General features: G+C 51.3%; 4 protein-coding genes and 2 long non-coding RNA genes across 24 annotated transcripts; 4 read left to right on the forward strand and 2 right to left on the reverse strand.

Moving 5' to 3' along the window:
• Positions 1–10780: 10780 nt before the first annotated feature.
• LOC131767197 (uncharacterized) lies at positions 10781–35005 on the forward strand. 2 transcript variants are annotated; one of them, XR_010835999.1, is made up of 4 exons: positions 10781–10973; positions 11945–12003; positions 21873–22004; positions 34029–35005. It is a non-coding gene; the product is annotated as an uncharacterized lncRNA (long non-coding RNA). The 2 variants fall into 2 exon arrangements; XR_010835998.1 differs by lacking the exon at positions 34029–35005 and adding an exon at positions 28404–29109.
• A 1264-nt stretch (positions 35006–36269) lies between these two features.
• On the forward strand, positions 36270–52810 carry PLEKHG6 (pleckstrin homology and RhoGEF domain containing G6). Of its 5 annotated transcripts, none has more exons than XM_059082370.2 (17): positions 36270–36392; positions 36656–36843; positions 37559–37764; positions 38986–39141; positions 39724–39888; positions 40256–40351; positions 40646–40696; positions 40924–41073; positions 41978–42088; positions 42212–42361; positions 42542–42679; positions 42907–43026; positions 44120–44252; positions 44370–44485; positions 50910–51052; positions 51727–52431; positions 52632–52803. In XM_059082370.2, exons 3-17 carry the CDS (start codon positions 37627–37629, stop codon positions 52639–52641), a joined length of 2382 nt encoding a protein of 793 aa, XP_058938353.1. In that variant the 5' UTR covers positions 36270–36392; positions 36656–36843; positions 37559–37626; the 3' UTR covers positions 52642–52803. The 5 variants fall into 5 exon arrangements, with proteins under 5 accessions (XP_058938353.1, XP_066864693.1, XP_066864695.1 ...); XM_067008592.1 differs by having other exon boundaries at positions 51736–52431; positions 52632–52722; XM_067008594.1 differs by lacking the exons at positions 51727–52431; positions 52632–52803 and adding an exon at positions 48213–48421 and having other exon boundaries at positions 50910–51011.
• A 177-nt stretch (positions 52811–52987) lies between these two features.
• On the reverse strand, positions 52988–65624 carry TNFRSF1A (TNF receptor superfamily member 1A). Its single transcript, XM_059082384.2, has 10 exons — positions 65017–65624; positions 57954–58107; positions 57606–57734; positions 57231–57380; positions 57005–57083; positions 55055–55125; positions 54818–54931; positions 54484–54512; positions 54021–54276; positions 52988–53891 (listed from the first exon to the last, which is right to left on the reverse strand). Exons 1-10 carry the CDS (start codon positions 65053–65055, stop codon positions 53584–53586), a joined length of 1329 nt encoding a protein of 442 aa, XP_058938367.1. The 5' UTR covers positions 65056–65624; the 3' UTR covers positions 52988–53583.
• Positions 65542–67355, forward strand: LOC136792241 (uncharacterized). Its single transcript, XR_010835741.1, has 2 exons — positions 65542–65853; positions 66840–67355. It is a non-coding gene; the product is annotated as an uncharacterized lncRNA (long non-coding RNA).
• Positions 67313–91576, reverse strand: SCNN1A (sodium channel epithelial 1 subunit alpha). Of its 11 annotated transcripts, none has more exons than XM_067008598.1 (14): positions 90782–90846; positions 90300–90422; positions 89795–90155; positions 82218–82485; positions 81237–81427; positions 76240–76343; positions 75696–75859; positions 75154–75252; positions 74815–74932; positions 71997–72075; positions 71806–71863; positions 71606–71661; positions 71367–71442; positions 67313–68737 (listed from the first exon to the last, which is right to left on the reverse strand). In XM_067008598.1, the coding sequence occupies exons 3-14, from the start codon at positions 90148–90150 to the stop codon at positions 68342–68344; spliced, it is 1965 nt and encodes a 654-aa protein (XP_066864699.1). In that variant the 5' UTR covers positions 90151–90155; positions 90300–90422; positions 90782–90846; the 3' UTR covers positions 67313–68341. The 11 variants fall into 11 exon arrangements, with proteins under 11 accessions (XP_066864699.1, XP_066864700.1, XP_066864701.1 ...); XM_067008600.1 differs by having other exon boundaries at positions 67319–68737; positions 90273–90422; XM_067008604.1 differs by lacking the exons at positions 67313–68737; positions 90782–90846 and adding exons at positions 69588–71011; positions 91533–91576.
• On the forward strand, positions 90315–104495 carry LTBR (lymphotoxin beta receptor). Of its 4 annotated transcripts, none has more exons than XM_059082386.2 (11): positions 90315–90865; positions 97495–98212; positions 98351–98447; positions 98700–98825; positions 98911–99063; positions 99410–99506; positions 99641–99732; positions 101994–102101; positions 102420–102445; positions 103032–103260; positions 103587–104495. In XM_059082386.2, the coding sequence occupies exons 2-11, from the start codon at positions 98117–98119 to the stop codon at positions 103826–103828; spliced, it is 1266 nt and encodes a 421-aa protein (XP_058938369.1). In that variant the 5' UTR covers positions 90315–90865; positions 97495–98116; the 3' UTR covers positions 103829–104495. The 4 variants fall into 4 exon arrangements, with proteins under 4 accessions (XP_058938369.1, XP_058938370.1, XP_066864711.1 ...); XM_067008610.1 differs by lacking the exon at positions 90315–90865 and adding an exon at positions 97239–97331 and having other exon boundaries at positions 98351–98574; XM_059082387.2 differs by lacking the exons at positions 90315–90865; positions 101994–102101 and adding an exon at positions 96766–97331.
• The last annotated feature ends 35152 nt before the right edge of the window (positions 104496–139647 follow it).

Consider the following 139647-nt stretch of genomic DNA (forward strand, 5'->3'; position numbering starts at 1 on the left):
TGTGCTTTGCATCTCCGTGCATGAAGCATTTCTGGAAGGAGGCCGGCAACTCTCCAATGGTTGCCTGGGGGAGGGGAGCTGGGGGACGGGGAGGAGGGAGACTTTCAGCAGATTCCCTTCTGTGCCTTCTGAATTTTGAACTGGTTAACTGAGTACATATCCGCTTTAAAATGCAAACTAGTGCTTTGACACTGGCGATGACACTCTACCGAAAACACCCCCCACGGCCGGGCCCCGCGGTGAAGCGATGGCTGGAAGCCCACCGTTCCACCCCTGGTCCCTCTGGCCCTTCCTTTCCCTCTCCCTGGGCTTCTAGTCCACATCCTACCCTTCTTCGGGCCCTGGCTCCGAGGCGCCCCTGTGAATCTGCACCGCAGGAGCCAGGGACCCACGTGTGGGCAGCCACAGCCCCCCAGCTGCGGCCCGCAAGGATGTGGCGGGCAGACCACATTAGGGTCTGTGACCTGGGACTGTCCTCGTTCACCTCGTCTGGTCACCACAGTCACTCACTCAATTCGGGCTAAAAATGTACTTGGAAGGAGTTCACAGTAAGGAGGCTCTGAAGGACTCCAGGGACCCCCAGGAGCAGCCATACTGGGGGCCCCGTTACTCAGCAAGGGGACCCTGCCCAGGACCCAGGGCACTCCAGAGCCCGACCGCCTCTCGGGTGGGCTGCTTCTTTTTCTGCTCTTTCTGGGCAGCTTCCTGCTTCTCCCTCCTCTACCACAAGGCCCAGCCCATTCCCAGCACGCCGATGTGGGCACGGCCCTGACACCAACGCCCCGTCAAGGACCCCTGGCCAGCCCGTGGTGGGGCTGCCCTCAGGTGGGTGCTGATGCTGGACCAGCCGTCCATGGCCACAGGAGACAGGGCCACGTGATCCGGGACAGTATCTCTCAGAAGGGGCTGTGGGCCGGGGGTCCTATGGCATATCCCAAATTCCTAGGATACCTGCAGTCCAGGAGCCTTAGTTCACCCCCAAGGCTGACCTGGCCTCACCTGACCCCCGGGGAACTGCCTCTCCTGGAAGTATTCCTATGAACAGAGGGGAAGGTACCCTTCCCGAGTCTGAGAGCCAGAAGAAATACCTCTGATACTTGTTCCAAGGGAGAAGGTCCAGGTTTATAAATACCTGACTACAAAGGGCCCACACAGGCACAACCCAGCTTCCTGCCGCCTCTGCGGTCACAGCCCCTGGCAGCCACCCCACTTGCTGATGTTGCCAGGACTCCAGCAGTGGTGAAAGTATTTGGAGATTTTGGGCAATCCACGCACACAAAAGCAGAGAAAAGTAAACCCCAGAAACAGAGTGGGATTTTAAATCAGAAAGTTCTAGATTTTATCTCTACATCTGCTACTTACTAGCTATACGATCTTAGGCAAGTCACTTAACCTCACTGAGCCTCAGTTTCTTCATCTGTGAAGTGGGAGTGACCATACCTAATTCACAAGGTTGGTGTGAGAATTAAAAGAAAGAATGCAGATGACAGAGCACATGGCAGATACTCCTCAAAAGACTGCCCCCCTTTCCAGTTCCCTCTCCCCGCACTTTCCTCCTGTCTTTCCTGCAATAAATTCCCTCCATTTAAGTTAACCAGAGTCAGTTTCTGTTGGCTAAACCCAAGCACACAGACTGACAGAGCCTGGTAGAAGCCAGAAAACTTGCTTTCCCAGCCTCCTTTGTGACCAGGTAGCAGGCATGTGACCTAAGCTCCACCCACCAGAGGAAACCACCTGAGGTTTAAAATTGGGGAAGTGAAGAAAGAGTGTGAGGAAGCAGGTACCCGGGGGGCTGCATCTCCTGGTGATGAAGGAGATAGAGGCGTGGGGGTCTGGGACTTGCTGAAGAGGAGGTTCCAGTGTCTGGGGGACCAGTGTTGGCCATACGAGATGCACTGCCCATGACCAGAGATGGACACAAGCTTTTGCTGATCTAGTTAGAGATAGGGTCTGTGTAGCCTGCAAGCTGGGTTCTCTGGTCCTCCTGGAAGTTCCCTGGGAATCAAATATCCTAAAATAAATTCCTCTTCTTACCAAAACATGAATGAATTTTATATTTTGCAACTAAGAACACTCACACACACACACACACACACACACACAAACTACCTGATTTATTTTATTTCAGTCTTGTGTGTGTGTGTGTATGTGTGTGTGCTAGGCGGGCCTCTCACTGTTGTGGCCTCTCCCGTTGCGGAGCACAGACTCCGGACGCGCAGGCTCAGCGGCCACGGCTCACAGGCCCAGCCGCTCCACGGCATGTGGGATCTTCCCGGACTGGGGCAGGAACCCGCGTCCCCTGCATCGGCAGGCGGACTCTCAACCACTGCGCCACCAGGGAAGCCCTTTATTTCAGTCTTAATGAGGTATAATCGACATATTAAATTGCAAGATATTTAAGGAGTACATCGTGGTTATTTGATATACATATATACTATGAAAAGTTTCCCCCTATCTAGTTAATTAACACTTCCATCACCTCACATATTTATCTTTCGTTGTTTTTGGTTTTTCGGTAAGAACACTTAAGTTCTACTGTCTTAACAATTTCAATTATACAATACATTGTTATCACCTAAAGTCACCTTGTTTTACATTAGATCCTCAGACCCTATTCATCTTATAGCTGAAAGTTTGTACCCTTTTACCAACCTCTCCCTATTTCCCCACCCCCCACCCAGGTCCTGGCAAACAATTTTCTACATTCTGTTTCTATGAGTTTGACTTTTTCTTTTTAAAATTCCACCTATAAGTAATAACATAGAGTATTTGTCTCTCTCTGTCTGGCTTACTTCACTTAGAATAAAGCCCTCAAGTTCCATCCATGTTTTCACAAACAGTAGGATTTCCATCTTTCTCGTGGCTGAATAATATTCCATTGTATAGACATCTTCTTTATCCATTCATCCATCAGTGGACACTTAGGTTGTTTCCATATCTTGGCTACTGTGAATAATGCTGCAATGAACATGGGAGTGCAGATATCTCTTTGATATCCTGTTTTCCTTTCCTTTGGATAGATACCTAGAAATGGGATTACTGGATTATATGGTAGTTCTATTTTTAATTTTTTGAAGAACCTTCATACCATTTTCCATAGTGGCATAGTGGTTTTAATATCAGCATAATGCTGGCCTTATAAAATGAGTTTGGAAGTGTTTCTCCTCTTCTATTTTGTAGAAGAATTTGAGAAGTATTTTTATTAATGCTTCTTTAAGTGTTTTGTAGAATTCACCAGTGAAGCCACTTGGTCCTGGACTTTTCCATCTTGGGAGGATTTGATTACTGATTTAATCTCTTTACTAGTACTAATTGGTCTGTTCAGATTGTCTCTTTCTTCGTCATTCAGTCTTGATAGGTTGTATGTTTTTAGGAATTTATCCATTTTTTTTAGGTTGTCTGATTTGTTGGCATATAATTGTTCATAGCAGTCTCTTATGATCCTTTGTATTTGTGTGGTCATTTGTATCAGTTGTAATGTCTCCTCTTTCGTTTGTAATTTGGAGTCCTCTCTCTTTTTTTCTTGATGAGTCTAACTAAAGTTTTGTCTATTTTGTTTATCTTTCCCCCAAAACAGCTCTTAGTTTCATTGCTCTTTTTAATTGTCTATTTAGTCTTTATTTCATTTATGTCTGCTCTGATCATTGTAATTTCCTTTCTTCTACTAACTTTGGGCTTAGCTTGTTCTTAGTTCCTTGGGGTATAAAGTTAGGTTGTTTATAGGAGATCTTTCTTTTTTCTTAATGTAGCCATTTATCACTATAAACTTCCCACTTAGAACTGCTTTTGCTGCATCCCATGAGATTTGGTATGTTGTATTTCCATTTTCATTTTTCTCAAGATTTTTTTTCTCTTTCAATTTCTTCTTCAACCCATTGGTTGTTCTGCAGCATGTTTGATATCTACATATTTGTGAATTTTCCAGTTTTCTTCTTATAATTGATTTCTAGTTTCATACCGTTGTGGTTGGAAAAAATGCCTGATATGATATCAATCTTCTTAAATTTATTGACTTGTTTTGTGGCCTAACATATGATCTATCCTGGAGACTCTTCCATGTGCATTTGAGAAGAATGTGCATTCTGATACTGTTAAATGGAATGTTTTGTAAATGTCTGTTAAGTCCATCTGGTCTAATGTGTAGCTCAAGTATAATGTTTCCTTATGGATTTTCCTTCTAGATGATTTGTCCACTCACTGTTGAAAGTGAGGTAGTGAAGTCCCCTACTATAATTATATTGCTGCTTATTTCTCCCTTCAGGTCTGTTGATATTTGCTTTATTTATTTAGGTGCTCCCATGTTGGGTACATAAATAGTTACAAATGTTATATCTTCTTGTTGGATTGTTGGATTGACCCCTTGTATGTAGCAAGTATTTTTTTTTTCCTCTTGCTGATTTTACGCTTGATCTTAGCCAAAAGGATGAGAAGAGATCCTTTTGCTGATTTAAAAATTCTTTCCTTGTCTTTAATTTTGACAATTTAATTATACTCTGTCTCAGTGTGGGTCTCTTTGAATTCATCTTGTTTGGAACTTTCTAGGCTCACTAGATCTGAATATGTGTTTCTTTCCCCAGGTGAGGGAAGTTTTCAGCCATTATTTCTTTGAATAAACTTTCTGCCCCTCCCTCTCTCTCTTCTCCTCATGGAACTCCTATAATGTGAATATTAGTCCACTTGATGATGTCCCATAAGTCCCTTAAGCTATCTTTACTCTTTTTTATCCCCCCCCCTTTTTTTTTCTCCTCTAATTGGATGGAATCCACTGTCATGTCTTCAAGTTCTCTGATCCTTTCTTCCACTTGATCTAGTCTGCTGTTGATCCTTTCTATTGAATTTCTCAGTTCAATAACTGAATTCTTCAGCTCTGTGATTTCTGCTTGGTACTTCCTTATATTTTCCTGTCTCTTTGTTGAAATTCTCACTTTGGCCATGCATTGTTCTCCTGACTTCAGTGAGCATCTTTATGACCATTATTTTGAACAATTTATCAAGTAAATTGCTTATGTCCACTTCTTTATCTTGTTCTCTTGCTTGAAACATATTCTTCTGTTTCTTCATTTTCCTTGACTTTCCATGTTGTTTTCTGTGCAACAGACAGAACAGCCATCTCTCCCAATCTTGACAGGCTGGTCTCAAGTAGCAGATGAACTTTATCATTCAGCTCAGCCTGAGTTCTTGGTTATCTTCCAAGACTCTGTGATTGTCCAAGTTGATTTCTTTGTTCTCCATGGCTCCCAGTAGTTGAGGGTGTGCTAAGAACTGTCAGTGTCCCAAAGTGAGATTTCAGTCTGCAGATCTAGATGCAGACTGATTGGAAGCCAGATGCCGGGACAACAGTTTTTAAGATATGCAAATAGGAGTCTTGAGGGAAAGACTGGGAGATGGGCATTTCTGTCTGCTCCCTCTGCACTAAGCCTTGGGAGTGGGGGGGTGTAGCTCATTAAGAACTATTGCTTTGTTTGCTATAGCCTTGTGGGCCCCATGGATGCAAGTCCCGTTGACTTTCAGAGCTAGGTGTTTTGGGGGTCCATCCCCCAAAGGTGGAAGTCTTAAAAGTTGGGGTGCAAGATATTACATCCAAAGCCTTGGCTCCTCAGGGAGACACTGGGAGTTGAGTTCCCTCCTGACGGCATGGCATTGTGTAGGTTGGGGTTTATGGCCAGTGTGCCTCAGCCCTTCCTACCCATTTTGATTTGAATATTTTCTCATTCATCCAATGTGTAGAAGTCACTCAGCTGATTTCTGGATTTTTTGGTGGAATTTCTCCACATGTCACTATAGAGTTGCTGTATTTGTGGGACAAGGTGAGTTCAGGAGTCTCCTGTATCTCCATCTTGGATTGGTTTTTTGGGTTTTGTTTTGGTTTGGTTTTTTGTTTGTTTGGCCACTTGGCATGCAGGATCTTAATTCCCCGACCAGGGGTCGAACCTGCGCCCGCTGCAGTGGAAGTGCAAAGTCTTAACCACTGGACCACCAGGGAAGTCCCAGTATCTGAGTGTTTTAAATACAGTCAGTTACACTGCATTAAATTTCACCAATGTGGGGTTTATTATAAAATATCCACTTTAAAAACTCCTAGGATCCCAAATTGTCTCATTTGTTAGGAGCCTCTGTTTTCCTTGTCAACTGTCTCTGAGATCAGATATACCAAGGAAACACAAAGAGATTGGTCTGCTTAGTTAGAGCAGTGGGGACAGAGGAAGTCTGGGTGGGGTTGTGGGGTTCAGTGGGGTTCTTCAGAGAGGGTGGCAGGCATTGGACACATGCACACATACATATATGTATATGTAGGTATATAAAATGGACTGTCTGTCTCTCTGTTTGAGGGGGGTCTTTACTGGTTTTGTTCATTAATGTATCCCAAGAACCTAGAACACCTGGAACACAGTAGGTGCTCAAGAAACGTGAATTGAATGGGGAATGAATTTGTTCAGCAGATATTATTTTAAGCCTACTCTTCACCAGGCCCCATGCCACCCATGTCTACACAAGGAAGACAGCCACAGTCCTTGCATTTTGAAGCTTACGGTCAAGCTTCTTACCTGCTAAAACTAAGACATGTTGAGAAATGAATGCAGGTAATGTGCTCACCTTCCCAGGGAATGTGGGATCTTTACAGAGAAACTTTTTAACCCAGAGAGTGACCCTTGAACTTCAGGATTTCAGCCTGGCTATTTCTGGGCAGGGCAGCCTTCTGGGTACATCTCAGATTACACCACCAAGGCTACACCCCACCCACATAGCCACACTGCTAGAGCTTGATGGCAGAGAAAGGAGTCCTTAAGCAACTGCCCTCCTTCCTTCCTCCTTGTTAAGATGACTTCTCCAGTAGTCAGGCCCCCAGGAGCAAACAGAGAGAAAGGGGTGATCAGGGAGAGTCTGGTGGAGGGGCTAATCACAGAGGAGCAGGTGGGGCTGAGAGAAACCAGCCAGGATGGTGAAGCCCCCTAGGGCGCTGACCCAAAGCCAGAAGACAAAGGACCCCAGGAGAAGGGGTCCACAAAGGTCAGCCTGCTAAGGTGCAGAGCAGGTGGGGAAGTTGGAAGGTCTGCAGGGGCAAACGGAATACCCAGCACATTCTCTTTGTCTTCCTTTGGTCAGTCTGGGAAACTGAGGCACGGGAGTTAAACCTGGGGGTCTGTACCCCATCCCAGATGTGGGTCTGAGGGTATCAGATCAGGCAGGAAAAGGCACAACAAGTACTCTTCAGTTCGGAGGACAGGAAAACAGCAGTGTGCTTGTCTGACTGTCACCACGGCAACCACACTGAGCTGCCTTCCAGGCCCAAGTCCAGGGAATGGCTGGCAGTCACATTTTCCATCACCCGCCCATTCCATTCCCATCCCTCTTTCCTTCCTCCTTGGCCCCAGACAGAGTGATTTCCCATCATGCATCCATTCTCAAGGAGAACAATGGATGGCAGCTCTGGGTGGAGGGTGGAGCACTTGGGCAGGGACAGAGATTGGGGTGGGAGGAGCAGAGAGATGCCAGAAAACAGAGTGAAGGGGAGAGGATTGGGGGGCCTGTGATATGACCTGGGGCACACGGTCCAGAACTCAGGTTCCCAGTCTCCAAGCCTATCACCCAACATGTGCACCAAGTATCCAGAAGAACACATAGAAGCCAGAGACACAGAAAAGGCTATCAGGCTGGGAGATGACAGACGCAACTACTTCAGGGCAGAAGGCAACACTGAGAAAGAGGTTTAACAACATGTCCCAGAGGAGAGGGGGGAAGCAGTCACTCCCCCCAGCTCACTTGTCATGATAAGAGTCTACTAACACCTGGGGAAAGAGGATGGAAGTGAGGGTTCCCTAAGGTCCTTGGGCTGCCGACACGGCTGGTTGGTGTTCAAGGGTTCAAGGGTCCCAAGCTCCAGGTCACCACCAGCTCAGAGGAGCTGACCACCCTGCCCAGAACCTTTGAGAAATGAACATGACTGGGTAGGCAAGATCGCTGGTGCCTGGTAAGGAGAGAAATCCTGTAAACTGAGGCAGGGGCCAGGAGAGGCTGAGCAGGGACCCTGCTCCCTTTCTTGTATGGGGGAATTGATGCAAAGTTTCTGAGACAAGCTGAGAAGCAGCTCCCACACGTGACACAGGGGGTCTCATTAGAAGAATCTGGGACACTCTTCAAAGCCAATTAGAAGAAAGTGAGCTCCACATCAGAGGTTTGCAAACACGGCAGCACCCGAAAATCACACAAGCAGGTTCTTAAAAACAGAGATTCCTAGGGCCACCTCAACCTTACGGACTCGACCATCGGAGCAGCGGTGCTCAATCTCAGCTGCACACGAGGCTCATCCTGACACCCAGGGGGACCCCCGATCGACTCAGTCAGAATCTCCGGCGGGGGAAGACCTAGGCATCAAGTCCACTGAGTATCAATGTATGATCAAGGCTGAGAATCACAGCTCTGCCACGGGCTGGGATCTGTGTGTTTAACATATGCTCCCCGGCTTGGGATTCTAAAGGACCCCAAGTAGGCCTCACTCCGTTGGCAGGCATTTGGGAAGCTCTGCTAAAGGCAACGTTGCCCAAAGCAGTGAGTGTGGTTCACCAAACTGAGCAGGGGGAATGGTGGGGGCTGGAGACCAGGTCCTGGGGCCATAGTGAAATGGAGCAGGACCCAATGTTCCCTGCCCGCCATGTCCTCAGCCTGCCTTTCGTCTGCGGAAAAACTTTAGGCAAAGAATAAATTTAATCAGAGAAATGAGAAAATGCAGAAACAAAGGTAAACAGTCAAAGGAGACCAAATAATAATGATTTAGTCATTAAGCATAGTCAAGGACCTTTAGTTCCTCCTCAAGGGCTATAGATAATATTCTGAGCCATATCCTGTGAGCTGCCTTATAGACCCTGAAACCTCCACCCGGCGGAAGAAATGAACTACGTGATGACCAGGCCGTAGCCATGACATGAGCTGCCACAATTCTGAGAACTGGCCTCAAGGAAATGGGAACAAACCAGCCCTGGAACTGAAGACTAACTGTACCTAAAACAATCGAGAGGACGCTGATCAGACCCACCTCATGATTAATTTCAAGGGGAGAGTCCGAGCTGACTGGGCTGTTTCTGCAGGCAGCCCCCTCCCTCTGTCTACAAAAGCTCTTGCCCCCTGATTGATGGGGCGGGGCGGGGGGGAATTCGGTCTTTGGACAGGTGTCCACCCTCCCCCCCACCTCCCGGGGTTGCCAGCAGCCAAAATAAAGCAAACTCTCCTTTCCACCAGCCTGGCCTCTTTATTGGCTTTTGAGTGGTGAGCAGCCAGACCCCAATTTCGGTTACAATAGGGATAGCCAATGACTGGGCAAGAGCGATGCCCATTGCTTCTCTTCTGCACTGTGGCACATGGGAAGCTGCAGAACTGGGGCCCCAGCAGGAGGGGCAGGGCTCACCGGACCCCCTCCCCCAGCACGGAGCTAGCTCTCGGTTTAACACTATGCTCTTCAGACACCCTGAGAAGCAAACCATCTGCAGCATACTCCTGTGATGAAATAAAATTCAAATTTTATGGTAAGACAAGAAAAATTTAAACATAAAAATTTTCTTTGCCCATCTGGGCTTCCTCCCTCCTCGTGTGTGTGTGTGTGTGTGTGTGTGTGTGTGTGTGTGTGTGTGTGTGTGTTGCATCTGCATTAACCCGATCTCCTTTGGAGATCACATTCTTTCTTAATCTCATAAAGGGTCACAACTCCTTATGAGATAAACTTCCTTCTTAATCTTGTAAGAGGCCACGATGACCCAGGACCATGCTTTGTACTAGCGGATCTGGATTGTGTAAACTGTCAATAATACGTTATTTAATATACAGCCCTCTCTCAAAAGTTACGTAACTGTGCTTTGACCTCTAACAGGACAAACAGCTCTCAGAGCTTTCTGAGAGGCTGTTCCTAGGTTATAACCCTCAGTTTGGCATGAATAAAATTCCCCATTTCTTTCTTAGATCGACTGGTTAATTTCTGTGTCAACACCTGGACCTCAACAATATTTGAAGTCAGCCTCATGCATACGGCCTCTGAGGCCAGGGGGTCTGGGTTTAACTCCCACACTATACTTCCTAGCTGTGTGATGTTGGGCAGGTTACCTAACTTCTTTGAACATGTTTCCTCAGCTGCCATATGGTGATAAGAAGAGTATCTATGTCCTAGTGCAGTGGTGAGAATCAATTAATCCATGAAGAGCACTTGCAACAATACCGGGCATGCAGTAAGCGCCCCATAAAGATGAGCTATGAGACACATATATATACATATATTATTTATTACACATTACGTCTGACTATGCGCCAGGAACTATTTTAAGCACTTTCCATGACCTGGTGAGCAGGAGGTCCAGACCCAGGAGCTCGGCCTCCTCTCTGAGGCCTTTGGACAAATCACCTCCCTGCCTGGGCCGGATCTCCCACGCGAAGCCAGGGCCCAGGCTCCGCAAGGCCTCGGGCATCTTTGACCCCGGAGGTTCCTCTTCCTTCTGACTTAGTCTGGGAAGAGGTGAAAACAGACGGCACGCCAAGGTCCAAAGCCGGCCTTCTGCGTGTGGCTTTGGCGTGAGGGAGAGTTTCTCCGCGCCGCCCGCAGCCCACCCGGCACCTGGAGCATTCCAGAGGGCCCGGCCGCCTTGCTGGGAGCGGTTCTCCAGGGAACCACGCCCCTCCCCGCCCCCCGCCCGCAGGAAGTGCCACCGCCCAGCCCGAGCCCCCGGGCAGCGCCTCCGCCGGCTCCCGAGCTGGCACCCGCCGCCCTTGGATCAGCCTGGGCGCGCACGAAGTCTCCTTCCGAAGCCCCGGCCCCGAAGGAGAAAATGCCGAGCGCTGGGCCCTGCGCGCCCCCGCTTTGGGGAAGCCCGGGCCCGGCCGGCGGCAGGGTGGCGCCCTCGGGGGCCCTCCCGAGGGTCAGCTGCGGACGGCGGCCGGGGCGCGGCGGGCGCGGGAAGCCAGAGGACGGCTGACTCATCTTCCTTCCCGCCGCCGTGAGTCACCCGCCTCCCCCCGGGATCCGCTCCCTCTACCCCCGCCGCCCCCGCCGCCCCCGCCGCCCCCGCCGCCCCCGCCGCCCCCGCCGCCCCCGCCGCCCCTTGGCGGCCTCCCGGACTCCCCGCTGCCCCGCCCCGCCCCGCCCGCCCCGTGGCCCCGCCCCCGCCCACCCCGTGGCCCCGCCACCCCCGTGGCCCCGCCCTCTTCACCCCTACGCGTCTCCACCTTCTGAGCTGAGGTGATCCGGAGGCCTTTTATACTTAGTTTATGTGTTTAATTCATCCTCATAGCCACCCTGGGGGAGGCAGTTGCCATTATGCACCCATACTCAGATAAGGAAATGAAGGCTTAAGTCATGGTGTAGTGACAATTTTTTTAAAAATATTTATTTATTTATTTTTGGCTGCGTTGGGTCTTTGTTACTGTGCGCCGGCTTTCTCTAGTTGCTGAGGGCGGGGGCCACTCTTCGTTGTGGTGCGCAGGCTTCTCTCTTGTTGCGGAGCACGGGCTCTAGGTGCGCGGGCTTCAGTAGTTGTGGCTCGCGGGCTCAGTAGTTGTGGCTCACGGGCTCTAGAGCGCAGGCTCAGTAGTTGTGGCTCGTGGGCTCTAGAGTACAGGCCCAGTAGTTGTGACGTACAGACTTAGTTACTCCGTGGCATGTGGGATCTTCCCGGACCAGGGCTCGAACCCGTGTGCCCTGCATTGGCAGGGGGATTCTTAACCACTTCGCCACCAGGGAAGTCCCTGTAGTGACAATTTGTAGACCACTTAATTGTTTAGGCAACACTTTAACTCCACAACAGTTGGGGAATGAGAGATTATCCTGCCCCTTGACAGATCAGCTAACAGGTAAAGTCCCAGGAGAAGTAAATGACTCGTTCAAGGTTGCTGGGACCCAGGCCTCAACCCCCAAGCCCTGGGGCTCTTTCCATTTTCTCAATGTCATCCCCCCTCTCCCTTCCTCCAGGCAACCCATGTGACTCACATCGAACTCAGCCCACATCCAGATTCCAGCACCGGGAGTGAGTAAGTTACCCTGCTGGATGCTTTTGCATGAGAACCCACCTAAAGAAATCCCCCTGCCGGGAAGCCAGCTATGTGGGGCCGCAATTTCTTTTCCTCTGTTGTATTCACCGCTGTCTCTCCAGGGCCTAGAAGAGTAAGTGTCTACGTTTCATGGAGCTCCATAGATAAATGAAACCTCTCGGCCAAAGAGGCCAGGCAGCCCCAACAGGCCTCAAGGAGATGGAGAGAGGGACTTCCCTGGCTGTCCAGTGATTAAGACTCCGCCCCCCCCAAAAATGGGGAGACAGGAAATGAAGGGTGGTGGAGGGGTCAGTTCTGCTCCCAAACGTCTCCCAGAAGAAAAGATGCCTCCTAGGGCTCCTTTTGCTGCAGGTCTTCATGCTTCATACCCTGTCCAGGTCAGAAAATTCTTCCCCAAACCTAGCCTTGATCTTATCCTCACATTCCCTACATACCTGAGGGGCAGTAAGTGAGGTTTGCATCCTCCTGGCTCCTCATGGCTGCTTCTAGAAGTGTCATCCCACCACCACCCCTGCCACCCCTATATAAACATCCTTGAAGAAGCTGGGCGATCAGCTTTAGCTCCCGTTCCCCTTCTTCCTGGTGCTCCTTCTTGCTGTGGTCCTCTGGCCTCTTGGCCACTTCCCCTCCTTCCCTGAAAACTCGGCTCCTGGCTCGACGCTTGCTCTCCCCGTGACTCTGCTCTCACTCTGCCAGGCAGCATCCACATGCGAGAGCCATCCATCACCGTGGCCTCTGATCTTGGTCCTCTTCCTCCCCGATGAAGGAAATTCTGACTCCTGCTACAGCATAGATGAACCTGGAGGACATTATGTTAAGTGAAATAAGTCAGTCACACACATATAGTGTATGATTCCACTTACATGAGGTCCCTACTGTGGTCAAATCCACAGAGACAGAAAGAAGTGGAATGGTGTTGCCCGGGAATGCAGGGCCGGGGGGATGGACGTGGGAAGTTGTTGTTTGATGGGTACAGAATTTTAGTTTTTCAAAATGAAAAGAGTACTGGAAGTTGCACAACAATGTGAATGTACTTAACACTACTGAACTGTAAACCTGAAAAAATGGTTAAGGGCTTCCCTGGTGGCGCAGTGGTTGAGAGTCCGCCTGGCAATGCAGGGGACACGGGTTCGTGCCCCGGTCCGGGAGGATCCCACGTGCCGCGGAGCGTCTGGGCCCGTGAGCCACGGCCACTGACCTGCGCGTCCAGAGCCTGTGCTCCGCAACGGGAGAGGCCACAACGGTGAGAGGCCCGCGTATCGCAAAAAAAAAAAAAAAAAGAAAAAAAGGTTAAGATGGTAAATTTGGCATTGTGTTGGGGTTCTTTTACAATTAAAAATAAGAAAAACATAAATTAGCTGGCATTTCTCTCCTGCTTTAAACCCTAGAATGGCTTCCTATTATGAGAATAGGATCTGAATTCCTTACTTGGTCTAGAAAGCCCCGATGTCTTCTACTCCTCTGTCACCCTCACCTCTGCTCTGGGTCCCCTGTTCAGCCGCGCCAGCTGCCTCTGCGTACCCAGACCAGGCTCGTCCCCCCGGAAGGCTCTGTCTCCACCTTTTCCCATGGCACTCCCCACCCTTTACTCTGAGCTAACATGCTCAGGTTTTCCCTGGCCAAACTATCTGTAAATTTCCCCATTTTTCTATGTTGCTGTCCCCTTTATTTCCTTCAGAGCACTTTTCTCAGTTTGCAATTACAGGCTTATTTGTTTACTGCCTGTTTCCTGCTGACATGACCACCATCGCTGCCATCACCTCCAGGCACTAAAGCCCCAAGAAGGCAGGAGGCAGAGGTGTCCGGATCCCCCTCTACCCCAGCACCCAGTACAGGATGCTGGACACACAGTCAGTCCCTCCTACATCTTTGCTGATGAATGAGTGAGTCTCTAGCTTTTTTTCTCAGTGTAGCAACAGCACAGTGAGAAGCAGGCATTCCTGGAGTTAAATCCCAGCCTCACCACTTATTAGCTGTGTGTCATGGGGCAAAGTACTTTCATCTCTCTGAACTTCAGGGGTTTGGGAGTTCTGTTTTCTGTAAAATGAGGATATCTTGCAAGGTAATTTTGAGGATTATTGTGTTAAGTTATATATAACAAGTGCTCGCCACCGATAGATGTCAGCATATTAGTACCTCACATCATTGCATTCTACTCTCTCAAGGGGATACTATTACTCTGAGTCTGATCAAAACTATAAAACCTCCCTCTAGATAGAAAAATGAAGCTAAACACATATTTTACACATAAATTCTAGGTGTTCACTGACCATCAGAAGCCTGACCAGAGTCACCAGGTTAAGAACCGGAATATAAGGGAGAAAAAACAAAGCGAAGTGTTAGTGGTCAAGAATGCCTGGGGAATAACTAAAGCAGCCCCGCAGGTCCAGGGCTGCCATCCCTAGTTCTACACCGCCCCCTGGCGGTGGGATAGAATTGTTGCCTAGGATTCCCAAGCCGGGGGAGAAATGCAGGATTCCGAGTCCCTGCTCCGAGCCTACCCTCAGCATCTCAGATGGCCTCTGTCCACACTTCTTCTGTCCTCCCCCGCAGCCCACCTCTTAGGAAATTAAAGTCTCTTGGAGCACTGAGGACCTTCCCTGGCAGTCCAGTGGTTAAGACTGCGTGCTTCCACTGCAGGGAGCGCGTGCTCGATCTCTGGGCCAGGAACCAAGATCCCGCATGTGGTGTGGCGCAGCCAAAAAAAAAAAAAACAGACAAAAACAAACAAACAAAAAACTCTTGGAGGACTTCCCTGGTGGCGCAGTGGTTAAGAAACGCCTACCAGTGCAGGAGACACGGGTTCGAGACCTGGGCCGGGAAGATCCCACGTGCCTCAGAGCAACTAAGCCCGTGCGCCACAACTACTGAGCCTGCGCTCTAGAGCCCGCGAGGCACAACTACTGAGCCTGCGCGCCACAACTACTGAAGCCCACGTGCCTAGAGCCCGTGCTCTGCAACAAGAGAAACTACCTCAATAAGCCTGCACACCACGAAGAGTAGCCCCCGCTCGCTGCAACTAGAGAAAGCCCACGCGCAGCAACGAAGACCCAACACAGCCAAAAATAAATAAATTTATTTTTTAAAAGAAACAACAACTCTTGGAGGCTTGAAATGTTTCCAAGGAAAGTTGTATCACTGGGCCCTCAGGTAGACTGGTAGTTTCAGGGAAAAAAGTAATAAGCACCTTAGTTCCCCACTTTTCACAAATTCGAAATGTGGCATTGATTACAGCTGTCACAGCGTCTCATTATATTAATAATTATTACAATCCTAAAGATTTCAGATTCTTAAAGATTTAATTAATGGGGACAGGAGACTCTGGTGAATCATTTTCCTGTCGTATGCATGTTTTTGTTTACCTTTTAAAATGTGCTTTATATGTTCATACTCTTGTGCTATGTTATACCCCCAAATTAGAAAAACTCATGAATGGCTTGAAAGTGCTTCCTTGACTCGTAAATATAGCAATTAAGATAGCAATCGGGATCTGACAGCTCCGAACAATGCCATTCATAAACTGTGACCTGGGTTTCAGTGGGGATATAATATGTCTAAAGGTGCTGGGATGAAGGAAAGTGTGAGTGATTATTTTGCACAGTAAGAGAAAAGAAACTGCAAATAGGAACTACCACAAACATTATCTGGAAACTGGGTTTTATGGACTATTCACCCCTGTCCCCAGTGCATTGTCAGCTCTAAAATGTCAAATCGAGGTTCAAAGTCATTAAAGCTTGTGTATCGGTCATAGTTAGAGCCTACTGATTTTTTCCAGAATAACTGCAATATAGCATTTCCCAGAATAAAAATTTAAGTTTGTGATAGAGAGAAAGGCCCCAGGAATACAGCACATCACTCCAAGTTGCCATCACTCTTCAGAGCAAACACAAGTACAAGAAAAAAACAGAGAAGACAGACAAACCAGTTGTGAAGTTAGTGACATAGATACTTAGAAAGCAGTTTTATCGCCACTGTTGGATGTCAGAGAACAATGGCAAAGTAGGTTCAGGATCAATCCCCATCAGGTACAGATGCCAGCATTCGGTTCTTTGTGGCTGGTGAAAATCCTCATATCCAGACGGTGCAATAGCTTTCAGAAGGGGGAAAACATACATGATGGCAAAGTAGTCAATGAGTTTCTGTTCCGCTTATCTCTAAAATTCTCTACTGCAAGAGAAAAATACTTTTGTCTTATTAGAGATTGTTTGGTAAATGAAAAGGACACACTGGAATCAGGACAGATGAAGCACTGGCTTTGGGAGCAAGAAGGTGGGAGGTCTAAATTCTAATAAAGGAGGTTGTCTAACTCTGAGCTTCAGTTTTCCCTCTGAAAATTGGGGATGATGTTGATAACAGTAATAACAGTGCCTGTTTCATACAGTTGTGGTAAAGATTAGTGAAGAACTACATATAGAGCATTTAGGGCAATGTCTGGCATATATTGAATAGAAAGCACTCAGTGAAGGTGAGTTACTATTATTATCATCATATGAATTCCAGTTCCAACACTGTTTAGTTCACGGAGAACCACTGACAGCCCTCAATACGTGTCCTGAACCCAATTCAGTGTTGAAGGAAATAGAAAACATTTTCACCATGAGTCAAACAGCAGTCACTAAGGACACATTCTTTTCAACGTGGTCACAGAAATAGGCAGCAAGTACAAGAACCTGCTTCCTACCCGCAACCCCTAGGAAGTACACGGATGCTGGAGGGCAAAGGAGTTCACATGAGTCTTGTTCTGTTTTTGTATTTTATTGAGATATAATTCACATAACATAAAATTCACCATTTTAAGGCTTCCCTGGTGGCCCAGTGGTTAAGAATCCACCTGCCAATGCATGGGACATGTGGGAAGATCCCACATGCCGCGGAGCAACTAAGCCCGTGCGCCACAACTACTGAGCCTGCACTCTAGAGCCCGCGAGGCACAACTACTGAGCCCACGTGCCGCAACTACTGAAGCCCGCAAGACTAGAACCCGTGCTCCACAACAAGAAAAGCCACTGCAACGAGAAGGCTGTGCACCTCAACGAAGAGTAGCCCCTGCTCGCCGCAACTACAGAAAGCCCACGTGCAGCATCGATGACCCGATGCAGCCCAAAATAAATAAATAAATTTATTTAAAAAATAATTCACCATTTTAAAGTGTACACTTCAGTGATTTTTAGTATATTCACTATGTCGTGCAACCAGCACCACTATCTACTTCCAGAACATTCTATCACCCCAGAAAGAAACCCCATACCTATTAGCCGTTAATCCAGATTCCCATCCTCCCCCAACCACTGGCAACTGCTAATCTACTTTCTGTCTCTATGGCTTTACCTGTTCTAGACATTTCATATAAATGGCATCATACACTGCATGGCCTTTTGTGACTCTCTGGTTTCACTTAGCACCATGCTTTTGAGGTTCATCCGTGTCATAGCACGTAATAGTACTTCACTCCTCTTCACGGCTGAGTAATATTCCACTGTGTGGACAGACCCCACTTTGTTTACCTATTCATCAGTTGATGGACATTGGGTTGTTTCTGTTTTTTGGCTATTTTGAATAATGCTCCTATGAACATTCATGTACGAGCTTGCGTGTGAACATATGTTTTCAGTTCTCCCAGGAATGAAATAGCTGAATCCTATGGTAATTTTATGTTTTACCTTTTGCGAAACTGCCAAACTGCTTTCCGCAGCAGCCGAAACGTTTTACATTCCCAGCAGCAATGTATGAGGATTCCACTTTTTCTACCTGCCTGCCCACACTTGGCCGTTGTTGTTGTTATAACTGCCCCAGGGGATGTGAAGTAGCATCTCATTGTGGTTCTGATTTACATTCCCCTAGTAACTAAAGATGTTAAAAACATCTTTTCATGTGATTTTTGGCCATCTGTGTATCTTCTTTGGAGAAATATCTATTCAAACCATTTGCCCATTTTTTACCTGGGTTGTCTTTTTCTTGTTGAGTTGTAAGAATTCTTTATATACTCTGGACACTAGCCCCCTTATCAGATATATGATTTGCAAATATTTTCTCCCATTCTGTGGGTTGTATTTTCACTTTCTTGTTAGTGTTCTTTGACCCACAGAAGTTTTATTTTATTTTATTTTTTTATTCTTTGCTTAGTTTTATTTATTTATTTATTGGCTGTATCACATGGCTTGCAGTTCCCTGACCAGGGATTGAACATGCACCCTCAACAGTGAAAGTGTAGAGTCCTAACCACTGGGCCACCAGGGAATTCTCTGATTCACAAAAGTTTTATTTATTTATTTATTTATTTATTTATTTTGTGGTATGCGGGCCTCTCACTGCTGTGGCCTCTCCCGTTGCGGAGCACAGGCTCCAGACGTGCAGGCCCAGCGGCCATAGCTCACGGGCCCAGTCGCTCTGCGGCATGTGGGATCCTCCCGGACCAGGGCACGAACCCGCGTCCCCTGCATCGGCATGCGGACTCTCAACCACTGCGCCACCAGGGAAGCCCCAAAAGTTTTATTTTTGATGAAGTCCATTTTATCTGGTTTCTTCTCCTTGATTGCTTGTGCTTTTGTTATCATTTCTAAAACTCCACTGCCTAATCCAAGGTCACACAGACTTTCACATATGTTTACTTCTAAAATTCTATAGTTTTAGCTCTTACATTTAGGTCTTTGATCTATTTTGAATTAAATTTTGTATATGGTATGAAGTAAGCGTTCAAATTCATTCTTTTGCATGTGGATATTGAGTTGTCCCAGCATCCTTTGTTGAAAAAGCTATTCTTTCCCCATTTAATGGTCTTGGCACCCTTCTCAAAAATTGATTGACCATAAACGTATGGGTTTATTTCTGGACTCTCAATTCTATCCCATTGATCTATGGCTATCCTTATACTAATACCACACTGTCTTGATTACTGTAGCTTTGTAGTAAGTTTTGAAATTGGTAAATGAGTCCTTCAACTTTACTCTTGTCTTTTCAAGATTGTACTGGTTATTCTTGGTCCCTTGCAATTCTGTATGAAATTTAGGATTAGCTTGTCCATTTCTGGAAAAAAAAATAGCAGTATTAATAGAGATTTCAGTGAATCTGTAGGTCAATTCAGCAAATATTGCCATCTTAACAGTATTAAATTTTCCAGACAGTGAACACGGATGTCTTTAGATTTATTTAAACCTTCTTTAATTTCTTTCAAAAGTTTTTCATAGTATACAAGTCTTGCACTTCTTTGGTTCAATTTATTCCTAAGTATTTTATTCTTTTTGATGCTATTATAAATGGAATTGTTTTCTTAATTTCACTTTCAGATTGTTCACTGCTAGTACATAGAAATGAAGCTGATTTTTTATGTTGATCTTATATCCTTCAACTTTACTGACCTCATTTATTAGCTCTAATCAGGGTTGGGTTTTTTTGTTTGTTTGTTTGTTGTTATCGTGGTGGGGTTTTTTGTTTGTTTTTAGTTTTTGTAAATTCGTTAGGATTTCTTTTAATATATAAGACCATGTCATCTGGAAATAAAGATAGTTTTACTTTTTCCTTTTCATTACATGAGATTTTGAAACGTGGGATGACATTTCGTGACTGATAATGCCGATAAAGAGCATTTTTCCAAACGCACGTGGTTTGCTCAAGTAGTATATCTTAGCGATATATCAGAATCTATCACCCAGGACCAAAATTTCACAGTTGTAACATTGGTCATAAAATATCAGGATTTCTTAAAGCTAGAACTCTGGCACAGATGCATCATCAAAGTTTTACTATGTCCCAACATTTGATTTCTTTGAAAAATAAATAAAAAACATACAATTGGGCATATTTTAAAACAACTTTGATAAAAAAACTTTGTGTTGTGGATATTTTAACACACACACACACACACACTCACGCACAAAGCTTGTGATTCTACATCAGAACAAGAAGTACTTTCTAAAGCTGAACCAAGCCAAAGACTGGATAAGGAATCCAGTTGACCGACCTCCCAGGTGAAAATGGTCAGTCTCCCAAATTGCACATTTGGATTCTGATCATTCAGCAGACCACCTTCCCTGAGAATGCTCTGCACAGTTGAGTATAAGTTTCATCTGTTATCCAGGACTGCCTCATGAAGCACTCAGTGACGTTCCTTAACTTGTCCTCATTTAGTGGAAACAGGAAAAAAAAGAGAAAAACTGTCTGGCTGTGACTCAAGCCTGAGCCATGACTCAAACTATCTGATATCAAGCTCAATATAAATACCCTAGTGAAGGTTACACGTATATCTTTCTCGTTGATTTATTACTTTGTTTTTTAAAATAAGTTTATTGATTGATTTTTGGCTGCGTTGGGTCTTCGTTGCTGCGTGCGGGCTTTTCTCTAGTTGTGGTGAGCGGGGACTGCTTTTTGTTGCGGTGCGCAGGCTTCTCATTGCGGTGGCTTCTCTTGTTGCGGAGCACGGGCTCTAGGCACACGGGCTCAGTAGTTGTGGCTCAAGGGCTCTAGAGCACAGTCTCAGTAGTTGTGGCACACGGGCTTAGTTGCTCTGCAGCGTGTGGGATCTTCCCAGACCAAGGCTCGAACCCGTGTCCCCTGCATTGGCAGGGGGATTCTTAACCACTTCGCCACCAGGGAAGTCCCTGATTTATTCCTTTTTAAAATAAATGTTTCGTTATGCTATTTTAAAATTTGTGATAATTTTTTTAATGTATCAAAAATTTTAGTACTTTGTGTGTAACAGACACCCACTAAAAGAGTCTGTAGATGCCAAAGTTTGAAAAACATTGGTTTAGTGGAAAGGGCACTGGACTATGAGCCAGGAGGTCTAGATTCTCGTCCTGGTTTTGACCTTGACTGTATTAGTCAACTTCAATAAGCCTTAGGCTCCCCGTTCTAGGATAGATTGTATTCCCTGCTCTGGCTTTTCCTCACATGGCTTCTGTAAAAAGCAAATGAGAAAGTGGACGCACAGGTGCTTTGTAACCTGTAAGGCTTTGTGCAAACGTATGGGATGAGATGGTGTTGGTTTTTTTTTTTAATTGGAGTCTAGTTGATTTACAATGTTGTGTTAGTTTCAGGTGTACAGCAAAGTGATTCAGTTATCTATATGAGATAGTCTTTTATTTGTTATTTTTTTTAACATCTTTATTGGAGTATAAATGCTTTACAATGGTGTGTTAGTTTCTGCTTTATAACAAAGTGAATCAGCTATATATACATATACACATATACCCAAGTCTCCTCCGTCTTGCCTCTCCCTGAGATGGTCTTTTAAAAAGACTATCTGGGGCTTCCCTGGTGGCGCAGTGGTTGAGAGTCCGCCTGCCATTGTAGGGGACAAGGGTTCGTGCCCTGGTCCGGGAGGATCCCACATGCCGCGGAGCGGCTGGGCCTGTGAGCCATGGCCGCTGAGCCTGCGCGTCCGGAGCCTGTGCTCCACAACGGGAGAGGCCACGGCGGTGAGAGGTCCGCGTACTGCAAAAAAAAAAAAAAAAAAAAAAAAAAAAGACTGTCTGTCCCTTTGGCTTCCTTTCTTCTGGTTCCTTTGTGTACATCCCCATGGCCCACCCACCAACCCCAGCTTTGCATTTCTGAATCTGGCCTATCATCCCGCCAGCCTGGGGACCAAACCCAATTTGTCTCTGGGGAAGGAAGTGCCTGGGTCCCCTGAATCTTGCTGTAACTTTTCTGTACCCGAAGGCTCTCTCTCTCTCCATCTCTTGGGCTCTCCCCATAATTATCTAGAGAGAGGGAGCTTCTGATCAGCTTGGGGGCTGCACTGTGTGTACCTCCAGGCCCGACTGCAGAGATCTGTCCCTCTACCCCACTCAGCTCCTTCCCCTCCCAAGGAAACCCACGCCTGAGATTCAGTAGACAAACTCTCTCTCCCCCAGTCCCCTCTGCTATAGTCTGGGAAACTGCCAGGTTCTGAGCCAGAGAAGGAAGAGGATGGCCTCACCCTGTGGACCCCACCCTCCAGGAATGGATTTATGCTTCACTGTTGGTGGCAACTATAGAAACCACAGGTGAGTATGAGTCACAAGGTAGTAAACAGGATTCTTTACTAACAGAGGTTGCCCAGGGCAACCCTGGGAGGGCAGGGCCCTGGATTTCTGGATTGGCTTCTGAGAACCTCCTAGAACACAGAGTTCCCAGACCATGGCACTGGGCCAGGCCAACAAACCCAGATGAATCATTAGCCATTCTTCTGGAATTCCTGCTCACAGCCCCCAAGGTCCTCTCAAACCTGAGCTTATTTCCATTCCTCAAACTCACCACGCCCACGCTGGCTCTTGGCTCTTTTTTTTTTGGCTGCATTGTGTCTTCGTTGCTGTGCACGGGCTTTCTCTAGTTGCGAGTGGGGGCTACTCTTCGTCGTTGCAGTGCGCGGGCTTCTCATTGCAGTGGCTTCTCTCATTGCGGAGCACAGGCTCTAAGGCACATGGGCTTCAGTAGTTGTGGCGTGTGGGCGTCAGTAGTTGTGGCACACGGGCTTAGTTGCTCCGCGGCATGTGGGATCTTCCCGGACCAGGGCTCGAACCCGTCTCCCCTGCATCGGCAGGCGGATTCCTAACCACTGCACCACCAGGGAAGCCCTGGCTCTTGGCTCTTGACTTTCCTATCTGAGCTTCCAGCTCCATGAAATTTTCTTCCCTCTTCTTTTTACTCAGAAAACACCTATACATCCTTTAGATCTCAGGCCCCTGAAATCTTGGGAGCTTCCCTGACCCCTGGAAGTGTCAGAAACCCCATGAAAAGTCGAATCTTATTTCTCACACTAGTGAAATCAGGGTGCTCTCCATGGGGTCCTCCGGAGCCCAGGCTTCTGCCCCCCTCTGCCAGCCTGAGGGCAAGTCCCTCTACCTTGGTCCAAGGAGTACTCAACACACCATTGGAAGAGAATCGATTGCCACCAACTCAAATTCTCTATCACCTTCGTCCTGCCTGCACTCAAGGTATCCGCTGGTTTTCTGTCCCACCTGCCTGTTGACTGTTCTGCCACCTTATAAAGGAAAGGTGGGCCTCTTATCAACCGCGTGCAAGAGGAGGGTAGTGGGACTCCCCCCGACCCTGCAGCCACCACCGTGGGCGGGCAATAGGCTGCATCGTCCATAGAGAATTTAAAAACGTTAACCACCGGGCTTCCCTGGTGGCGCAGTGGTTGAGAGTCTGCCTGCCGATGCAGGGGACACGGGTTTGTGCCCTGGTCCGGGAGGATCCCACATGCCGCGGAGCATCTGGGCCCGTGCGCCATGGCCGCTGAGCCTGCGCGTCCGGAGCCTGCGCTCCGCAATGGGAGGGGCCACAACAGTGAGAGGCCCGCGTACCACCAAAAAAAACCAAAAAACCAAAAAACAAAAAACACGTTAACCACCTCCCAAATGGGCTGCTCTATATTATCACCTCGGGGCGATTCTAAACAACCTCAGTAGGGGCTTCCCTGGTGCCTCAGTGTTTAAGGCTCCGTGCTCTCAGTGCAGGGGGGGCCCGGGTTCAATCCCTGGTCAGGGGACTACATCCCACATGCATGCCGCAACTAAGAGTTCGCATGCCACAACTAAGGAGCCTGCGAGCCACAACTAAGGAGCCTGCCTGCCACAACTAAGACCAGCGCAACCAAATAAAAATAAATAAATAAATAAATATTGGGGGGAAATGTTTAAAAAAAATAAAATAAACAGCCTCACTGATAACATATTCCTCCCCCCAAAATATTTTGTGGGTCTAAGTTCTGAATCTACACAAATGTTGTGGTTACCACTGGCTTTCAATAATAGGTCTGTAAACTTCAAATTGGCGTATTTGTGTGATTTAACCTTTAAAAAACATTATATTCAACATAGAATTTAATCCTGGAAACTCCAGTTATACAGTGGGCCCCTGACACCCACCAACTCAGCCCCATGTACCCCTTTCCAGAGTGAGTTTATGAGGATTCCCTCCTTCGGAATCATCTGAGCTCCCTTCACACTAGGTCAGCACCTCCATCTCTGCAACATGTATCTGTGTTCAAACAGCAGATTCAAAGGAAACCAGGATGGCACCTTGACTATAAAGACAAAAGCAATGAATTGAGTTATTTACTTCTGTCTACTTGGACTTTTTATGTGCATTTAAAAATTTTAAACAGTGAAAAGGGGACTTCCCTGGTGGCACAGTGGTTAAGAATCTGCCTGCCAATGCAGGGGACACGGGTTCGAGCCCTGGTCCAGGAAGATCCCACATGCCGGGGAGCAACTAAGCCCATGTGCTGCAAATACTGAGCCTGTGCTCTAGAACCTGTGAGCCACGACTACTGAGCCCACGTGCCACAACTACTGAAGCTCGCATGCCTAGAGCCTGTGCTCTGAAACAAAGAGAAGCCACTGCAATGACAAGCTGGTGCACTGCAGTGAAGACCCAACACAGCCAAAAAAATAAATAGATAAATAAATAAACAGTGGAAAGGAGGGCAAATTACAGGTTACACTTTTTTTTGTTGGGTCAGGACAAACATGAAATGTCACCATTTATTTTTATGATTATTGCTGAAAATAATTTTGTCTAATGGAGATGGAGGGTGTTTAATCCATGCCATGTGAGACACTTCAGGGGTGCCTCAGCCTCTCACCCCTCCTGGATTTTGTTATGAATTATAGTTAATTATTATCAATGCTTGCAATGCAAAAGCTTTGTGGCCCCAAACAAAAGGACACCAAAATATCAGTTTCGATGAATCCTCTTTTAATCGAATCACCACAAGCCTATGACACATCTTCATGTCTTCTCTGTCATGTATGTATTTTTGTTATGGGCACAATGTGAAATTAATAAAAAGAAGATATTTTGTGGATGGACCTAGAGATTGTCATACTGAGTGAAACAAGTCAGACAGAGAAAGACCACTATCATAGGATATCTCTTATATGAGGAATCTAAAAAAAGGGTAAAGGTGAACTTATTTACAAAACAGAAATAGAGTCACAGAGGTAGAAAACAAACTTACGGTTACCAGGGGGAAGGCAGGGGAGGGATAAATTGGGAGATTGGGACTGACATATGCACACGACTATATATAACATAGAAAACTAATAAGGACCTACTGTATAGCACAGAGAACTCAATACTCTGTAATGGTCTATCTGGGAAAATAATCTATAAAAGAGTGGATATATGTATATGTATGTGTATATGTATAGGTATAACTGAATTACTTTGCTGTACACCTGAAACTAACACAACACTGTAAATCAGCTAGACTCCAATAAAAAAAACTTTTTTTAAGGATTTAATAGAAAATGAGTACATAAAGCAGTGCTAAAAAATAAAAATAAAAAGATGCTTTGGCCCATGTTGGGGTGTTCTGGATTCAGATATGTCACAGAGGGGCTGCACCTCAAGGCATGCAGAACTTCCTCGACCAGGGATGGAACCTGCGCCCCCTGGAGCAGAAGCGTGGAGTCTTAACCACTGGACCGCCAGGGAAGCCCAATGATGATACTCGTTTCCATACACCCGCAATTGTCTAAGGATGCCTGATTCCTGAGGGCGAATCCCTTGAGCACAAAGCAGGTGAAGTTCTAAAGGTGATCATACTTTATATCACACTGGTGATAAACACATGGCCAAGCGCCATGCCTTATCTGTCTGCCTTAAAAATATTCATGATTCTTGGGCTTCCCTGGTGGCGCAGTGGTTGAGAGTCCGCCTGCCGATGCAGGGGACACGGGTTCGTGCCCCGGTCCGGGAGGATCCCACATGCCGCGGAGCAGCTGGGCCCGTGAGCCGCGGCCGCTGAGCCTGCGCCCCGCAACGGGAGAGGCCACAACAGTGAGAGGCCCGCGAACCACAAAAAAAAAAAAAAAATATTCATGATTCTTAAAGAGCGTCTGGACATTCGATGCGGATCCGCTGTGAGGCGCACCCGTGCCCTGGCTATTCTCAGCCGTCCTGTCTGGGTCTGTTCTCCTTTGCATATTTGCATGACTTCCAGGAGGAGGAAGTGAAAAGTTTCACATTTACTTTCAACAGCTGAACACGACGTCTTTAAATAAAAGGAACATATATCAGAGGCGCTTTAGTGTTTTATATTTTTGCAAACATTTAATGACTTGTAGAAAAAATGTTTCATTAACTTTTGCCCCCAAATTATTGGATAATGGAAAATCATTCTTTTTTTTTTAAAATTTGGATACGTCTCCTGCCTGCTGTCAATCATCAATCATTTCTCTGCTCATTTGTTTATTCCTACCATGTTCTTATTAGGTTAACTTTAACAACAATGTTATGTGATTCTCCTGTAAATAATGCATTTGACAACAATCATTAAGTACATCTTTTGTAAGCCTGCAACTTACTAGTATTATAGTGTCTTCCCTTCTTGTTAATATGCTCTGAAGCCTAACTATTCTAACAATAAATAATTATTTGTTTATTGGTGCATATTATTTGTATCATAAACATAAATTGAACATACAATATGTCAGGTAACATTGTAAGCGCTTTATAATATTAACTCACTGGGTCCTCATACAACCATATGAGATAGATTTTGGGATACAGAGAGATTAAATAACTTACCCAGGCCACAGAGCTAATTAAGTGTCAGAACTAGGATTCAAATCAAGGCTGCCTGACTCCACACTTGAGCTAAACAACTGTACAATTGCTGCCTCTCTGAAAATATTTAGGGAAGTCAAGAACAGCTCTGGCCACCTCCCTGGGGAAGTACAATCCCCCCCAAATATTTCTTTTTAAGTTTAATACATTAATAATTAATGAATCTAGAAAAGGCATACAAGAAGTCATTATATTATTTTGCAAGTTTTTTACAAACTTTACTTTTTATATAAAATTTAAAATAAAAGTGAATAGTTTTACTTTTAAATGTTAATATTGATTAAAATTTTAAAAATTACATTTAAAAGTCTAAAGAGAAATTTTAGGTCTAAAACATAGGCATGGATGTATACAGTTTTCCAAAATTCTTTTGGTAGTGGTAACAAGCACAGAGTTTGAAGACAGCGGTATTTTCAAAAATTTATTTTATTGAAGTAGAGTTGGTTTACAATGTTGTGTTATTTTCTACTGCACAGCAAAGTGATTCAGTTATACATATATATACATTCTTGTTCATACTCTTTTCCATTATGGTTTATCTCAGGCTATTGAATATAGTTCCCTGTGCTCTACAGCAGGACATTGTTGTTTAGCCATCCTATGTACAATCGTTTGCATCTGCTAACCCCTAACTCCCACTCCATCTCCTTCCCCCACCTCCCTGGGCAGCCACCAGTTGGTTCTCGAGAAGGCAACAGTCTCAAGGAACATTTCAGGAAACTGTCATGTGACTCTTTTGCTTTCACCTCATCGGCCAGAACTTGGCATGTGGTCCCTTGCTCTCACACGTGAGTTCCAGGAAATCAGACTCTTAAGATGGAGATGTGAAGGGAAGAGGTTTATTGGAAGCACTCTTGGGTTCAACCCCTGTGGAGGAGAAACAGAGCTGGACTGCGCAGCGAGAGGAGTAGGAAGACGATACAGTCACCACAGAGGCTTGGCCGGTCCCACAGGCAGCTCCGGAGTCAGGATGGCCTTGCAGACTCACCCCAAACAAGGGGACCAGGCCTTTATACACACACCAGCTGGCCACCAGATGCAGGCTGCCCTGGGGAAGGTGGCAGAACCTTGGGTGAGGCAGCTCTTCGGCTGAAGTAATCGCCAGGCAAGAGACTCAATTGCAAGCTATCAAAAATGGCCTCTGGGGCTTCCCTGGTGGCGCAGTGGTTGAGAGTCCGCCTGCCGATGCAGGGGACGCGGGTTCGTGCCCCGGTCCGGGAGGATCCCACGTGCCGCGGAGCGGCTGGGCCCGTGAGCCGTGGCCGCTGAGCCTGCGCGTCCGGAGCCCGTGCTCCGCAACGGGAGAGGCCACAACAGTGAGAGGCCCGCGTACCGCAAGAGAAAAAAAAAAAAAAAAAAAAAAAAAAAGAAGCAAAAAAATGGCCTCTGCATCCCCACTCTACAGACAAGGCAGTTGAGGTACATTGAGATTAAACAGCTTGAACAGCTTGCCCAAGGTCCACCGAGCTGGTAAATGGCTGTATCAGTTATCCATTGCTACGTTAATACTGCCTGTTCCCAGAAAAATCATCCACCAAAAGTCCAATGACAGGCTAATAATAAGGATTGGGTGAGTCTGTATGTCAGCTTGGTGGTTCTCGGGCTTGGGCCAGGCTAGGCTGATTTCCGCCGGGCTTCCTCATGCCTTTGTGTCCATGGGGCGGCTTTACCCGGCCTGGCCTAGGATGGCTCCCCTGCACACGGTCCTCCCCAGCTAACCTCAGGAGGGTGGGAAGGTTCCAGGAGAGAAGAAAAGTGCACAAAGCCTTCTGAGGGCCAAGACCGGAACCGATCCGTCACTTCTTCCACTCTTTTGGCCAAAGCAGATCACCAGGCCACGCCCAGAGTCAGCTGGGGGGGTGCTCCACGGACGCCAGGGACCCGGGGATGACCTACCACCGTGACGGAGTCAGGATGCCAACTCCAGAGACCTCACTCTTAACCCTCATCCCACAGCCCCGACCCCGTCCAATCTTTAGTTAGTATCTATTTCAAGTCCCGTCGGCTGGTGCAGCCAGCGCCTTCGTGGGCTCCGTGGAAGGGACAAGGTCCTACCTTCAAGGAGCACACAGCCTAGTTAAGGAGACGTGACACCCACCACGAAAGTTTGGTGACAGCAAAGGCAGGGCGAGCGGCAGGGGTGATGAAAGCAACAGGAGTCAAAGGTAGGAAAGGGCGTGGAGTCTGGAGAGGCCCGAGGGTCGGACGGGCATTGATCTGGGTGGTGCAGAACATGCAGAAATGGGTCCTACGGTGAGTCAGGAGGGACAAAGAGCTCCCCTTCTTCCTCCCTCCGCGAGCTACTGATGGAGGGGGAGGAAAATGGAGATGGACGGGGGAGGGGGCCCGTGAGGAAGGCACTTCTCTAAATCACCTCTCGGGTGGCCCCTCAGCCATTAGGATTTTCTGTTGGCCTTGGACATGCACTGAGTCCAGATGCCAAGCACAGGCATGTTCCATTCTCACGTGAGTCTACTACTCGATTTTTTTAAAAATCTATTTATTTTTGGCTGCGTTGGGTCTTTGTTGCTGCGCGCGGGCTTTCTCTAGTTGCGGCGACCGGGGGCTACTCTTCGTTGCGGCGCGCGGGCTTCTCATTGCGGTGGCTTCTCTTGTTGCGGAGCACGCGCTCTAGGCGTGTGGGCTTCAGTAGCTGTGGCACACGGGCTCAGTAGTTGTGGCACACGGGCCCAGATGCTCCGTGGCATGTGGGATCTTCCCGGAGCAGGGCTTGAACCCATGTCCCCTGCATTGTCAGGCGCATTCTTAACCACTGTGCCACCAGGGAAGCCCAACTACCTGATTTTAAGCACGGTCGCTTCCCAGAAAAATCTGCCGAAGAGAGGACCAGGGCAGGTGACCTTATAAAGGCAAGGGGATGGGGCTTTGGGACCGGCAGTCACGAAGAGGGCTTGGGAGGAGACAGAAGAGTGGAGAGGCTGAACGGGTGCTGTGAGGAGTGATATTTTGGGGACAGGGGGTGATGCGTGAAGATGCTTTTTCACCGCACCGCGTAGCATGAGGGATCTTAGTTCCCCAACCAGGGATCGAACCCGTGCCCCCTGCAGTGGAAGCGAGGAGAGGGGAAGCTCGGAGTCTTAACCACTGGAGTGCCAGGGATGTCCCATGAAAATGCTTTCTTAAGGAAATCTTGCTGGCGGTGAGCCTCAGGTCCTTTTGCTGCAGGACGCAGCCCTGAGCAAAGGCCAACATCGCTGCTCAAGGCAGTTTCTTTGAATGTTAAGCTGACCTTTAAGGATGGAAACAAGGCAGCTGGTTTCTTCTGGTTTTCTTCCCCCACGGCAGGCTTACCCACAGTAACCCACTTATCTTCTACAGGAGAGAGGTGAGAAGTGCAGGCTTTGGGGTCAGACAAATGTGAGTTCAAATCCTGGCTTTTCCTCTGGCTAACTTTGTCCTCTTGAGCGTGTTATGTAACCTCTCCGAGCCTGTTTCCTCATCTGTTATAATGAGGATAATAGCTAACTCGTAGGGCTTTTGTGAGGATTAAATGAAATTACACGTCAAGTGCTAAATTATTCCTGCACCTAGTAATTGCTTTATTAAAAAGTTAGCTGTTATTATTATAATTGCTAAAGTGTAGTATTATTAACCTCATTTTACATACAAGGGTGGAGACTTGGGGAAGTAAGTTCACCTGACCCAGAAGCCCTTCTGAAGGGCCCCGCCTTTGAACAAAGACAGGAAGGAACACATGAGGCCATGACCGAAGGTCACCTAGGCAGATGGAAAGGATCAATGCAAAATCAGAGTGGAGACGGGCATAAAATGGGGGCGGGGTCAGAGGATACATGTGCCCAAATGCTCACAGAGGTCTTCTGGCGGAGGCTCATGGTTGGACCAAATGCCCGCTCTGAAGCCTTGTTGGATGTAGGGATTGGATCCCAGCTGTTCCGCATGCTGGCTTTGTGTCCTTAGCCAAGTTACTTTACCCCTGAGACTCATTCTTGCATCTAGCAAGCGGGATAATAGCAGCAGCCCTGCCCCACTGGGCTGTGCTGAGGAGAAGGTTGACTGTCGATGCTGAGTGCAGCGCCGGGCGTGTAGGATGGCTCCGGAGACCCACGGGCTGCCCACGTGACCCCAAACTGAGAACCTGCGTCTCTGAAGGATGCGGAGAGGATCCAAGGCTTCTGGATGCTGCTAAAATGACCCGAACTGTGGTTGTTATCCAAAGAGGGGCCTGTGATACAGAGAAGGGTATTCCCCAGAGCATGAGGAAATTACTTGAAGCTTGAGCAGGCGGTATTTGGGTCAGTGATGAGAAAGAACTTCCTGAAATTCAGGGTTGTCAAATTAAATTAGAAAAAACAATTTGGGGCTGTTGTGCCAGCGTCTGCTCTAGGAGTAAAATATCCGCCCATCTTCCTGGGCTGGGCAAGAAGTGTCATAACGAGATGCGCCCACACAGTCTCTCTGGGAAAATGAGCCTCAAAATACACACGTCCCAGCAAGGGCAGGCTGTGAGCCTGGACTCAGTGACAAGGGCCAGAGAGCTCCTAGAAGCTGACCACGGTTTGGGGACAGGGGGCAGGGCGAGCTGTTCTAGCTTTGAAAACGTGCAAGGACTGACCCAAAGCCTTAAAGTCCTTCATTCCGTGTGCTTTTGAGTCACTCGGGGGCTAAGCAGATGTACACCCAGTGTCAGCACAGACCTGAGGGAGGAAACCAAATGACCGTTTGGAGGAAGGGGCTGTCACTGATCAGAGCCACTTGAACAAAGGCACAGACTGGGCAGCAGCCTTGCGGGCGGTTGTCAGGCAGCAGTGAGGACCATCTGCCAAGGGCATTAGGCAGCCTTTCTGCACAGTGAGGAGTGTCAGGTTGTGGGACCCCATGCCTGCCGTCAGGCCACTCCTGGCCCCCAGGCCAAGTCAAATCTACCTGCACTTCCAGGAATTGCCGCTAGGGGGAGAACACGGCTCCCAAGGACACGGAGGCAAGTCAAGGCCACGAACTAGAACGCCTCCAGAGATTGTTCACTTTTGCTACCTCCTCATCATTCTTGAAGGCCTGAGCTCCCTGGGAGGAGAAAGGAGTGGGGGGCATTCCCACAGGTGGGGACTCGGCGCCATCGCCTTGGCCTTCCTGCTGAGGAAGCGCCGAGGATCCTGAGCCACGGAGGCCCTCCTGGTCTTGCTCCGCTGCCACAGCCCCTCCAGGGAGCCATTGTGTCAAGAGCAGGAGGGAGCCTGGTCAGAGCACAGACCCGGACATTCACACAGCGGACTCCAACGTCTGCCTCAGGAGATCCCAAGAAGGGCCTCTGGGGCCCCCAGCTCAGCTCCTACACACTTTCCCCGTCACCTCCCACCGGCGGCAAAGGCCACACTCTCCCAGTGTCCTAGTCGTGGCTTAATGTGAGAAAAACATCTGATAAACTCCCTGAGGCAGAGGAAACCCTTTGTCCCCACCAAGGCGGGCACTGCTAAGCCAGGGCGTTCTCTCTCCAGAGCCCTCACCATCCACAGAATCCTTCTGGACATAAGATTCTAGGACACCCACTACTAATCCATCAGAATTGGTGCACAAGGTAAAACTTATGTGGCGTGCTTGTCTTAAGGGGCCAGAAGCCTTTAGAAGGAGTGCCACTAAAGAAATGCTGAAGGGGCAGTAATGAATCAGGAATACACAACTGGAGTTAGGGAAGAACTGCAGGTATTTAAAAAACAAAGACCGTCCTTTGGGGCAGGGGCAGAGAGATGACAGCATAGGCACATCTACCTGCAGGTCCATTCTATCTGGGTCCTTTAGCAAGTCAAGGCCGTTCAACTCCACAGACACCAATGCCAGGCCTGCACAGGCTCCTGTGCTAGGGGCTCCCTGCCCTCAAGGAGTCCCGTGAAGAGCGTGTGCACATAAGCCAACAGCAGCAGAATTAGGCAGAATATGAGAGGTGCCTTTCAAAGAAACACAATGGCCAGGGCATTGAAAGTGGGGAGGAAAGTGATCACTCTGGTTGGAGGATTATCAGGAAAATGTCCTGAAGGAAGCAGGGCCTTGAAGGAAGCAGAAGTGGAGATGGGGGACAAGGGGTCAGGAACGTTAGTTTTGCCGGCTGGGGGGAGTGCTTGAGCAAAGGCATGGAGCCAGGGAAACCCAGGCAGATTCAGAGAACAGGGACACGTCCAGGGACCCAGGGACGGAGCAGGGAAACAGAAAGTGAAAGCAGGAAGTATGACTGGGGCCATGCCTTGGAGGTCCTTGCATGCCAGGAAGAGGTTTGTCCTCCGAAGCCACCACCCAGAAATCGGCAACTGCGGTGGGATGTCCCCAGGACAGGGGAGGCTCTCAGGAGGCTTTGGGAAGCCTGCCCTTTCCCTTTTTCTTTCTAAACACTTCTCTGTGTCTTTGCTTATGCTGTTCCCTCCTCCAGAAATGCCCTTCCCTCCTACTCCGGTCAGCAAACTCCTACTCAACCTCAGAGTCCCAGCACAAAGCTCACCTCCTCTATGAAGCCTTCCCTGGCTCCCTTATGTAGTTATTAGTCCCCCAGCTCTTGGCTCATTCCTTATATGTAACTTACAGATCAATGTTCTGTTCCCCACTAGTCTACCTGTCTCCCCATTAGTTTGTAATTGCTTGGAAGTCAGGGGCTATCTCTATGCTAGGAATTATACTATTCTTAAAGTAGTCCTCATACTAGGAATGCATACTCTATATGCTCCTAGCACCTTGCACAGAGAACACTGCCAGTAAGTCGGGGAGGGACGGAGGGCATCAGTTCTGGCCTGAGGCGCCGTCAGCTGTGCCCCGTGGCCTGGCCTCCTGGTTTTATCTGCTTCACATGACCTGGTACCTCCCAGCTGGAGCCCTCAGCTTCCCCCGCCCCCAGCTCTGGAGGGAGGAAGACACACCTCCCATCAGCTCCCTCACTGCCAGTGCCTGCCAGCACCTCATTAACCCAGCTGGCCCCCGCCCTGCCCTGAGAGGTGCGGGCTGGGCAGAGTTCAGGGGTCAAGGGAGTCTCCCTGACCTTTCTGCCCGTGAGGAAGGGGAGAAGGGACTAAGGGCCCACTACACCAGCCCCAGAAGTCACCCTCATGCTGAACTGGACAGAGGCTTTTGACCGTCAGAGCTCTGCTCTTGGACAGACGGACACCTCACTAGCTGTGGGGTCCAGCTGGGGACTTGATGAGGACCATGTGCACTGGGGCAGAAACAGAGGCACGGAGGAGGGACAGGACTCAGGCTATCGGGGGACCTCCCTGGCGGTCCTGTGGTTAGGACTCCTCGCTTTCACTGCCGAGGGCGCGGGTTCAATTCCTGGTCGGGGAACTAAGATCCCACAAGCTGTGTGGCACGGCCAAAAAAAAGTGTGTGTGTGGGGGGGATGTGAGGGAAGGCAGGGTGGGAAGAAAGACACGTACCCAGGTGCCCCCCAGTAGAGGCCAACCCGCCAACCTGCCAACTCTTCTGGCTTCGTTCAGCTCCCTGAGCTGTGTTCCCCTCTGAGCCTGTCGCAGGCGGGGGTCTTCTCTCCACGGCGCAGAAGGGACGAGGCAGGCTGTGAGACGAACCGTCTGACGAGGCCCGAACGGAACAGACAGAGCACAGGAGTCCGCTCTCCCACCCCACACGATCCTGCGGCCACTCCTCCAGCTTCTAGACTCCAGCTTTCCCTGAGAACCTCTCCTCCCAGAGAGGCTGGAGACCGGCCCTGGGGCAGTGGCGGGGGGAGGTTGGATGTCAGCCTCGAGACCAGTGAAAGGGTTAAGGCTCCTGTGTCCACTGGCCCAGTCTAGCCAGCTCTCGCAGCACCTGTAAGTCCGGGCTTGCCTCTGGCGTTCTCTCAGTCTCCATTCCCCTCTTACTCCTTCCACTTGGGAGGACACCCTTGGCACCAGCAGTGTGTGGGTGTCATTTAATACTGCCAGTAATCAGCACCTCCTGTTTACTGCTCTCTTTCCTTCATGGCTACTCTTGTCATCCCTGGATCCCTCTCTGTCTCTCTCTCACAGACACACACACACACACACACACACACACACACACACGAGGAATGGGAAAAAGGGCTTCTGTCCACCACAATTCCTGCCCCACATAACTTCTCTCCCTAAAACGGATCCGGATCAACTGGGAGGCAGGAAGCAGGAGGTAGGATGTGGAGAGCTGGAGGTGCCAATGACTCTTCTGAACTAACAGAGCAATCGCATAACAGCAAGCTCAGAACAAGAGAATAGTGGAGGGCAAACAGGAGGAGGGCAGACGAAATTAGAAAGTATCAAAGGATAAAGATTCCTCTTCCAAATCAGAGTCATCAGAGTCGAGGATTGGAACACTTCAGCTCATTTGTGGGTTTAATATGCCAGCAAAGAGAGGAGAGAGATTGGACACCCTTTCCCCAGTGAGACAATGAGAGGATGTCTGTACGCTTCACCGCATAGACATTTTTAAAAATAAATTTATTTATTTATTTTAAATTTATTTTTGGCTGTGTTGGGTCTTCATTGCTGCACACGGGCTTTCTCTAGTTGTGGCGAGTGGGGGCTACTCTTCGTTGTGGTGCGCGGGCTTCTCACTGCGGTGGCTTCTCTTGTTGCGGAGCACGGGCTCTAGGTGCGCGGGCCTCAGTAGTTGTGGCTCACGGGCTCTAGAGCGCAGGCTCGGTAGTTGTGGCGCACGGGCTTACTTGTTCCGCAGCATGTGGGATCTTCCCGGACCAGGGCTCGAACCCGTGACCTCTGCATTGGCAGGCGGATGCTTAACCACTGTGCCACCAAGGAAGTCCCCGTGTAGCCACTTTACAGGAGGAAGAACCAGGACAGGGTGGAGGGCTGGAGGCATTCAGACCTGCTCCCCCCACCTCTTCCCCAACACTGGGTCTTCAGCTTCATGATTGTGAGAAGACCATGACCACACATCCATGGACACTTCTGATTCCATGTCCAGCGCTTCTGTCAGATGATGTGTCCTGATCTGGGAATGTGAACGTGTGCCCTTTATGTTGCTGCCGGCTGTAGGTGCTGGGACGCCCTCCTGAAGCCTTCAATGTGGCTGCTTCCCAGTGAAGAGCGAGGGTGCCCCCATCTGATACCCCTGTCCTCCCACCCCCAGACTTGGTTAATGGGAGAAGTGTTGGGTCAGCCTCAGCCTGGCACCAGACGCCATCCCTAGAGCAAAGGTGAAGTCCAACCTTCCACCGGATGGCTGGAGCCGGCAAGCAGAGATAAGGGTCACACTTTGGACTCCACAGCCGGGGGGGGGGCAGTGCCCCCGGGGTCCGCGAACCCCGACACCCCTTCTGCTGCGGGTCCTGCTCCCCTGCCTGGTTAAAGGAGGAAGACGGGGCCGAGACCAGGGCAGTGGGGGGGCTAGTCGGTCACTCACAGCACGCGCAAAGCGAGGTGGGCACCTGCTGCGGGTCACTCGGTCATCACCGCCGCCGGGCCGCGGGGAGGGCGGCGCGGGGGGTTGCAGCGCGCGAGGGCGGCGGGCAAGCCAGGGTGAGTGGCGACTTCAGGGGCGAGGGGAAGCGGGGAGGGGTCCCTGCGGAGCGAGCCCTCCTCGGCGGGGGAAGGTGGTGGCTGCAGCCCGGGCAGAGCCGCTCGGTCCCCAGGGCCCCATGGGCGCCCACTGCGCCGCGGGTCCGGGGCCCGCGGGAGAGGGAGGAGCGAGCCCGAGGCCCCGCCCCTCCGGCCCGCCCCCCCGGCCCGGCCCCGCGCAGCCCTGGTTCCGCGGGCCGCTCGGTCCCAGACCCGGCCGGGCCGCGAGACGGGCATCGCCTGGGGAGCCATCGGCGACCGGGGGCCTGGCAGCGCGGGCAGCGGGCGCCGGGACACCTGCGGACGCAGGTGAGTGGCGGGAGGGCGGGGGCGGGGCGCCGGGGCTGCGGCCGCGGGGCGAGAGAAGGGGAAGCCGGGTCAAAGCTCGGAATGGACCCTGGGGGGGGTCCATTCCGAGCCCTAGGAGGGAGGATTATTGGGAGAGGCCCGGGAGACAAGGAACGTTGTCCCCTGCTCATAAAGCAGAGGAAGAGGAGGGGGCAGGCTGCGCGGGGTTCTGGGGCCCACCTGGAGGGAGACCAGCATCTGCTTAGGAGGTCTCTCCTCTCCAGGCCCTGCCGCCCCAGAGAGCGGGTCCTCTATCCAGGTTTAGGGGGAGGGGATGGAGCCCCGCGCGCGTGGTTCCCAGCCCCACGGAGGCGCTCCCACTGGCTGGGGAAGACCAAACAGAGCCGGCTCCCACTCGGCTCGTCTGTAAGGCCGGCGGCCCGGATAGCTGTCTGTGGCCTGGAGGGTCCAGGTAAGGGGTGGGGCAAGCTTTTCAGTAAAAGACCAGATAGTAAATATTTCAGACCCTGAAGCCGCTGTGGTCTGTGTCACAGCTAGCAGGAACATAGTCACAGACAACTGGCCAAGGAGGCCATGTGGCTGTGTTCCCCTAACACTTTATTTATGGACATGGAAATTTGAATTTCATATAATCTTCATATGTTGTGAAATATTATTCTCTTTTTGACTTTTTCCAACTATTTAAACATGTTAAAAACATGCTTAGCTTGTGGGCTGTGCAAAAACAGGTGGCAGGCGGGGCTGTGTCCACGGGCCCCCTGCAGCTCCCCACCCCGGACACTCACCCCCCACTCCCGTGTTTGGAGGAGGGGAGGGTGTAGCTAGGTGCAAGGGGCATCCTGGATGCCTGGGGGCCTCCAGGAACCGAGCGACCCTTGCTCCCAGCTAACTCTCAGGACTTCAGCATCCTTTGAGGCCAGGGTAGGAGCTGGTACCCCAAATGCGCAAATGTGAGGGAAGGGGCATAGTTCCAAGGGGCTTCCTACCCAGCATGTCGGGGTGTGCCCGACCCCCACCAACTCATAGATGAGGCAGCTCTGCTCTCCCGACAAGCAGTCTTGGCCCTCCCCTTCCCTCTCTTCCCCTCCCCCTCCCCCCTCTGTCTCCAGCCTGGCGTCACCCACTGATCAAGGCTGGCCTTTCCATTCCTTATTTTCTCTCTGCAGCCTCAGCGGGTCCCTTTCTCCTGAACGTTGGAGTTATGACCCTTGGGAGGTGACCCAGGAGAGAAGGGATGCACGCCTTTGGTCCTCCCAATGAGGGTCGCCTCCAAGGACTGGTGGCCTCCCGCATTGAGACGTATGGGGGCCGGCTTCGGGCCTCCACCCCGAGTACTCCTGGTAGCCTCTATCCCCGAGGAGGCCCCGTGCTGGTGAGTCCAGGCTGTGTCCCAAAGGTGAACGGGGTGGGGCAGGGGGGAGGACACCCAGGCTTTCAAGTCTCTGTCCCCTTGCCAGGCCTTGGACTGCTCTCTTCTTAGCCCGCACCCCTGCCTTCTTTTGTGGGTTGTGAGGGAGAGGACGGCCGTGCTGGGCCAGGCTCCCGGGACTCCACACCCACCCCAGACAGACGGGGCAGGTGAGGCAGAGAGCCCGGAGGGGCCAGGCCCTCAGTGCTGTTAGACTGGTCGCAAGCACGGAGCTGGTGGGGAAGGTCACCAAACCCAGGGTTTGGCACCTCCCAGACTCCCACCTCTACTTGGGAAGAGCCAGTGGGCTCCCTGAAAGCTGCCTCCCTCTGAGTCAGGCCTGGAAGAAGAGCAAAGGTTCAAGGTGTTCCTCCTCTACAGGTGGGGAGGGGTGTGAGGGCCTGCCCACCTCCACGCCAGCTCCACCCTCCTGGCAGCCTCCAGTGCTGACCAAGGGAATGGGCGTGGAGGCACAGCGGTCTTTCCCTCAGCCTCCGGGCTCTCCCTCCACCTTGAGGTCAGTTCTGCTTCCGGCCGGGGGTATCCCCTGCCTGACTGGAGGAAGGTTTGACCCTGGGAGGCAGCTGAGGGTGGGAAGGGAGACTAGGAGGTCTGTGGGGTGAATCAGGCCACGGGCACATCAAGGAATGTGACCAGGCCTGCCCAGGAGGAGACTTCCGGCCCAGGCCTCAACTTCTCCCACGGAAGGGCAGCCCCTCCCAACCGGATGGGACATGCCCCCGGGGGGAGGCCGCGCATGCGAGTGCCCCCGTCCCCACGTGCCGGGAGGCTGTGAGGGCCCCAGGATGCGTGTGCACCGGGCGCTGTGCACGCACGACCGTGGTGCAGGGAGCACACACGGGAGTGGGGTTGGAGGGGGACACACGCAGAGCCTGGGCACGTGCCTGCCTGTTCTCCTGCTCTGCACGAGGCCCCACTTCTACTCCCGGGGCGCCCTGGGGACCCGGGCCCGGCGGGCCCCTGCCTGGCTCAGCGGCCTCCCTGGCAGTGGCTGCTGTGACTCAGGGCCAGAGCGGCTCTCACCAAACTGGTTTGAGGGGAGAGGTGAGGCGGCCCAACTTGCCGGCATAGGGGATGCTGTCCGGAGCCAAGCCAGGCCCCACTGCATGTCTGGGACTTCTGTGGGGAGAGGACACCCCCAGAACTCCCCCACTCCTCCTCCAGGATCCCAGGGGCCGACACCTTCAAGGCTATGTCCCCTTTACCAAGGGTTCTGGCCCGGCCCGAGGCCTGTCTCCCCTGAGGCTGCGAGAACCAGAGCCTGAGAAGAGGCATGGAGGCCCCTTTGGGGCTGGGACACCTCACTTCCCAAAACTCAAGGTAAGGGGCCCCTCTCCTCCCATCCCCAAGCTCACAGGCTGAGCTGCAACGTCCTCCAGAGACCATCAGAGCTGAGAACACGGGAGCCCCTCCAAGAAGCAGGGTGCGGCTCTGTCTAGAGACCCTCTCAGGGGAGCATCTCTAAGCCAGGCTGCCTCGTCAGGAGTCTGCTTGATGGGCAAGTGTCAAAATGTTCCTGAGACCACTGGTTCCCTAAGTCCCGTTCTCGTCTCCACCTGAAGGTCCCTCTGAAGGGTTCTGTCTCAGGAGAGCCCTGGAAGCTATCTTTCCCGTCAGGGAGCCCGGGTCACACCCTTCTGTCCGGTTTCTGCAGACAAGGTGCCTCTCCATCCGTGTTCCGGCTACACCCTGTACCCTGTAATCCCAGCCAGGATTGATCCTTTGTTCTCGGGCCTGCATGTCCTCACTCAAGCTCAGGGCAGCTTGCCACCACACGCACGCGCGCGCACGCACGCACGCGCACACGCACGCACGTGCACACGCACGCACGCGCACACGCACACATGCAGCCCTTCCCGGGCCAGGAAGTGGCCAGGACTAATCCCCTCTCGGCGCCCCCAGGAAGTCACCAGAGCCCAAGAGCTGGAGGTGAGGCTGCACACGTTCAGCATGTTTGGGATGCCCCGCCTGCCCCCAGAGGACCGGCGGCACTGGGAGATCGGAGAGGACAGTGACAGCAGCCTGGCCATTGAGAAGTCCTGGAAGGAGCTGGTGCCTCGGCACAAGGTGGGCCTGGGACACAGTGTCTGTCCCCATGGGGTCCTAGACACGCACACACACACACCTACCTCACCTCTGCCCCGGAGGAGGGAAAGGCCTTGGGAAGTGGGGTCTGCAGGGACGGCACTTGGAGGCATCTTGCTGTAGCTTCAGATCCCGGCCCCGCCACATACTAGCGAGACCTCGGTCAAGACAGGCAAACCTCTCTGCACCTCGGTCGCCTCCTCTGTGACCTGGGGATAACACCCCCTACACACTGGAGGATTGGTGGAGGGTTTAAGGCTTTCTGTGCAGTGGACCGGTAGCATTCAGCAGATGGCAGTTGCTGGTCTTGTCATCATTCCCCAGCTGAACCAGCCCTATACCCACCCAGGAGATGAGCCGGGAGCTCTGCCACCAGCAGGAAGCGCTGTGGGAGCTACTGACCACGGAGCTCATCTACGTGAGGAAGCTCAAGATCATGACGGATGTGAGCCGCCCTCCCCTCCGCCGCATCCCCGGCAGCCCCGCCTCCGGGTCCCATCCTTGGCTGTTTACTGTGTCCCTCGAATTACCACCCCCCCAACCCGTTCTCCAGACCGGAAGGGGCACGGCTGTTGGGGAGAAGGGGCAGGACACCAAGGTCCCCCTGACCTGAGACCTGCCCGGGGTCTTGGGAGAGAGGCTCGCGGTACTGACGTGGGGGTGGGGATGCTGTGAAGGTCTGGCTAGGCTGGGGTCTGAGAGGAGGAGGTCAGGCGCTGAAAGCCCTCCCTGCATCCAGCTCCTAGCCGCCGGTTTGCTGAACTTGCAACGAGTGGGGCTGCTGACGGAAGTGAGTGGGCACTCGGGGTGTGGGACCCAGGGAGTGGGGGGCAGGGTCACAGAGCGGAATTGCCACCCCCATTTACCCTGCCCTCCCCACTCCCCTGCTTGCTCTAGACCCCAAGCAGGCTGCAGGTCCCACCCGGCCCCTGCCACTTGGGCTTCGCCGTCCCTGCCTGCCCACCGCCCGCACTGCCCGCAGGTCACCTGCCGAGGCATGTTCGCTCCCTCCCCCAGGTGTCAGCTGAGACCCTGTTTGGAAATGTCCCCAGCCTGATCCGAGCCCACTGGAGCTTTTGGGAAGAGGTGCTGGGGCCCACCCTGGAGAAGACGCGCGCCTCGGGCCAGCCTCTGGACCCCGTCAGCCTGCAAAACGGCTTCCTGTCGGTGAGGCGGGGAGAAGGGCCCCATCTGGATGGGGCAGGACTGGGAGAGCCCCAAGGGGTCCTGTCCACTGGAACGCTCGTACCACTGGCATCCATCCAGCCGTGACTTGAGGGGGTCCAAGGGCACGACCCCTACCCCTAAATACCACCTCACCTCTTACCTTCATTCCACGAGTATGACCTCTGCCCCGAAGGCTCTTTGGGCTTCTGGAGCCCCCAGAGGGCAGCTATCTCAGGGAAGGGCTACACCTAAGCTCTCATTGACCATGAAATCTTATGTCCGGGACAGAGACCCATCAACAAGCAGCAAGGGCCTAAGTGACTTGTCCCTCAGGGGCCTGGGGGGAGGGGATGTGAAAGACCACAGGGCACCCAGAGCATGAAGAGTGATAAGAGAAAGCAAGAGGCCTAGGATCTGACTTCCTCCCAGCTCACTGGCCAGGGAAACGTGGCCTTGCAGAGCTGGATTGGGGTAGCGAGGCAGGGAGACAGTCCTGGGGGCCGTTGGTGGCCCTCTTCCCCAGGAGCAGGGCTCTGGGCAAGCCTCAGGTCTCCACCCCATGGCTGGGCTGAAATGGGATCCGCAGTGCCCTGAAAACGGTCCAGCTAAATTATTGATGGCGGGTGAGGTCCAGAGCAGCGGGGCACGGGACGGGTGCTGAGGATGGAGCTCAGAGGGTGGCAGCGGGTCGGCCCCTCGGGACCTCAACTCCTCCTTGGAATCCAGAGGGGGGGGGGCTGGAAGTGGTGGGGGGTTGGGATTGGCGGGAGCTGGACGAAGGATCTAGGCCAGGCTCCGTCCCCAGCCTCTGCCCCCCCCCCCCCGCCCCCCGTGTTCTGCAGCCGAGCCTGCATCTCATCCCTCCTTCCCCTGCCCGCTCCCCGCCCCACACCTGTGCCTCCAGTTCAGCCAGCGCTTCCAGCCCTACGTCCTGTACTGCCTGCGAGTGAAGCAGACCATGGCCTACGCCTGGGAACAGCAGGACAGCAACCCTCTCTTCCACACCTTCGTGCAGGTGGGAGAGGGGCTGCTGGGGAAGGGGGATGCAGCGGACCTTGATCCAAGGCTGAGGGCATCCCTGGGGCGGGGAAGGAGGGTGGCTTGCCACCCCCTGACCCCTGCCCACCTTCCCTGGCAGTGGTGTGAGAAGCACAAGCGCTCGGGGGGCCAGATGCTGGGGGACCTCCTCATCAAGCCCTACCAGCGCATCACCAAGTACCCACTGCTGCTCCAGGCCGTGCTCAAGAGGAGCCCCGAGGCCCGCACCCGCGGGGCCCTGACCGCCATGGTAGGGGTCGCCAGGGCTGTACCCTCGGGAGTTGGGGGCTGGTGAGTGGGAACGGATCTCCAGGCACTCTTGAGGTCTCTTTCCTTACGTGTATGTGCCAGCGTGGCACTGATGTCGCTGTCTGGGTGGGATGTGCAGACGAGGAGCTGAGCTGCCCCCCCACCCCCCACCCTCACCTAGATCGCAGCGGCGGAGTCATTCCTCCAACACATCAACCAGCAGGTGCGCCAGGGCGAAGAGCAGGAGAGGTTGGTGGCTGCAGCCCAGCGCATCGGGCCCTACGAGGTCCTGGAGCCGTCGAGCGAGGAGGTGGAGAAGGTGAGAGAGGCAGAGGAAAGGGGGCCCCCAGGAAAACGGATGAAGCCGAGGCGTGCAGCGGGGAGAGGCGGAGGTGCCGTGGGCTGTGTGTGCCCGTCCTTCCTTCCTGAGGGCGAGGGTCCCGGGGGCCAGGTACAAAGGAGTAAAACGAAGGCACTGGGATGCTTCCTGTCCTCCAAGGGGCAGGACACCCAGGGCCCCGCTCCCGTGCTCTCTGCACCCCTCAGAACCTGCGTCCGTTCTCCACGCTGGACCTGACGGCCCCCATGCCGGGGGTCGCTCCTGAGCACGCCAGGCAGCTGCTGCTCGAGGGGCCTGCGCGCATGAAGGAGGGACGAGAATGGAAGGTGAGGGGTCTGCGGGAGGGGCGGAGAAGGTGGGAGAGGGCTGAAGAGAAAGAAGGGAGAGACGGTGGGACCCAGGATGCGTCAGAAGGCTGGAAATGGGAGGAGAGGGGTGTGTGTGTGTCTGTGTGTGTGTGAGTCTGTGTGTCTGTGTGTGTCTATGTGTGTATCTATGTGTGTGTGTGTCTCTGTGTCTCTGTGTGTATCTATATGTGTGTGTCTGTGTCTATGTGTGTGTCTGTGTGTGTGTCTGTCTGTGTTTCTGTGTGTGTATCTATGTGTGTGTATGTGTCTCCGTGTGTGTCTCTGTGTATTTATGTGTGTCTGTGGGTGTCTGTATGTCTATGTGTGTATCTATGTGTGTCTATGTGTGTCTGTGTGTGTCTGTATGTGTCTATGTGTGTATCTATGTGTGTCTGTATGTATCTCTGTGTGTGTCTATGTGTCTCTGTGTATCTGTCTATATGTCTATGTGTGTCTGTATGTGTCTATGTGTGTGTCTGTGTGTGTCTGTGTCTATGTGTGTATCTATGTGTGTCTGTGTGTGTCTGTGTGTATTTATGTGTGTCTGTGGGTGTCTGTATGTCTATGTGTGTATCTGTGTGTGTCTGTGTGTGTGCCTTTGTATGTGTGTGTCTCTGTGTGTCTGTGTGTGTATCTATGTGTGTGTCTATATGTGTCTATGTGTGTATCTGTGTGTGTCTATGTGTGTATCTGTGTGTGTCTATGTGTGTGTGTGTGTGTATCTATGTGTGTCTGTATGTGTCTCTATGTGTGTCTGTATGTCTATGTGTGTATCTGTGTGTCTGTGTGTGTGTGTGCCTTTGTGTGTGTGTGTGTGTGTGTGTGTGTGTGTGTGTGTGTGTGTGTGTTGGGAAGAGGACGTGGTTCTGGCTTTGCTCTGCTTGCTGGCACGGCCCTGAGCCAACCACTTTCCTACCTATAAAGTGAGAGATGGGCCCAAAGCGACACGGCTCCCAGCCCTCCTATCCCACAGCTCTGTACCCGCCCACACACCCACGCGTGGGCCCGGCCCCTGTCCCGCCTGCCCCCTGCTCCAGCTGATCCTCGTCTCTCTCTCTTCGCTTGCCCCCAGCTGGATGTGTACCTGTTCCTCTTCTCTGATGTGCTCCTGGTGACCAAGCCCCTTCGCAGGGCAGACAAAGCCAAGGTTATCCGCCCGCCCCTCATGCTGGAGAAGCTTGTGTGCCGACCGCTCCGAGATCCAAGTATGTCTCTCCCGGGGGGACCTTTTCCTTCTCCCTTCCCATCAGCTGGAGAAGGAGAGGTTGGGAAAGGGATCAGATAAAGTCCAGCCCTGGAAGCAGACCTTCTCTTCCACCCAGGCAGCTTCCTGCTTATCCACCTCACCGAATTCCAGTGCGTCTCCAGCGCCCTCACTGTGCACTGTCCCAGCGCTACAGACCGTGCCCTATGGCTGGAGAAGACCCAGCAGGCCCAGGTATGTGAAGCCAGGTGTGGGAGCAGGGGGATGGCGGGGCCCCGGAGCTCAGATCCGGTGCACAAGAGTGGAGCATGGGGAGAGAGAGGGTGGGGTGCACACAGCTTCAGACCGGACCTCCTGCCCCTCCAGTGCGCCCTCGAGAGGGACACACAGCCTTGCCCAACCTTAAGAGCATGGAAGAGGGACTTCCCTGGCGGTCCAGTGGTTAGGACTCCACGCTTTCACTGCCGAGGGTGCAGGTTCAGTCCCTGGTCAGGGAACTAAGATCCTGCAAGCTGCATGGTGTGGCCAAAAAAAAAAAAAGGAGAAAAAAAAAGAGCACAGAAGAAAGCCTTTGGCTAGCTAGGGTACCAGTCCCTGGGAGAGCCAAGACAGCCTCCCCTGAAGGTTTTGAGGCTGTGAAACAATTAACCGCTGAACTTGAGCTTCTCCGTTCAGCAAACATGAACGGGGCACCTGCTGGGTGCGCACAGGCTGGGTGCTGGGGAATCAGGAAAGAATATAACGCCGTGTCTGCCCTCACAGAATACATGCTGCAGCCTAGCTAGACCAACAAGTATACAAATAACAGAAACGTGTGGACGGAATGGAGCTATAGGACGAGGAAGGGGGTGGTTCACGCTGTCTGGTGGGTTGGTTGGGAGAGGGCCTGTGCAGAGGACAGAGAAGGCTTCACGGAGGAGCTCCTTCCGGAGCACCGCGGAGGCCGGGTATCTAGGAGCACGTCGGGGGAACAAGGTGGGCAGGAAAGGCGTTCCAGCTGGAGAGCAGAGTGTGTGAAGGTCGGGAATCGGAAGCCGTTGTGTGGGTTGAGTGCACCGTCAGCTGAGAGGTTGGCGTTACCAGGGCATCAAGCACAAGGGCAGCACAACGGCAGAGGGGCCAGGAGGGAGGTGCCACCAGATCCTGCGCATCCCCGGATGCTGTGCTGGGGAACTTGAGCTTTGTCCTGTAAGTGACACAGAGGCAGTAACAATGTTAACTAGCGGAGTGGAGTGATGGGGCCGGTGGCGGGGGCAGATTTATGCAACAAAAGCCGAAGGAGTGCAAAAGAAGGGAGACCCGCATGGAGCCCTATTGGTTACTGCTTGGTGCCTTAAAGCACCAGAAACGTATTCTCTCACAGTTCTGGAGGCCGGAAGTTGAAAGTCAACATGTCAGCCGGGCAATGCCTCCTCTCCATAGCTCTAAGGGAGCCTCCTTCGTGGCTTCTTCCAGCTCCTGGGGGCTCCAGGTGCTCCTTAGCCTACGGCAGCGTCACTCCACTCTCTGCCCCTATCTTCACGTGGTCGTCCTCTCCATGTGTCTCTGTGTCCCAATCTCCCTCTCCTGTCTCTTAGAAAGACACCGGTCATTAACCCCAAATCCAGGATGACCTCATCTTGAGATCCTGCACTGAGGATCTGTGCACATCTGCAAAGACCCTTTTTCCAAACAGGTCCACTCACATTCATAGATTCTGGGGGGTCAGGACCTAGACCCGTCTTTCTGGGGCCACTATTCAATCCACTACAGGAGCAGAATTGCCAAAGAAGAGGGAAGGTTTGAGTTGGACTTTAAGGATGGGGAAGACCCAGAGCAGAAGATTCAAGGGAGAAGTTGGGCTGGGTTTATCTGGGGGGCAGCCAGCATGTCTGTCTGAGTCTGGAGGGAAGGGCTCTGTGTGGAGCCCGTGATGAGACGCCAAGTTCTAGGGGACCCCAGGGCCTGTAGAAGAGTGTGGACTGAACGAGACTGAATTGAATTGGGTTGGCAAGTTGACACCAGAGCCACCACAGATTCTTGAGCAAGGGAAGGCCATGGTGAAATCCGTGTGTTTTGTCTTGAATTGTCAGGTGGCATGTGACAGGTGGGCTGGGGGCGGGAGAGATTGGTGGCAGGAGATTTCCCGTACTAGTTTGGGTATGAAACATAGGGGCTGAGTGCCATGGCCTTAGGGACATGGTGCAAAAAAAGAAGAAGAAAGGAGCTGAAGAAGAAAGAAGAGACAGGTGAGCCTCAGGGAGACCGATAGAAACCTCTACCGAACCCATGGTTCAGACCCCAGCTCTGCCTCTTACGAGCTGGGTGACCTTGGGGGAGTTATGTGGCCTCCCTAGTCTTCACCTGCAAAATGGATATAAATAATAACAGTCCTTGTCTCATAGGGAAGATTCAAAGAAACCATTCAGATTAAGCAGGCATCGTGGTGCCTTGGTAACTCAGGTCCACAAGGACAAAGGGTGACTTGCTCCCGAGGTTGCTGTGTGAAAGGCTGCTTTGGCAATGACAGCTGAAATCATTAGAAAGGGAAACCTGTTGGTCTAGTTGTTGCTTCCTGGGTGGCGTGGGGCATGGGTAGCAAGGTTTAGTTTTAAACAGAAGCACTTTGGAAATGAGGTAATGGGAGACAGCCAAGTGGAGAGCTCTTAGGGGTTTGTGGAAATATGGAAACACAGACTAGAGTTCAGGCGAGAAATGAGGGTGGACTATGAAAATTGCTAAGAGAGCAGATCCTGAAAGTTCTTTATTTCTCAAGGAAAACAAGGTTTGTAACAACGTACGGTGACGGATGGTCACTAGACATTGTGTGGATCATTTCATATATACACAAATGTTGAATCATTATGTTGTACACATGAAACTAATATAATATGTCAATTACACCTCAATTTTTTATGAAGAGAAGAGGCATTTTGAACAAGTTAAAAAATCGTAGTGTAGACGATTTCTGAAGAATGCAACTGCACTATTTTTAGAGAGTTTAAATCAGAGTAGTGCTTCTCATAGGACTTGCTTTAATGAGTAGATTATAGTGATTTGTCGTTTGCACATTAGGTAATTAGGGCTTTGACACTTTGGAGGACGCGTAAAGATAGTCTTGTTTTTTAAACAATTTTAAGCATTCTTCCCCCAGTCTTACCTATGGCATCGTATCAAGATGTGGAGAGCTTATTCGAGAAAAGGAAAACCAGAGCTTAGTCTCTGTTTAAACACTGTATTTAAAGATTCGGAATTACGAGAGTAAAAAATAAATAGGAGGCTTTTGCCATTTAAAAAAAAAAAAAAAAAAGGCAAAAAGTATGAAAGGCAGAACCTCAAGGTCTTGTGTCCTCCAGCCCTTCAGGGCTGTCATTTCCTTGGATACCTAAACAAGATGGTGACGGCGCCCAGGAAGCCAGAGGTTGGGGACAGGGTGTGGGTCTTCTGCCCTGAGCCCTGCTCCAAGCCGGATCAGAGTCCCCTCTCTCGGTGCAGTGAGGCCTCCTCTCTACACCACCGCCCCCCAGCCCAAGAAGAGACCTACCACCTTCTTAGAACCCCCAGGGGAACCACTAGAGACTGCTGGTATTTTATTACACAAACTAATTTAGCCCCCAGGGGTTTTACTCCACGCTAACTGAGGTAGAGAAGTCATTTCCGATACCTAACCAAGCAGCGCACAAGCTCCCCGCGTCCCCTTGCAAAACCAAGAACCCTGAAACTTTGAAATGAGTTTGTCCTGCTACTGTCTCACACCAAAGTCTTAGGGAATCCTTTTTGCAGTTAGCAACCAGTCCTTGTAAACTGAAGAGGGCAGTAGAATACCTACTAATCCCAGGGCTCAGAGTGTTTTTTTCTCCGCCTTACAGAATCGTACATATGTAGATTGATTCCTCGCAGGTCTGGCTGTGTGGCTTCAGCTTTTAGAGAAAATGAGCTTCTCGAGGGGAGAGACTGAATCTTGGGAAACGCCCATGTTTAGGGGCTGGGAAGAGGAAAAGGAACCAGTGCCGGGAACAAGGAGCTATCAGAGATGAGGCCGAGAGGTGAACGGAGGAAAGAGGCGGGCTCGGAGGGCCGGCGGCCCAGCGCTCACTCATTCTCTGCATCAGTTCTCTCAGCTCCGGCCGCACCTGGGAACTGCAGGGATAATGGGAACCACCGTGCAGGACCGACGGGAGAGTTATGTTTGTAAGCTGCTTGGCACGCGCCCGGCACTTAATGGGGGTTCCATACGTGCTTATTGGTGTCTTTAGAAGATGCCAACATCTTCTAAAGGCCAGGGGTGCCTGGCCGAGGGCACCTTCAAGAGCTGGTTTTCGTCCGTGATGGGAGACTTGGGGAGGGCAGCGGGTGAATTTGGGAGCCGCTCCAGGGGCAGCAGGGAGAGGAGGCATTTCCTCCCAAGGCTTCAGTTCCCCACCAGGGCAAAGGAAGAACCATGGTGTGGGGGGAGCCCTCCCTTTTCCCGGCTTTGTGGGGAGGTCACGTTCTGGCCCAGGCACCAGTTTCCTCTTCCTTTCCCACCCTGCCCCCAACATGTCTCTCCTCTTACCCAAGCTGTGAAAATCCTTCCAGGATTGCTAGAGAGCCTTTGGGGTGGCCGGAGGCCCTTCAAACAGCCCCGTCCCTGGTACCCGAGGTGTCAGGTCCTCCATCCCCTCCCCACCCCCTTGCCTCCCTGCTTCTTCCCAGGTGGGCTCACGGGAGAGTTTAGTGGAGATGCTTGTATGGGACAGACGTTCCTTCCAGACCGCCCCCCAGCCGCCTTCCTCCCAGTTCTTTTCCTCCACACACCATCTCTATCCTGGACATCCCAAAGATAAACTTGAACTTGGGTCACATGGGGCCAAAGGGCATCTCAGCAGGCTGCCCCGGCCTCACCCTGAGCCCAGCCCCGCCCTGAGCCCAAGAGCAGCTCCTCCCACCCTTGTTATTCCTCCCCACACTCCGCACAGCTGGGAAATGCGGAAAAGGTCACAGGACCTGGCCTGGTGTGCTGCTCTCCTGCCCCCAGACACCATCATCCCTGGTTCTGGGCAACAGAGCAAGTCTAGTGAGACTGCTGAGAATCCTTGCATGAGACTGACTGGGAAGCCAGGGCAGGAAAATTGGAAATACAAGCCTGAGGTCACTTTCCTGTCCCTGTTCATCCTTTTCTCCAACATGTCTCTTGTACAGACCCAGCTACCCCCTACCCCATTGTGTTTCTGGAGAGGCTTTGGGAATGTCCAGAGTTGCCTAAGAATTGCTGGTTCATATACCTGAAGGGGGTGGGGGGAGGGGATATTCAAATTACTCAATAACCAGAGTGGCATGGACATCAACCAATCAGAGTAGAGCGCGGGGAGCGGGGTGGGGTGCAGTCCTAGAGGCCCCCTGCTGTGCCAGATGTTATCACTCTGCTGCTGGATCTTGGGGGGCAGGGTAGTCCTGGCGAAGGAAGGTGGGAGGCTTAGGCAGTAGCCCTTTGCTCACCAGCATGAAAGTACTTCAATATGCGCACAATGATAAGGCCATTCCAGCCAGTGCTGGTATCAGCTCCGCCCCCAGTAGCCTCCACCACCTCTTTTTGCCAAGCCTCCGCCTTTGGCCTCTCCAAGGGTTCCCTTGCCATCCCTCCCCTCCCCCAAGAGAAAGTTGTCCTTTGGTAATTCCTGACCCTTTCTAAGGCTGTCCTTGAAAAATAGTGCAGTTACTGAACTAGGACTCACAGAGGAAGGCGCCCTGGATCAAGTCCACTCACCTTTCTAAGTCTTCTTTTCCCATCTGTAAAATTGGCTAATATACTGCAGGGCGATGGTATGTGTCAAATGACCGCCTGCAATGTAGAGGTGCTTTTTTTTAATAATTTTTTTTTTTTTTTTTTTTTTTTTTTTTGCGGTACGCGGGCCTCTCACTGCTGTGGCCTCTCCTGTTGCGGAGCACAGGCTCCGGAGGCACAGGCTCAGCGGCCATGGCCCACGGGCCCAGCCGCTCTGCAGCACGTGGGATCTTCCCGGACCAGGGCTCGAACCCGTGTCCCCTGCATCGGCAGGCGGACTCTCAACCACTGCGCCACCAGGGAAGCCCAGAGGTGCTTTTTAAACCACTTCTCAGATATCACTATTTTATTCTGGTGGCGCCTGTATGAAAATGCTAAGGAAGACAAAATATAATGTATCCTCTCTCCATTCCTTTTGGGATGGTCTTGTTGTCAACTCTGAGGGACAACAAGAGTCCTCGACCCAGGACAAAGCCTGCCCCTGCCCGCCCTGGTGGTAGGAGAAAGAGTAACCTGAGGCTCCAGCATCATTCAGAGCAATTATGCCACCATCACCACCCATCAGGGAGGACTTTCTGAAGGAAGAAACAGACCAGACCTTGGCTTGCCAAGGGGATGTGAGAGGCAGGAAGAACGTACAGATAGGAAAAGGGGCCTTATGTTTACCCCACACATCCTAGAACCAGCTCAAGAGTTCAAATACTGGCTCCGTCCTACTTTCCCGCGGCATGACCTTGGCAGTTACTTAACCTCAGAGTCTGTTTCTCAGGAGTAAAGTAGGAGCAAGGAAATGTGCTTCATAGCGCGGTGGTGAAGATGAAGCAAGATAATGTATGTAAAGCACTTAGCATGGTGCCTGGCATACAGCAGGTGCTCAGTAAACGAGAGCTCTTAATGAAAGTATCCCCACCCCAGGTCACCCTGCAAAAGCTGAAGGCAGAGTGCCCCCAGCAGAAGAGGGAGCTCCTGGGCCTCTATCAGGACCGGGACGGGGGCGCCTCAGGCCCCAGGCCCTCCACGCCGTCCGAAGAAGGCTCTGAGAGCAGCACAGAGGGAAGGTAAGACCTACAGGGTGTACAAGGCCTCCCAGAGGAGGGGGGCTGCAGGCAGGGAGGGAGGGCAGAGGAGCCCACAAGGTTGGGAAATGGCATTACAGCTTTTGGGGGGACTGGGACCAGACTGAGGAACCCAGGCTACAGGTTGACACCAGCCGTGCGAAAGGCCACGTGAGACAGCTCATGGGGTCAGCCAGCCTAGGGCTGGCACAGGGTGAAGGAAACAGGTACGAGAGGCACACATTCCCCGAGACAATCAGGTTCCCCAGGCCAGGGATGGAGAGTGAAGGCCAGTATGGGTTTGCGGAATGTCAGAGCTGCAGGGACCTGGCTAGTTCAAATCCCCAGAGAGCGTGAGAGTTTCACCCCAAATAACACAGCTGTTGAGCAGCACGGTTCTCGAGAGAAAAGGAGTCCATCACTGGGGGATAACCTCAGGGGAGCTCAGGAAGCACTCAGCAAATACTTTTATAACAAGTTTCTGGACTGAGTGCAGGGGCTAAAATGCCTTAAAGGAGCTTACAGTCTAGCCAGTGAGATGAGAAAAACAATCAGTGCAGTGTAAAAGTGATACCAAAATAAGTTTGGAGGAGGGCCCATTTCTGGATGGAGGGATCAAGGGAGACTCCCTGGACTTGAACTTGACCCCTCAGCATCTGACTCTGACCATTTGCCAGTAACTGTAGGAATCCCGAGTCCTCGACCGTCATCCCCCAGCTGGTGGTGACAGAAGACACAGATGAAGATGCTCCCTCGGTACCAGATGATGCCTCGGACTCTGGCTATGGCACTCTGGTCCCAGGCTCCGCCAGGGCACCCCACTTCCCGCCAAACCGTCTACGCTCCAGGGCCCTTCGGCGGGACCCTCGCCGCACCTCCTCCACCCTGGACCTCCGAGATGTCTCTTTGCATCCTCAGCCTCCTGACCCCCAAGCTCCCCAACGCCGAAGCGCCCCTGAACTGCCAGAGGAAAGTGTCCAGAAAGGAGGCAGCCTTCCCAGGGGAGACCCACCGACCTCGTCTGAGGAAGAAGACAGGACCTCGGTTGGAGAGAATGTGGTAGTGGAAGCCTTACATAGGGCCCGACTTCGGGGGCAGCTCTCCCCCTCCACGACCCACACTGACTCTGCTGGGGAAAGCCCCTGGGAATCCTCAGCGGACGAGGAAGAAGAGGGGCCCTTCCTGGGACCCGGCTACAGCCCCTCCCCTCACCCGCTCCGGGCCGAGGACATGCTCCGGGAGATCCGGGAGGAACTGGCCAGTCAAAGGATTGAGAGAGTCCCCGAGCCTGGGGACAGCAGACCTCAGAAGCTGACTCGGGTCCAACTGCAGAGGATGCGGGGCCTTCACGTCATACACCTGGACACGCCCCTGTCCATATCGTAAGTGCAGAAGGGAAGCTGGCGTGGGGTGGAGCGGAGGGGAAGGCCAGTATGGAGCCAGAGGGGATGCCAGGGCGGGCGGGGCGGGGGGAGTCAACACAGGAGGGCAGGACCAGAGGGGGGTCATGGCGGGGAGGGGCCTTTTGCCTCACTCTTCACCCCATGTCTGCCTACCTGACACCTGCCTCTTGCCTTTGCAGAGAGGTGTGAGGGAATACCTCCCTAAGAGTGCTGGTCACCACCTCCACCCCTGGATTCTACCTCAAGGACACTTACCCAGGCACCCTGCCCTTCCTGCTCTGAGGACTTTGGGGGTCAAGAGCTGTACATTGATGTGTCACAGACCCTCCAGAGTCCCACATAAAACTGCATAAAGATGGCCGTCCAACCAGCACGAGATGAGGGCGGAGCAGGGAGAACCTGGGGGGTGAGGAGTCACAGACCGAGCACAGGTGACTCCTGTTAGTGGCTGCACGAGGGTGAGGTATCCCCGCCCCCGGCCAGGATCACGGCTCTGGCCCCGCCTCCCACACGCACCACGCAGAAAGGCCACTCCTTCCAGGGGCAGAGCTTTAATTCCTGGCGTTTAGTGTATTTACAAAAGTCCACAGCTCCAGTGGGAGGGCCCTGTGTTCTGTGCCTCCCCTGCCTTGGGACACTTCGGCTTACTCTGTGCTCGTCCAGGCAGGGGGACAAAGGTTCTATTAGTGTACATAATGGATACAAAGATTGCTTAGCTATTGTGAAACAAGCTCAGGGACCAACCAGGGGCGCCCAAGCAGCCTTGCTGTGTTCTCCAAGTCCAAGATGGGCAATGAGGCATGGCGCCCCTCATCCCCGCAGCCACCGCCTGGGCTCCTGGCACACTCAGCCTCTCTCACGAGTACACACACTCCACGTCACACAGACACACACACTCGGACACACACACTACACACAGCTCACCCGCTGGCAGTGCTCAGGCAGCTGAGAAAGGCTATATACACTGAGGGAGTAGCACCAGGTTAAGTGGCCGCCAGATCATGCCTGCTCCGCCAAGACCCTTCCCCTCCAGAAAAACGCGGGTCCAGAGGGCATCTCGCAGGTCCTTCCAGGCTGCCTGGGGCAGGAAGCAGCCATCTCAGGGCTGCCCGCAGGGCCCGGGGCGTGGCCTCATCGGGGAAGGCGGGGCTCGGGCGCGAGGGGGGCGGGGCCGCCCAGCGCTTCCTCGATGTCCTCCAGGCAGCCGAGCAGGTCCATGTCGCGGAGCACGCGGCCCAGCAGCTCCAGCGTGGCCTCGTGCCGCGGGGTGCGCCGCCGCCAGGCCGCCAGCATGCTGTACTGCGCCTCGCGCAGGCAGCGCAAGTTCTGCAGCTCCAGCCGCTCGATTTCGTGATCACTCAGCCCCAGCCGCCGCACGAACTCCTTCCAGCGCAACGGGGGCACGCCGTCCACCACGGCGTACAGCGTCGCGGGGTCGGCTGTCGGGAGGCGGCGCGGTGAGCCCGGAGCGGCGGCCCTCCCCGCCCGGCCCCCGCCCACTCGCCCCGGGCGCCCCGCCCACCCGCCTCCCCGGCGGGGTTCCCTTTGAGGATGAATGAGGAACTCACCGTCTAAGAGCGAAGCGGGGGCGCTGGGGGCGCCGGCCTCCCACTTCTGCACAGGGGTGGGGACGGGGGTGGAGGCTGGAGGCGCAGGGAGGATGGGGCCAGCCCCTTGGTGGGGCGGGGCCATCTCTCTGGGGAGCGATGTGACTCTGAAGTTGGACCACAGCGGGTCACAGGGGGTGTAGGTGGGACTGGAGGCAGGACTGAAGCTCGGGATGGGACTGAAGCTTGGGGCCGGGGCCAGGGGCTCTGGCTCCCCCTGAGAGAGAGAGGGAAGGCACAGCATTAGCGGGGAAGAGGAAGAACAGCCCCAGCCCTCCTCCTTCTGGATTCCGGATGGGAGTTGGGGCTGGAGGGAATCAGGGGAGCCCCAGGACGAAGGGTGATTCCGGGTGATTTGGGAGATTTACAAGATGACAGTGGACAGTCAGGGAAGCCTGCGGATGGCTCCCCGGTTTCATCTTACCTCCTTTACAGGAGCCGACTGCCCACAAACTGAGAAAAGAGAAACAAAGTGTCACAGATTTCACTTCCTCTCTCAACCCTGGCACCCATCATGGGGCTGGCGGTGGGTACTTGTGGTGACATGCTTCGGGGCCTATGTGGCCCCAGGGACGAGAGAGCTACTGATGCAGTATGAGCTCTCACCAGCCGTCCAAGACCACCTCGTGCCAGTGGGGTCCTCGCCAGCCCAGTGAACTACGGGGACACTCCCCATCTCCTTGCACGCTCCCGCCTCCTCTGGAGCCTCCTCCTGCATTCCTACCAGCACCCTTTCCCTTCCCAAAGTCCCCACTCACTGATGGAGTAGAGCTTGGGCTTCCAGCGCTGGTAGCGGCATGCTAGAACAATGAGGAGGAAGGACGCCAGGCAAAGGCCAAAGGTGATCACCAGGGGCAACAGTGCTGTGGTGCCTGGAAACAGAGAAGATTGTGGTCAGAGGAGAGGGGCTCTGGAGGTAGCAGGGCAGGGCGGGTGGGGAGGGGCATGGCTAGGAAAGGGTCCCTGGGCGTGGGCGCCAGGATAATTCTCCTCACCGGGGTCCTGAGGGCGGTTGCTAGTTACAGGTCGAGCTGGACATAACTGCTCGCACTCCGTGTTCTTACAGCTAAAAGAAGAGAGGATGCTGGTGAGTAGGGGCCCACCGTAAGAGGAGTACAGGAAAAAAAGAAAAAACAACCACACAGATGGTTGGAAATTCTTGGCTTTACAAGTATTTTAGCTATCTCTTGATATAATGAAAATTATTTGTTATTTATTTATTTTTGGCTGTTTGGGGTCTTCACTGCTGCGTGTGGGCTTTCTCTAGTTGCGGTACGCGGGCTTCTCATTGCGGTGGCTTCTCCTGTTGCGGAGCACGGGCTCTAGGTGCGCAGGCTACAGTAGCTGTGGCCTGCAGGCTCTAGAGCGCAGGCTCAGTAGTTGTGGCTCACGGGCTTAGGTGCTCCGCGGCATGTGGGATCTTCCCGGACCAGGGCTCGAACCTGTGTCCCCTGCATTGGCAGGCGGACTCTCAACCGCCGTGCCACCAGGGAAGTCCGATATAATGGAAATTAATCCTATCTTGGGAACTGATGCGGAGGAAAGAAACATTAGTTAATCCCCATATCATTTCATTTTAGAGCTGGATTTGATCTTGAAGAAGCCATGTAGAAAAAGAGTTAAAAGCAGTCAGAGTCAGATATAAATTCCAGCCCCATTCATTGGCTAGCAGTGTGACTGCAGGCCAATCACTTCACCTGTAAGCCTCAGTCTCCTCATCGTGTAACACAGGGATCCTACCCACTGTCGAGACTGCGGATTAAGTGAGACAGTTATGCCTGACGTATAGTGTAAGCCCTCGATCGACGCTGACCGTCACTGAATTGTTATTTTATCACTGTGCTACTGATGAGAAGCCAGTGAAAAACAGAGGTTAAAGAGCTTTTTCTCTAGATGACGCTGCTGGTGACAACACCCAACTTTGAGAGACGGGTCTAGCATGCATGTGAACAATTAAAAAACACATCTGGCTGGGGGCAGCCAGAGAACACTCTAGAACAAGCGCATCTTCCCGTTTGGGGAGCTGGCCCTGGGCAGCATGGACTAATGAGAACTACATCAGGGGTCCTAGAAGGAACTCGAGGAGGTGAGTTCTCAGCAGGAATCTGAAAGCAGGGAGAGGTCATTTTGCCCACAAGCTCACAAGCTCATGGTGAGAACCACATGGAAGGGGTGTAGAAGTGCTTTAAAGGGGAAGAGACTAGCGAGAAAAAGAGCACAGTTTCTTGTCAGACACTTCGTGGCTATTTTTAGTGGTGCTCACAACTTTGCCAACCTGATGTCATTATCCTTACTTTAAAGGTAAAAACAACTAAGGCTCAGAGATGTTAAGTCACTTGCCCAAGCTCACACAGCCAATACGTGGCTAGCCTGAGATGTAAACCCAGGGCAATTCAACTTTAGAACCCTCAGTTTCCTCTTTGCAAGCAAGTGTGCAAGAACAGCCTCTGCAGAGCCAGAAGGAGTGAGGAGGTGTGGTCAAAGGGACTGGGGAGGAAAGTGCATACTGCATTAAACCTAAGATCAATAATCAGAGACATTACAATTTACATCCTACACACACACACACACACACACACACACACACACACACGGGCAGGTGCCAACTGAACTGTGATACACCGTCAACTGTTGTAAGATGCAGTATGATTTCAGAGATATAAAAGTGTATTCCTAGAATCCATAGTAGGGCCTGTTGCGCAAGAATCTGAACGTCTTCCCCAAAACATCTGAACGTCTAAAAAGAACTTCAAGTCCTTGAGGGTATGCGCCTCTATCCACAGAGACTTCATGAGATTTTAGGAACAAGTTGGGGGCAGGGAGGACCGTCCGGTATCTTAACATGAAGTGCCTCCCATCCGAACGGCCTGGAGGAGCCAGAGCACCTCCCACAGTCTCCCCCTCCCGTCCCGATCCGGTGCCCGGCAGCCGGCAGAAGTACTCACTGAGCACAGGAGACGCACTCGGCATCTCTTCGAAAGAACCGCACGTGGCAGTCGCAGATGGTGTCCTGTCTCTCCTTGCCTGTAGGGAGAGATGCGGCACGGCTGAAGGAGGACGGCCCAGCAGCCCGAGGGCTGGAGGGAGGGCTGAGGGGGGCAGCAGTGCAGCAAGCTGGAGACCACCCTCCGGAGACGGGGTGACCAGCCGGGTCGGGAGGGCCATGCTCACAGGACTGGCGCACCGTGCCGTTGGGGCAGAGGCTGCAGTTCAGACACTGGAACAGGGTTTCACTCCAATACTTCCGATACTGGTTCTTCCTGCAGCCACACACGGTATCCCGGTCCACTGCGCAAGGAGCAATCTCCACCTGGAACATTTCTGGCGAGGGGAGTAGATGGGGGGTGAGCTCCCACTGTCCCCACCGGGTGTGTCTCTCTGGGTTACACACGCTCACACCCATGCATTCGTTCACTTGTGCACACGCACCCCTGCCCACCCGCAGCAGCACAGCTTCGTACCTTCCCCTGGAGACAGACGCGCACACCCCTCTGAACACCCACCTGGCCCAGTCGGTTTCGAGCCCCGCCCCCTGCTGAGACTCACCTTTCCGGCACTTGGAGCAGCTCAGGCATTGTCTGAGGTGGTTCTCCGAAGCGGTAAAGGTGCCGCGGGCACACACCCTGCAGTCCGTGTCCAGCCCCGGGCCCGGACAATCATCGTACAGGTAGGTGCCTGTGATTGGGGGTCGAGGTTAGGCTGTAGCCCGGAGCCCCAGCCCCAGGACGGCCCGGGCACCTCCCCGAAGTCCCTGGGAGAGGAAAGGAGGGAGAAACTCCCAGCCCTGGAGAGGCAGCCAAGTCAGGGACCCCGCGTTCTGGAACATCTGGAAAAAGCAAAGGAAGAGGCAGGGCCCCCTAACTGAGGAGTTCCACGGTTATCCCTTTCTCCTACCTTTGTGGCACTTTGTGCAGCAAATGGAATTATTTTGAGGGTGGCTATATTTCCCTTGGGGACACGAACTCTCTCTCTTCTCCCGGTCCCCAGGGTGAGGGACCAGCCCCTGAATCCCCGCGGGGTACACATCCACCAACAGAGCCCGGAGCACCTGGGGAAGAGTCAGATGGAGGAGGCCCCGTCAGGAGAGGGAGGCGTGGGGTCTCAGAGGGAGGGGGTCTAAAGCCTTCCCAGCTCAAGCCTTTTCTCAGCGGAACATTCTCCCCAGGCCACTCACACGCCACGTTCTCCTCTAAGCCTAGGCTGTCGGCACTGTGCCATCTTAATTGTTCTCCGGTTGACCTGTGTATTCATTTCTGTCCGTCCAACTCAAGGCTGGTAAACTCCAGGCACGGGCTGTATTTTCTGCTTATTTCCCCAAAGCAGCTATTAGTGCTGGACACAGGGCAGATGTTCAAGGAGTTTTCTGGGTTGGGAACAGGCCCTTCCTTCCGACGAGTAGCCCTAAAGATTGGGGTGGTGTTTCTCCACCTGGGGGCTGCGTTCACAGTGTCTTCACTTTGTGCACGTTCACGGAGGTGAACAGTTAGGATCTGTGCACCTTCCTGAATTATGTTATGCCATTAAAAAGGTTTTTTGTGACATCAGATTGGAGTGGAGGTGAGTGATGTCCCTGTGGGGACCATTCCTGGACAGCGGGTAGAAGGCAAAGGAAGAGTCTCTTTGTAAATCTGTACCAAAACCTCACTCGGGATATCCTGCCCTCAGACTCCGTGCTGCATCCCCTTCCACCCGTAAACCTGCACAAATACCCCAGGTGGGCCAGGGCAAATGGGGAGCGGGGAAGAAGGGAAAGTTCGGGATCAGGGATGGGGGTAGAAAGGTGAGGAGGTTTAGGTGGGACGGGAGTGGGCACAGGCGTGGAGGTTGCATGCAATCGGAGCCAGCTGGAGGCCGGGGAGCTGGCTCATAGACCACCGAGCCAGGACCTGAGGGCATGCCAGGGCGTCCCTCTGCCGTCCGCACATCGGGGTGTCCCGGGAGCCTGTTTTCCAGCCCCAGGCCGGGCCCCCCGGCCCGGAATCACTCGCCCAGCCCTGGCTTCAGAGCTGGGACGGCACAGCCAGGAGGCTCTGTTGAGCTCCAACCCGGACTTTGCTGTTTCACCTCCTACCAGCCTCTTCCTGGCTTTCCCGGGGCCTTGATTTTGTTTCCTCTGCTATAAAGGCCGTCTTATGTAAAGATAAGAGGATGTCCTCCAAGGATGTTAAACTTTGGGGGCAGCAGGCTAATCAGATCCCAGAAACCCCAGCCCAGGACAGGAGGGCCTGGTAGCCCAAGGCTGTAGGCAGGTCACGCCCCGGTCCTCCACTAGGTGTCGCTGCAGCAGCCCGGAAGCCCAAGCCCCCGCCCCAGCCCCAGACAGGGGAAGCCACACTCAGAAAGCCAGCTGCCACCCCCCAGGGGCATAGGGCGCCCTCCCCACCCGGAGGCAGCACCCTTCCCTGGCCACTCCAGCGCCGTGCCACCTCCCCTGAGAACAGGGCTGAGGCTTCCAGAGCAACAGGAAAAGTCTGGAGTGTTTCTGGGAAGGACTTCCCAGTCCTGAAAGTGTGGTTCCTTTCCCCGAAGGAGGGCTCACAGCACCTAAGGTCACTGGCACTTGGAATTCCATCCAGGCGGCTGGGAGCAGAGCCAACCGGCCGAGACAGCATCAGGAAAAAGAACGGTGGCGGGTTGGGGTGGGTGGGGGTCCTTCCCAGGAAGGAGGGAGAGGTGCCTTCTCAGGCCACGTGCCTCCCACCGCCATCTCCAGCACTTTGGGGGTTAAGTCAGATCCGGGAAAGGGAAATCTTTTCCCAGCAGCTCTGCCCAGTGACTCAGGCCAGAGGGAGGGAGAGGATCGAGGGGAGGGAGAGGGAACCAGCAGCTTCCCCAGCTCCTCAAGGGTCATGAGTCAGCAGAAAAGCTGAAGGGCCCCGCCCGCCATTGGGACCCGACAGGATCCCCTCCTCCTGTGGGCCAGTCTCTCCCTCCAATCCCCACTCAGAGCCCCCTCCCCTCCCCTCCTCCTCCCAGGAGCCAGGCCATGGGCCTCAGTCCCTCGCGGCCCACTTTTTCGGGGAAGTGGCTCCCTACGCCATTCCACCCCAAAGGGAAGTCTTGGCCGACCCCTTGCTTCCTCCCATCGGGTCACTACCCGCCCCTCCCTGAGGGCCACTCAGCTCCTTCCCACCCCTCAGCATCCTTCCTTTAGACCCAGCCCCCCCCAGGCTCCTCCTCCTGGTTCAACCGGTCTCTCTGCGGGTTTGTCCTTTCCCTGGGTTCTCACGTGAGCCCCCCTGACACTTCCCAGTTCCAGAAGGGAGCAAACCAAGGCTGCCCTCCCACCCGGGTTCACTGTCTTCCCACAGCCTGACTGGTTCTGGCCAGCTGGGTCGGGCTTGGGCACCTCCCTGGGGTCCTCAAACAATCCTTAGGAAATGTGGCCAGTTCTGAGGCTCCACATCCCCCTCCCACAAGCCCACTGGCAGCACAGGCCAAACTCCAGAGCCCTGAGCATCCCGTTTGGGAGGGAGCGACCAAGACGGGATGTAAGACAAGCAGCGCCATTTCCCCGGGTCCCCCTCTCCCCGGCAGCCGCCCCCCCCCCCCCCCCCGAGCCAGCCCACTCCGACCCCAGGAGCCAGCAGGCACCATTCCTTGGCACTGGCTGGATCCAGTGCTTCGCCGCTGCATCTTGCAGCAAAACAGCGGAAATAGGAGGTGAACTCTCTGAGCGTCCGGACCCCAGGCAGCCTGAGTGCCTGTGGCCTGGAGCAGGGGAAGGGCAGGAAGCTGGGCTGCCTGTGGAGAGACAGTTGAAGGGGTGGCCCAGCACCCCTCCAACTCCCCCATAACTTCCGCCTAGGGAGGCTTTTAAGTGTGACTTCCTGAGCTGGGGCCGCAGCCTGGGGGTGGAGGAGCCGACAGCACAGCGACCCTGTAGTCTAGCCCCCACCCAGCAGCCTCGCTGTCCCGTCCTGCGTTGATCCGTTCGTTCAATTAAAACGATGTCAAAATCTTTGGGGAGCTCATGACAGCTCCTCCTCCAAGGCCCATCTGAGACCCGGCCTCCCTCCACGGAAGCCCCCCATTAATGAGGCTTCCCCCCACTCCAGCTCATGGGACACACACCCACCCTGTGAACTTTAAAAATATGGATTAACTATACCTATTTTGGGCTCTTACCATAACTGCCTCGGGTGAGTAGATATGATCTCCCCAAACAGACCATAAACTATGCGATGAGAGATGAGAAAGAGTGTTTTGGTCAGAGATAATGTCTAATCCTCCGCACCCACAACTGGAAGAGGGAAATAAATGTGGTTTGATTGGGTGATTTCATGACTATCTGTCTTCCACTCCAGTCAAGGCCAGTGAAAGCCAAAGTGGGGAGAAGGCAGTCAGTGCCTCCCTGCAGGCATATATTTATCTCCAGGGCAGAGCTCCCCTCTCCTTCCCACACACACGCACGATGGCAAACACCCTCACAGGAGATGCTGACGAGCCCTCCTCTCCTTTTGAGCATCCCTGGTGAGTGAAGGTTTTGTGTCACTGAAGACACAGAGGCAGCTATGAGTCTGAGAACCTCTGCTCTAGCCTGTTAGGTGCCCACTTCACTTGGCTATTCTCCAGACCCTCGACATGCCCCAAAGGAAATCCATCGACCTCCTGACCCGGACAAATGTCACACCATCAACTTCTCTTTGCCACCCTTCTCTCCTCAAGGCCCCCACCCCTCCTGTGCCGCCATCCAGTCTGTAGTCCAGCTTGCCAGACCTCCCCTGTCATCTCTCAATCCTTTCCAAGTCCAAGGGTTGCCTCACACCCGGATCACTGCAACTGTCTTCCCGCCTTTTTCCTGCTCCAATCCATCCTACACGCTCTCTTATCTGCATTCAAGCTTCAACCTGCACCCACAGGTGTGGGAATCTTCCTTTCCGGGGCCGGACCTCAAACATCATTTCCATGGGTCACTCTTTCCCTGAATGAGAACTTGCAGAGGTTCCTCACTGCTCTTCTGGACACGTGCCCAGGCGCAGCGGCCCCGAGAGAACCATTTATGAATGAATGGATGAGTGAATGAATTCCTCTACCTGCGACCACAGTCAGGATCCTCTCTCCATCCCTTCCCCCACTTCCTCCAATTTTCTCCTTCTTGCTTCTTCTCGTTCCTCAACAGGGTCCTTCCCCTGCGGCCCAGGTGCTCCGCTTCCTGCCACCACCAGCCCCCAACACGGCGTCCCATCTCCCCGTTGCTCCGGTCTACCTCAGACCGCTCCCCCTTCTTTCAAGCCTGCTGCCAGCCCGTGGCTTTAAACCTCAGCTCCAAAACCACTCTTCTATGAGGCATCTCGTCCCTCGTTCCATCCTCTATTCATTCAACAAACACAGTTAAGGAGCGCGGTAGAGGCGCAGGTCCCGCAGGGGTGCCGAGATGAATGCAAGGCTTGTGCTCTCAGTTGGGTCAGAGACGGGGTGACTGCGGGCCCTGCGTCTCTGCAGGGAGCACGGGCGCTGGAGCCGAGATCGCCGAGCAGAAGAGGCAGCTAGCTGGACGGCACTCACGCCCCTCGCACTTCTGCCTCCCATGGGTGTCCCAGGGCACCACATCGCAACGCGTCTGTGGGCATTTTCCCCCACAGTGCTCTAAACTCATCTTTTGCTGTAAGCTTTCTCGGCTCCAAGACCGTCAGCTCTTTGAGAGCAGCAAGATCTTACGGGCTCTGTTACAGTCTCTCCTGCATTCTTCCCGCCCCTCCACGCCCTCCCCGCCACACACACACACACACACACACACACACACACACACACACACAGAGTTCCCTGCATTGCCCATGCACACACACACACACACACACACACACACACACACACACACACACACACACACACACACACACAGAGTTCCCTGCATTGCCCATGGCGTGGCGGGCAGTTGGAAAGCCCGTGGACAGCCTCACCCAGCACTGCACGCCTCCTGTTTCCCCTCTAGCTCCAGGCTGAGCTTGGTCCCTTAGCTGTCACACCCCAACCCGGGCTGGATCAGCTGCAGCCCCAGGCACATCCCTTTATCTGTCCAGGCTCCCCGTACCTCTGTTTTCCAAATGCAGAAGCCACTGAGCAATTACAACCACTACTGATACTATTAACAATATGAAAGCTAACGTTTATTGAGTGCTTTCTGTTTGCTACACCCGGTTCCTGTACTAGAATAGACTCCATGAAGGCAGAGATTTTTGTTCACTGCTCTAAGTCCAGCACCTAAAAGAGTATCTAGTGCTGAACAGGCACAAATGAATGGAATACTTATATATATATATTTCATCTTCAAAGCGACATTATGAGGTAGTGACGATTCTGTCCATCTTAGAGAGAAAGAAGCAAGGCACGAAGGGTTAGGTAACCTGCTCAAGTCCAGGCAGCCAGTCCCTGAGGGAGTCAGGACCGGACCTGACCGGGTGATTTACTGCCAGGAGACAAGAGAAGGCAGGGCAGCTGGATGGGGAGCAGGGGGGAGCCCATGGGAAGCACAGCCTGCAGAGGAGGGAATGGGGGGCCTCGGGCCACAGGAGGTGGTGGGGTGCTGCGCAGGGAACTAGGGTCTAGAAACGTGGACTCGAGCAGAGAGAGCGGGAGGAACTGGAGAGAAAGGTACAGAAAGGAGACTCGAGAACTCTGAGGGGATGTGACAGAAAAGAAAGGGATGATTGGGGGACACAGTACAAGACCCTGGGGGAAGAAGAGGTGGGGGAAGGAGAGGTGGGGGAAGGAGAGGTGAGGAGAGGTGGGGGAAGGAGAGGTGGGGGAAGGACAGGTGAGGGGAGGAGAGGTGAGGGGAGGAGAGGTGGGGGGAGGAGAGGTGAGGAGAGGAGAGGTGAGGGGAGGAGAGGTGGGGGGAGGAGAGGTGAGGGGAGGAGAGGTGAGGGGAGGAGAGGTGGGGGGAGGAGAGGTGGGGGAAGGAGAGGTGGGGGAAGGAGAGGTGGGGGAAGGAGAGGTGAGGGGAGGAGAGGTGGGGGGAGGAGAGGTGAGGAGAGGAGAGGTGGGGGGAGGAGAGGTGAGGAGAGGAGAGGGGAGGGGAGGAGAGGTGGGGGGAGGAGAGGTGGGGGAAGGAGAGGTGGGGGAAGGAGAGGTGGGGGGAGGAGAGGTGGGGGGAGGAGAGGTGAGGAGAGGAGAGGTGAGGGGAGGAGATGTGGGGGGAGGAGAGGTGGCGAGGGGCTGGGTTTCTGCGCAGGAAGACTGCAGGACGGGGAGGGCTCCGGGATACATTGAAACAAGGCTGAAGCCCGAGAAAGGGACATTTTCCAGTGACGAAAACAACTGTCTACGAACTTCCCCAAACTGAGCTGTGGAAGAAGAAAGCAAGTGCTCTGTTGTCTGGGTCCGTGGGAAGGGCTTGGGGGGCAGGTCCAGGGCTCTGAGGCGGGGGAGGAGGGTCAGGCCCACAGACAGCGGCCACAGATCCAGGGTGAAGAGTGCCCCCCGGGTGGGAGGCCTGGACCTGGGCAGGCCACGGCGTTGCCCGGTCCCTATCCGGCTACCGATCTGCCTCCAACACACAGCACCCCAAGCCTACCCGCCCCAAGCCAGGGCCTCGCCCGGACTCAGTTTCCCCACTTCGCTGGCGTGCGGTCCCTGCCCTCCAGCACGGTGTGCTCAGCCGGGCTCACCGGCAGCCTCGCCTCTCCACGGCCCAAGACTGCTGACCTGCCGGACACCATAGAGAACCATCTGGACTCTGAGAGCACGGACCTTCTTTCTCCCACTCCTTTCGGTTTCCTAACAAGCTCCCCCGCCCCCGACGTGGGCACCTGCCCCCATCTTCCTGGCAGCCCGGGAACCCTTTCCCTCCCTGCCTTTCAAACCTCTCCCTTGCTCCCGACTCAGGGCAGCGAATGAATGGGGCAGTGTCTGAGGTCAGGCCGCGCGGGCCGAGGCTGGGGCCCGGCCCTCGGCTCTCTCCGCGCCGGGCGCCGCTCGCCCGCCAGCCCACTCCGCCCTCCGTCCCCCGTCTCACCAGTGGCAGCAGCAGGCCAGGCACGGTGGGGAGGCCCATGTCCGGCCAGCTGTGGCCTCTCACTCCCCCATCAGGGCTCAGGCAGTGGTGGACAGAGGCGACAGTGGCAGCGACACAGTCCCAGGATGAGCAGGGTCCGGAGTGGAGCCCGGGCGTCGGGCAGGGGAGCGGAGGGCTGAGACTGGGCCGGGGATCACAGCCGGCTCCCGGGGACCTCAAACCCGGAAGGCCGGCACTGCAGCCTGAGTTCGGAGAACTCCGAGAAAAGTCAAGCGGAGAGGAGGTGGGAGGGGCAGGGAGGACAGGAAGAGCCGGGGTGGAGGCGGGTGGAGGCGAGAGGAGGCGAGAGGAGGCGAGAGGAGGCGAGAGGCGGCGAGAGGCGGCGAGAGGAGGCGAGAGGGGGCGAGAGGGGGCGGGAGGGGGCGAGAGGGGGCGGGAGGGGGCGGGAGGGGGCGGGAGGGGGCGGGAGGGGGCGGGAGGGGGCGGGAGGAGGCGAGAGGGGGCGGGAGGAGGGCAGCCAAGGTGCCTTAACCTTTTGTACCCAGTCCGGGACACGGGCGCCCGGATCCAGCTGCCCTGCCACGTGCGCGGGCCTGACCCCTCCCACCCAGACACCGCGGAGCGCCGGCCCCCCGACCCTCCCCCATCGCCCGGCCTTTCCCAACTGAACAAAATAGAAGGACTCGGGCTTTTGAGTCAGATTCGCTGGGTTCCAGCTCAGGATTCTCTACTTTTTAGGTGGGTGGTGTTGGACAAACTCGGATGCTGTGTTCCAGTTTGCAAAATGGAGAGCCGCTGTCTCGTGGGGTTGCCGGCAGGATTTATTGACACCGGCAGGTAAGCGTCTGATGCCGGACAAGTCCTCAGTGTTCCTTAGAACCCCTTCCCCTTTCCCCAGAGTTCTCCACTGTCACCGTAATCTCTCACTTTCTTAGGAATTTACGCCTCCAACCCAAACCTCAGAGTAAAGCCTAACGCTGACTTGGGGCCCTGACGCCCTGCACCTCCCTGCCCCCCACCCAGCCCCAGTTCTCATCCAGTCTTTGCTGGGCGATGCTCCCAACAGCGGATCCTGGCTCTGCCTCCAAACGACGGTGGGACCTCTCAAAAGACCTCGGTTTTGAAATGAGAGCGACAGTGCCTGGCCTACCTTCGTGGGGAAGATGATGTCAGGAGGCCTACTGAGATCACATCCGTGACTCCTGACTTCAGACTAAGGGCCCATTTTGCTACGACACATAATTACCGCTTTCCATCAGTCTTTCTGAGTCAGACCCCACCCCCTGATTCTTTGGGGGGGTTTTTAAAAATATTTATTAATTCATTTATTTTTGGCTGCATCGGGTCTTAGTTGCAGCACACGGGATCTTTCGTTGGAGTGCATGGGCTTCTCTCTAGTTGTGGCGCACAGGCTCCAGAGCATGTGGGCTCTGTAGTTGCAGCATGCGGACTCTCTAGTTGAGACGTGCGGGTTCGGTAGTTGCAGCATGTGGGCTTAGTTTCCCAACCAGGGATGGAACCCGCATCCCCTGCATCGGAAGGTGGATTCTTAACCACTGGACCATCAGGGAAGTGTCCCTCTTTGGATATTTTATGCCATGCTTGTCTGTGCAGGACATCTCCCAAATGAATCCCGCAACAAGGGTACAACATTCACCCAGATATTCTCTGGCCACAATGACCTTCCCTAGACCCAGTGCAGGCCCCGGGTCCTCCAGCCACTGACGTTGCTGGAAATGCAGGGAGACCAGACAGGAGTGAGGTCCTAGGGCTTTGTGACTTGGAATCAGAGCTACTCACCCCTTTGCCTCTTGATCCACCAGCTGACTCCCCACGCTGCTATCCACCCTCCCTGGCCCTTTCCTGGCACCCCTCTGTGATCCCAGGAACAGAGCTGTGGATGTGACCGGAGCTTGGACGCCCCCACTTCGGGCTGACTTCACTCCACCCCATCCTCCAGCTCCTGAGAAACAAGAGGGTTGCAGCTGGACTCACAGAGGAAGGAGGTCACCTCCACCAACACACAGGGAGGCTCCAAGTACAGTACGAACGGACCCAAAGCAGAGCTCTTATAGAAGCAGAGTCACTGAAATAAAGTGCAAGAGTCAAATTGCCCAGTTTCCAGTGTAAAGAAGCCAGAAGAGCCACAGGCTCCTCATGTAAGAAATGGGAAGCACACGCATTGATGAGCACTTTACGCATGTAAAGTGTTTAGCAAGGGTTTGCTGTATACTAATTCAGTGGTAGCAATGTTAATCATTTGTATTAACAATAATAACTTCAGTGTCCTATTTTTATAAATTTTTATTGAAATATAGTTGATTTACAGTGTTGTGTTAGTTTCAGGTGTCAATGTCCTATTTTTCACGTTACAAGGAATTTTTAGTAGTCTGTGCCAACTGTCAATGCCATTACACATAGCCCGGCACAAAAGGTGAATTTCTTTCATTGTTTAGGATGAATGCCTATTTACTCAGCAGGTTTAAAGTCTTGAGACACGTGGTATTCAACTGTTCAATAAGATTCTGTTTAAAAAGAGATGGTGAGAGGTGCATGGATCTAGGGATATGAGCAGCTAACCAATCTCTTGGAGGAGGTGAGAGGATAAGCATTATCCCTCCAGGGGAAGAAGGAACCATGGCGAGGGAGACAATGGGAGAGATGGAGAAATAGGACACGGGCAAACTAGGATTGGCTGTTAGGGCACACGAAGCAAAGGATAAAGAGTATAAAGAGCTTTAGGTAACAGAGCCCCATCTCTCCATCACGTGTCACACAACACACACACACACACACACACGCACACGCACACACACACACACACACACGGGCCCCACAGTAGCAGAGCCACCAAAAGGGCACTGAACTCTCAGTCGGGGTGACGTGGGTTCCAGCCCCTGACATCCCAGCCCGATGTGTCACAGGAAAACAGGCTGGGTCATGGAAGACCTGGCTTCCAAGCTGGTTCTGTAAGAATCATGAACTTGGGCAACTCACTTCATCTGATAAGCTCAGTAAGGAAAGTGAGGCAACTGGAACTCTCTTCTCTACCAGTCTGATCAAGCTGGGACAGAGAAACTAGGAGCACCTCTCCTGGATGTGCTAATTTTGGATAACTACTCACGATGCAAGTGTGCAGATTACTGCAGATTTCAATAAACACGCTAGAAAAACGCAGGCCCTGTATTACTGGTACCTGCCCTAGTGCCCTCCCGGCCCCCAGAACTGGCACCCGTTTGCTTTTAAAATCCACTTTATCTTGAATCATGTAAGACAAATACATTAATAGAAGTTTTCATGGAATTTGTGATGCCTTGAATAATGGTCAGAAGGTGCGTGTCTTTGTGTGTTGGTGAAGAAGGAAATAAACTATTTTTAAAGCTAAAAGCACAAACAACCCTAGTGTCCGGGAGTAACACAAAGACGAGGGATGGAGGAGAGAAGGAAACAGCTCAAGGTGGACGTGCTTCCGGCAGGAGAGACTCCAGCGCAGGCTGGGGGAGAAGGGGAAGGAGGGGGAGTGCGGCTGATGGCTGCCCTCCACCATAGCTCCAGCTTCACCCGGCAGGTGCTGCCCACGCAGCCAGGGGAGATGGAGCCAGGGAGGGCTGGGGCAGGACCAACGACAGGCTGTGGCCAGAGAACCCAAGAGCAGGCTGAACCTGAGGGCTCTGAGAGGAAACCGTTGTGACACCAGCATGTTCCCCTCATCGTCTTGAGTCTAGGAAAGGGAAGTTGGGAGTCATCACATCACTTCCTCGTCACCACCTTTCCTACTCCCCCCCCCCTCCCGCTTTCCCAAGATTCACGTGGCTCCTCAGGAGAGGGAGATTACAATTGAGGGGAGTAAGACCAAGGCGGCAGGGGAAGTGGTCCCAAAGAGGATGAGGAAGGGTGACTTCTGAGTTTCAGGTCTGGTGCTGGAATGGGGGAAGGAACTGGGGGGTCTGGAAACCGGGGTTCCGTTCAAACATCCCTCAATTTCTCCTTTGTTAAAAGCTGGGAGGATTCCCAATGCTGCCCTCTCTGTGATGACGTGAGAGTGAGAATACACAGCCTTTGAGGCTCCTAGGAACCTGGCGTGGTTTCCACACTCCTCCACCACTAGCGGGCAGTTGCTGGGGAGGCAGGCAGGTGAGGATGCTGCAGACGGGGCAGATGAGGACGAGGATGTGGCAGCTGGGTGGTGAGTGGTACTCAGCGAATGGAGAGGAGGATTACGGACGGTGGTGACCGAGGTTGGGAAGGAAAGGAGGTTCGGGCTGCGGACAGGGGCACACACCCCAAGCACCGCACAGCAGGTCTCCTGACGGAAGGGCACCTGTCTTCACCTCCCACCTGAACACGGTGATGGGCGCATAGCAGACGCTCAGCAAAGCCCGTGGAGGAACTAACAAGACAGTCTGTCTCTCCTGAGGCCCCCGAAGAATGGACATCTCCGTAGTACAGCCAGGGGTATGGGAGACTGTCTCTTCCCCCAAGCCGGGACCTCCCAGGTGCTTGGACACTGACCCAGGACTTGCATGCACTCTCTGACCCCTTCATGGCGCCCCCCTCCAGCTCTCCAGACGTTCTTTACGCAGCAACATTTATTAAGTACCTGCCTACTTGCTCCAAGCAGGATACCGGGCTAGACCCTGAGGATCCATAAATGAACAAGACTCAATCCTGACCACAACGAGCTCAGTCTAGTTGGGGACGCAGACACAAATGAACAGGAAAGCAAAACGCAGCATCTGCACTTCCATGGATGTTATGGTGTGCTAGGGGAGTCCACAGGATAGGGAAGTGGTCACGTCTGGGCGAGGCAAGATGGGGCGGGAGCCCGCACAGAAGTAATGGTATCCGAGCAAGAGTCTAAAGGACGCGTAGGAGTTTCTCCAGCAGGTGGTGGGAGAAGCTTCCAGGCTAAGGAAATAGCTTGAGCAAATGCACAGAGTTCCAAAGGACAGGGGTGCAGGGCAGAGGCGCTGGGGTGTGGCTCCGTGGGGGCATGGGGTTGTGAGGCTGGAAGAGTCCTGGGACTCCGACTGGGAATGGCCAAGTCTTTACTACAACTGGGCTGTTCTGGCCCCTAACCTGGGAGTCAGGGAAAGGGAATTGCCTAGCAACGAACCAAGGGGGCTTTTGGGTGGGGTTCCCCACCCAAGTTCAAGAAGAGGAGCAAATGTCTGTGTGCCTGGAAAGCAGCGTGGAGGGCCACTCAGGGGCTGGATCCAGTCATCTTGGAGGAGGAAGCCGTGCCTGCCTTTGTGTGCCCTGGTGAGTGTTTTGTTCTGGTTGTCAGTTGTTTCCTAGGAAAGTTCTTTGTCAAAGATCCAAGTTTGGCTTGGCTGATCCAAGGGAAAAGAGGACTCATCTGCACTCGGGTGGGGAAGCCGGAGTGTTCTTGAGGCAGGACCAGCGGGTACAGGGCAGCAACCGAGGCCGTGCTGGCCGCGGTCCTCCAGACAATTTCCTCAGCCCCCTATGCAGCCTGCTTCCCTGCCCCACAGCACAGGCAGCTGGGCAGCTCTGAGAGGCAGAGCCCCGAACATTCTCTAATCCTGCCAAGGCTGGTCCCCTCCCACCGAGGGACGTGCCTGCCTCGGGGAGGGGACACCGTCCTTCCCTCTCAGGGCTCCCCCGCGGTGTGTGTAGAGGCGCTGGCCTCCGTGGAGCCTGATGGAGTCCAGCGGGGGCCCAGGGTGGCATAGGCAGGGGGAGGGGCTGACAAGGCCAGGGAGGTGGCGGGGCCCGGCGGGAATGAGGACGGGGATGCGGGGTGGGGGCAGAAACGGGAGGGGAAGGCGGAGGTTGGCATGGAGGCCACCTCCCGGGCACCGCTGCCACCTCGGCCCGGAGACCAGTATCGACTTTGGAACCTCCGGAGCAGCATGAGGAACGTGATGGCCAGGAGGTCAAAGATGAGCTCGGCCATCTCCACCACCGACAGCACAGAGGAGCCGAACCACAGGCTCCACTGGCTACCCAGGTTGGACAGGAGGGTGACCATCTGTAAGGGGGAGAGGCCCACTGACCACTCAGCAGAGGGACCCTGCCCTCTGCTCCCCTCCCCTGGGAGCACACGGCCACTGGTCGGTTTCTTCCAGGGAAAGCTGAGAACCAGGCCGCGACGGGGACGGCTGGAACCCAGACCTGTCTCAGGGGCCTTCTCCCTATCAGCCGGCACGAGACTTCACCCCCGGCGAGCATCCTTTTTCCAACCTTCTAATCCTCACCCTTGCCCTGTCCCCTTTCCACCTTGGAGGCCCAAACCCGCTGGCCCACAGAGGCCATCCCTGTGTCTACAGACAGCCACCCCGCTAAGATCCCCAAGAGAATCCCAGCCTCAGTGAGGCAGGACGCACCGTGACAGAGGGAGACTCAGAGTTGGTTTTGTAGTTCAGCTCCTTGAAGAAGATGTTGAGTTTGGCAACTCCGTCTCTTTGGAGTTGGGGAGAGGGTGGGAAGAAACAGCAGAGGGTTAACTTCTCTGCCACTCGAAGACCCCCTCCTCCAATCAACCGTATCAATGATCCCTCTCTTCCCAGGTCTGTTTTCCCTCCAAAAATTCCTTTCCCAGGGCTGGAACCAGGGTAGGACTGACCTCTTGTTCTTGACGGTGTAACTGTTCTGTCGGGACAGCATCTGGAAGACCCAGTCCTGGGAAAGGATTGGGGTGTCAGCGGGGTCACTCCAGAGTCTTCAGGCTGACAGGGATGGGGTGGGGTCATACACACCCATAAACATATGCCCGGAAGACCACAATGTTACACACACACACACACACACACACACACACTTCACCTGGGATGTCACCGAGGGCCATCGTGAGTAACCAGCAGAGAGCTTGTAGGTGGTCACGCTGGGGACGGAGAAGGCACTCAGTGATGGGGGGTGAGGCTCCCCCACTCAAAGCTGGGCTGAGGACCCTGTATTCTACCCAGCCAAGCAGCCAGCTGCCCAACCTGCGCTCCGGGGGGATGGGGGCTGCTCACCTGCACGGCTTCCGGCACTTGGTGAAACAGCCCAGGCGGTCTGAGGAGAAGGCATCCTGGAGCTTATAGTAGCAGTAGCCTGTGGGTACAGAGAGGTGCTCCTTTCCCTAGGCCCCCTGAACCTTCTCCACCCCACACCCAAGAGGTCTCCCAAGATCCCTGGCGCCCACTTCACGAGGGAATTACGTAGCATTACAGTGATGCCTCTTGAGCGGCAGCACCAGAAAATGTTTACGAAATTAAGCTAAGTCCAATAAAAAATAGAAACAACCAGGGTACACCTCTGTAAAGATGCACAGGGTATGGACAGACATTGAAAAGTCAAAGAAGGAAACGGGAACAATTTTTGTGTAAGAATAATGAGACACAGCGAGATACCCCTTCACACCTACTAGGGTGGCTATAATGGAAAAAGACAATAATAAGTGTTGGTGAGGATGTGGAGAAACTGGAACTCATCACTGCTGGGAATGTAAAATGGTACCACTGTCGTGGTAAACAGTCTGGCGGTTCCTCAAAAGGTTAAACACAGAACTTCCCTATGTACCAGCAATTCCACACCCAAGAGAATTGAAAACTCAACACAAAACTTGTACACAAATGTTCACAGCAGCATTATTCACAACAGCCAAAAATTGGAAACAACCCAAAGGTCCATCAACTGATGAACGGATAAACAAGATGTGGTCCATCCATACAATGAATATTATTCAGCCATAAAAAAGAATGAAGTACCGATATATATGCTACAAAGTGATGAACCTTGAAAACATTATGCTAACGAAAAGAAGCCAGTCACAAAGGATCACATATTGTGATATAAGAAATGTCCAACACAGGCAAATCTAATGGTAGATAGAAAGTAGATTAGTGGTCATGAGGGGCGTGGGATGGTAGGGGCAGGAAGAGAGCCTGTGGCCGCAGGGAAAGGGGAGATGGAGAGGGCTAATGGGTACATAGTTTCTTTTTGCAGTGATGAAAAGTTTCTAAATTGATTGTGACGATGGATACACAGCTCCATGACTGTGCTAAAAACTGAAAGTATACTAAAGTTCCACTGTACACTTTCACTGGGTAAGTTATCCGGAAAATGAATTACCTCAATAAAACTGTTACCAAGAAAAAAAAATAATGGGACCATGATTTCGCCCTTCACCCCTATTTCCCAAGTTCTAAGTAAGGTTATTTTGTTATTCTTGCTACTTTTAGTCACCGGTCCAGAAGTCCTTCTTCATTTCTGACCCAAATCTCTCTGTCTACCAGGGTTTATATTATTATTATTATTATTATTTTTTTTTTTTGCGGTACGCAGGCCTCTCACTGTTGTGGCCTCTCCCGTTGCGGAGCACAGGCTCCGGACGCGCAGGTCAGCGGCCACGGCTCACGGGCCCAGCTGCTCCGCGGCACGTGGGATCTTCCTGGACCGGGGCACGAACCCATGTCCCCCGCATCGGCAGGCGGACCCTCAACCACTGCGCCACCAGGGAAGCCCTATATTATTAATTCCATAATTCATCTTTAATTAGGAAGAGCGGGAAGCGGCTAGGCACTTTTCTACGGGAGTAAGCCATCCTCAGGAAACTCAACAGACTGTGTTTTCAGCCAAGTTCCCCTCCCTCATCCTCACAGCTTCTCCGCAAACAGCAATGTTATTTTTCTCTCGCAGATCTTTTTCAAATTCACAACCACTTAGCAATCCCTGTTTGGGGGTCGGGGGAGCAGTGGGCAGAGCCCCTGCTCTGCGTGTCCTGGGACACCGCGTCTTCGCCCGGGAACCTCAGCTTGTTCGTCTGAGAAAGAAGGCCGTCAGGCCGGACCCCCTCTGAGCTTCCCTCCAGCTCTGAGGCGCTGTGATGCTCTAAGGCCAGAGGGCCAGGAATCGGAAGGCCGACTGCAGAGCACAGGCAGGCGAAAGCTGAGTGTAGCAGAGCCAGGAAAGAAAGTAGTCAGAAAGATGAACACAGCAGAGGCAAGAAAGAAGCAGCACGCAACTCTGGGGTCTGCTGTGTCCCTGCCATGTCCGCTCGGAGGGGTCAGCTGTGCCAGGTAAGGGCCTCTGCACAGGGACGCCCGCCCTCTACTTGCTAGTCTCTTGGGGATTTTCTTTCTCTCTCTACGCACAGCTTCCCTGCTGAATAACTCAGCTGTAGAAAAGAGGAAAAGGGATTGGTCGGCTCCTAGCCCAGGGTCAGGAGGAGAATCTAGTGCCCTCCAGATTCCTTTGACTGTGCCCTCCTGTAGGTAAAACATTCCTCCACAAGCCATTCCAATCTATGTATTTGGGTTTCTACATGACATACTTCTGAACTGATACATTAGTACATTATAAAACATACATAAAATGGAAGATGTTATAGGCAATGAGGCAGATGCACATAAAACTTCTAGTATTTTCTTCCTGCCCCCAGTGCTGCCTCGCCAGTGCCCAGCACCGGCCTGGCTGGTGCCCTGCGGTGTGAGCCGGGAAGCTACAGTCAGAGCACAGAACCCGGGGCAGATCTTCTTCATGTGCTCTTCCTTTCTTTTTGCTGCGAGTTATTTTCAAATGGGACCGTCCCATTATAAACACACAGAAGCCAAAACAGAGAGAGAGAGAGAGAGGAACCTTGAGGGAGGAAAAGAAATCGAGGAGAGAGACGGAGAGCGAGAGGAAAACGGAGAGGGGTAGCATCTAAGGGCCGGAACACACAAGAGTCGGCAGGAGAACCTGCTGGAAACCGTGCGAGCCAGAAGCCACAGCCAGGGCATTGAGGGTGCAGGGCTCCTGGGATTGTCCTGGGCCCAAGTGGGTGCGGGGCCAGGCCTCCCGCAGTCTCACCCCAGGAATTATGTTTCCTGTAGTCACAGAACTCCGCACCCCTGTGCGGCGGGTAGAAGATGTAGGCACAGCCACACTCCCTGACCATGTTCACCTGGAAGCAGGAATGGATACACACCTGCAGGAGGGGAGAACGAAGGGGGAGGGGGTCAGGCCTGCCCTCCCCGACGCAGCTCCAAACGGCAGCGGAGAGGAGCACAAACCAGTCCCTGTGATGCCGATGCACCTCCATCGCTCTCTGCACCCGTCCCCATCACCCATCACACACACCCTGCGGCTTTGGCTGACTTGCACTGCAGGCCTGGGAGATGGTCGCCATAGAAACAGGCTGAGCCTCACCTGCTGCGTGTACTTGGTACCGTAAAGGTTCTCCACTGGGACGTCGCTGCCATTCTTGGTGCAGTCTCCATAGTCACCCCCAAGTCTTTTCACGGCTTCCTGCGAACGCAGAGACATGGAGAAGTCAGAGGTCAGAGGTCAGACCTCTGGTGGTCAAGGCCCCTTCCTGGCCTCTGTCTTCCCTCAGTCCCAGGCTGTATGTCCTACCTTACCTCCTCTCCTATCTGCCTCACCATTTCAAAACACAAAGCCCGGGACTACTTCCAAGGACACTGGGCCTGGAGCATGGCCTGGAACCCCAAGCAGGCCCCACACCCCTTCTCGGCGCTCTCATCCGAGGTTCAACCCCCCGAGATCCCTACTTCCTAACTAACGCCCACTCGGCCGGGCCCCTCACCCCTGATTTCTGCTCCTGAAGACTTCCACGCGCTCAAGGCTCACCCTGCACGACCTCTCTGGGTCCCCTGGCTGTCACCCCCCAGGCCCTCTCCCCTCCCCTCATCCAAGGCTCTCCCCCCAGGCCTCGCGCTCAGCCTCCTTGCCTTGCTCATGCTGATGGAGGTCTCCATACCAGGCCGCAGGTTAAAGCCTCCATCATCCATGAAGGCAGGCTCGTCCTGCCCGTGTACCATCACCCTGGCCCCGGTCACCGTGGACAGAGGCGGGATGAAGTCATTTTGCTCTGTACGCAGCATCAGGGACAGGCCTGGGCGTGCGGAGGGGGCACAGTGAGGGGCTCTGGGAGAAGTATCCGGGGCTAGAAACCCACCGTCCCACCCTGCCTAGTCTCTAAGCATCCAAGGGCAGCAAGTTCAGGAAGACCTGCAAATGGATTTGGCAAAGCCTGAGCTGGATCCAGGGTTGGGGTGGGGGGCAGCGGAAGGCAGGACTGGGACAGGGTTCCTACCACACCTGGCACGCACCACGTGATGCCCACGGGGGAGAAAAAACAAAGAGGATTTTCCCAGGATACAGATGGGCACGCTGCGGTGAGGCCCCCAGCATCACTAGGACGCGGGCTCAAGGTGGGTAGATGTGGGCGCACAGGGTGGGGGAGGGGCCGGGCCGAGGTCAGGGATGGCGCACCGTTGTTGACCCCAGTCATGGAGGACATCCAGAGGTTGGAGCTGTTCTTGTCATTGAAGGTGTAGCAGTTCCCGTACATCGGGTGGTGGAAGTGGGAGTAATTCCTATGCAGGAGAGACAGAGAGAGAGGGGTCAGAGGGGAAAGTGCAGGGGGTCAGGGAGAGCAAGACTTTCAGAGCCCTTTGTTTCCTGATCACCTACTATGTGCCAACACAGTGCTGGGAGCCTTGCCCACAAGCCCTCAGTAACTCCATTGGGCGTCATCCCGGCTTCACAGAAGAGGAAGCATGGGCTCGGAGAGATCAAGTAGCTGCCCAAGGTCACACAAGCAGCAAGGATGAGACGGGACACAGATCAGCCAGAGAGCAGATCAGCTATCTTCTAGCCCAGGCTCCTTCCACCAGGCCAACTGACCTCACTGGCCTTGTGACCCTCCCGTCACTGTGCTGCATTATGAACTCCTGCAGCATCCCTAGCTTCTCACGTGTCTAACTCTTAGTTCCCCATTTGGATTAGAATCTCCTTGAGGACAGGAGCCACATGCCATCCACGTCCGAATCATCTCTGGGGTAATGGTGTGGTTCTTGGCGCACCGGAGATATAGGGGATTGTTAACAACCAGCTGACAAATGAACGGAAGGGAAGGGGGGTCCGGGGGGGAGAGGCTGAGACCAGTGAGCACAAAACTTCAAGGAGGAAGGTCAGATCGGAGGGCGGGAAAGGGGCCTCTCACATCAGCGTGCCTCCCACTGGCAGGTCCAAAGCCGGGCTGGGACATGTTTGGGAACAGAGAGAAAGGAAGCACAGATTTGTGTTGCAACGGGAACACGATTTGACAGCAAATCCCAGGTCCCCCAACAGGGAGGCTGTGCGGGGCTGCAGCCAGAGCCCACACGGGAACAGAGGGGACGTGTGTTCTAACTACCCTGCCCCCTGGGAGCCAGTGCGGGGAGCAGGGAGAAGAGGGGGACGAGGCTTTGGGCCGAGACAGGCAGAGGAGGAAGGAAGAGAAGCAGGAGAGAGAAGAAGGCTGGACGGAGATCAGGAGCGGGGCGCTGGCTGTACAGCCTTGAGCAGCCATTTTTCCCTAAGCTTACTCTCCTCCTCTGTACAACGAGGAGATGGAACTAGGTGATCTGGAATGCTCCATCGGCCTTGAAGAGCAAAGGCGCAGGGGTGTGAAGTACTGGTGCACATTCCGGGAAGGGCTAGGAAGTCAGCATTTCCAGAACAAAGGCTTCCCTCAGGGAGGGAGGAAGGAAGAAGCTGCGAGTCCTGCAAGGCCTGTGAGCCCTGCTCAGAGAGGGGCAGGGGCAGTAGGGCAGACGCACACCACCGGCTGTTTGCAGCAGGTGGAGTCAGCCGAGTAGACAGAGTACCATGGATCATTCTTAAGCTCATAGAGCTCAGTTTAAAAAGTAAAAAGTGACATGAGATACATAACACAATGCCATTTATGCCCACATCACATACACACTTGGTAAAAACACATACAAAGAGAAACACGGTAAGCACATTATGAGAATATATATATGAGAGGCAGCGTAACGTGATGGTGAAGAGCACAGACTCCAGAACAAAACGACTTGTACTTGAATCCTAGCTCTAACACGTGTTAACTGGAGGACCAGCCCAGGCACTTGATCTTTTGTGCTGCAGTTTCCTCATCTGTAAAATGGGGATAATCATACTACTTACTTCACAGGGATACTGGGAAGATTAAATTACACTCAGAACGGTGCTTAGCACTCAGTAAGAGCTGTATAAATTTGCTATTAATAGTAGAGGAATTCAGGGACTTCCCTGGTGGCACAGTGGTTAAGAATCCACCTGCCAATGCAGGGGACACGGGTTCGAGCCCTGGTCCGGGAAGATCCCACATGCCGCGGAGCAACTAAGCCCGTGCGCCACAACCACTGAGCCTGCGCTCTAGAGCCCACGAGCCACAACTACTGAGCCTGAGTGCCACAACTACTGAAGCCCGCACGCCTAGAGCCACAACAAGAGAAGCCACTGCAATGAGAAGCCCGGGCGCCGCAACAAAGAGTAGCCCCCGCTCGCCACAACTAGAGAAAGCCTGTGCGCAGCAACGAAGACCCAATGCGGCCAAAAATAAAATAAATTAAATTAATTAATTTTAAAAAAGAGTATAGGGATTCGTTAAGACATCTAAAGTCAAAAGGACAGATATAACAAGGGGAGGCTGGGGAGAATTTGCAACCCTCACACACCGCTGGTGGGAATGCAAAACAGCTCAGCTACTTGGAAAACAGTCTGGTAATTCCTCTAAATGTTAAATATAGAATTACTATGTGACCCAGTAATTCCACTCCTAGGTATCTATCTAAGAGAAATGAAAATATACATCCATACAAAAACGTGTACAAGAGTGCTCATAGCAACATTATTCATAATAGCCAAAAAGTGAAAGCAACCCAAACGTCCATCCACTGAAGAAGAGATAAACAAAATGTGGCTTATGCACACAATGGAAAACTATTTAGTCAGAAAAAAGGCAGGAACTGGGGGGAATTCTCTGGCAGTCCAGTGGTTAGGGCTATGTGCTTCCACTGCAGGGGGCAGCAGTTTGATTCCTGGTTGGTGAACTAAGATCCCACACGCCTCTCGACGTGGCCAAAAAAAAAAAAAAAGGCATGAATTACAGATACACAGTGCAACATGGATGAACCTTGAAAACACGATGCTAAGTGAAAGAAGCCGGTCACAGAAGACCACATAGTGTGTGATTCCATTTATATGAAATGTCCCCAGTAGGCAAATCCATAGAGACCGAAAGTAGATTAGTGGTTGCCAAGGCTTGGAGGAGGGGAAGAAACAGGGAGTCAGGAAAATATTCTATAATTATACAGTGGTAATAGTCGCACAATTCTGTGAATATACTAAAAACAAATGACTTGTAGCCATTAAAAGGATGAATTTTGCGGTATGTGAATTCTATCTCAATAAAGCTGGGGTATTTTTTTATACTTATTTTTAAATTTTTAAATTTAGGCTGCGCTGGGTCTTAGTTGTGGCTCGCAGGATCTTTTAGTTGCGGCATGCATGTGGGATCTAGTTAGTTCTCCAACCAGGGATCGAACCCGGGCCCCCTGCACTGGGCGCGCGGAGTCTTACCCACTGGACCACCGGAGAAGTCCCTCAATAAAGCTGTTATTAAAGAAAAGATTATAGAGAGAGGGGAAAGGGTGTTGGATATGGGGGACGGGAGGACTGAGAAAGCCATGATAAAGAGCTTGAACTCAATTCCGAAGGCCAGAGAGACACTGAAGGAGTTTAAACAGGCCTGACTGGAATAGTTAAGTACCGTGAAGTGCAGCCGAACCCTGAAGTATTAAAGCTTCCTGTGGTCGCAGAATAGAGGGAGGATTGAGAGGAAGAGAGACAAATTATGAGGGTTATAATAACCCCGGTGAGAAAGGACGAGGCTCTGAACTGAGGAAGTGAGCTAAGCGTCGAGACTGAGACAAACGAACGATGGACTTTCCATGGACGGGGAGGCAGCAGCCTAGGGCAGGCAAAGTGAGAAGGTGACAGGGCAAGTCGGTGGCAGGTGTGGGCTGACCCAGGCTCAGGTGCTGGTCTCACTTCCCCAGTGGCAGCTTCTGTCCTCAAACAAACACAGAAACAAGAGACAGGAACAAAGGTGTGCGCTGGGCACAGTGCGTGCTCCAGGGGAGGGGAGGGGTGGTGGCAGAAGCAGGTGACACCTGGCCCTAGTGACAAAAAAGGGCAGGGGTCCCTGCAGAGTGGAGATGCTGCCTCAACACCCTTCCTCAGCCAGGCAGAGGAAGGGAGATGGTGCCTGAACACCGAGGAGTAGGGAGAGGAAGGCGGGGGGAGGAGGGGCCAGAGGCTACAGAAGGGGACCTCCCTTTACCCCTGACCTCTCCCAGCCCTCAGAGAGCTGGCAGCTGCCATGACCTCTTTGCAAGGACGTTATGACACGAGATGTGACTGAAAGAATGCCTGGCGCGCAGTGCAGTAGGGCGGGGAGGACCCTTGGCTCGGGCTGGCCTGGTGGCCTAGGGCAAGTCACTTCATCTGTGTGAGTGCCATTTCACAGGAGTAATGAGACCCACCACTCACTGCAGTGTGTAAAGTGCCCTCAACGCGTCATCTCTTGCACTCGGAGATAGATGTTATCATCATCTTCATCACTTAAGAAAAAGGGCCAAGGGACTTCGTCGCTGGCAGTCTAGCAGTTAAGATTCTGCACTTCCACTGCAGGGGGCATGGGTTCAGTCCTTGGTCAGTGAACTAAGATCCAGCAAGCCGCACAGTGTGGCCAAAAAAAAAAAAAGAAAGAAAAAAAAAGAAGAAGAAAAAGTGCCAAAAGGGCAAGGATTTTTCTTCTTCTTCTTTGATGTTTCCCAAATGCCTACAACAGTGACGGGCACATAGCCCAGCCAAAAATATTTGTTCAGTGAACATTGAATGAATCTCATTTCCCCCACTTTACAAAGAAATAGGCTCCGAAGAGTGACGTGAAATGCTCAGTCACCTGGCCTGGAAGAAACAGAGCCAGAGCAGGAACTGAGGGTGAGTCCCTGACTCGGTCCATGCTGTGTCCACTATACCACTACTATCGCGTCATCTGAGCAAGCGGAGCAGGGGACCAGATGACCTTCCAGGCACTACGGAGTTTGATGCTAGTGAGAAAGAGGCCTTAGAAAAATGGAGAACCATGCTTCCGGCCCTTGGTTTCTCAAAGCCGGACCTCAACCCCAGCCTTCCCAGGGCATCCATTCGAGGCTGCTTCACTCAGACCCAGCCCTGCAGGGAACAGCAGATATCCTGCAGGACAACTCCTGGGGCAGAGGTTTGGACCTGAAGTCAATGCTTCTCCCTCCTCCCCACCTGCAGGCATTTGTTTAGTCAACCAGCATTCCGGGGTGCTGGCCATGCTGGGCCTCAGGCTGCCGCAGGGAAGGAGACCCCGTGGGGAGCACGAAGCCAGGCCGCAGGGACAGACTCACGCCTCATTGCAGGAGGCCTGGTTGAAGCGGCAGGCGAAGATGAATTTGCCCAGCGCGTCCTCCTCCAGCACTGGAGAGGGGTCCCGCCGTCTGGACAGAATGTTGATGTAGTGGAAGCGGTACCACTCCCTCACTGCATCCACCCCTGATGAGTACGTCTGGTAGAAGCAGTCCGACTTGTTCTGGTTGCACTAGACACAGAGACCAGGGAGTCAGAGGACCAGCAGCAAGGGTAGGCAGGACGGGACCAAGGTCAAGGAATGGATAGTTCTGGGGTCCTAAAGACCGATAGACAGGGGTGGGGAGCCAGCAGTGGGAAGAAACAGAAGCCCCGAGAAGAGTGGACCCAGAGAGCAGGGGATTAATGGAGGAGACCGGCAGCTGCACACACCTCGGGGTCATTTATGCAGCCTCCGAGGAGGGTGGAGCAAGGATTCTTCTCCCCATTTCACAGATGGGAAGACTGAGGAATCAAGTGGTTCGTGCCAGCAGCAGAGCGGGGACTGGAACCCTGGTGTCCGGGTACCATGCTCTGCTCTCACTAAAGGGGCCTCTCTTTCTTCTCTCTGCTTCTCTCCCATTTATTTTTAAAGTTTCCTTGTTACTGTCTCCCTATTCTCAGTCTTAGGCGGGCGGAGCCCCAGTGCCCCATCACCCTGGAGGGTCCCAACTGAGTCCCACTGGGGGGGATTGGAATTCAGAAAGCACATCTTCCACAGTAGATCTGACTTCCCACCCCATAAACGCTCCCACAGAGGCCCCCAGCGAGGAGCCTCCACAAGCTGGCGCCCAGAGAGATGCCATTTGATTTTATTTTTCAAACCATATTTAAGTATTTAACTTACTCATCTTGCCAGCAAGCGGACCGGGTCCGGCTTGTATCACTGGCAGCAGAGGCGGGTAGGAAAAGGGAGCGGAGTCCCGGGCTCCGGCGGAACCAGAGGGGCGGAGCGAGGGGCGGAGCGAGGGGCGGGGCCTTACCAGTTGGAAGCCGATCTTCCAGTCCTTCCTGTTCACCTGCGGGTTGTTGTCCCTCAGGCTGGAGCCGGATCGGCGGACTCTGCTGGCGGCGCGGGGCGGAGCCGGGACCGGCAGGAGCTGCAGGGGGTGCGGCAGGGACTCCCGCAGGTCGCGGCGGCCGCGGGCGTGCGCCACGAGGGTGTTGGAGGAGTTGTACTTGTACAGGTCGAAGAGCGTCTGCTCTGTGATGCGGTCCAGCTCCTCCAGCTCCTCTTTAATTTCCGTGTACCTGGGAGGGGCGATGGCAAAGGGTTGGACTAGGAGGCGGCGGCCTCGCGACATCCCCGGCCCCCCTGGGCCTCAGTTTCCCTGTCGGTAACCGGAGAGGTCGGTTCATCCCGGAGAAGCCTGCGAGGAATAGCTCTGGGGTCTCCCAGGCTATCTCGGGGGCGCGGGGGCGTGCAGACAGGTGTGTCCGCGGAATGATAGGAGGCGACAGTGAGCTCCGGCGGTGACGGCATTTATGGCCGCATGTTTATCGTGAGGGAGAGGCGGGAGGCGCTCTCCTCCCACCTAGCCCTGGCCTGGAAGGGAACCCGGAACACGTCTGCCCCTTCCCGGGGCAGGAGGGGGGTGGGCGGGCTGGGCCCAGACACTCCAGGGACCCGCGGTGCGCGCGCCATCCCGCCCCATTACCCTGCCCCTTCCCGCCCCCGGCAAGGGTGGCTTTTGGGTTCGTCTAACACCTGACACTTTCTAAATCTGGGGTTCTCAACTGCACTTCTAGAATCTTCCAAGGAACTTAAAAAATGCCAATGCCAATGCTGCATACGCCGCGCCCCCTCCCGCCTACCATACACCAGAGGAGACTCAGTTTTAATGAGTTTCAGGTGGGGCCCAGTTAAACACCGTCCAGTGTAAATCCTCACATTCCTTCTTCTCAATACAAGGCCTATATTCTGCATCACGAAAATCCAGAGTAGCAGGGCCTGAGGGGTAGAATCTACCAAAACAAAACAAACACCTAGAACACCTAGAAATTAAACGAGGTTGCAAGACACAAAGCCAATACAAAAATTAATTGTATTTCTACAAACTAGCAACAAATATTTGGAAAATGAAATCAAATACAGCACCATATTGAACAGCATAAACAACATCAAACACTGGGAATAAATGTAATGAAAGAAGTGCAAGACCTGTACACTGAAAATCCTGCTGAAACAAACCACCAAGACCAAAATAAAAGGAGTTGCAGATGTTCATGGATCAGAAACTCATGAGGGGGACTTCCCTGGTGGCTCGGTGGTTAAGAATCTGCCTGCCGATGCAGGGGACACGGGTTCAAATCCTGGTCCAGGAAGATCCCACGTGCCACGGAGCAACTAAGCCCGTGCGCCATAACTACTGAGCCCATGCTCTAGAGCCTGCAAGCCACAACTACTGAGCCCACGTGCCACAACTACTGAAGCCTGCGTGCTTAGAGCCTGTGCTCCGCAACCAAGAGAAGCCACAGCAACGAGAAACCCACACACCCCAACAAAGAGTAGCCACCGCACGCCACAACTAGAGAAAGCCTGCACGTAGCAACAAAGACCCAACACAGCCATAAATAAATAAATAAATAGATAAATAAATAAATATTAAAAAAAAAAAAGAAGGAAAAAGAAACTCATGAGGTCTCCCAGATTGCCCTCTAGATTCAACTCAAGTGTCTATCAAAATTTCAGCATGGGCTTCCCTGGTGGCGCAGTGGTTGAGAGTCCGCCTGCCGATGCAGGGGACGCGGGTTCGTGCCCCGGTCCGGGAGGATCCCACGTGCTGCGGAGCGGCTGGGCCCGTGAGCCATGGCCGCTGAGCCTGCGTGTCCAGAGCCTGTGCTCTGCAACGGGAGAGGCGACAATAGTGAGGGGCCCACATACCGCAAAAAAAAACCCCACAAAAAATAGATGGTGCTGGAACAACTGGATACTGTATGAAAAGAAAGAAAGAAAGAAAAAAAAAAAAGAACCTCAACCTCTACCTTAGTCCGTATACAAAAATTAAGTCAAGCTGGGTCATAGAGCTAAACAAAAAATTCAGAACCATAAAGACTATAGAAGAAAATATAGAAGAGACCTTCATGACCTTGGGGTGAGCAAAATTCCTTGGAATAAAGAATATCTAGGGACTTCCCTGGTGGCACAGTGGATAGGACTCCTCGCTCCCAATGCATCAGGCCTGGATTCCATCCCTGGTCAGGGAACTAGATCCCACATGTATGCCACAACTAAGGAGCCCACATGCCGCAACTAAGACCCGGTGCAACCAAATAAATAAATATTTAAAAAAATATACCTAAAGAAGAAATCCTGAAATATAAAAACTTCTTATGAATCAACAAGAAAAAGACAAATTGTTTTAAAAATGAACTCCCAAAATATACAAATGGTCATTAAACACATGAAAAGGTGCTCAAGATAATTAGTCCTCAAGTAAATGCAAATGAAATCCACAATGAGGTACCATTTAATATCCATTAGGCTAAAAGTAAGAGACTGACAACATCAAGTGTTGGTGAGAATGTGGAGCATCTGGAATTGCTGCTGGTGGGAGTTTAAAATGGTACCACCAGTTTGGAGGACAGTTCGGTAGTTATGTTATAAAGTTAAATCTACATCTACCTTATAACCCTCTGGATATTTCACCCAATTCCACTTCTAGCTATTTGCCCAAGAGCAATGAAAACATAAAGACTTGCATGTGAATGTTCATAGCAGCTTTATTCATAATAGTCAAAAAGCTTGAAAGAACCCACATGTCCATCAACACTGCCCAGCAGTAAAAAGGGACTGATGCAGAAAAAAAACCCAAACAAAAACAAACAAAAAACCACATGAAAGAATTTCAGAAACATGAAGCTGAGCAGAATAAGCCAGACACACATACGAGAAAATTCATAGTGTGATCCATTTATATGAAGCTTATATACATATATTCTATTTATATATGTATATATATTTATAAATGGAATATACATTTATAGATGGAATATATATATATATTCCATTTATATATGTATTTTTCTATTCCATTTCTAAGAACAGAAAAAACTAATTGATGGTGACGAAGTCAGAAGATGATAGTGGGAGAGGGAAAGGAATTGACTACAAAGGGTCACCAGCTAATGGAAATGTTCAGTATCTTGATTGCGAAGCCTCAAAGAGCACCTAAGATTTGTGCATTTTACTGTCTGTAAATTTGCCTCAATTAAAGAAAAAGTGAACCATCAGTGCAGGGCTTCAATCACCAGAGTCAGATTTGGTGGGATCGGGCGGAGCCCAAACAAGGTAGCTTTTACAAGGGTCCCAGGAGGTCCCGGTGTGCAGCCATGATAATCACTGCCTAGTCCACTATCTCCCTCGTAAAAGTCCAGCCGGCTGTCCCTCATCCTCTCATAGGAGAAAATGTAGCCCAGGTAGAAGGTGTGTGTTTGACATTCTGAGCCTTGTTTGTTACTGGTCATTAAAAGAACAGCAGTAAAAGGAAACGTTACTGGAACTGAGATCTAATCAGCTTTCCGTGCTCATTTCCTAGCCTCACCACTTTCTAGATGGTTAGCCTTGGAGAAGTTACTTTGGAGAAGTTACTTTATCTTCTCTGTGCTTCTGTTTCATCATCTGTAACATGGGAGTACCTACTGCATAGTGTGGTTATAAGGATTTAATGAGTTAATATATCAAAAGTACTGAGGAAAATACCTGGCAGAGTGGGTACTGTATACCTGCGGCTGTTGTTGTTATTGTCACGACTGTTCTTTAATGCGAACGATAATAGTAACCTATTGTTGAAGCAGAGAAAGCTAAGGAGACAGAGGAGCAGTGCCTGCCACTCACCTGCCCTGTGACTCTGTGGTCTTAACAGAAGTGGAGCCTAAGACCAGATTCCAATTATGACTTGTCCACCTAGCAGCTGGGTGACCTTTGCAAGGCCTTTAGGGTCTCAGAGCCTCCGTCTTCTCCTCTGACTCTGAGCTGACAGTTCCCTCCTTATCCAGCAAGCTTGTGATGAAGATCAGATCACGATCGTGGACTTGGCAAACTGCAGCACAGTCAGGTGCACCCGAACTGATGGCCGTCGGGCAAAGAAGATGTCTTTAGAGTTTCTCCAAAGAGACAGAACCAGGACCGGAGGGTAGAAGTGATGGTGAGGTAAGCTGCAGCTTTACCTAAGGAAGACCTTTCCAGCAACAGCTGCTACAGAGGTAGTAAGGTTGCTGACGTGAAGGAGTCCATCCCTGGGAGGGGGCTGGGAGAGTGTCAGGTCTAAGAGTCTGGGCTTTCTGTCCCCGCCAGGCCTGCCAGTGCAGAGCCTGCTTTCCAGATCCCGTGGGAGTGCAGGGTCGGCTCAGAGCCTTCCCCTACCTCCGTGCAGCTCTTTGGGGCACTGCCCTTCTCCTCACTGCCATGCCCCCTGCTCTGCCATCTCTGGGAAGGAAGATTCCATGACCTTCTTTGCTGTCTAAGAATGCCAAGCTTGTCCTTAGAATCGGCCTCAACCCCTCCGAGGGCTGGATGAAAAATATGCTCTTGGGCTTTGTTTGCCATGGATGTGGATATATGTCTGGCCCTGTCTCTGGGGTGAAGAAAGCCCTTTGTTAACCAGAAAGGAGGGGATCGCTGTAGCTGACCTTTCACATTGGATTCTCAGCACCTCCTTGCTCAGCATGAAGGTCTTCAGCCTGGTCCCCTTTTCTGGCAGTTACAGAACAGCCCAGAAACTCGCTCCCCCCATCTTCCTCCCCCTCTGCTGGCCATGCCCAGCTGCCTGCAGGTGGGCATCTGGTCGCGATTTCCACCCGCTCCCTGCTTCCCCTGTCCAAGTCACCCATCTTGCCTCTGCCTCCAGCACCCATGCCAGCCAGCAGCGTGGGTCACACCCAGGCTACCACCCACCCCCACCGGGCTGCATCAGCCTGTCCACCCTTCCCCGCCTCTCTCCTGGAACAGGAACCAATAGCCTGGATCCTTCCCTCCTCCTTCCTCCCTCCGGACCCCTGCTGCTTTTCCCCCCCCCAGACTCCCACCAGCCCCCCAACCCTGGATGCCTTTGCCTGGCCCCTCCTTAAAGTGCAACGGGAGAAAGAGCTTTGAGATCAAACACAGTTGGTTTGTGACTCAGCTGCTGACTTAGGATGCACTGGCTCCTGTGGGGGGGGACTGGGGGCGATTTTTGAATCTCAGTTTCACCACAGGTTCCCTGTGTGAACTTGGGCAACTTACATAACCTCTCTGGGACTCAGTTTCCTCAGCTATAAAATGGGAGTAATGCTGGTATCCACATTAGAGGTCTGTTGTGAAGATTACATCATTTAATTAATAGAAAATTTTCATTTGTTTGTACTGTTAAGTACTATATTAAGTACTGTATGTGTTAGCCATTATCGTTGTGAATTTTTAAATTATTTGCTGTTTGACCCTGCTCAATTATTTCACCTCCACTTCCTCATCTGCAAAAATGGAAATAATAATGCCCATCTCCATGGACTTCTCAGGATTAAATGAGGTGGTGCTTATAAAAGCACCCAGTGCAGGATCAAGCACATAGTAGACGTTCAGTACCCTTGCCCGGCTTTGAGGAGCCTTCCCTGACTCCCCTCCCCCTTCCAGGGTGTTGTGTTCTCTCCCCACTAAGTCGTGCAGGAGGGATTTTGTTCCTGTGTGGACACCTGCCTCCCAGCCTGCAGGCCTCAGAGGCTGGGGCTCTGGTTTTCATTGCCTGGGGGCTTTTTCCACTACTGTTCGGGGCCCTGCTCCCTGCAGAACCTTGGAAAATACGGAGGCCTCCACAGATTCACCCCTGCCCTGTCCATCTCTCACCCACATCTTTCAACCACAAGTATTTTACTGAGAGCCTAGTCCTCAGGCCTGCCTGCCCTCCCCTCCGCCACTGCCCCAGGGGATGAGGGTGGGGGAAGAGGAGGGAAAGATTAGGGCAGAGAAGCACCGAGGTTGGAAAGAAGAGAAGCAAAGTCAAAGGGACCAGGGGAAGAGAGAGAAGACCGAGAAGGGGAATAAAACAAGCTCAGAAAGGAGATGTAAACATCTGAGCGGAGATTCCATTTATTCCACGTTCACATCTTGTGTGTTAAGAAGAGGCAGGGTTCGTGATTCGTGATCTGGCAAACAGCGTGAGTCACTATCTCTGTGACCTTGTGCCTTATCTCTCTTTGCCTCAGTTTCCTCAAGTGTAAAACAGGGATGATAACAGTACCTGCCCCTTAGGATGGCTGGGAGAATTAAAGGAGATGCCTGTGGGGTACTTAGCTGTGTCTGGTGTGTGAGGCAGCTTCTTAGTAACTGGCCTCTTAACCCTGGACCTTATAAGGGGGTTAATCAGTGAAATGGCCCTGCAATGTTGCTCTGTAGGACAGGAGGTCCCAACCCTTATTAGTTCATGACACACCTTCGGACACGACAGACTATACCACCCCCAATGTGTGACCAATCCCAGTCAGCCACAGTCACACGCACACCCCGTTTGTGTGCTCACACACACACACTCCTGCGATCACGCACACAAGTGCCCGTGTACATGTACACTCCTTGAAGACACAGGCTATACGTCACAATGCTTATTGTACCTGTCACAGTGGAGCCGGGGTTATTTGTTTATATGCCTGTCTCTTCCATCTTATCTTTCAAATACCTAGCAGGGTACCTGGCCCTGGGCAACAACTGCAGGAATTACTGGTGAACCCATCTGCCGGGTGCCTAGCCCCGGGTCTGGCCTGCCTCGGGCGTCCCAAGGTGTGGCAGCACTGAGTGGATACACAGAAAAGGTGGGTGTGTGTCAACACCCAGCCCTGCCCTCCTGTCTTCTCTACGGATCACCTCCACCCCCTCTGGCTTCCGGACCGAAAACTGGCAAAGAACAGTGACGAAACCCAAAAAAACTTCAGGACACACCCAAGTACGTAAAAGGCAGTCACCTGGGCAGGTGGACTGTACAGCCCAGCAGGGCCACCTGAGCCTCTGGGGGAACAGCCTGACCAGGGCTGTCCGGTTCTCCTGGCTCTGTGACTCCCCACGTCCCCGCCTCCGGGCTCACGGAGTGCTTTGCCACCACCCTCCACTTTGCTTTCTCCAAAACAAAGCCCCCTTCTCAACCAAGACCACCATACCAGGGCCCAGCCCCTGCCAGCTGCCACCGCCCATCCCACCGCACCTGCCCTGGCCCCACGGCAGAACCTCCACCAGATTCACCGCCGGCCGCGGAGGAGGGGCTGATCTCTACCCTGCCCTTCTGGAGTTCTCAGCGTCTCGACCTCATCAGCACTCCCTCCCACCTGCGGGAGGGTGAAAGGCTGGCGGAGGGAGTCGTCAGTGCCCCAGGCCTGCTCTGGAGAAGCCTCGGGCACTGGGCAGCGCAAAGGCCAGCCCATCAGGCCGGGGGGGGGGGGGGGCCTATCCTGCGCAGAGGGAGGTCTGCCTCGGTACCGGAGTGTCGTCTCCTACCTGTGGGTGTGGGCGTCCGCCCGCCCGGGGGGCAGCCCTGTACCCTTGGAACCCCCCCCCCCCCCCCGCCCAGGCCCGGGGAGGCGGCGGGAGGAGACCGACCTGTAGGGGTTGAGGGTGCACACGGTGACGGCGGGGAAGACGAGCTTCTCCGAGTTGAGGTTGATGTTGAGGCTGACGGGGTAGCTGAAGTACTCTCCGAAGAGCAGGCCGAACTGCCAGTACATCATGCTGAAGGCGCAGAGCCAGAGCACGGCCCAGAAGGCCGTCTTCATGCGGTTGTGCTGCGAGCACACCAGGCGGATGGCGCCGTGGATGGTAGTGTTGTTGCAGAAGAACTGGAAGAGCTCCCGGTAGGAGTGGTGGAACTCCAGCAGGGCCTCCTCCTCGTCCATGGGCGGCGCGGGGGCCGCAGGTTCGGGGCCCGCCTCGGGCTCCTCGCGCTTGTCTCCCTTCATGAGCCCTTGGGTGGGTCGGGGAGGACGAGGGGCAGGGCTGAGTCCTGGGCTCTGGGTGCCTCCATCGTCATCTCGGGGCCATGCCCTCCACCCACCCTCAGCCCACCCTCTCCCTCTCTTACCCGCCCCGTCCCCAGGAGCCGGCTGACCTGCGGCAGTCGGGGCCAGAAGAGCTGGAGCTTCCCTGGAGTGACCTCTCTGCTCCCCTGATAAGGCCACCTTTTGGTTTCTGTCCTAGAATCTCCCCTTCGGTCTCCACTGCAGTCTCTGCCCTGCTGAGTCAAGCCCTCTCTTTGGTCTATCCTCCTCTGGGATCTGTGTCCCAGCGTCTCCCTGTCCCTGGCCCTGTCTCTGCCTTCCGCTTCTCTCGGGGTGTCTCTCGGCTCCCTTCCCTGCCTGTCTCCTCTCCGTGCGCCAGCCTCTCCGATCCTGCCCCTCTTCTTTCTCCTCCCCTCCCTCCGGTCTCGGGCCCTGACCCCCGGCCGCGACCCGACTCCCTCTCGGCCCCCCGGGGACTGCAGGGCTCCAAGCGGCCTGGGCTGCCTCCCGCTCCCCACTCCCAGGTTGTGGCCGGACTGGGACTGGTTCCTCTCCAGTTGGATCTGGCAGCCCGGCCTCTCCTCCCCCTCACCTGACAGGTGCAGCAGCCCGGCCCCCGGGAGCCCGCCCGCCGGGGATGGAAGCGACCGAAGCCTCATTAGCATCTCAATTAAAGGCGAGCCGGGCAGGGGGAGGGGCAGAGGAGGAGTCGGAGCTGAGAGCTCCCCAGCGGGAGGAGGGCGCCCGAGGGCAGGGAAGGCGAGAGGTGGCGGGGGAAGAGTCGGGCCCTCGGAGTGGCGGGGAGCTGGCAGGCAGGGAGAGCGGGAGACGGAATGGCCAGGGAGGGTCAGAGGTCTTGACCCAGGAGAAGGATCCTGAGCACAAAGCGGGGAGGGCAAAGCACGGGAAAAAGCACACGTCAGGACGAGTGAGACTGCGCGGGGGAGACCAGGAGAACAGGGAAGGCAGGAGAAGGGAGGTGGATGGACCAGGAGAGGGTGAAGGACTGGGGGGGAGGGATAGAGGAGAGGCAGAGAAGCGGGGTGAGGAGGAGGGAGCCGGCCCCCAAAGGAGCCCCTCTCCTGAAGGAGAGCAGGAGGGCCCCCCTGCGTGGGCTTCCAGGAGCCAGGGCCCCTCCCTGGGGAATCCCTCCAGAGGCACCCCTGGATCAGCCTCACCCCCAGGCCTTGGAGAGGAAGGAGAAGGGGTGTCTGCAACCTCCCTCCCTGCTCACTAAGGTGGGAACACCTCCCGGCCCCACCTGGCACCAGGCACAGAGCACCCTTCTCCCAGTCTGAGCTGGTCCAGCCTCCCCCCTCACGACTCCTCACCTGCACCCCTACCTCGTCCAGCCCAGGGAGGGGCCCAGGTGGAGCTGGGGGCTGGGCGGGGCCCTGGGACATTCTGTTCTTTTTTACATCACTGGCTGCCCGGCCAGGAATGTGTAATGTCCCCAGCTGTGGTCACGGGGTTGCAGGAATGTGTGCTTGGAGAAGGGGCCAGGCAGGGCACTTGGGCACAGCCCCGGAGCCCAGGGAGCTCAGGGACAGGGGGCACCAAGGAGACAGGGAAGGATGTGGGCTGTGCAGGGAGATGCGGAGGAGGAGGCTGGGACTGGCCCAAGTCCGCACCAGCCCTGGGAGGAAGGAAAAGCTCGATGTGGGGCTGTGTATTTCCTCCAAAGTCTCTGCCCCAAGCAACTGAGCAAGAGACTAGTGAGGCGCCAAGTGAAGAGGGAAGGCGGCAGAGGATGAGGCCCAAAAGGAGGGCCCAGGAGGCACAGAGACCAGACCACACAGCCAGGTGAGAGGTCTGCCACTGTGTCACTGCAGGAGGTGTCCACCGGCTTCTCCCGCCTGCTGGAGGAGCAGGCCTGGGACGTGCAGGTGCCGGGGGCCCAGCCCGAGCACTGAGGTAGCTGGGTGGGGGAGGATAGGCCCCGACGGCATAAGACAAGGATCCTAGTGACAGCTGCGGAGGCCAAGTGCTGAGCGAGCCTGGCCGCAGGGAGGGAGGAAGAGGCACTCACCCAGCGGGCTCAGGAAGGCTTCCCGGAGAAGATGGCATCTCTGCTGGGTCTTGCAGAACAAGCAGGCTCAGGGTACAGCCCTGTCTGCGCCCGGCTCCTGTGGCCTCATAAAGTGAGAGCTGCTGTCCACCAGGATTTCAAACGCGCCCCATTGACTCCCTGACACGTATAGGGAACAGCTCCCCTCGGAAGGGAAAGGCTGGCTTTTTCTTTATGTTCCAGATGAAGAAACTGCCCTCTGCAAAGAACAGCCAGTTTTCTGTGGACACAAAACCAAACAGCAATAGAGTGAAGAACAAGAGCAGAATTGCTCTTCAGCAGGGGGATGTCTGCTTAGGGGCTTTGCCATACACCCCTAGAGAGACCAGCCACAGACTCTTGGGGAACTGGGGCTCCCCTGTACCTGGTTTTGAACACCAGGAAGGTTCACACTCCCACAGAGAGTCCGTGGATTGACCAGCCATCGGGGTCCTGGATTATCTCCCAGGCTCCGTGAGAAGCTCTCTCCACCGTCCCCGCCTTCCCAAGGGGCGTCCTACCTACAGGTGGGGTACGCAGCACCCTTCTCGTCCCATCTCAGAGGTTCAGAGAGGCACATCCCTGCCTTTTCTATTTGCTGGCTGGTGCCTGAAGTCCAACGACTGGCCCAAGGCCTCGTTTTCCTCGCAAGGGCTCGGTGAGCACGATCCGGAGGCCTGGGCTGAGCCTGAGCAGGCGCAGTGTCCCTGTAGCACCTGCCAGGGTGTGGTAGCTTAGAGACGGCAGCATTCCAGATCTGGAACGGGCCAGAGCAAGCTTGTTGTGGTGAAAAAAACAGAAATCTGAGACCTGCACTTGTCATGGCTCTGTTTTAAACATTATCTTTTAAGGTGCAGAAAAAATTACCCGAACACGTTTTTTTCACAGCACGATTTTCCCACGACATGGAGGTTTACAGGACAATAAAAGCCTCCCTCTGTCCCATTCCTTTCCCACCCCTTGGCTCAGGACAGCCACTGTCATTTGTGTCCATGTATCTTTTTTTTGGGTGCTTTTACAGACTTACATGTATTTTTTTAAAACAAGATACATTTTTTTTCCATAAATGGGACCACGGTCTAGGCATTATTCTATGACTTCCATGTTGGCTTTTCAACTGTGTGCCTTAGAAAATGATAGTTTCTCCTGGGAAAAAATCACAGTGGAAAAGAACATTTAAAAAACAAAACAAAAAAAGGAATGTAAAAAGAACACAAAATGACACTTGACCACTCTGGGCCACCGGGCTCTCAATGAAAGGGAGGGGGTGGGGTTGTAAGGCAGCCCAGATGGTCACCAAAGCCCTTTCCAGCTGGCTCTGCATCTAGCCCTTTGCTTAATGCATCGGGGAACTGAGGCCCCAGAAGCAAAGTGACTTGCCCACATCACCCTGGGAGTTGGGGGTGGGGCCAGATTGAGAGCTGAGCTTCCCCTTTCCAAGCTCAGTGATGCTCCCTGACTTCCAGAGAAGTGGATGCCTGTTCTGGGGGTCATCGGGGCCTTGTAGGTCTTGTCTTGAAGCTCCCCCAGCCTCTCCCAGAGCCCTTCCTTCCCCCTCCCAGGACCGGCCATCCTCTAACCCTGTGGTTTGGCCATAAACTGTGCAAAGGCTACAGGGAGAGAGGGGAGACTAGAGGGTCTGCAGTGGAATGAGGGTTGTGAGTTCGGAGGGTCTTCCTGCCTCTTGCTCCCCGGGGACAGGAGATGGTGGAAGTGATCGCTTTCTCCCTCACGCTCCAACACGCAGCGCTGTACACTCTTATCTCGGTGTGTGAGTGTGTGCATGCGTGTATGTGTGTGTTTCCATACATACATATCGTATTATGAGTTCTCTGAAGACAGGCACTAGGTTTATTACCAGTGGCCCCAGGGTCTAGTGGCCACTCTTTGTTGACTGCCCCCCTCTGCAGAAGACAGAATTAGCATCTTTGGTAAGACTCAAAGTATATCTTTGACAGAGAGTGACGTGCTATGAGAAAGTATCCTCAAATCTAAAATTTGACACAAACGGACTTATCTACAAAACAGACTCACAGACATAGAGAACAGGCTTGTGGTTGCCAAGGGGTGGTGGGGGGGATGAATGGATTGGAAGTTTGGGATTAGCAGATGCAAACTAGTATACATAGGATGGATAAACAACAAAGTCCTACTATAGAGCACAGGGAACTATATTCAATATCTTGTGATAAACCATAATGGAAAAGAATGTATATATGTGTAAAACTGAATCACTTTGCTGTACAGCAGAAACTAACACAACATTGTAAATCAGCTACACTTGAGTACATTTATTTTCCCGTTAACAATTTTAATCAATTTATTGCCTGAAGCACTATACTAGGTATAACATAGATACAAATTAAATTCTAAAGATTGCTCTTATCCCTTTTGAAGTTTACCTTCAAATGCATAGGATAAAGCAATTAAGCTAGTAAAAATGGAGTAAATTTAGAGTCACTTGGGCAGGACAAAAAGATTTGTTTCATTACCTAGAAATAGGAGTCGTAAGTCACCATTATAAGTAGAGAAATACAGAACTGATTTTTGGCTGCGTTGGGTCTTCGTTGCTGCGCGCAGGCTTTTAGAGAAAGCCTTTTAGAGAAAGTTGTGGCAAGCGGGGGCTACTCTTCCTTGCGGTGCATGGACTTCTCATTGCGGTGGCTTCTTTTGCTACGGAGCATGGGCTCTAGGCCCGCGGGCTTCCTAATTTCCGTAGGAAATTAGAATGTTGGATGTTTTAAGGATATCTTCATTCATTTTTTTAATTTTTAAAAAATTCATTGGACTTTCCTGTGGGCGCAGTGGTTAAGAATCTGCCTACCAAGGCAGGGGACACGGGCTCGAGCCCTGGTTTGGGAAGATGCCACATGCCACGGAGCAACTAAGCCCATACGCCACAACTACTGAGCCTGCGCTCTACAGCCCGTGAGCCACAACCACTGAGCCTGCGTGCAACAACTACTGAGGCCCGAGAGCCTAGAGCCCAGGTTCCACAACGAAGAGAAGCCACTGCAACGAGAAGCCCACGTACTGCAATGAAGAGCAGCCCTTGCTTGCCGCAACTAGAGAAAGCCCGCGCGCAGCAACAAAGACCCAACACAGCCAAAAAATTAATTAATTATTTATTTATTTATTTTAAAGTCTACAAATAATAAATGCTGGAGAGGATGTGGTGAAAAGGGAACCCTCTTACACTGTTGGTAGGAATGTAAATTGGTGCAGCCACTATGGAAAACAGTATGGAGTTTCCTTAAAAAAACTAAAACTAGAGCTACCACATGATCTGGCAATCTCTCTCCTGGGTATAGATCCAGAAAAGACGAAAACTCTAATTCGAAAAAATATGTGTAGCTCTAATGCTCATAGCAGCACTATTTACAGCAGCCAAGACAGAGAAACAACCCAACTGTCAGCAACAGACATTTGGTTTAAGAAGAATGTGATATATATATATATATATATATATATATATATAATGGCATATTACTCAGCCATAAAAAAGAATGAAATATTGCCATTTGCAGCAACATGGATGGACCAAGAGAATGTCATACCAAGTGAAGTAAGTCAGACAGAGGAAGACAAATATTATATGATATCGCTTGTATGTGGAATCTAAAAAATAATGCAGATGAATCTATATACGAAACAGAAACAGACTCACAGGCGTAGAAAACAAACTTATGGTCACCGAAGCGGACAGAGATGGGGGAAGGATAAATTAGGGGTATGAGATTAACAGATACACACTACTATATATAAAATAGACAGGCAACAAGGATTTGCTGTCTAACACAGGGAATTGTATTCAATATCTTATAATAAACTAGAATGGAATAAAATCTGAAAATATGTATGTTTCGTATTTCATGTAACTGAATACATGTTCGGTTATATATGTAACTGAATAACCTTGCTGTACACCTGAAACCTGTACAACGTTGTAAATCAACTAAATTTCAATTTTAAAAATTTTGTTCAAAAATAGAAAAAGGGATCTAAGGTGCACACACAGACCTTTCTGCATTTAATAGCTCAGTGGTGAGTCCAGTCCCAGACCCCATTTCCTTGACCTGAGCAGTGCATGCCTTTCTGACACTTCCTCCCTGCCCAGGCAGCCTCGGATGTTCACCGGCAGAGTGTGGGTCCTAGGCCTGCACCAGGAGAGGAGAGAGCTGTCTATAGCTCAGGCAGGCTGATTCGCCCTTTTGTGATCCGCCCCCCACCAGGGGCACACCCCTGACCTGGGCTTCCCACTCTTCCACCAGGAGCCTGTCCGGCCAGTCAGACCAACCAGGGTTAGGATGTGTGGACAGAGTCCTCCAAGGAAGGGGCAGGGATGATGCCCAGGTGACGTCTCTCCACACAGCCAGTCATGCTTAGGGAGGCACCCCTGAGTCACGAGGAGGGAGCCTGGTTGTTGGAATGAGCTGGGACCCAGACATCTGGAGCCCCGGACTGGCTGTGTGACGTGGGCGAGGTATCATCGGTTTAGCCCATAAATATGTACCAGACACGCAGTTCGTGCCAGACCCTGTGTGAAGCTCCGGGAGCCCAGAGTTACAGATCCGGGGCAGGCCGTTGCTGAGCTCAGGGCCCAGCGGCCGGCGGATGATAAGCAGCGGGTCACAGGGAGTGGTCTGCGGGGGGGCTGGGCAGCTCGGAGTGGAGGTGCTTCCCAGAGCCCAGGTGACCCTCAAGGACAAGTGGGAGTTAGCCAGGAGCACAGGAACTTGGAGACCAGACACCCTGGCACGGTTGGGGGAGGGCGGGGATGCTGTTAATGGGTTGCAGGGAAATGGTGGGAAGAGAAGGGACCAGGACCAGACCGAGTCCCCCTGCAATCCCGGTCTCCTCTACATGGCACCCTGGCCTCTGTGTCCTCATCCTTAAGGTGAGGGGCCCGGTCTGGTGGGCTGTCAGCTCCCTCCAGCTCAAAGGGATTCAAAGGCTCCTGGGTGAGAGGCTGGGACTGAGGGTGGTGGCCACCCAGCCCCAGCCCGGCTGCCCTGTTCATGTGGACTTGGTCTATGCACAGCCGCCTTCTCTGAGGACAGAGGAGCAGGGGCCGCTGCACCCTCTGCAGAACCTCGTAGGTGACCTGTGTCCACTGAGGTGGGAGTGGGCTGGGCTGACTCAGGGAAGGGGGTGCTGGCTGGCTTGTGACTCCTTTGTAGTTTATCTTAAAGAGTCACATAACAGGGTGGGAAGCCGGGAGTCCAGACAGTCTGCCAACTAGGACTTCTGGTTCCCAGATGCTGGTCTGGCTGGCCGAGGCTCTCCGTGGGTCTCTGCACCCTTCAAGTTTGACGGTCCAGGCCCATCCATTTTTCGGATCTGGTGTCCTGCTGGCTGGACACAGCTGTGTCTGGAACTCCATCTGTTCCCAGCTGGGCTTCCGAGGTCCCAGCCGAGGAGTGTCCACTGGCTCTGCTACCCCTTTCCCACCGGCTGGGCCTGTCCTTTCCCTGCATCCTCCTCTCCAGTCAGGCCTCCAAAGAAGGGAGGTGGCCGGGTTCCGCCCCGCTGCCCTCACGTGCTTTCCCCGCCAAGCCCCCCCCACCCGCCACCCCCGCCCTGCATGGGTCAGGCAGCCAAGCCTGTTCCTCTTCCCGATTGCAACAGACAGCTGCCTTGGCTCCCAGGGCTCCCTGTCTCCGCCCCGCGCCGGCTACTCCACTCCCACTTCCTGAGCCCGGCGCTGGAGCCCTGGAGGCCAGGCCAGGCCCGGCCTCTCTGGCCCCCGGGGGCAAGTCGGCCCAGTCCTGTCCCAGCCTCTGGGCTCGGGAGGCTGCTGCCACCACTGCCCGGGACGTCCAGGCCTCCCACCTTCCTCCCAGGCCTCCACCCGTCCGCTCGGCTGGCTGACTGGCCGCCATGCGCCTGCCGTGGGCCGCATCCCCCTGCGGCCTGGCCTGGGGGCCTCTCATATTGGGCCTCGGGGGTCTGCTGGCAGCATCCCAGCCCCAGCTGGTGAGGGAGGGGCCCAGGCCAGCGGGTGGGGGTGGGCTTAGCTAGGGAAGAGGGGTCTGGGCCGCCCTCTCTGTAGTCCCTTGGCCCTTCCCAGCCGACTCCTGAATACCTCTCCCCCCACTCCATCTCCCCTTGCAGGTGCCCCCGTACCGCACGGAGAACCAATCCTGCCGGGACCAGGAAAAGGAGTACTACGAGGCCAAGCATCACGTCTGCTGCTCCCGTTGTCCCCCAGGTGAGAGGCGGGGGCCAGAGGAAGTCTGGGACGCGGAGGTGGGTCACGGGGGGCTCCAGCCCACATCGCTGCCTCGGACGGAAGGTGGACACCAGCTCCCAGGAATACCCGCCGGCAGACACAGCGAGTGAGAGACACTGGCCGTCCCTCCCGTGCAGGCCCCGGGACAGGCCCAGGGTCACACAGCAAGCGGCAGAGGGGATGGTGGAAGCCTAGTCCCCTGACACGCCTACTGCCCCGCTCACATCCTAGGCACCCACGTCTCGGCTGAGTGTGGCCTCGACCAGGACACCACCTGTGCCACGTGCCCCGAAAATTCCTACAACGAGCACTGGAACCATCTCTCCATCTGCCAGCTGTGCCGCCCCTGCGACCGGAGTGAGTGGGGTGTTCCGGCGGGGACGGGGGCCTGGGATGTCCTGGGGCGCAGCCCCTCGGCTGAGCCCTCCCGTCTCCCCACCAGTGCTGGGCTTCGTGGAGATCACGCCTTGCACCAGCAAGCACAAAACCCAGTGCCGCTGCCAGCCGGGGCTGTTCTGCGTCTTCTGGGGCTCTGAGTGTGTACACTGCGAGTCACTCCCCCACTGCCCGCCCGGCACTGAAGCCGAGCTCAAAGGTCAGAGGTCACTGGGGGCAGAGGGGCGGGGGGAGGAGGCGGGTGATCTTGAAGGGGGCAGGGTGCATGGGGTTGTGTCCACGGTGAGGCCCCAGGCCTCTTCTCCCTCCCTGAGCAAGGCTCACCGAAGGGACCTGCAGAGAAATGAAAGTGGGGTGGTGCAGGGTTCGGGGGTCCCCCCAGCACTGGGAGGAAGCTCGGGCAATTCGGAGACCAGGCGAGATGCTGCAAACTACAGATTGCAGGGGGTGGTCAGGGAGGGGGCCATCCGGTGGGCATAAAGGAGGCTCACAACTGGGCTTCCTTTGCCCACTCACCCTGGCTGGCCATGCATTTCTCTTGCCAGAGGAAGACAGGAAGGCTAAGAGCAACTGTGTTCCCTGTAAGGCAGGGCACTTCCAGAACGCCTCCTCCCCCAGCGCCCGCTGCCAGCCCCACACCAGGTGAGGGTGCCAGGTCCGTGTCCCTCCCTCCCTCCCAGCCCCAGCTGCTGACAGCCCCGTCCACTGCCCAGCTCCACGGACCGCCTCCTACTTCCCGCCAGGAGCCCACCTGAGCTGGGCTCTTTCCTCCACAGGTGTGAGGACCAGGGCCTCGTAGAGGCAGCGCCAGGCACCTCCCGGTCTGACACCAGCTGCAGAAATCCGCCAGAGCCCTCCGAGACACCAGGTGAGGGGCCAGGGGCAGGAGCCGGGGGCATCTGGGAAGATGCCTTAATTCTAGCCATCTAAAAAAACGGGGAAATGATGAATCCTTTCCAGTCAGAACTGAGGCAAGAAGAAAAGATCCTCAGAGGGAAACTGGAGTATCCCTGGGCCAGGTTAATTACACACAAACACACACACACACACACACTTTTTAAGTTATACGTCCTACACATAACTTATGAGTTATATGTAATAGTACGCCCACACGGAGATGTAATTGTAACTGACATCACCATCATCGTTTTGGACATGCCACCATCACACAATCCATCTACTAGACTGAATGTCTCTATAGTAGGTTACACCTTCCGTTATTCGAGACGAGATTCTACACTTGATGCTTTCTTGGTCTTTTCTGTGGAGTCTTTGGTTTCCTCGCCTAATAGAGGATTACAGGATGTTTCTAATGACTGTAGTCGTTATTAATCAGGGGAAAGTTTATTTCCTTAACTTTAAAAAATTGCCAAGTATTTATAATCATAGCTTCCACGTATTGAGAGCTAGTGCATCAGGCACTCTGTGAACACTTGACTTTCAATAACTCATTTAACCCTAATAATGATCCTATGAAATAGTCTTATTATTATCCTCACTGACTAGATGAGGAAACCGAGTCCCAGAGAGGTTACGTGACTTGCCTAAGATCATCCACATGGTAACTGGGGTTATGAAGACCTATTCTAAGTCTCTCTTACTCCAAAGCCCATGCCGTAATACATGCAGACTGCAGAAAATTAGAAAATTCAGATAAACAAAACTAAACATCACCCACAGAACTATCACCTAGCATATCCACTCAACACTTTCTTTTTTAAAATAATTAATTAATTAATTAATTAATTTTTAAATTTTTGGCTGCGTTGGGTCTTCGTTGCTGTGCGCGGGCTTTCTCTAGTTGCAGTGAGTGGGGGCTACTCTTCTTTGCGGTGCACGGGCTTCTCATTGCAGTGGCTTCTCTTGTTGGGGAGCACGGGCTGTAGGCGTGCAGGCTTCAGTAGTTGTGGCACGTGGGCTCAGTAGTTGTGGCTCACAGGGCTTACTTGCTCCGCGGCATGTGGGATCTTCCCGGGCCAGGGCTCAAACCCGTGTCCCTTGCATTGGTAGGCAGATTCTTAACCACTGCACCACCAGGGAAGTCCCACACTCAACACTTTTGAATATATTGTCCCATACATTTTTCTGTGCAATAGAAAAAAATAATTTTTTTCCTAAAAGTACAGTCATTTGAATGTTTGTAACTTAATTTTTCATTCAACTATATCATGAATATTTTCCACATCCTCGTATTAATTTTTAACTGTGTATCAAAAATGATTGGCATTTTAGAGCTGGAATTTTAGAGAGTATGCAAGCTAATCTCATTTTGTATATGAAAAATACACAACTGGGCAGGAACCCAGGTGTCCAAGACTCTGGGTCTAATTTTTCCCCACACCTCCCATTCTGGACTGCCTTAGGCCATGGAATTAGATGGCCAGTGTGCAAATGTCCAAGTGTTCCCGATCTTCCTCAGGTACAGGTGACACAAGCGACGGGCATGGTAGACCCCATGCTGTTGACGGCAGCATGAGGCCCATAGGAAGGCAGCAGTTACCATGGCTACATGTGGGCACCTGAGAAACCCAGCCTCCGCTTCCCTCCCTCCCGGGACCTGCCCTGAGCCACGGGTGGAGACTGGGCAGCCCTCTGCTGCCAGGCAGCCCCAGGCAGAGTTCAGAAGCCAGGATCCCCGCTCCGTCACCCCTGTAAACACCTCCACAGCTGCAGAAGGACAAGCTCAGCTCCCGCAGCTGTGGGTCTGTCTGTAAGGTGGTCAAGTCCGCAGAAACGTGACTTTACCCCGTGGCCGGAGTCTGCTGACAGACTCCCCACCCTCCCTTATTGCTTCCCACTCCCACTTTCAGCCCTTGCAGACCAACTGCCCAAGTGCCTGTCCTCACCCACAAGGCTGCCCCCGCGCCGGTGGCCACCCGCAGCCTCCCCGAACATCTCCATCCTGGCTGTCAGGAGGTCCCCCCCCCGCCGAGTCAGGCTTAGTGTCCCTTCTCTGTAACCCGAGGGAAATTTCTCCAACTCCTCCTTTAGGAACTGTTGTGGGACTGGAAGGGGAAAGCTGCTCTCCCTTTTCCGTCTGGGTGGCCTGAGAACTGGAGAGCTCTTCCTTAAGTGTCCGCCCCCAGCCTCCTCGGGCCCTCACGCCCCGTCCCGTCTGCTGTCTCGCAGGAACCATGCTGGTGCTGGCCGTCTTGCTGCCGCTGGTATCCCTTCTGCTGCTCACCACTGTCCTTGCCTGCACCTGGAAGAGCCACCCCTCTCTCTGCAGAAAGCTGGGTAGGAAGGAGCAGGCTGCAGGCAGGGATGCAGGCCCGGGTCTGTGCCTACCTGGATGGGGGAGGGGGGCTGGAGGGAGTATTCAGCTCCCCCAGGGAGACCCTTCCGCGCCTTCACACCCTCAAGGCGCCAAGCACCTGCCCCCCACATAGACATCACCTCCATCCAGCACCCCCCCACCCCGTTCTGAGGCTGGAGATAAGGGTAATGATAAGCTGATCCTTCTGGGGAGCCCAGGGTGGGTGGTGCCATATCATGGCTTGTGTGGAGGGGGAAAGCCTGGGGGTCTGAAGCCTGACGTTTCGTTTTCTATTGCAGGATCCCTGCTCAAGAGGCATCCAGAGGTAATGGGGAAGGCTGAGGAGGCAGCAAGGAGGGGCAGGGGGACAGGTGAACCAGGTGGGGGGCAGGCAGGAAAAGAGTCTCTGCAGCTTCAACAACCATTCATTCATTCAACTGATAATTTATCGAGCACACGGTGTGCCAGGCACTGTTCAAGGCACAGTGGAAACAGCAGTGAGCGAAGCAAACTGTCTGTCCTCCCAGAGTTACAAACCAGTGGAGCCAGAATCAAGTTAGACAGCTGGACCTCAGGTAGTGATAATTGCTCAATAAAGCACGGTAGGGGGACAGTGACGGTGGCAACAGATGAGGGTATATTATCTTAGAGTGGACAGAGAGGGCCTCTGTGATCGGCTGATATTTGAGCAGAGAGCTGAAGAAAACAGGGAGCCAGCAGTCGGGATGTATAGGGGAAAGTGCTCCAGGAAGAGGAAACATCAAGTGCAAAGGCCCTGAGGCAGGGAGCCTGATGAGGAGCGGAAGAGGGCACTGAGCTGCCTAAGCATGGGGTGGGGAGGGGGGAGGAATTAAAGAAAGATGGGGTCTGAGGCCCACGTCATTGCTTGGTTCTCGGCCTCTGTCCTGCAGGGAGAGGAATCAAATACTGCTGAAGGAAGCTGGGAGCCCCCGAGGGTCAACCCACAGTACCCTGACCTGGTAGAGCCACTTCTGCCCACCTCTGGAGACTTGACCCCAGCTTCGGCCGCGGTCCCGGCGACCCCAGGTTTGGAGGAAGAGGCGCTACAACAGCAGAGTCCTCTGAGCCAGGCCAGGGAGCTGGAGGCCGAGCTCCCAGAGCAAGGCCAGGTGGCCCACGGTGAGCTTGGGGCAGGGAGCAGAGTGGCTGGGGAGGGAGGGGGGGCAGGGAGAGCGAGTGTGAGCCAGGCAGAAATGAGGAGACGAAACCGGGCGCCAGAGGAGGCTCCAACAGCCAGAGCATCCCGCCTACAGAGAAGGGAAGAGACTGAGAACCCAGAGACAGGAATGAACGCAGAACTCAAGGACGCCGATGGAGGGGGACAGGGCAGAAAGCGGAGATGGCGGGCAGGGGCCCTGGGGAAGCTGGGGTCCGAGGCTGGGGTCACACACGCCTTCGCCTCACACTTGCCCCTCACTCCTCTCCCTCCGCCTTCCTTCCCCCAGGCACCAGTGGCATTCATGTCACCGGCGGGTCTGTGACTGTCACCGGTAACATCTACATCTACAACGGGCCAGTACTGGGGGGAGCACGGGGCCCCGGAGACCCCCCCGCTGCTCCGGAGCCTCCGTACCCCATCCCCGAAGAGGGTGCCCCTAGCCCGCCCGGGCTCTCCACACCCTACCAGGAGGATGGCAAAGCTTGGCACCTGGCCGAGACAGAGACACTGGGGTGCCACACCCTCTAACGGGGCCAAGGACCCAATTCGTCACCCACGCCTGATGTTGTCTGGAGAAGCCAGGAGAAGGGAGGCCTGAGAGCGCCTCCTCCTCGAGGCCGCCCTCCCCGCACAGGACTGACCGAGGGCCTGGGTAGGGCCCCGAGAGCCGGACCCCGAGGGGCCGGGCCTCAGACGCGTCTCTGAGAGCAGGGCCAGCGCTGGCTGGGAATGGTGCCCCCGCAGGACTCTCACCACCGCCTGAGCAGGCCCGGGACTCCACTGCAGAACCCCTGCCCACTGGGGCAGCACCGGCTCAGCCTCAGGCACGGACAGGACACGTGACGCTAACTGCTGCCCCCCTGGCCTCTGTACCCCGAGCACGGCACAGCAGGGAACCAGCCACGCGGTCACTCAAGGGCATGGCCGGGACCTCTGGCACATTCGTGGCGCTCATCGTCCCCAAAGCTTCAGAGGCCCTTCGAGGGCCCACACTTCACGTGGACTGAGGGAGACCCTACATGAAGATGGAGTAACAAGGAGGACCACCCTCCCCTTCTAGACAGGAAAGGGAATCCTTATAACCAGGGGCATGGGTGGGGTTTTAGGCATAAGGGAGAGTTTTGGAGGGGGAGGAACACAGTGAGTGTATTTATGAATTGTAACCACATGCAAATAAAGAGGAGACTGAGACCTAGATCATTGATTTCCATGGGATTTTTTTTTCTTTTTTTTTTTTGGCCGTGCCACACGGCATGTGGGATTCTAGTTCCCTAACCAGGGATCGAACCTGCGCATTTGAAAGTGCGGAGTCTTGGGCTTCCCTGGTGGCGCAGTGGTTAAGAATCTGCCTGCCAATGCAAGGGACACGGGTTCGAGCCCTGGTCCGGGAAGATCCCACATGCCGCAGAGCAACAAACCCCGTGCACCACAACCACTGAGCCTGTGCTCTAGAGCCCGTGCGCCACAACTACTGAGCCCACGTGCCACAACTACAGAAGCCTGCGCATCTAGAGCCTGTGCTCCACAACAAGAGAAGCCATGACAATGAGAAGCCCGTGCACCGCAACGAAGAGTAGCCCCCGCTTGCCGCAACTAAAACAAAGCCCGCGCGCAGCAACGAAGACCCAACACAGCCAAACCGAAAATAAATAAATTTATAAAATTTTTTTTTAAAAAAGGAAAGTGCGGAGTCTTAACCCCTGGACCGCTAGGGAAGTCCCTTGGGATTTACAGAGGAACACTATTCCACCGGGGCCTTGTCAAAGGCACAGGTCAAAACTGTAAAATAGAATCCCACAACGTATTTGTGTGCGAGGCCGGGATGTGGAACTCAGGTGATGACAGTATTGGCCAGCAATCAGTGACAACGTGGCAGGCAGTGTTCTCAATGCTGTGTAAAGTGACCTTATGCAACCTGCACAGCCCCCCCAGGAGGTAGGAACGATTGACTCTTCCCATTTAACAAATGAGGAAACTGAGGCCCAGAGAGGGTTAGTCACTTGCCCAGTTCAGCTGCACATGGCTGCGATGCGCCCTCCCTTCCCCCATTAGGCTGGCTCTAGAGGCCAGCCTAATGGGGGGGAAAAAGAGAATTTCTCTGAACGGGTAAAATGGGCTGGTTTCTGAAGTCATCAGACCTCCTGCATGTCCCACCAGCAACAAGTCTCAGCCAACTCTCAAACCCCCAGGCTCAAGGCAAAGTGCAAAAGTATTTGGCAAGGGCTTCCCGGGCTTCCCTGGTGGCGCAGTGGTTGAGAATCCGCCTGCCGATGCAAGGAACAGGGGTTCCTGCCTCGGTCCCGGAGGATCCCACATGCCGCGGAGCGGCTGGGCCCGTGAGCCATGGCCGCTGAGCCTGCGCGTCTGGAGCCTATGCTCCGCAACGGGAGAGGCCACAGCGGTGAGGGGCCCGCGTACCGCAAAACAAAACAAACAAAAAAATTCGTGTGATTCGCTTTATTGTAGTGGTCTGGGACAGAAATTGCAACATCTCTGTAATGCCTGTATTTTCTTTTTTCCCAAAAAGAACTTTAAATCTTTCAAGCTCTCTTATTGTTTGTAAATGTTTGGGCCCCCAGAATTTATCTACCATGCTGCTCGGTCTTAGGTTGAAGGATTGTGAGGGGAGCTGCTGCCAGCGGACTGCTCTTTCCATAAAAAGCCACCATCTGGGTCTAATGTTATGACTCTGTTGCTGGGACCCTTCAAGGTGGGGAGGGTTATTTAAGGTTGTATATGGATGGATTATTTAAGGCTGACCTTGAAAGTGCTAAATCCAACTTCCTTTTTTGAGAAGTAAATATTGTGAGCTGTATTTTTAGAGAGCTAAATCCTCCTGCTCTTGCCATATCCTAGCACTAGACAACGTGATTCCTTCATCATTGTTCCAAGGTTTTTAGATTTTTTTTTTTTAATTTATACTTTTTTTTTTCAACAAAATAAAAGGAGGGAAATTTTTTTAAGGAAATGATGCTGATGGAACTACCGGATAAAATGGGAGTTAATAATGGGGTAATTAGGTCTGAATCCAGCTAGTCTTTTCTTTTTTTTTTTTTTGGATGGTTTATAAACTTTATTGTCTACCCTGTTTGGAATTGCATGGAATGTTCTAGAAGTTTCACAGAGTCTGGACCCCACCCCCCACCCCAAACCTTCTGGAATTTTCTATCTACCTCCATGTCCTGGGGCCCAAGGAATGTTCTTGGCTGTGATCTTCATTGAGAGAAAACAAATTTGAGAGGTCTGTGTCAAAGAGCCCATTAGAAAGGTCCAGATATCACAGACCACTAGTGCTTTTACAAACAAACCCCCAAAGAACCCCAACCCCATTTGATGGGAACTTTGATAGAATCTTGCCCCAGGGACACTCTGTTACGCGGCAACTCCTTGGTTGAGAATCACTAGCCTCTGTACATTTTACTAAGCTTCACTTCCTGTAGTTTATGTTTTGAAAAGAACAGACTTTCCCTCTTGTTTTCCAAATATGAAACACAGTAACATTAAATGTTCCTTTTTAGAGTACGTATGCCCTTCCCCCAAGACTGAGGCTCTCTGAGCCCAGCATGTCTGAACCACAGTGGGCTTAAATCTTTACTACTGAATCATATGGTCACTGTAAAGCCATGACTAAGAGCTTGCCCCCAACCTCCAAGGCTAGAGAAAACAGAATGGTTCCCAAGAGACCAAGTTGAACTCGCTATGGGTTTATCCCCAATTATCCAAGGATTTCACACAAAAGACTGAGTGCAGAAATTGGTATTAATAGTAGCAAAGCACCTCTGGCTCTGTTTAGAACCTAGACTTAGGCCCTCACGCTCATGGTAGATGTCCTGCAAAGGTTTTCTATCCCCCACCCCGCCCCGCCCCAGCTTTACACTCAACAGTGCATACACGCTAGAGTACCTACCATCTCACGGCTAATTCACTCCCCACCTGCAGTGATTCAGGATTAAGAGAGCTGATTATCACACCTCTAGCCAAGTGATGACCCACTGCTTAGCACCAATTAGGCATAGAGGCTAAAAAAAAAAAAAAAAAAAAAATCCTCAACCAGCTCTGAATAAGGAAGTGAGTTTCCACCATGTGTCCTTCAGCAGAACTGTCTACTCAAACTCCCCCAGTTCCCACAGTCTCAAGTCACCATGTTTCAAGGACTTGGCTTGTAGGGTCCACCCACATTCAGGCAACTCAAACTCCCGGTTTGTTGTTCTATTTCTGGGAAGGGATGAGCTGCACAGTTAGTGATGGGTCCGGCTGGTCAAGGGATGACCAGGTGCCAGGCACACTGTCCTGAGGATAAACCTGACTCTACTGGCATCATATTTTAGTCACTGAGCCCTTTAGAACATGGATAATAAGTGTGACAGCAGACCTCAAGAGAGCAAACGACCATCACGCCCACAGAGGAACTTCTCCAAGGTCATACGCTAGGTAAGCACGGGCACAGGTAAGCCTCCTTCCTTACCCTCATGACCTTGTTTTCTTTCCCGCTCCCACACGCCAGTGACAGAGGGGGAGTGGGCTCTGGGGCTGACCACCGAAGAATGGCCAGGTTCCCACAGATCACATCCTTACCCTACAATAGGTCTCATGCGCGGCTTGCGGAACTCACAGAAAGACGAGTTTCATAAACTCGAGAAGTTTTCTTTTGGCAGCCACAACTGGTCACGTTGCACGCTTCAGGCTTACAGAGGACCCCACGCTACACACGTGGGCCAGGAGCAGACGAGTCTTGCTCAGGGCTTTACAAGGAAGCCAGAGCAAATGTTCCAGAAATTGACAACATCTGGAAGCGGGCACCCCAGAGCCTCCAGGAAACCCCTCATTCTCGGGCTTTGGGGATGCTTCATTGGGGGCCTCTTTCTTCGACATGGAAAAGCCTCCTTTCCTGGACCAGAGGGCTAAGGATGTGCAGGTCAATGGCTAAGCTGGGCGGCTGGGGAAGAGGAGAGCAGTTCCTTCCGACCCCAGCGGAGGTAGCCAATGCAAGACAAGGGGTTCAAGATGACAGGCAAGGCCATTTTCTTGGGGGTAGGGGCTGCTGGCTGGGGGCCGCTCGCCTTCCCTCTGCTCTGCGATTAAGAAGAAAAGTCCACGATGATGAAGACCGCGACGAGAACGAAGACGACAGCGCGTCTCGGGTCTCGTCCCAGCAGAAGCCCTTCTTGACCCCGCCTGCTTGCTGTCGCGTCATGCCTGGCAGAGGGCGTCCAAGTCAGACACGGTTCGGTTGGTGCCCAGCTAGGCCTGGCCATGGCCTCGGCCCAAGAGGTGGGCGGGCGGGCTCCTCGGAGGGCCGGACACTGGGCCGCGCACGGCCTGGTCACTGAGCAGGGCCACGGTAACGCCTGCGACGCAGGGTGGCCAGAAAGCCAACACTGAGTCCAGCCGATGTCAACGTGGGTGCAGGAGGCCAGTGCAAGGCTAAGGCCGCAGTCCACAAGGGAGATGGACGAAATCAAGTGTAGGGCAGTGCAACGGGAGATGTGGCGGTACGTGGTCTTGCGGTAATTAAGAATTTCTCTTTTCCAAAGATGGAGAGTGGGCTTCCCTGGTGGCGCAGTGGTTGAGAATCCGCCTGCCGATGCGGGGGACACGGGTTCGTGCCCCGGCCCGGGGGGATCCCACATGCCGCGGAGCGGCTGGGTCCGTGAGCCGTGGCCGCTGAGCCTGCGCGTCCGGAGCCTGTGCTCCGCAATGGGAGAGGCCGCGACAGTGAGAGGCCCGCGTATCACACACACACACACACACAAAAAGATGGAGTGGTTCACATTGACAGCTGAGTGGACTCTGTCTGCCACCCACCCAACAGACTTCTGCACCTTTCCTAGGAACAGAACACTATTTCTGTACTCGGACAAAGATTCCTTGATATCAGGAGGGGAGGCCCTTCCCCCAATTTCAAGGGCCAGTAAACCCATTACCCTTTGCTAGGAATTGGTTTGGGATAAGCATGGGATCCATTCTGGCCAATGACATGTACAGGGAAGTCTTCCTTCTCAGGACAAAAAGCATCATCAGGAGAAAGTTTTTGGCTTTCCTTGTCCCTTCTTTCTTGTCTGGGGGATGCTTGTGTGAGGACCTGATGCCTGCACTGTGGCAGCCATCTTGCTATCATGAAGAAAAGCCATGGAGATAAAAAGCCAATTCTCTGAGGATGGAAGTCCTGGAAGAAAAGAGCCAGCCTGGCTTGTGAGGCATCATTGAGCAGCTGAGCCAACAGTCAGTGAACATCTACTTCTGGGCTTCTTTTTGTGAGAGAAAAAGCAAACCCCCATATGTGTAAATCACAGTAAGTCAAGTTTTCCTTTTCTTTTTTAGTTTTAACTTTATTTATTCCCTCTTTTGGGGAAGGTAATTTATTCACATGGCTCAAAATTCAAAAAGTATCAAAGAGTAAGCAGTGAAATGTTTCTCTTTCACTACTGCCCCTCAACCAGCAAGGTGTCCTCTCCCTGGAAGCAACCAATGTTACTGCTATTGTTATTGATTTATGCATATTCAAGCAAATATATACACTTACATAACTTCCTCCTTTTTTCCCACAAATGGTAGCAAATTCTTGGCATATTTTGCCTTTTGTCTTTCTCATTTATCAAAATAGCTTGGCCATAATTCCATATTGGTATCAAAATGTCCTCCTTAATTTTTATATCTTCATAGTATCTCATTGTATGGGATCCCAATATCTGTACCATTTAACTAGATCCCTTGGATGATTTTTAATTAATTTCCAATCTTTACTATTAAAAACAATTCTACAATAACCTATGTCATTTTGCACATGTGGAAGTATTGCTGTCAAAAATTTGCTAGAAATAAAATTGGGGGTCAAAAGATACATATACTTTATTTTGATAAATATTGCCAAATTGCCCTCCATAGAGACTGAACATCAGCAGATTATAAGTGCCATTTTCAAACACAAATACCAACCTTGGTGTGCTAGCAAACATTTTAATCTTTGCCAATCTGAAAGGTGAAAAATGGTATCTCAATGTCATTTTTATTTGCATTTCTTATTGTGAGTAAAGTTCTTCATTTCATTGTGACTGAACACTTTCATATGTTAAAGAGTCATTTGTAATTTATTTTTCAACTAACTATTCATTTCTCTTACCATTTTTCTACTGGATCATTATGAAATATTACCTTGTTATCCCCCAAATCATCTATTGAACGATGATTTTTTTTCTTCACTAATTTAAAACACTACCATTATCATGAACTAAATTTGTGTGTGAATTTGAATTTACTTCTGGATTTTCAATTCTCTTTCTTAGATCTGGCTTTTTAATTTGCTAGCACTACTGTCTTCCAATTATATACTTTAGCTTTATATCTTAATATCTATGGGGCTCCTTTTAACCTCCTTTTTCAAAATTGTCCCAACCATATTTTCTTATTTGTTTTTCCACATGAACATCAGTTTATCTAGTAGAAAAGAAAAGAAAAGAAAAGAAAAGAAAAAACTCCCTCATGTCTTTCTGGGGCTAGTCTTCCTTTCGAGAACATGATATGCCTTTCTATTTGTTGATTCCTCTTATGTCTCTCAGTAGTATTTCAATGTTTAATGTTTTAAAAATATAGATCTTGAGTATTTCTTAAATTCATTCCTAGATGTTTCATCTTTGTAAGTGCCTTAGAAATGGAATTTATTTCTGTCTTTTTACACAGCCACCTACTGAATTCTCTTATCAACTAAAATAGGTTTTCAGCTGGTTCTCTTAGATTATCAACTATAAAAATTGTGAAATTAATCTCTGCTGTCTAACTTTATGCTTCTAATATATTTTAATCTTGTCTAAATGCATTGCCTAACAGCTCCAGCAGAATGTTGAGTAGTCACGGCGTTAATGGACATTGCTGTCTTGATCCTGATTTTAATGGAAATATTTTCACTATGTCCCTATTACGCAGGAGTTGAAATAGATATATTTATTTTATTATGCTAAGGAAATATCCATCTCTTACCATTTCACTGAGTTTTTAAATTAACAATGGATATTGAGTTTTTATGAGAAGAAAACAAATGTCTTTTGAGCATCTACAATTACACTACTTTCCCCCTTAAGTCTATTAATCTGATGAATTACATAAATCAGTTTCCTAATACTAAACTATCTTTACTTTCTGGAATAAACCACACTTGATCTTGAAGTATTCTTCTTTTAATGTGGTTCTGGGATTCTGTTTGCTAATATTTTATTTTATTTTTTGCGGTACGCGGGCCTCTCACCGCTGTGGCCTCTCCCGTTGTGGAGCACAGGCTCCAGACGCGCAGGCTCAGTGGCCACGGCTCACGGGCCCAGCCGCTCCGCGGCACGTGGGATTTTCCCGGACCGGGCCCAGAACCCGCGTCCCCTGCATCGGCAGGCGGACTCCCGACCACTGCGCCACCAGGGAAGCCCCATATTTTCATAAGTGAGCTTGGTCTACATTATTGGTCTCATAGCTGAAGGCATTTCTTTTTTTTTTTTTTCTGGTTTTATTTATTTATTTATATTGGAGTACAGTTGCTTTACAATATTGTATTAGTTTCTGCTGTTCAGCGAAGTGAATCAGCTATATGTATACATATATCCCCTCTTTTTTGGATTTCCTTCCCATTTAGGTCACCACAGAGCATTAAGTAGAATTCCCTGTGCTATACTGCAGGTTCTCATTAGTTATCTGTTTTATACATAGTAGTGTATATACGTCAATCCCAATCTCCCAATTCATCCCACCCCTCCCATTCCCCCCTTGGTGTCCACATGTTTGTTCACTACGTCTGTATCTCTATTTCTGCTTTGCAAATAGGTTCATCTGTACCATTTTTCTAGATTCCACATATATGCATTAATATACGACGATATTTGTTTTTTTCTTTCTGACTTACTTCACTCTGTATGACAGTCTCCAGGTCCATCCTGAAGGCATTTCTGATGTAACAATCCATCCTAAAGGAATTATACTTTAGAGTTAATTTAGTTTAATATCTAGCACTGCTGCCCACTCACCCTCCCTAACCCATTCTTAACCCCCCATCACACTTCTTAGCACAAAGTCATATGGTTCTACGTTAAGGGATCTTTTTCCAGGTATCTGTTCAATTTTATGTACTTATCATGAAAAGAGTTACTCGTTCCAAGTACCATACCTCTGAGGTCCTCAAACCATGAAGTGACCCTCAAAACACCTGTTTGATAAAATGGCTTACTAGTCAAATAGGATAGTTTATACAGAAGCCGTTTCAGAGCAACAAGACCCCAAAACGCAATCATGCTTGAGGCCGAAACCTTCCCTTTGGGGTTAGTCCTATTCATAGAGGTCTATCAGCATTGTCCAATAGAACTTTCTGTTATGATAAAAAGTATTATCTGCGTTGTCCAATATGGTAGCCTCTGGACACACATGGCTGACAAAGACTTGAAATGTGATAAGTGTGGAGGAAAGGAAATTTTACTTCAGTTTAATTTCATATTTAAATAGCTATGTGTGGCTAGCGGCTACTGTCCTGAACAGACCGACTCTAAGTGGTCTGTGGAAAACCTGATTCAAGAAGCCTGTGGTTGCCAACAGCTGGGAAGGCAACTGTCATGGTAGAAAGAGCTCGGGCACGGAGGTCTTCACTCATTCATTAAATCTCAAATATTTACCCACTGAGCACCTACTGTGTGCTAAGCACTGTTCTAGGTATCGAAGATACAGAGCTAAGATGACAAAGTTTTGGGGGATAGTGTGTCCTCTAGAGCAGGAGCTCACACCTTTCCATTCTTTGATCAAAGAATAAACTTTCCTTCTGAACTGAAAAAAAAGAGTGCTTCTCTCATGAGACGAGGCAGATAATGAAAATAAATAAATAAGGAACAATAAGTATCATACTACAAACTGAAATAAGGAAAGTGACAGTCACTCTATAGCTACTTGAGACTGAGTGGTCTTGGAAGTCCTTCTTGAGGAGGTGACGTCTGAGCTGAAGAGCAAGAGGAAGGATGTTCCAGACAGAGGGAACAGCTAGTGCAAAGGCCCTTGGCCCTTGGGACATGGGAGGAATTAGGCACCTGTAAGTCTAGGCTAAAATCTGGTGGATGGAGGGGAAAGTGGTTCCAGATGGAGTCAGAAAGTCAGGCCAGGGCTTCCCTGGTGGCGCAGTGGATAAGAATACGCCTGCCAAGGCAGGGGACACGGGTTCAAGCCCTGGTCCAGGAAGATCCCACATGCCATGGAGCAACTAAGCCTGTGCGCCACAACTACTGAGCCTGCGCTCTAGAGCCCCCGAGCCACAACGACTGAGCCCACGAGCCTAGAGCTTGTGCTCTGCAACAAGAGAAGCCACCACAATGAGAAGCCCCCGCTCCACAACGAAGAGTAGCCCCGGCTCGCCACAACTAGAGAAAGCCTGCGCACAGCAACGAAGATCCAAAGCAGCCAAAAAGTAATTAATTAATTAATTTAAAAAGAAGTAAAGTTGTTTTGCTGTAAGAATGAAGCATGTTGTCTCAGGATGTCAATCTCTCATCTACTGTCTTTGATAACCACTCAGCTCAGTTGCTGAGGGGCCCCACTGGGGGCTTATGAGTAAGAAGAACACGTGGAGAAGCAGCTATGGCAAGAGGGCATCTAGACTGTAAATACTGAGTTTGTGAGGGATATCCAGAGCTCGGTCTGGGAAAAAGCTACCCTTTGCTGATCCAGCTCTGTGACAATTTTGAGACACTTGCACCTACCGTGGCCAGGCTGCTCTTGGTGGGCAGTGGTATTAAAGCCGCAGCAGTCTCGGGAAGAGAGGGGACATCTTTCCCTGCATTGATGAGGCACTCCTCGTAGGCAGTGTCGCAAGCACAGCCACGGTCCCTGGAGTGAGTGGTAACCCTCCGCGCCTGGGGTGAGTGGTAACCCTCCGCCCTGGAGTGGTAACCCTCCGAGCAGCCCAACCTGCCCCGGACACCGGTGCCTTTGTTCCCTAGCAACATGATTTAGCAATAGGGACTTTTGTTTTTTGTGCTGGCAGCTGCAAGTGAGCTCTTGGTTGGTCAAGTGTCTCCCAGAGTACCAACCTGTATAAAAATAAACCTCGAGGGCTTCCCTGGTGGCGCAGCGGTTGGGAGTCCGCCTGCCGATGCAGGGGACGCGGGTTCGTGCCCCGGTCCGGGAAGATCCCACGTACCGCGGAGCGTCTGGGCCCGTGAGCCGTGGCCGCTGCGCCTGCGCGTCCGGAGCCTGTGCTCCGCGACGGGAGAGGCCACAACAGTGAGAGGCCTGCGTACCGCAAAAAAATAAATAATAAACCTTGAAACTAAATTTGGACTTTATTCCTTTCATCTCCCTCTGCCCTGGAAAAAATAGTGTAATCAATCTATCATCTGTTTGGAGTATGTAAGTTTATTGGCTTATTAAGAGACATTATACTGTACGCTATTGCCTTGTGAAATTGTTACGATTCCTGCGGTGAACCTGTGTTTAACTGTTGGAAGAGACAATCCGTCACCGAGCATAATCTGCCATCCCCCAGACAAAGCAAATCACTCCCATTATTCGTAAAGGGGAGGGTGACACAGGTACAGAACTAGTGGGCTGTCCCCACCGCTAGGCAACATAGCAGCATTCTCTGTACCTGTCGGGGCCCTCAGGAATTCTGGCATAAAAGTTTAAAGGTATAATTACAGTTTCTTGCTTAGGGGTAGAGTCCCCATTTCCAGCACCCACCGTTGTATCCCTGGCCCTGGGACCACTGGAGCAGGCAGGATAAAAGCAAGTAGTGGTGATACGGGGAAGAACTGTATAGTGTCACCAGCATTCTCCCCCACCCCCTTTCCCAGATCCCCCAGGAAATTGGAGGAATCTATCCAAGGGGACTCCCCCTTAGCCCCCCTCATGTTGGGTGTGAACACTCACTCAGGGAGGCAGGTAAGCCAGCCCCTCACGCCGTTACCTCCCGCGTTGTAGACAGCAAATGTTTCATCTACCTGTTCCAATTTGCTATTAGACCGTACTCTGAGGATGAAACGCAACATGGTTTGTGCATTTGCTGTGGTATCTCTTTACCCACTGTTGGACCTGACGGACTGTAAAGTACATCCCTTGGTCTGAAGAAATGGAACTCAGCGGCCCAGATGAGTACGTTGTCTCCTGTACCAATTCTTTCATAGTAGTTTGAAAGTTTATGTCTACCACTGAGGGTGCAAAGCCTGGTCCAGAGTGTCTATTCTTTTTAAGGCCCGTTTATAACCCCCCAGGTCTACCTGCATTAGTCCAGTGCAATCCACTTGCCAGCTCTGCGTGGGCCCTTCCCCGGGGAATCCTCCCCAGAGCCGTCTCTGGGTACTGCGGTCTGTCTCTCTTGTTCACAGAGAGGACAGTTCCTGTTGGCATTCTGTGCCTCAGAATATGAAGAGGACTCTGTCTAGCTTCAGGCCATCCTGCATTGCTGCACCGCCCACATGTCTGCTCATTTCACGGACCCAGGTGGCCTCCTCAAGGGGGTGCATCGGAAGGTCTGCTCGTCTGTTCCAGTCACCTTCTGAATCTGGAAGGGGGTGCTTCTGGGCATTCCCAGAGTGATTTCCACCTGGCTGTGCCCCATACAGGCACCCCCGTATTGGCCCAGTCTTCCGTTGCCCATTTACCTTGAACATAGGGCCAAGCCACTGGCTACTGTCCGTGAGTCTGTAAAAAGCCAGACATAAGGGCTTTTTACCATTGTTCAATTCTTTCATCACTGCTAGAAAACAGCACGAAATTCAGCCCAATGAGAGATGACCCACTACTATCAGTCTTTCTATCCAACAGTCTTAATGCAGCTTTCCAAACTGGATATTCCCTTTGTTTTGGAACTACCATCAACATCAGTTTTCATCCAAACTTTCACCTAAATTCCATCAGCCATGGCATCTGCATATCCTCCTAATCTAATCTTAGCCTTGTTATGACTTCACCAACAGGTTTTGAAATCACAGTGCATAGGGCTCTCCTGTCAAGCCCAGAAAAGCCTCCTCCCCCTATCCAAGCCATTTTATCCACTCACATGCATATGGCCTTGAGTCCCCAGTTGGGGGGGGGAACCAAGAAGACCCTGGCCTCTCCACCAATCTTTACCTTGATTAAGCTAAGCACTTCCCCACACATTTCTCTTCATAATCTTTGCCTTCCGATTTTCAAAACTCCTACAAAATGGGGTAAATGGAACAAACTAATTTAGGGCCTTTTAATGTTGGGGGGCCAGCAGGGGATCCCACGGGTCCACCCAACCTTCAGTAGAATTTATCAACAGCTTTGTTTCAACACCATTAAAAGTCCACCATCATTCAGCTCATTTCTCAATAACCATCTCCAGACTCCCACCCCGATGGGACTGCCCTGGCCGCCCCCCTCTGTCTCACCCCATTTTCTCGTTCATCACTTTAATGGTCTTGATATCAGTAAGAATCACGCAAGGAAGTTGAGACAGCGAGTCGGATAGGGCTTCTGGGATTGTCGTCCAATTTTGAAGCAGGGAGCTTATCTGAGGTGTGCCTGCTAAACGGGTCCCTTTAATCGCAGCATTTCCTATGACCTGGGTAACAGGTATGATCAGCAGGTGAGTGTCCTGGAAATCACAAAGCCAGTCCTGCAGGGCTTGTACGTGAGGCATATAAGCTGCTTCATCTGGGCTGTTCCACTTGGCATTTACAGGGGGAGCTGGGTATCCCTCCTCTCAGGATAAACACACTTGACAATGGCTTTCATCCAGCCATCCGTGACCGTTCAACAGTGCTCCGGTGTCAACCCAACACGTTCCACTCAGCAGCATCACAACCAAAGACACAGCCCCCAAATTAAATACCCTCACAATCTGTCTCAGTGAAAGTTCTGGAGGAAGTTGATGATACCAGTCTACGAAATGAGACAATTCCTTCTCACTATACTCCCTGGTTTCAGTAGCTTGTTCGTTTTGTCCTCCCCCATCTTGGCTACCTTCTGGTGCTTTCTGTTGTCCTGGCCCAACGTTTCCCTTGAGAGCAGCTTTGTGGCCAAAGCTCAGGCTGGCCTCAATCTGAGTTTGGTCCAACATCAGGTCTGTAGCTCTCTCTTTTACTTTCACTTTCACTACATCAGCTAACAATAACTAAGGGACTGTGTCTTTAGCATGCTTCTGATTGTTTGTCATTTCTTCTTTGGTATCCAATAAGCCAACTGTCCTTGGGAACTGAGTCTACCGCCATTTCTAAATCCCACTGGTAACTGATCACAGTACAGCAACAGTTTCAGACTATGCGTGACTAGGTAGCCAGCCGGGATCAAAGCTTCCTCATCCTGCACCCTTTCATACTTCTCTTTCCCAAACCACAAGTGTTCCATGAGCCAAGGCTGTTTTAGCAAATCCCACTTCTCTGACAGATATTAATAAGATCTGCTTCTAGTCACAACACTTCTTACACCAAATGTGTGGGTTTTCCACAGCAAGATACCCTTCAGTCCTCACACCTACTGGGTGTGCTACAATTTAGTTCAGTTTTGACACTAAGCACCCAGAGTTAGAAGGTTACCCACACTTCTGTCCAACGTGGCAACAAATTAGGGGCCCCCAAGACCCCCTCGTCAGGTTCCATAATTTGCTATAACAGCTTACAGAACTCAGGGAAACACTTTGTTTACTATTATAGGTTTATTATAAAGGATATTATAAAAGATACAAATGAGCAGCCAGATAAAGAGGTACATAGAACAAAGTCTGGAAGTGTCCAGAATACAGGTGGTACGGTCCCCACAGAGCTTGAGGAGCAACCCCCTCCCAGCTCGTGGACGTGTTCACCAACGTGGAAGCTCTCTGAACCCCATGGTTTGGGGATTTTTACGGCGTTCTCCTCACGTAAGCCTAATCAATTACTAACTCAATCCTCGGCCCCTCTCCCCTTCCTGGGGGATGGGTGAGTAGGGCTGAAAGTTCCAAGCCGCTAATCATGGCTTAGTCTTTCTGGTGAACAGTTCCCATCCTGAAGTCACCCAGGAGCCCACCCAGAGTCACCTCGTTAGAACAAATGACACTCCTATTACCTAGGAAACCCCAAAGGTTTTAGGAGTACTGCCAGGAACCAAAGACCAAATTTAGAACAAAAGATGCTCCTAGCAGCCCTATCACTCAGGAAATTACAAAGGGTTTTAGGAGCTCTGTGTCAGGATCTGGGGGCAGAGGCCAAACACGTATGTCTTATTATGTCACTGGAGTGAGAGAGGATATCCTGTCTTGTTCCTGAACTTTATTCATTCTGTCACCATTAGGTTTGATGTTACCTGTGGGTTGCTCATAGATATTCTTTATGAGGTTAAGGAAGTTCCCCTCTAGTCCTAATTTGCTGGAAGGTTTTATCATGAATGAATTTAAAATTTTGCCAAATACTTTTTCAGCATCTACTGAGATGATTATATGGTTTTTCCTATTTGGTCCATTGATGTGATGTATTACATTGATTGATTTCTGAATGTTTAACCAAATATATTATCCTTTTTACATATTACTTGATTTGATTGTTGATATTTTGTTGAAGAATTCTGCACCAGTGTTTATGAGGAATACTGGTGTCTGCAATTTTTTTTCTTGTAATTTCTTTGTCTGCTTTTGATATTATAGTAAAGCTAGTTTTGTAAAATTGGTGAGGAAGTAGTCCCTCTTCTCTTCTCTGCAAGACACTGTGTAGAATTGGTATTATTTCTTTCTTAAGTGTTGGTATAATTTATCAATTTTTTTTTTTTTTTTTTTGCGGTACGCCGTCCTCTCACCGTTGTGGCCTCTCCCGTTGCGGAGCACAGGCTCCGGACGCGCAGGCTCAGCGGCCATGGCTCACGGGCCCAGCCGCTCCGCGGCATGTGGGATCTTCCCGGACCGGGGCACGAACCCGTGACCCCTGCATCGGCAGGCGGACTCTCAACCACTGCACCACCAGGGAAGCCCTATCAATTTATTTTTATAATCTCAGCCTGGAGTTCTATTTACTGGAAGGTTTTTAACTATCAACTCAATTTCTTTCAGGTTATCTGTTGAGTGAGTTTTGGTCTTTGTCTTTCAAAGAATCAGTCCATTTCATCCAAGTTATCAAATTTATGACCATAAAGCTGTACCTGGTATTCCCCTGGGTAATTTCTATAGACATATTCAAGTTCACTAGTCCTTTTCTTGGCTGTACGGAGTGTCCTGATGAGCCTGTCAAAGGCATTCTTCGTTTCTGTTACTATGTTTTTATTTTAAGCGTCTGCATTTGATTCTTACGGTTTTTCCTCTGCTGAAACCATCCATTTGATCTTGGCACATTATCTACCTTTCCATTAAAGTCTTTAACATATTAATCATAGTTATTTTAAATTCCACATCTGATATCATATCTGAGTCTTTTTCTGATGATTCTTTGTCTCTTCAGATTGTGTCTTATCTTTCCTTTCTGTGTGCCTTGTGATTTTTTTGTTGAAATCTGGACATGCTGCATAACACCATAGATACTGATGTACTTATTTTTTATGCTCGAAGATGAGCATTTCTTTTCCTTCTGCCAGCCCTTTAAGTGTCAGGGTTTCTGAAACAGAAGGGAAGGGGGAAGAACAACCCTAAAAGAATGACATAGTCATTGAGAATGCCATAAACTGGTTAGAACCAACTAGGTCCCAGATGGTGGAAGATTCAACCTCCAGCGACCTTGAGCCTCATTATACGCTTACTGTAATACATTAGCACGTGCTAAATGAAACAGCCACAGGCCCCCAAGGCCAACCATAAAAGGCCCCAAAAGTGGGCGGTGGCCCAGTTCCTGGAAATCCCCCCCCCCTTCCCCCAGATAGTTGAAATAATCCTCCCACCCATTAGCCTATGAAATGACCCAGCCTGTAAAAACTAACCACCCCATATTTCAGGGCCTCTCTCACCTGAGTTTCATTAAGTCCTGAGACCAGCTGTGAGATTTTAATTAAAAGACTGTGTGTTCAAGTCCCAGTCTGGGTTTTGGCTGGGTTTGAGTCCCAGCCCAAGGGTTCAAGTCCCATTCCAAGTTCTGCAATTTCATCTCCATTCACCTAGTCAGGAGTTGGACTGGGCTTGAAGTTTGCTTTGCTACTGCAGTGCGCTGGGGTCTTCAAGTTCCTTTCAGGGTTCCTTGTTTGTGTCTCCCCACTTGACTTTGCATCTTCCCTTCGGGCTGTTTCCCAGAGCGAGTCTGTCTCTTGCAAGCTCTCCCAGGTGTATTTCTGTTAATTTGACTGGATGCTTGTTCATGCGGTGGTGGGAGGTAGAGGAGGATTCGTGTTCTCTGGTGTTATCGCCAGAGCCTTAGGCAGGCACTCTGAACCTGGGTCTCGGGGGGCAGTGACCTTCACAAGTGTTCCCCCCTCTTCTCCAGACGAACTGCTGGGCCCAGCATGCGTTCCTGTTCTCCCTGAAGGGAAGAGCTTCTTTTTTTCCCTGATCCTCTTCCCCGATTTCAGTGGATTTCTATCAATGCTCTCAGCCTACAGGTTTTGATGACCTTTCTCGTGCAGATGAAGTCTGAGAGGAGTGGAATTTTAACAGTGATAGCCAGCAGCGGGGAGGAGGGGAGGTTATCAGAACCCTCCCCCATTTCCACTGTCTTCCTGTGGGTGACCGGTGGGGGCTCCTGAAGGAAAAGCCTGAAAGGGAATGTAAACCCTTCTGTGTCTCTAGCTCCCAGGGGGTCCAAACTCTCTCAGTAGTCAATCCTAGGCCTTTATTAATTTGGTTTAAAAAATTCTAGGGACTTACCTGGTGGCGCAGTGGTTAAGAATCCGCCTGCCAATGCAAGGGACACGGGTTTGAGCTCTGGTCCGGGAAGATCCCACATGCCGCGAAGCAACTAAGCCCGTGTGCCACAACTACTGAGCCTGTGCCACAACTACTGAGCCCACGTGCCACAACTACCGAAGCCACCGCAGTGAGAAGCCCGCGCACTGCAACGAAGAGTGACCCCCTCTCACCACAACTAGAGAAAGCCCACGCACAGCAACGAAGACCCAACACAGCCTAATTAATTACTTAAATTGTTAAAAAGTCTAGTTTAATCCTCTTTCTCAAGTAAGCAAATCACAGGTCCTATTTCTCCGTGTAGGTGCCTGTCACCCTCTAGATTCCGGGTTAATTGTTTGTCCTATGACCTCCGTTCTCTGATGAGATCAAGAAAAGTCATGTGCAGTTTTTCTAGCTATTTTCTTGTGCAGATGAGAGCAATACTCTTGCCAGCATTTCAGTTTAGATCAGACGTCCACTAAAGGGTGTTAAGCAGAAGAATAAACTGATCAGCTATGTAACGTTATCTCCCTTCCCGTTTTACTGAGATATAATTGACCTCCAGCATTGTATAAGTTTAAGGTGTACAGAATAGTGAGGTGACTTACACGTATCGTGAAATTATGACCACAATAAGCTTAGTGAACATCCATCATCTCAGATACAAAATAAAAGAAATATAAAAAACATTCTTTTCCTTGTGCTGAGAACTCTTAGGATTTACTTTCTTAACAATTTTCATATATAACATAAGCAGTGTTAATTACATTTCTCATGTTGTACATTACATCCTTAGTGTCTCTCTTATAACTGGAAGTTTGTACCTTCTGGCTACCTTCATCCGATTCTCCCTCCTCTGGTAACCACAAATCTGATCTCTTGTTCTATGAGTTTGTTTGTTTGTTTCTGAAGTACAGTTGACCTACAACACTATGTTAGCTCCTGGTGCACAGCATAGTGATTCTATATTTCTATACATTTCAAAATGATCACCACCAGATATGCAACTTTAAATACTACTCTGACTACAGTGGGGAGAATGGATTTGCTGGTAGCAAGCGAGGAAGGGTGTGGAGATGCTAGGAGGAGCCCATTGCTGTCATATGTGAAGGAGGTGATGGTCACCTGGACAAGGCTCTTAGCAGTGGGGATAGAAAGAAGATGGACTCTGGGCTTCCCTGGTGGTGCGGTGGTTGAGAATCCGCCTGCCGATGCAGGGGACACGGGTTCGTGCCCCGGTCCGGGAAGATCCCACGTGCCGCAGAGCAGCTGGGCCCGTGAGCCGTGGCCGCTGAGCCTGCGCGTCCAAAGCCTGTGCTCCGCAGCGGGAGAGGCCACGACAGTGAGAGGCCCGCATACTGCAAAAAAAAAAAAAAGAAGATGGACTCCAGAGATACTTGGGGTGTAGAGTAAATAGAACTTGCTAACTGATTGGATGTGGGAAGTAAGGGAGAAGCAGGAAGCCAAGGATGACTCCCAGATTTGTGGCCTGGGCACTGAATGGGTGATGATGTCATTTACTGAACTAGAACACTGTGAAGGTTTAATACATTTGATTATATTGAAATGTAAAACTTCTGTCCTTTGAAAGACACTATAAAGGACAGACTAGCAGAAGATATTTACAATTCATATAATTGACAAAGAATTAGTATCCAGAATGCTTAAAAAAAATCAGTAAGAAAAAGACAGGGCTTCCCTGGTGGCGCGGTGGTTAAGAATCCACCTGCCGATGCAGGGGACATGGGTTTGAGCCCTGGTTCGGGAAGATCCCACATGCCGCGGAGCAACTAAGCCCGTGCGCCACAACTACTGAGCCTGTGCTCTAGAGCCCACGAGCCACAACTACTGAGACCACGTGCCACAACTACTGAAGCCCATGTGCCTAGAGCCCATGCTCTGCAACAAGAGAAGCCACCGCTCGCCACAACTAGAGAAAGCCTGCACACAGCAACGAAGATCCAAAGCAGCCAAAAATAAATTAATTTTAAAAAATACAATAGTAAAATGTAGTAATATCGTAAATAGTAAAAAAAATTGATACATGTAACTTTAGTTCTTTCATTTTTACTATTATGTTGTATTTATATATATACAGATACATATATATAACATATATACATCTGTGTTTGAAATTTACCCATGTTGATAAGCAGCAGAGACCAAAAAAAGAAAAGGCCAGTTGGTAAAAAGATACACATAGTTTAATACCATTTATACGAAGTTAAGAAACATGCAAAATATATATATATTATAGAGATATTTGTAGAAAATTATTAAAATATGCATGGAAATGATGAAACCAAATTCAGGATATTATACTGGGGATAAAGAGAGGGGAAAGGGATATACAAATGGGCCTCAATTTTACGAGCAATGTTTCATTTTTTAAGCTGAGTCATGGCTACATGTGTGATTAGTTATATTATTATCTACACTTTGTTATATGCCAGAAATATTTCATTGAAAGTACTTTTTAAAAGAAAACAGAAGTCCAGTTTTTAGTAATAACAGGCTAAGTCTTCCAAGTACAAACCTCTGGCTGAAAGAAACTAGAAATAATGGACATTTTTTTTTTAATCATGGAAGAAGTACCAGAGAAATGACAAGATAGTAGGGAATTACCCAGAAAAAAAAATCTAAGAGACACTGAGAATCCAGACATATGAACGTCAAAAGCTTAAATCCTTGCCTCACCATAAAAGAATTCTAAATGGCTAATAAACATTTAAAAATGTGCTTAGCCTCGTTAGACATCAGAGAAGTACAAATAAAACCACATCCACCAGACTGGCAAAAATTCAAAACTCTGACAATACATGGTACTAAAAGTTGATAAGTGTGTAGAGCAACTTCGACTCCCACATAAAGTCCAGGAAATGTTGGTCGGTTCAATCGCTTTGGAAATCAGTTTAGCATTGTCTAGTAAAGCTGACAACGCCTTGTGACCCAGCAAGTCCACTCCTGGGTATATACCCAGAGAGAGCCACGCATACGGTTACCAGTATACACGTACACTAGGGTCAGTATAGAAGCAGGAAGTGAACCCAACGTTCACCATCATAAATAATGGTGTAGTGGATAGACCTGGAATCTGTCATACAGAGTGAAGTAAGTCAGAAGGATAAAAACAAATACTGTATGCTAACACATATATATGGAATCTAAAAAAAAAAAAAAAATGTCATGAAGAGATTAGTGGTAGGATGGGAATAAAACACAGACCTACTAGAGCATGGACTTGAGGATATGGGGAGGGGGAAGGGTAAGCTGTGACGATGTGAGAGAGTGGCAGGGACATATACACACTACCAAATGTAAATTAGATAGCTAGTGGGAAGCTGCCACATAGCACAGGGAGATCAGCTCTGTACTTAGTGACCACCTAGAGGGGTGGGATAGGGAGGGTGGGAGGGAGGGTGACAAAAGAGGGAAGAGTTATGGGAACATATGTATATGTATAACTGATTCATTTTGTTGTAAAAGAGAAACTAACACTATTGTAAAACAGTTATACTCAAATAAAGTTGTTAAAAAAAAAAGAAAAAGAAAAAAAAGTCCATGGAATGATGGGTAGACAGAGGGATGGCTAGATATTTAATAAAGCAAGCATAATAAAATGTTATTTGTAGACTAAAAAATAAATAAATAAATAAATAATGGTGTAGACACACAATGGAATGCTATATAGTGCTGAAAATGCATGAACAGTGGTGAAACGTGGCAGTATGCATAAATCTCATGAACATTTTGTTGAGGAAAAAGAAGCAAGACAAAAGAGAAAACATACAGTGTGATTCCATTCATACAGTTTAAAAAACTAAACTACCTTGTTTAGGCATACACACATAAGTGGTGAAGCTAATATAGCAAGAAGCAAGAAATGATCCTCACCAGAGACTGTAGTCATCGTTCTAGGAAGGAAGAAGTTGATTATGGTCGAAGAGGATGGATGACTTCTGAGCTTCCCGTAATGCTCCATCTCTGGGTTTAGGTGGTAATTACATAGTCATTTCACATTATAGTCATTCATAGACTATACATACATGCTTATGCAATTTTCTGCTAGGATGTATATTTCACACAGTACAATGAAAGGGAACAGGTTTGGGTTAAGCATGGCAAAGGATTCAGTTTTGATCATTTTAGTATCAAGTGCCTGTGAGACAAGCAAAATTTGGTGCTGAATAGATTGGAGATGTACATGTGGGAGTCCTGGATAGACAGATGATAACTGACGCATGAGAGAAGATCACTGACAGCATGTAGGAAGGTGACAAGAAAAGGGGACTTAGGACAAGACCCTGTGGAGTGCCCACATTTAATGGTCACGTAGAAGAGGAAGAGCTAGCAAAGGAAGCTGAAGAGGAATAGTGAAAGAAGTAGGAAGAAACTAAGGAAATATGCTGTCTGGGGAAAAAAAAAAGTTTTAAACAGAAAGGAGTGGTCAGCTACGTCAGATGCTCCTGAGAGGTCAAATGAGATGAAGATCGGAAAGTGTCCATTGGATTTACGTAGTCACTGACCTCGGCAAGAGTAGGTCCAATGAAGATACGGGGACGGAGTGCGATGAAGGCTGGGTGGGAGGTAAGCAGGGCCACCACGCGGCACAGCTGCAGGAGGCGCCTTGCAGATTACACCCCCCGAGGCACCATGTACGCAGACTACAGTTTAATGGTGTCCATAGGGCCACGCTATGCCGAGACCCTGGAGAGAAACGGAGCCCCTGAGCAGAGTGATTGAACAGCACGGCCTCTAAGGTCCAGCAGCCTGTCCTCAAATACTGGTCCCGCCACTTACTAACGATGTGAAGTTGGCCAAGTAACTCAAACTTCTTGCACTTCAAGATCCAAATCTATAAAAATAGTACCAATGCAATAGGATTGCTGTGAGGAGTAAAGACAACAGTCTACATAAAGTGTTTAGCACAGGGTAAGAATTCAACAAATGGAAATTATTATTTTCTGTGTTAACTTAGACAAATTCTTTCAAGAAGTTTGGCTATGATGGGAGAAGAGAAATGACAATAGCTGGAAGGGGGCATAGAATGAAAGAAAGGTGGTTTTTGTGTTGTTTTGTTAGAATTAGTAGACTTTATTTCTTAAAGCTTAGGTTTACAGAAAGATTGCACAGAAAGTACAGAGAGTTTCCAGATACCCTTTCTCCCCCTCCACACACAAGGTTTCCCCTACTATTAACATCTTGCATTAGTGGTACATTTGTTACAATTAATGAACCAAAATTGATACATTATTACTAACTAAAGTCCATAGTTTACATTAGAGTTCACTCTCTATGGGTTTTGACAAATGTATGTCCCATATCCATCATTACAGTATCACACAGAGTACCTTCACTGCCCTTAAAATCCCCTGTGATTCACCTCTTCATTCCTCCCTCTCTCCAAGCCCCTGGCAACCCCTGATCTTTTTAATGTCACTATAGTTTTGCTTTTTACAGAATATCATATAGTTGGAATCATACAGTATGTAGCCTTATCAAACTGGCTTCTTTCACTTAGCAACATGGCTTTAAGTTTCCTCCGTGTTGTGTTTTTTTTTTTTTTTTTTTTTTGCGGTATGCGGGCCTCTCACTGTTGTGACCTCTCCCGTTGCGGAGCACAGGCTCCGGACGCGCAGGCTCAGCGGCCACGACTCACGGGCCCAGCCGCTCCGCGGCACGTGGGATCCTCCCGGACCGGGGCACGAACCCGCGTCCCCTGCATCGGCAGGCGGACTCTCAACCACTGCACCATCGGGGAAGCCCTCCTCCATGTTTTTTTGTGGCTTGATAGCTCATTTCTATTGCACAATAATTTTTCATTGTGTGGATGTACCACAGTTTATTTATCCATTCACTTATAGAAGATATCTTGGTTACTTCCAAGTTTTGGCAATTATGAATAAAGCTGCTAAAACATACATGTGCAGGTTTTTGTGTGGACATACGTTTTCATCTCCTTTGAGTAAATGCCAAGGATTGCAGTTGCTGGATCATACGGTAAGACTATGTTTAGCTTTGTAAGAAATTGCTGAACTGTCTTCCAAAGTGGCTGCACCATTTTGCACTCCCACCAGCAATGAATGAGAGTTCCCGTTGCGGCATATATTCACCAGTGATTGGTATTGTCGATGTTTTGGATTTTAGCCATTCTAATAGGCGTGTAGTACAGTAGTATCTTGTTGTTTTAACTTGCATTTCCCTCATGACATATGACGTGGAGCATCTTTTCATACGCTTGTTTGCCATCTCTATATCTTCTTTGGTGAGGTGTCTGCTAAGATCTTTTTGTGTTTTTTTTTTTGGCCGAGCCACATGGCTTGTGGAATTTTAGTTCCCCAACCAGGGATTGAACCCAGGCCCTCGGCAGTGAGAGCACAGAGTCCTAACCACTGGATAGCCAGGGAATTCCCTTTTTGGCTCATTTTTTAATTGGCTTGTTTGTTTACTTATTGCTGAGTTTTAAGAATTCTTTGTATATTTTTAATACAAGTCTTCTACTAGATTTGTGTTTTGCCAATATTTTCTCACAGTCTGGGGCTTGTTTTTTCATTCTCTTACCAGTGTCTTTTCACAGAGCAGCTTTTCATTTGAATGGAGTCTCATCTATCAAAATTTTTTTCATGGATAGTACGTTTGCTGTTGCATTTAAAAAGTCATTGCCAAGGGAATTCCCTGGCCATCCAGTGGTTAGGACTTGGGGTTCTCATTGCCGGGAGCCCAGGTTCAATTCCTGGTCCTGGAACTAAGATCCCACAAGCCTCGCGGAGTGGCCAAAAAAAAAAAAAGTCATTGCCAAACCCAAGATCACCTAGATTTTCTCCTATATTATCTTCTAGCAGTGTTGTAGTTTTGAATTTTACACTTAGCTCTATGATCCATTTTGAGTTAATTTTTGTGAAAAGTGTAAGGTCTGTTCTAAACTTATTTTTTCGCACGTGGATATCCAATTGTCCCAGTGCCATTTGTTGAAAAGACTATCCTTTCTCCATTGACTTGCCTTTGCTCCTTTGCCAAAGATCAGTTGACTGTATTTGTGGGGGTCTATTTCTGGCCTCTCTATTCTGTTGTGTTGATCTATTTGTTAATTCTTTTGCTCATCCCATAGTATCTTGATTTCTATAGCTTTATAGTAAGTCTTGAAGTGTCAGTACTGTGACTTTGTTCTTTGATATTGAGTTGGCTATTCTGGGTCGTTTTGCCTCTCATATAAACTTTAAAGTCAGTTTGTCAATATACACAAAATAATTTGCTGGGATTTTGATTGCGATTGCGTTGCATCTACAGATCAAGTTGGGAAGAACTGAAATCTTAACAATATTGAGTGGAAGATTTTTTTTTTTTTAAGATGAGGAGAAGCTGAGCATATTTTAAAGTTTTGGGGAAGGAGCCAGTAGAGAAGAAATGGTTGGCGCCTCAGAAGTGAGGGAATAATCAATAGCAGAAGGTTTCTAAGCAGAAAATGGGGTTCAGAGTGCATGTGGAGGAACTGGCCTTAGACCGGAGGAGGGACCTTTGTGTGTTGTAAGGGGAGAGGAGGGTGAGGATGTGTGCAAATGCAGGTGTATTTGTTAATTTGGTAGTGTTTGGATTTTTGGCGAAGATGGATGCCGAGTTATCTGTTGAGAGTGAAAAAATGAGATAGTGCTAGGAAGTTTGAGTAGAGGAAGCGTGAATGGTCATTGCAGGGCGGGAAAGAGCAGGTTGACCAGAAGGACATATCAGGGTCACCAGGCAGAGCTGGGGACTCGGTAGGTGATAAACTGAAGTACGGATCTATGCTGGCATGTGGACTTGCCCCATGGTGCTCAGAAACCCAGCTGCACACGTGGAGATGGATATAGTTCCATTCATCCAGGATTGGGGTGTTTCTACAAAGGTTTGATTAAAGGTCAGAGAGGCGAGGGAGAGACTTCCCTGGCAGTCCAGTGGCTAAGACTCCACGATTCCAATGCAGGGGGCATGAGTTCAGTCCCTGGTCGGGGAACTAAGATCCCACATGCCATGTGAACAACAACAACAAAAAGAGGTAAGGGTTGTATAGTGTCGACAAGATAGAGACAGAAATAGTGTAAGATCTAAGATGGACAGAAAGGGAAGTGAAAATGGAGGGAGTTGATGGCTGGAAACCAAGCAGAGGAGGCCACAGACTGGCAGCCCTGAGTGAAGAACAGGCACAAAGGGAGCAGTTGAGCAAGAAATCGGGGGTTGTGGTCAGAGTTTCCACATCTGTAAAGTGGGGGAAACAACAGAAGTGAACAATGAAAATTAAATGTGACAGGGCATGTGCTTCATAAACTGCTAGACACCATACAAGTGTTGGTTTGTTGGTTGGTTTTTCACTAGACTGTCAGGTTCTTGAAGGTGGGAATTGTACCTCAGACATTCCTGCTTCCGGCAAAATTGCCTGATGCCAATAAGTGCCTAGTGAATCTAAGTGTGTTAGAAGGATGGATGCACGAGCTGTTTCCCTTTAAGAATTCGACTCTGCCAGCATTTTCTAGTCTAGAAAACAGCCAACTAGTTCTTCAATATTCTTGTACACAGATTAGCTGAAGTTTGACAACACTGTTAAAAGATCAAACCATGTTCTGATAATGGCAGAATAGTTGTTTTGGATAGATAGATAATAGATGATAGATATTTATATTTATCTATAGGTAGATAGATAATAGATAGATGATAGATAAACATTTATCCATAGGTAGATGGATAGACAATAGATAGATGATAGATATTTATATTTATCTATAGATAGATAGATAGATAATAGATAGATATTTTTAAATATTAAAAATAGTTGCTTGAATACATCAGAGAGTGCCCCCAAAGGGCAAAAAGTGGAAGAGATTTAGTGCTTAAAAGAAGGGAAAACACGGGTGAGATCCACATTTAACTGGCTTTTAAAAACAGGTTTTCATGAGGTGCGTTTCCAGTGTGGGGTGGTGGATAGAGCCTGAGAAGAAACAGGCAAAACTAATCTATGGTGATTAAAACTAGAATGATGGTTGTATCATCTAATTTTAGATGAGGGGGTTGGGGTTGAGGGAGGTAGATTAGAAACCGGCACCAGGGAACATCATTGTGTAACGGAACTAGTCCACAACTTGATTGGAAGAGTGGCCTCAGTCACCTGCCCAGACCCCTGTCCGGACTCACCTGGCTATAGACTCATCACCTCTCCGCCTCCTTTTATGCTAGCAATTCTGAGCTATGGTTCTGAGAACTAAGAGTTCTCAGAGCATACCTTGCTCTTGTACATTTCTGTGCTTCTGCCCACATCTCAGGACTGGTAGTCTATACTCTGCCTTTGTGAAAATTAGGAAAAGGGACCTCCTTTTCCCAGCGGAGTGCAGGCTGGGTTTCAGGCCCCTATCATCCCTTGGTCTGGCACCATTCTGCACAGACCAACCTGCATACCATTTCCAAAGCCTGGAGCAAACACAGTTAGCCCACCTGACAACCCCTACTCATCCACCAAGTCTCAGCTCAACCTCTACTTCCTCTGCAAAGTGATCTTCCTCTAGCAGCTGTAGTAGGGGTTTTGGCTAAGCTTCCTCTGCTTTTGGAATAGCCCCCATTAAGGCAATTATGTTTATTGAATTATGGTTGTTTGTCTACATACCTCCCTACCCCCATTAGATTATTCTCAATGCTTTTTCCTCTTTTATTCTTCATACAAATTCCAGTTCCTAACACATGGGAAGTGATCTGTAAACTTGAATGAATGAATAAATGAGTGACATGTTACCTCTCTGGTCCTCATGATGCTTTTTTGAGAATAAAGGAATCAGAATGAGAGATGCCTGAAGTTCTTACCAACACTAGAATTCTCTTTTCCAATATGCGTTAAGTAAATGGCTGGTGAGCAGATGAATAGAAGCCAACCAAAAGAAAATCCCTTTAAAGGTGCAGCTTAAAGGAACATGGATCCGTTTGTTTAAGTTCTATTCTAGAAGCAGTCTACCGTGAGTTTTTTGAATCTCTTAAATATTTTGTCTTGCCTCTGAGACCTTTCAGACCATCTGAAATAGAGTTTAAGAGGATCTCCTTTAGGAAACACTTCCAGAGAGTAGATTGCCTTCCATCTCATTATGTACTTTAACTATTTGTTATGTATCTTTCTCAGATATTTGCACAAAAGGAATAACTATTTCTCTACCCTAGGCAGCTCTTTAGCCTCCTTGAAGCTAATGTTACTTCTCTCACGAGAGGAAATTTTACCCTGAGTTCTTCCTCCCTGATCAGAGGTATTTTCCTTAAGCGGACCTTGCCAGTTTCCCCAGAAAGGCAGCAAATCTATTCGAGGGCATCAAGCTTCTGAGAAGCTAACAGAAGCAGAGGTCTAGAGTAGGGGCTTTTACAGACTATCTCCTGGATCCCTAAAGAGTCCACTGATTCCCTGAAACTCGATTCACAATATTGTGTGCGTGTGCATTTTCCACAGAGAGATCAATATCTTTCTTCAGACTCTCAAAGGAGCCCCTTGACCCAGAAAAGCTGAGTAAGAACCACTGGTCTAGAGTCTGGGAAAAAATAGGCTGGGGAGTACAAGGGCTTTTAAGATCTGATAATACCCAAGACAGATTCCTCAACAGCCATAGACTGGAGTCCTTGGAACTGAGTCCATCTGGCCATTCCCAGGGGGCCCTCCCTCAGGGGCTTCCCCAAATCCCTGGGACTTGCTGAAACCCGCCTGCTCTGCAGACACAGAGAAGTTTTGGGGGGATGGCAGATGTCTGGCATCCCTGCCCTTATGTTTGTTTGTTTTAATTTATGTATTTATTTATTTTTATTTTTGGTTGGGTCTTTGTTGCTGCGCACGGGCTTTCTCTTGTTGCGGAGCACGGGCTCTAGGCTCGAGGGCTTCAGTAGTTGTGGTATGTGGGCTCACTAGTTGTGGCTCCCAGGATCTAGAGCACAGGCTCAGTAGTTGTGGCACACGGGCTTAGTTGCTCCGCGGCATGTGGGATCTTCCCGGACCAGGTCTCGAACCCGTGTCCCCTGCATCGGCAGGCGGATTCTTGACCACTGCGCCACCGGGGAAATCCCTGCCCTTATGTTTTATCAGCGATGGCCTTGGAGCCAGAGGTTCCTGAGGATCATGGGACCCTCTGAAGACAGAACCATTATTCCGCCACAAGGGGGCACCAAATGCCCAGACAGATGGGACACCTGGCCTCTTGCCTCAGCTCAGAGAAGCTTCTCCTGCTCTGAGCCAAAGCTTGAAGCTCCTGGTTTATACAATCGGCCTAGAAAGCCCTTCTACCTACACCCAGTGTCGCCCAGGAAGCCTCACTGCTCCTTTTGGTGCGAACTTTGCGTATGTTCTTGCTAGCCTCAGCCCTTTCCATAGAGGTGAACCTGGACCCCACATACCTCCCTGGGGTCGGCCTGGAACGTGTAATTTGAATTGTGAAGATCCTGATCCGAGGCGATCGTAGCGCACACTTCTGCTTTCCACTCCCCCGGTTACTCCTGGTCTGCAGGGTCCTCACCCAAGTCTCAGTCTTTAGCGTGGTTTCAGGGTCGTGAACAGAGCCCTGCAGAGGCGTGCAGATGCCCATGGACAGTGTTAAGACACCTCTAGAGAACTGTGACCTGTTCAGACAGGATGAGGAGAACATCCAGTATTCACTGAGCCCTAAGGGAAGAGTTACTGAAAATTAGCTGCAGCTTGTGTCGGGATCCCAGGCTGCCGTGCACTCTACTGAGGAGGCAATTTTAGCTCCAGAAGGCAGGATGACAATCAAAACCCATCAGAAGGGTACGGACTTAGACAAAATCAAAAATATTTTTTTGAACTTCTTTTATTAAAAATAATTTAAGTAGGGCTTCCCTGGTGGTGCAGTGGTTGAGAGTTCGCCTGCCGATGCAGGGGACACGGGTTCAAGCCCTGGTCTGGGAAGACCCCACATGCCGTGGAGCAACTAAGCCCGTGCGCCACAACTACTGAGCCTGCGTGCCACAACTACTGAAGCCCGCGCGCCTAGAGCCCATGCTCTGCAACAAGAGAAGCCACCGCAATGTGAAGCCCGCGCACCGCAAGGAAGAGTAGCCCCCGCTCGCCACAACTAGAGAAAGCCCGCGCACAGCAACGAAGATCCAATGCAGCCAAACAAATAATAAAATAAATATATTTTAAAAATAGATTAATGATTGCCCGGAGATGGGGGAGGGGGAAAGTGGGACTGACTGTTAGTGGGTCTGAGGTTTCTTTTAGGGGAGATGGGAATGTTTTGGAATTAGATAATGGGGCTATTTGCACGATGTTGGGAAAAATCCTAAAATCCACTGGTTAAAATGTTGAATTTTATCTCAATTTTTAAAGAGTCAACATGCACCAAGTTGCCCTTCAGTCTGGGCCAGAAGAAAGTGTAGTCTTAGGAAGGTGTCTAATGTTGAAGCAGAAGGGTCTGGGGGTTCCCTGAGTCCCACTGGCATCTTGCAAATGCGGTAAGGGGTACCACCTCCGCGCAGATCTGAAGTCTCTGGAGGTTTGTAAGGGAGACAGGAGTGATCTCACCCACCACAAGGAGGCTTGTCTCAGCTCCCAGAGCGGATGGCAAACCTTCCAAAGCGATCCACGGAAGTGGCAGAGGCCCTGCAGGTTGGGTCCCCAAACAGAGGATTTTTGTAGGCAAGAGCCGAGACACTGGTGGTGACCCAGGGAGAAAAGTCATCAGTCACAAAGAGGCAATACAAACGGCCAATGATCATGGAAAGGTGCTGGGGCTCGCTGGTAATCAGAAGGATGTATTCCCTCAAGTCGATTGTCTAAAATGGTTTGCTAATATGAAAGGCTGGCAGGATGTGAGCAGACGTGCCCTCATCTCACAGCTGTTGCGTGTGTGAATTGGTAGAGCCACTTTGGAGGGCAACTCGCCAGTACTTATTAAATTGAAAAATGTGCATACCCTATACTCAGCGATTCCAGTGCCCAGAATTTATTCTAAAGAGAAACTCTCACAAGCACAGAGAAGTCGCAGATGCTCTGCGACAACACTTGTAATAGTGAAATGTTGGGGGAAAAGCTAAATATTCATAAACAGGAGAATGGCTAAAAAGCCTACATACATCCATTCTCTATCAAAACTAGTAGTTCTACATGTATAACATGAAATGATCTCCAAGACATATTACTGGATTTAAAAAGCAAATTTTAGAAGGAGTGTACTATGTATCATTTATGAAGCAATAAAGCACAACCCAAAACGCAAGTGTGCTGGGCCCTTGGAGAATTCTGCCTGGCAGGCTAGGGTACCAGGCCAATTAACAATCCTTTCTTTATCTGGAAAAAGACGGACTTTCAAAAGCAACACAGGAAGAACATGGAACTGCCAGGCTTGGGCTGTTTCATTTCCAAGAGATCATTTTTAACGAGTACAGAGAACCAAAGCATGACTCGTTCCATAGGCTTTCTTTCTGGCTCTGTGTTAGGAGAATTACTTCAGGCTTGTATAGTATTTCCTTTAGAGAACAGAGGTACCTTCCCATGCCCAAATAAGAAAGAGAAAGTGGGCTTCCCTGGTGGCGCAGTGGTTGAGAATCCGCCTGCCGATGCAGGAGACACGGGTTCGTGCCCCGGTCCGGGAAGATCTCTCAGGTATAAAAGGCGGGGGTAAGATCCTCACCGGGGAGAAGTAGTGACCACAGGCTGTACAAGAGGCTCTTCGCCCACCTCCCCGGAGACCAGAGGTCTTCCCTGCTTTGAGAAATTCAAACAGAGGGTCCTCAGTAGGAGAGGGTGTGAGATCAGAGTGAGAAATATTTGGTTTTTGCTAAATAATTTTTTAAGTGGGAAATAAAATGGACTTTACAGGAAAAATCCATCTGGTTTTTTTGCCGATAGATGTCTGTCTCCGGGGGTTCTGAACTTTCATTCCCTGCTATAAAAAAAAGAACCTGTTTATTAACGACAGCCTAACAAGGGAAAGGGGTCTTCCCTCATTTGGAGCCATGAACGTTCCTAAAGTAATAAAACACACACATATAATTTGTTTGTTTAGAAAAAGTTCTGCAAGAATCCCCACTAACCTGAAACAGTGATTACCCCTGAAGGAGCAGGGAGAGGACCAGGACCTGGGCTGAGGGGAAGAGATTGATCAAAGGGAATTTGAGTCTTAGCAATAATTGTTCAGTATTTTTTTCCATTTTCACTTCTAAATTTTTACCTAAAAATGGATGACATAAAGTTGGGGAAAACAAGTTCCCTGGTGGCCTAGTGGTTAGGATTCCAGGCTTTCACCGCCGTGGCCCAGGTTCAGTCCCTGGTTGGGGCTACTGAGATCCCGTGAGCCACATGACACTGCCAAAAAAATAATAATAATTGGCAAATTTTAAGGGACTTCCCTGGTGGTCCAGTGGGTAAGACTCCATGCTCCCAATGCAGGGGCCACAGGTTCCATCCCTGGTCAGGGAACTAGATCCCTCATGCCACACGGCCAAAAAGATGAAAATGAAAATGAAAAAATAAAGTTGGGGAGAATATTTAGAGATAATATTATTTTTATTTATTTACTACATAAAATATCTTTTTTGCTCTCACTCAAACATTAACATATGACAAAATCTTATACAATGTAACAACATTTAGTAATAATATATTTAGTAAGAGCACTGGCATTTAATGTGTTTCATTATTTTTTAAAAATCTTGCTCCAATACTTTATATATAGTGACTAGGAGCTCTGGGCCTAAGTTCAAATATTTAGTTTTAATGCCTGACCTGGATGAAAAAAGGTGCTCTAGGTCAGACTGTTTCAGGTGCATTTTCTGATTTCAAACTGCAAGTCCAGGTCAAGGGCATGTCCCTTCAAAGTGGTTTTGCAGTTGATTCTATCAGGTGTTTTATTTGCATATGCGTATGAATATATAAATATATTTATGTATTTTAAAATTTTGTATTGTGAACTATATCAAACATACAAAATAGTAGAGAATGGACTTGAGGACACGGGGAGGGGGAAGGGTAAGCTGGAACGAAGTGAGAGAGTAGCACTGACATATACACACGACCAAATGTAAAATAGCTAGCTAGTGGGAAGCAGCCGCATAGCACAGGGAGATCAGCTCGGTGCTTTGTGGCCACCTAGAGGGGTGGGATAGGGAGGGTGAGAGGGAGACGCAAGAGGGAGGGGATATGGGGATATATGTGTACGTATAGCTGATTCACTTTGTTATACAGCAGCAACTAACACACCATTGTAAAGCAATTATACTCCAATAAAGATGTTAAAAAAAAAGAAAAAATAGTATATAGAAATAATAATATGAAAACCGATGCTAAGACCAGTACATTAGCAGAAACTTAGAAGCTTCCTGATCATACCTTTCTTCCACCAGCAGGGGGCGCAGCTCCAGGTTGTGTCCCTCACGCCCTTACTTTTCTTTCTAGTTCTACCTGTTGTGTGTATCCCTGAACAACAAAACTGTTTAGTTTTGCCTGGTTTTATATTTCATATATATAGACTCTTACTCATATCCTTTTCTGTGCTGGCTTCCCACACTCAATATCACTCAACATTATGGTTTTATTTATTTGCTTACTTGGTTTTTTGCAGTGAAATATGCATAATGTAAAATTGACCATTTTAACCATTATTAAGCATACGATTGACCGGCATTAAGGAATACATTCACATTGTCGTACAATATTATGTTTTTAAGATACATCCATAGTATCGTACGTGGCTTCACAGAAGTCACTCATTTTCATTCCTCGAAAGCATTCCATTGGGTGAATATCCTGTTAGGGGAATCTACTATCATTTATTATTCAATCTACCATTTATGGACCTATGGGTTCTTTTGTTTCTTTTTCTTTTGCTATCACACATATTAGAGCTTGAACATTCTTTTTTTTTTTTTGCGGTATGCGGGCCTCTCACTGTTGTGACCTCTCCCGTTGCAGAGCACAGGCTCCGGACGCACAGGCCCAGCGGCCATGGCTCACGGGCTTAGTTGCTCCGCGGCACGTGGGATCTTCCCGGACCAGGGCACGAACCCGTGTCTCCTGCTTCGGCAGGCGGACTCTCAACCACTGCGCCACCAGGGAAGCCCGGAGCTTGAACATTCTTGCACATATCTCCCGGGGCACATGTGCGAGAATCCCTAGTGCATACAATTTCTGGTGGAATTGATGGATTTTACTGGTTTAATTTTCTATAGAGAGAGGCTATGAACATATCAATATTACTTGTATAATTGAATTTCAATTGAGAAAAAGAAAAGTAAAGAAAGAAATCGGGATGTTTTCAGAGAGTGAACGGTGAGATGGGAAACAAAGGTACAGGAAGAGCGGCTGAGGCTTGTCTGCAGGCTGAGGGTATCAGCAAGCATGGATTCAGTCCAGCAACATGTACAGAGCAGCAGTACACGCCAGCTCTGTAAGTGCTGTGGTCGGCAGCGGGCTGGGGTTCAGGAGACCTGTGTGTTCTCCTGACTTCGCCACAAAGAACACGTCATCCTGCCTCGTTGGCCTATGGTTCTGACATCTGCAAAATGAGAGGATGGACCCACAGGATCAGAAACCTCCCTTCCAGCTCTGCTAGTTTGGGATGCTAAGCAGATCAGAGTAGTGAGACAGGGGCTCACCACCAGCAGTTCTGTCTGGAAGCCAGAAGGAGGGGGCCTGGGGCCCGGATAGGAAAGAACTCTGCTTCCCCAGGACCCAAAAGAAGATAGAGACAAGGATGGGGCCCAGCCCTAGCGAGACAGGGGAAGCCACGTGGTGGTAAATGGTTAACAGCTGCTCTCTTGATCTGTAGCATTTTCTGACTGACCTGGCTGTAAATACTCCCACCACAGCCAATTTCAGGCTACCAGTGCATAAGGAGCTCAGGAGATGCTTGACAATGTAACAGTCAGGCTTTGGCTGGACCGTGCTGGCTGACTCCGCGTGCCACTGGGAGATGGACTAGCCCTGAGAGGTAAGGGCTCAGATGACAGCCCGTAGACCAGCGGGGGAAACGAAGGCAAGGGACTCACGGGACTCACGGTGCTTTAGGCTTGGTGCACGTCTGGGGAAATCGCAGAGTTGCCTCCGAGCTGGCACGTGCGTACAGTGGTCACTCATCTGGGTGGGCGAGGGGAACCAGGAAACGCCAGGGCGCAGGAGCGCACAGGATGGGGTAGCGGCCCCACCCCCTTGCAACTTCACTTTCCTTTTCTTTTAACCGGGGCCCCCGAGTGTAACTCGTGGAGCAGACATACCGCACGGCACGCTTGCCCATCCTAGTGGGTCTTTGTCTCTTTCATGCTCCCTCGGTTCGTTCCCAGATCAATTGGCTGTTCCCTCAACCCCGTGTCTTGGGACTTGCAGCCTCAAACACCAAGAAAGGGAGGGGAGGAACGAATATTTCTTGAGTACCCGAAGCGGGCAAGGCCCTTCATTCGTGTCGTTACAATTAATTCTCCCAACATGACACAACCCCCAAGCAGATGCAGACTTGATTCAGAGAGGTCCTGGGACTCGCTTGAGATGATTCAGGTAGCAACCGGCAGAGGTGCTTTCGGACCACCAATCTGTGTTGTTCTGAAAGCCATACTCGCTCCACCTCCCCCAGGAGCCTCCTGACTAGGTGGGTATGGGTCCTGGGACCCTCATCTGTCCCCTTGCCCTGATGTCTTTGAGAATTTCCCCTTACTGGTTTTGCCCTTTGGGGGCTTTATAACTCGTAGTCAGAAAACCTCAGCAGTCAGCACTCAAACCTTACATGTCAATTTACACAATATCTGAGTCCAGAAATCAGTTTTATCTTAAAGCAAAATTAATTCTTTAAACCACATATCACATACAATCACAAGCCCTAGAGCAGAAAGAGTGCCCAGGGAGGAGAGGGCCACAGAACACCCGTGAAGAGGGGACTTCTGGCTCCGGCAAAAAAAAAAAAAAAAAGCCCTGAAAAGCTACATAACAATCTTTTACACGAAGCCCTCAACAAAGGAAGGGAAATGCCAGCTGCCAAAGAGGGGCTCTGGTCCCCTGGGGGCTGAGTCTTTTAACACCCACGTGGGTCCGGAAGAGAAGACTTTGGGCCCTGCCAGACCCGAAGCTGGAAAACATACCTTCCCACATAAAGCTTGACACCTTTAGGGGAACTCTGGAAAAATCCACTCACCAACACGGAGCCTCAGCAAGCAGGCTTGTCTGTTTCCATCTGCCTTTTGGGTGAAGGAAAAATTGTCTTGAAAATGTATAACTATAAGCCTGTGCTCACTCAGATTTAGGGTTCAAATTCATTTTATTTTATTATTTTTGGCTGTGTTGGGTCTTTGTTGCTGTGCACGAGCTTTCTCTAGTTGCGGCGAGCAGGGGCTACTCTTTTTTGAGGGGCGCGGGCTTCTCGTTGCAGTAGCTTCTCTTGTTGTGGAGCACGGGCTGTAGGCATGTGGGCTTCAGTAGTTGTGGCTCGCAGGCCTTAGAGCGCAGGTGCAGTAGTTCTGGCTCACGGGCTTAGCTGCTCCACGGCATGTGGGATCTTCCCAGACCAGGGCTCAAACCCACGTCCCCTGCATTGGCAGGCGGACTCTTAACCGCTGCGCCACCAGGGAAGCCCTCGAATTTATATTATCCACATGGTTGGAAACCTCCTCTGCC

This window comes from Kogia breviceps, chromosome 12 (genome assembly GCF_026419965.1).
Source record: "Kogia breviceps isolate mKogBre1 chromosome 12, mKogBre1 haplotype 1, whole genome shotgun sequence".
In the NCBI taxonomy this organism is placed as follows: domain Eukaryota; kingdom Metazoa; phylum Chordata; class Mammalia; order Artiodactyla; family Physeteridae; genus Kogia; species Kogia breviceps.

Bases quoted from the DNA above. Each gene is read 5' to 3' on its own strand.
- PLEKHG6 (XM_059082370.2), top strand. From the start codon at position 37,627: ATGCACGCCTTTGGTCCTCCCAATGAGGGTCGCCTCCAAGGACTGGTG. The intron at 39,142-39,723 runs GTAAGGGGCCCC...CGGCGCCCCCAG, and splicing joins CTCACTTCCCAAAACTCAAG to GAAGTCACCAGAGCCCAAGA. The intron at 42,089-42,211 runs GTGGGAGAGGGG...CTTCCCTGGCAG, and splicing joins TCTTCCACACCTTCGTGCAG to TGGTGTGAGAAGCACAAGCG.
- TNFRSF1A (XM_059082384.2), bottom strand. From the start codon at position 65,055: ATGGGCCTCCCCACCGTGCCTGGCCTGCTGCTGCCACTG. The intron at 58,108-65,016 runs GTGAGACGGGGG...ACTCTTCCCCAG, and splicing joins CTGGCCTGCTGCTGCCACTG to GTGCTCCGGGCTCTGTTGGT. The intron at 53,892-54,020 runs GTGAGTTCCTCA...GCCTCCCGACAG, and splicing joins CCCCGCTTCGCTCTTAGACG to CCGACCCCGCGACGCTGTAC.
- SCNN1A (XM_067008608.1), bottom strand. From the start codon at position 90,854: ATGCTAATGAGGCTTCGGTCGCTTCCATCCCCGGCGGGCGGGCTCCCG. The intron at 81,428-82,217 runs GTAAGGCCCCGC...CTCTGTGTCTAG, and splicing joins GGAAGATCGGCTTCCAACTG to TGCAACCAGAACAAGTCGGA. The intron at 75,253-75,695 runs GCAAGGAGGCTG...CTGCGTTCGCAG, and splicing joins CCTCCATCAGCATGAGCAAG to GAAGCCGTGAAAAGACTTGG.
- LTBR (XM_067008610.1), top strand. From the start codon at position 97,821: ATGGGTCAGGCAGCCAAGCCTGTTCCTCTTCCCGATTGCAACAGACAG. The intron at 98,826-98,910 runs GTGAGTGGGGTG...TCTCCCCACCAG, and splicing joins GTGCCGCCCCTGCGACCGGA to TGCTGGGCTTCGTGGAGATC. The intron at 99,064-99,409 runs GTCAGAGGTCAC...TTCTCTTGCCAG, and splicing joins CACTGAAGCCGAGCTCAAAG to AGGAAGACAGGAAGGCTAAG.